The 144,179-nt window shown below is 34.9% G+C and overlaps 7 protein-coding genes across 33 annotated transcripts; 3 read left to right on the forward strand and 4 right to left on the reverse strand.

Annotated features, from left to right (window-relative positions):
- Positions 1–9,861: 9,861 nt before the first annotated feature.
- Positions 9,862–15,800, reverse strand: LOC18427980 (pentatricopeptide repeat-containing protein At2g13600). 6 transcript variants are annotated; one of them, XR_002279943.2, is made up of 4 exons: positions 15,323–15,800; positions 12,068–12,206; positions 11,322–11,412; positions 9,862–10,423 (listed from the first exon to the last, which is right to left on the reverse strand). XR_002279943.2 is itself a non-coding variant. In XM_020663460.2 (4 exons), the coding sequence occupies exon 1, from the start codon at positions 15,405–15,407 to the stop codon at positions 13,206–13,208; it is 2,202 nt and encodes a 733-aa protein (XP_020519119.1). In that variant the 5' UTR covers positions 15,408–15,790; the 3' UTR covers positions 9,862–10,423; positions 11,322–11,412; positions 12,068–12,206; positions 12,941–13,205. The 6 variants fall into 6 exon arrangements, 3 of the variants coding, with proteins under 3 accessions (XP_020519119.1, XP_088706476.1, XP_020519120.1); XR_016043306.1 differs by having other exon boundaries at positions 12,068–12,395; positions 15,323–15,689; XR_016043305.1 differs by having other exon boundaries at positions 12,068–12,229; positions 15,323–15,631.
- A 7,024-nt stretch (positions 15,801–22,824) lies between these two features.
- LOC18427979 (putative inactive purple acid phosphatase 2) lies at positions 22,825–30,068 on the forward strand. The gene is made up of 2 exons (XM_006837020.4): positions 22,825–23,595; positions 28,563–30,068. The coding sequence occupies exons 1-2, from the start codon at positions 22,840–22,842 to the stop codon at positions 29,760–29,762; spliced, it is 1,956 nt and encodes a 651-aa protein (XP_006837083.2). The 5' UTR covers positions 22,825–22,839; the 3' UTR covers positions 29,763–30,068.
- Positions 30,069–34,957: 4,889 nt separating this feature from the next.
- Positions 34,958–49,681, forward strand: LOC18427978 (UDP-glucuronate 4-epimerase 2). 6 transcript variants are annotated; one of them, XM_088850353.1, is made up of 3 exons: positions 34,958–35,008; positions 36,615–36,843; positions 44,617–49,681. In XM_088850353.1, exon 3 carries the CDS (start codon positions 47,955–47,957, stop codon positions 49,257–49,259), a length of 1,305 nt encoding a protein of 434 aa, XP_088706479.1. In that variant the 5' UTR covers positions 34,958–35,008; positions 36,615–36,843; positions 44,617–47,954; the 3' UTR covers positions 49,260–49,681. The 6 variants fall into 6 exon arrangements, with proteins under 6 accessions (XP_088706479.1, XP_088706478.1, XP_088706477.1 ...); XM_088850352.1 differs by lacking the exon at positions 44,617–49,681 and adding an exon at positions 41,598–43,978 and having other exon boundaries at positions 34,958–36,231; XM_088850351.1 differs by lacking the exon at positions 44,617–49,681 and adding an exon at positions 41,598–43,978 and having other exon boundaries at positions 34,958–35,627.
- Positions 49,682–56,692: 7,011 nt separating this feature from the next.
- LOC18427976 (uncharacterized) lies at positions 56,693–59,909 on the reverse strand. Its single transcript, XM_006837017.4, has 2 exons — positions 58,361–59,909; positions 56,693–57,650 (listed from the first exon to the last, which is right to left on the reverse strand). Exons 1-2 carry the CDS (start codon positions 58,910–58,912, stop codon positions 56,943–56,945), a joined length of 1,260 nt encoding a protein of 419 aa, XP_006837080.2. The 5' UTR covers positions 58,913–59,909; the 3' UTR covers positions 56,693–56,942.
- Positions 59,910–60,311: 402 nt separating this feature from the next.
- Positions 60,312–69,378, reverse strand: LOC18427975 (putative SNAP25 homologous protein SNAP30). The gene is made up of 5 exons (XM_011622791.3): positions 67,899–69,378; positions 61,862–61,955; positions 61,648–61,781; positions 61,269–61,366; positions 60,312–60,534 (listed from the first exon to the last, which is right to left on the reverse strand). The coding sequence occupies exons 1-5, from the start codon at positions 68,709–68,711 to the stop codon at positions 60,435–60,437; spliced, it is 1,239 nt and encodes a 412-aa protein (XP_011621093.1). The 5' UTR covers positions 68,712–69,378; the 3' UTR covers positions 60,312–60,434.
- A 21,712-nt stretch (positions 69,379–91,090) lies between these two features.
- Positions 91,091–102,217, forward strand: LOC18427974 (Glycosyl transferase, family 35). 2 transcript variants are annotated; one of them, XR_016043308.1, is made up of 15 exons: positions 91,091–91,430; positions 95,040–95,278; positions 95,391–95,492; positions 95,668–95,844; positions 96,144–96,419; positions 96,686–96,957; positions 97,387–97,504; positions 97,959–98,333; positions 98,517–98,669; positions 99,098–99,226; positions 99,383–99,619; positions 99,962–100,038; positions 100,382–100,584; positions 100,962–101,162; positions 101,868–102,217. XR_016043308.1 is itself a non-coding variant. In XM_011622790.3 (15 exons), exons 1-15 carry the CDS (start codon positions 91,214–91,216, stop codon positions 101,982–101,984), a joined length of 2,877 nt encoding a protein of 958 aa, XP_011621092.1. In that variant the 5' UTR covers positions 91,091–91,213; the 3' UTR covers positions 101,985–102,217. The 2 variants fall into 2 exon arrangements, 1 of the variants encoding a protein (XP_011621092.1); XM_011622790.3 differs by having other exon boundaries at positions 100,398–100,584.
- Positions 102,218–104,080: 1,863 nt separating this feature from the next.
- Positions 104,081–114,122, reverse strand: LOC18427973 (myosin heavy chain-like protein). Of its 16 annotated transcripts, none has more exons than XR_016043315.1 (11): positions 113,893–114,122; positions 113,395–113,762; positions 111,490–111,570; positions 110,748–110,819; positions 108,850–108,952; positions 108,370–108,599; positions 107,984–108,254; positions 107,629–107,764; positions 106,123–106,290; positions 105,470–105,580; positions 104,081–104,692 (listed from the first exon to the last, which is right to left on the reverse strand). XR_016043315.1 is itself a non-coding variant. In XM_088850360.1 (11 exons), exons 7-11 carry the CDS (start codon positions 108,235–108,237, stop codon positions 104,453–104,455), a joined length of 909 nt encoding a protein of 302 aa, XP_088706486.1. In that variant the 5' UTR covers positions 108,238–108,254; positions 108,370–108,599; positions 108,850–108,952; positions 110,748–110,819; positions 111,490–111,570; positions 113,701–113,762; positions 113,893–114,122; the 3' UTR covers positions 104,081–104,452. The 16 variants fall into 16 exon arrangements, 8 of the variants coding, with proteins under 8 accessions (XP_088706486.1, XP_088706483.1, XP_088706482.1 ...); XM_088850360.1 differs by having other exon boundaries at positions 113,701–113,762; XR_016043310.1 differs by having other exon boundaries at positions 106,123–106,308; positions 107,984–108,599; positions 113,701–113,762.
- Between the last annotated feature and the right edge of the window lie 30,057 nt (positions 114,123–144,179).

Raw genomic sequence — 144,179 nt, forward strand, 5'->3', positions numbered from 1 at the left:
TAGACATGAGGAAAAAATACATTTCAAGTCTTGAAATAGTACATCTTGTAATGAATTATCTCGACGGTAAATTTTCAAGATTTTCAAATGTTCATATATCTGTTCAATCCAGCGTTTTAAAAAACGTCGAGTCGAACCGGACTCGCCCGGTTCGACTCGAAAATCGTGAAAAGGGACCGGATCGGCCAAAAAATCGAAAATCGTCCGGTTCTAGAGAGAACCGGACGATTCTGTACAGTGAATCGCCGATTCACTGTACGGAATCGGCGAGTCCGAACAGTGATTCGGCGATTCCGTACGATTTTTTTTTTTTTTTTTTTTTTTTTTTTTTTTTTTTTTTTTTTTTTTTTTTTTTTTTTGTTGTAATCCATGATAGATTTTTTTGTAATACTTGATCGATTTTTTTGTAATCCATGATCGAATTGTTTTTGTTTTTTTGTAATCCATGATTGAATTTTTTGGTTTTTTGTAACCCATAATAGAATTTTTACTAATCCATGATCGAAATGTTTGTTTTCTTTTTTTGTAATCCATGATCGATTTTTTTGTTTTTTTTTGTTTTTTTTTGTTTTTTTTTGTAACCCATGATAGAATTTTTTGTAATCCATGATCGAATGTTTTGTAATACATGATCGAAATGTTTGTTTTTTGTTTGTAATCCATGATCGAAATGTTTGTTTTTTTTTTTGTAATCCATGATTGAATTTTTTGTTTTTTGCTTTTTTTGTAACCCATGATAGAGTTTTTTGTAATTCATGATTGAATTTTTTGTAATCCATGATCGAACTATTTTTTTCTTTTTTTGTAATCCACGATTGAATTTTTTGTTTTTTTTTGTTTGTTTTTTTTGTTTGTTTTTTTTTGTAATCCATGATCGAATTTTATGTAATCCATGATCGAATTTTATGTAATCCATGATCGAATTTTATGTAATCCATGATTGAATTTTTTGAAAATTTGTGATTTTTTTTGTTTAATCCATGATCGAATTTTTTTTTGTAATCCATGATAGAATTTTTTGAAAATTTGTGATTTTTTTTTTAATCCATGATCGATTTTTTTGAAAATATGTTTTTTTTTTTTTTTAATCCATATTATTCAAAGAGAAAACGAGAGAGATGATGATTCTGAGGCCACCCTATCCCAGCCATATTATTCACATATCGAGTCCCAACAGCAACAGTGTAGGGATGAGCATGAAATACTGTAAATTAAATGCTGAATGGCGGTTCATGCAGGGAAAGAACATATCAATATTCGCATATTCATTCAAAAACATGAAAATTCTTAATGGAGTACCCTCATTTTTTATTGAATTCCTAAAAAAACAATATTTATAATGAATTTTAATAATTTTTTCGAATTTTTTTTAAGCTTTATTCTGACCGATTCACCCGATTCCCGATCCTGATCGCCGATTCGACGATCCGGATCGGTTTTTTGGATGCCGATCCGGGTCACCAATCCGTTTTTTAAACCATTGGTTCAATCTATACGATTATTTAATCTTTACATTTTTTAATTAAATAAAAAATAAATCTTCAAGCCATAATTAAGCTTTGTTATTCCCGTTACACAGCCCTTTTTATTATGGGTGCGTTTTGTGTAGAGCCTAGGCTCTAAACAATCAAATTAGAGCCGACCTTCAAGTAGTGGCGAGAAATATAGTTTTAATACTGAAAATATTTTTGATAGCCTTAAACTATAATTTGGTCTTTATTTATAAAGTTTAAAACTTCAAAAACAGTGTAGATCGATAAATCTATAAAAACTTGAAAATCTTGAAAATTGACGGTCCAAAATCCATTTTTTTTTTCATATCCATGCATTTTGATGTTGAGATTATCAATTTAAGAATATTTAAGCATCAAAACAATATCTTTAAGTAAAATTTTTGAGATAGGCTCAAATTTGATTGTTTAAAGCCTCGGCTGTATATAAACTTTTCCCTTTTATTATTAGGAGGGCAATAAATATCTTGAGTTGATGAAAAGCTTAGGATTTGAATTTCCTTTAGACGAGAAAGGGGTGCACAAGACTACGTTCCGAAAAAAGAGGGGTGCACAATAACCACGGATACGAGAAAGAGGTGCATAGAAATCTTTAATCCAATGGTTTAAAAAGCGGATCGGTGACTTAGATCGGGCACCTCACAAATCGATCCGGATCGGCTAATCGACGATTCGGATCGAGAATCGGCTGAATCGGTCGGATTAAAGCTTCAAAAAAATCCAAAAAAGTTATTAAAATTTATTATAAATGTTGTTTTTTAGTAATCCAATAAGAATTGGGGGTACTACATTATTAACTTTCATTTTTTTTTTCAATTTGTAAATATTGAGATGCTCTTTCCTTGTATAAACTTAGGTATTAAATTTGCATCACATAAATGAAAAATCATAGAATTATCATGGATAAAATATATAATTATACATGGACTATAATAAAGGGTAGACTAAATCAATGAAAGAATGGCCATTAAAATCTCGTTTTGGCAAAAAACCCTAATCCGCTAAAAAAACTCAAATTATTACAGCCTAACTAACTATAATCCAAAATTATTACAACCTAACTAATTATAATATTATATACTGAAATTATAATTATTAGTTTATATTTTATAATTATTTTATTAGATAAATAATAACAAATTAAAAATATTTTATAATATTATCTAATTTAAAATGTATTATTGACAACTATAAGAAAAATAGTACATTACATGATTTATAATGTAAAAATTAATAAATAAAATAAAAGATTTGGTTATTAATGTAAAAATTAATAAAATACGTACAAATTTTGGAAATAACACTTTAATTTATTACATGCCCAAGGGGGAACAAAAATTGTTTAAAATTGCCTATTAATAGTATATATTTACATTTTGTTTTCATTTAATGATGTTTGGGAATTATCTCACATCGAATGATGAGTATTAAAATATGCTATATAAATAACTATGTAATTGGAAGATAGACATAAGTGTGAAAACACTAAGGCATTTGTGCACATGCACGCGTGGGAGTGGTGTGTGTCGCACGTGTGTGACGTGTACACACATGTGAAGGTGCTTTTGAAGCTAGAACCGGGTGTGAACGAGTGGGAGTGTGTGTACCGTTCGTGTCACACGTGTGGGAGTGAGACGTACACACGTGTGAATGTGCTTTTGAGGTTAGAACCGGTGCTTTTGAGGCTAGAACCAAGTAGGAGTGTGTGTACCATTTGTGTCACACGTGTGGGAGTGGAACGTACACACATATGAAGGTGCTTTTGAGGCTAGAATCGAGAGGGAATTGAGTGTACCGCTCGTGTCGCACGTGTGGGAGTGGTACGTACACACGTGTGAAGGTGCTTTTGAGGCTAGAACGGGGTGAGAGTGTATGTACCGTTCGTGTCACACATGTTGTACCGTTCGTGTCACACGTGTGGGAGTGGTACATACACACGTGTGAAGGTGCTTTTGAAGCTAGAACCAAGTGGGAATGTGTGTACTGGGTGGCAGTGTATGTACCGTTTGTGTCACACATGTGGGAGTGGTGCGAACGGTACATACGTGTGAAGGTGCTCTTGAGGCTCGAACCGGGAGGGAATTAAGTGTACCGTTCGTGTCACACTTGTGGGAGTAGTACGTACACACGTGTGTATCGGGTGGGAGTGTGTGTACCGTTCGTGTCACACATGTTGTACCGTTCATGTCACACGTGTGGGAGTGGTACGTACACACGTGTGAAGGTACTTTTGAGGCTAGAATCGGGAGGGAGTGTGTGTACCGTTCGTGTCACACATGTGAGAGTGGTGCGAACGGTACGCACTTGTGAAGGTGCTTTTGAGGCTAGAATCAGGAGGGAATTGAGTGTATCGTTCGTGTCATACATGTGGGAGTGGTACGTAGACACGTGTGAAGGTGCTTTTGAGGCTAGAGCCGGGAGGGAATTGAGGCAAGAACTAAGTGGGAGTGTTGGTACCGTTCGTGTCACACGTGTGGGAGTGATGCGTGACGCGTACACAAGTGTGAATGTGCTTTTGAGGCTAGAACCGGGAGGGAATTGAGGCTAGAACCGGGAGCGAATCGTGGTGCATGAGTTTTTTAGGCTAGAACCGAGAGAGAATTAAGGCTAGAACCAGGAGCGAACCGTGGTGCGTGACGCGTATACACGTGTAAAGGTGCTTTTGAATCTAGAACCGGGAGCAAACCGCTAGAACTGGACAGAACAGGATGGGAACCGACGGTTCTGCTCTAGAACCGGGCGGTTCCCGGTTTTGTACTAGAACTAGCACGGGCTGTGCCGATTGCCGGACTCGTCGAGTCCGATTCGACTCGTCGATTTTTAAATTATTACTTTAATCAATGATTTAAAAAACGTGGGTAGATACATAATAGAAAAACCGGTCTAGTCTAGAAGGGAACTGACGGTTCCATAGAGTAAAACGACAATTTTCTATAGTAAAATGACGATCTAGACCACCGATTCACCAATTTGAATCGATTTTTGGCCGGTTCACTGTTTTTTTGTGTTTTTTGCCAAATAAATATTTTTTTACACAATAAAACTATAATTTGGATTGCCGATTCATCGATCAAAACTAGTTTGGGGTACCCAATCTAGGCCACCGATCTAGTTTTAATCACTGCCTTGGACAATGAAGAGAGAGAAAGAGGTGCACAAAGATATCGAGGTCTAGAGAGAAGGAGGTGTTTACGGTTATTGAGGTGTACAAAAACAAAGAATATGAAGAGAGAGAGAGGACATTTTTGTCACAATTTCTAGAGGAGAGAGAGATAAAGAGGTCACAATTTCTAGAGAGAGAGGGGACATTTTCGTCAGATTTTGTGGAGAGGGAAAGAGGACATTTTTGTCGCAATTTCATTGGGAAAAATCCGTATCGTAGCAGCAATAATAAGGCTTCATGGGTTTCTCGCCTTCATGTTAAAACACCCACCACCTTTCCCTCTCTCACTTTTCGTCCTCTCTCTTTCTCTCTCTCTCTATATATATATATATATATCTTTCTCCTTCTCTCTCTCCTCTGCAACACCTCTATAGCCTGCACCGCCTCTCTCTCTCTCTCTAAAGGTATGAAGAGCTCTCACTCTCTCTCTAACTCCAAGTTCATCCTTCTATTCTTGGTGGCCACAACCATGGCTGAATTTTGCAGAGCCTCGAAAGAAGCCAACGTCAACACCTTCAATCCTCACCACCATCACCATCACCATCTCTTTCCAAGAAATCGCTTCCCCATCTCACACTCATCGCCATTTCTCTCTCTGACCCCCGCTTACTCTGAAGAAATCGATCCCAGATATGGAGTCGAGAAAAGACTGGTACCCACTGGTCCAAATCCTCTCCACAACTGAAGAGGAAACCCACCTTTCTCTCTCTAAACATGCCCATTTCTTGACTGGTTATCCCAATCTCTACATCTCTCCCTAGAATCTAGACCTCCATCTCTTTATCCATCTATCTATTTCTTTTTTTTACTGTAAATTTCTGGGGTATTTATCTGTCACTCTCTCTCTCTCTGTTTATCTATCTTGATGATGTTAATTTTGCTGGGTCTTTCTCTCTCTTCTTTCTCTTTTTTGGGGGGGGGGGCCACTTGTTTTGCCTGCACCCGTGGGAAACCATGGCTGCTTCCTGATAATCTTTCTTGGTTCTCTCTCTCTCTCCTGATAAATTTTCTTGGTTCTTTCTCTCTCTTCATTCTTGATTGATTTTCATGGCTCTCTCTCTTACTTTTGACCAACGGTCTCGATTTTCTCTCTCTTCTTTCTTTGTTTTTTTATTTTGGATGGTGCCATTTGTTTTGCGATCTCTTTAAGCTAAGCAGGTGAGAGAAAGACTGCTTACTACCTGGTGACGAAGGCCAAGTGTCACCATTGAAGGAGAAGACTTTGGGAGGAGAGAGAGAGATAGAGAGAGAGAGTTTTTATTCAGAAGAAGGGCATGAGTTCATTAATGGGGAAACTGTTACGCCACTCAATGCCAAGGCCCCTCTTGGTGATGCAATCAGGTCTCCTCATGACGCCATTATCAATGGTGTGATAAAGGCGTATGAAATCCCTCTCTCTCTCTCTCTCTCTCTCTCTCTCTCTCTCTCTTCTCTCATGACCACATTATTCAAATTTGTCAACAGGTGGTTAAGATTTTATGTCTGTGAATTCCCCCATGTTGTTTATCAATATCTCTTCTCTCTCCCTCTCTCTCTATGAGTTTTTGTATTTTGCTTTGTTAATGAATGAGCTTGCTGTTGATTATAATTGACTTCTCTTAATAAGTTATGCATCTCTCTCTCTCTCTAGTTTTTGTAATTTGATTTGTTAATGAATGAAGCTGATCTTGATTATAGGTAACTAAACCTCTCGCTCTCATTATTCAAAATGTGGCAACTATGTCTGGGAATTCGTTTCTGTTCTCTCTCTCTCTAAATTTTTGTAATTTGATTTGTTAATGAATGAAGCTGATCTTGATTACAATTGACTTCTCATAACAAATTATGTCTCTCTATCATGAAGTAACGTCTCTCTTTCTCTTGTTCGTTTTGTCCACGAATGAATGGGTTTAAGTTGATCTTGATTAGAATTGGGATTGTATATAATGAGATTATTTATTTTTAATATAAAGAGGTCACAATCACTTTTATTCATTCGATGTGAAATCAAATATCTTGGGTATGTCACAAAATTTGAAAAAATAAATTTAAACTTTGAGCTTGGGCAATAGAATAAATACAAAAGTAAATAGGAAAAAGATCTGAATATTTTTTTGGTCTTTGCCAATGACCGATCCCGATTTCGTCTATAGATTTTTAAAAAATCGACCGATCTTTTGATTGCTTAGGGCAGTCCAATGTCCTTAATATCGAACCGCCTCATATAAAGGACAGTCCAATAACAAGAAAATATAAAACCAACCTACATATGGGGATGGTTCGATATTTTGGACGGCATACCACCTCATGAAAGACAAAAATAAAAGAAATCGACAGTCAGATGGGGTAAAATAGGAAAAAAAAATTAAGGGCACGATCGCATGGTAAATTGCCAAACTTATGGACCAAAAGATCATTTCAGTAATTCTTAACCGATTCCTACATAAAAATCTTTTTATTTTATGATTTTTGTTTCACTCGGGTACCTCTTTAAAAACCAGGGAAAATATCTGCATACCCCCTGTCTTTAAGTTTCATTTCACAATAGACCCAAGGTTTTAAAAGATATTTGAGGTATACAAATTATAGATTTTATTTCTTCTAACCCCTTAAGCTAATTTAAACATGTTTTTTTAAGCCAAACAAATCTAAAAAGACATACTCTTTTTAAAAGTCATCCTCCCAATTTTCTTGAGAGAGAAGGGCTTCATGGAAGTGAGAGGTTACCAGGAAGAGAGAGAGAGGTGTTTGGAAAAACATAAGAAGAGAGAAAGTCAGATATGCAAGAAGAGAGAGAAAGAGAGAAGTTTTGGATATATATAAGTGGAGAGAGAGAAATGATTAGGTTTAAAAAGAGCAAATCTTTTTCACATTTGTTTAGGTTAAAAAATAAATTTAAAATGATTAAAAATTACAATATATCTTTTAAAATTTTAGGTTTATCATGAAACTTAAAACTAAGAAATATAGATATATTTTTTAAAAAAACTAATTTTTAAAAGCCTCAAGATTTCCCTTTGTTTAAAATTAGGAAACCTAATCAAATAAATGGGGATATTTCAATAACCGATTGTGAAGGGGCACTCATATCAATTGGTTGGGACTTTTAAGAGGAGTCAAATTATTAAAATACCCCTAAGTTTCCACACCCTGTACAAGAACAGATTTGAGCATTTTGGGGAAACTAAACCCTCCCTATATTGATTGAGATCTTTTGACCCTACACTGATTTTGTAGAAGTTTTGACTCCTTAGGTGATATTTCCCAAACACACAAAAATTGGATCAAACCACAATAACAAAACATGATCTTGAGCTCAATTCGAAACACAGGGAGATAAGATTCTGCGATCAATTCACTTCAACAAATGAAGGCAGGATCCACATCACAAAAATTAAACATCCCTCTCTCTAAACTTGGGTCTTTTTTGACCTTTTTTTTGTTTCATGGGCCTACTCCGGATCTTCATTAAGTTGGAAGATATTCCTTTCACAATGAAGGTGTAGGCTGATGGACCTCGTGACAAATAAAAAGCATGATTTAAGTTTTGAGAGAGACAGAGAGAGAGAGGTAGGTGCATAAAAACCATCGACGTTGAAGAGGGGGAGAGAAGGAGCTTAAAAACCATGGAAAATGAATATATGTACATAGGAAAACATTAGAAAACGTCTATATGTGAAGTTCTACAGTACTTCTCACCTACAATACATCACCGTCCAAAGTACGTTACATAGACACATATGTCTGATAATGTTTGAATTTTAATAATTTGTTTATAAATCATAATGATCTAAAATTTTGTAGGTGCGTGCGCTTTAACAAGGCGCACCTTAATAGAACATAACAAATAATAATTTGGATGACAAAATGATCTAAAATACCCCAAAAACTTATTCAAGGGTATTTTTATCATTTTATTATTTTGAATTATTTTTTTTAATATTTTATTTTGATGCAAGTTGATCATATATACACAGTTCAAATTTTAGATAAATCTGACTAGTAAAAAAATTATTAGAATTCAAACACTATCAGATATATGTGACTGTGTGATGAATTTTGAATGGTGATGAACTTAAGACAAAGTATTGTATAACTTCACTTATAAGCATTTTATAGTGTTTCCATATATATATATATATATATATATATATATATATATATATATGAGACAAAGATTCAAAAAGTGGACAAGGCAGATTTTTAGAGAGGGAGAGAGAGATGGAACTCCCACCCCACATCAAGAGATCAATCGAATATCTCAAACCAGTTTTGCAAGCTTTGCAGTTTTTGAGATCCATGCTATGAAACTTATAATCACACAGTAACTAAGCCAAGAAATGAACCGCTAAGGAGGATACAAAGTCCAAAACCCAAGCTTCAAAGTAGAACTGCACTTCAATCCAGAAAGGCACATTTACCCGAGCCATAACAGGTGAAATTGGATGGCTGTGGGGTGTATTATTTATTAACTGTTGTTAGATTCCGAGAAAATTTCTCACATTTTGTATGGAGAAACAACGCACCCCATCTGTCGACTTTCACATCTGACGACTTACTGTGTTTGTAGCCAACATCTCGCCTTACACAATCCCAAAAGATTATATAAGCCCATAAACTTTTATGTCGTCCATCTAATAGACAGCGGATCCAGGCCTTTTAAGAACTCAAAATCACTTTCTTTCAATAATTTATTTATTGATAAAAATTCAAATTTCTTCCCTCTAGCTATGTGTTTTAGCTGATGGGCTTGTACAGCAGCATAACGCCTATGGCTTATAAAACCTTTCCCCTTAAACCGTATGATACATGCTTGTGTGCTTATGGATGTACACATGTATGTGCATATATGAACAAATAAGAAATTGGGTCTTGGAGCCAACAGCTAACTGTACTATTTAGCACGTACAAGTTGATACATGGTTGCATGGGTGTCTATTGTTGTCATGGTGTGTGTGTATATTTAGAAACAGGTGCATGCATGCATACACACAAAAACGTGTATATATACATCTGGATCAACCAAATATTTAATGACATAATATAGGTGCCAGGGATGAAAACAATGGTCCTGCAGAAGGAATGTTGAGACAAATGAAGAATATGGTATTGGCACATGCAAATAAAATACATACATACACACATACATAAATCATACTCATATATACATACATAATACATAGATACATGCATGTATGGTTCAATGTATGCACATGAAATTTTTTTTATTATGCACGCACCATGCCTGAGCATTACAAATACATGCACAGGCAAAATATAGTTGTTAGAACTTTGAATCAGATGTAATCAATCTAGAGGCCAAAAACAGTTGTTAGAACCATGTAGCCCTAAAATAGCAGGCGCATCCTCTTGGTCCCGATAAAGAAGCCCATAATCCTTTTTTTTTTTTTTTGATTGTTCATCTGATGATAATGAGACAATCGACAAATTTGAGGTTAAATAAAACCACTAAGGACCTTGATCTAACACCCTTTTTTTTTTCTAAATGGATAGTGCACATTTGTTGCATGTGATCACTCGTAAAACACCATTTTGGAGATTTTTTAAAAAAAATTCTCACAATCTTCTTTGTTGGCAACAAGAGGATGAACGTGCCAAATTTGGGGCCAAACAAAATGCCAATTAAGCCCCCAGCATGGGGGAGGTAAGATGTTGTTCCGTTCTCCTTGCTTTTTCCTTTCACTGAATAAACCTGAATCATCCAGTCATGAAGAGCATGTTGAAAAGAGAGGCGAACACAGGACCCAACCTGAAAACGAAATAAAAAACAGATATAAACATAAATAAATCCTAAAAATCATCAAAATTAAACTACGGAGAGTCTAGCAACAAAATGAAGAGTTACTTGGGAATCCATTTATAAAAATGCATCTGTGAGGAGAGTCCAGCTCCATATATTAACGAGGTCCAAAATACACCACCAATTGTGGCAATGAAAACATAGTAAGGATAATATGAATTCCCGATCATATATTAAATATTAGATAGCTACAAGAAATGTGGGCATGGAGTGTAATGTGTATATTATGATGATGCTTAGGAGTTCTTTTGGAGTTCCACCATATAGGTAAGCAAAGAACACACAGAAACATTTGGGGAGATACAGGGCAAATTAAATACGAAGCAGAGATGCCGGGCCTGGCTTTGCAGGCAGCAGGGCTGGGCTGGGCCAGGCCGGGGCCCTTTAGATTTGCATGGCCTTGTGACCCACATATGCTGGCCAGGCCCCAGACTTAACCGAGTGCCCGGCCCATTGCCACCTTTAATGTTAAGAGTCTAAGCGAGGCTGAGATTATAGAACAAGGGATTTTTAAGAAGTATGAAGGACTCTCTCCCATCATTGTAATATATCGAATCAAAAAAATTGAACCAGCTTCTTGTACAGTTCCCCAAAAAAAACGAAAAGAGCATTATTATCCATTTCAAGGGAAAAAAAAAAGGACTCTACAATATTCTCTATTGAATGCTATGTTATAAAGCAAATTGCCCAAGAGAGAATTGAACTACTTTCCAACCCTCAGTTACCAACTGAAATAGGCTACTGTGATCTTTAATATAGGCACCAAATACTAAGAGCTTCCGACCACCCAAGGTCTTTTAATCTAGTAACCAAATACATTTGAGTTAGTATTTAAGTACACATTTACCTCATTTGTAGAATCTGAACCTCTTCGTCAATTAAGTTGATAGCAAATGGTCCCATGGGCCACTTGCAAATTGCAAATTATTAACAATGAGCTGGAACATGAAACGAGAAAGTAAGGTCAATTAGCAGAAATATGGTAAAATAAAATACAAATGAATGAAATCATTAGCAACAGAAACATTATACCATAATCAAATGAACTATAATTATATGATATTGCAAGTTACATGGACAATCCGTTCCCACTGGCGAATGGCTAGAGTTTTTTTTTTTTTTTTTTTTCTAATATTGAACGTAGAGATTAATTGCACCAGGACAAATGTCCCTACAGGCTCCACTCCAGGTAATCTTCAATGATCCATCAGGGGAAATGCACAGCAGATATGGCCTTTGCAGCAAAATATAACATGGTCTACTGGACTGGGGTAGATTGTCTCTTAACACGTGCAATTTAAAATAAGGGATTGTTACTATGAGACCATTTATCTTTGTTACAAGGTCACTATTACATCTAGTCATTAGATGTCAAATTGGATGGCTTAGGGCTAGTCACAAAGTTCGAGAAATTTCTTTTTGAACTTTGAGTCTAGTTACAATCTTACAACCACCCAATTTGAAATCTTATGGACAATAGTGTTTGTGACCTCCTTGTACTAAAAGTAAATAGTCTCTTTGTAAACATTTCCTTAAAATAATCCAACAACTATTACACTCTCAAAAAAAAAAAATCCAACAACTATCTTGTACCTGTTGTTTGCCAATGGCTTTGTTGCCATCTTTCATGAGTGCCAAGGATACAAAAATCTTGTTCAATTGTATTAGAACAGACTATAACTTGGCTTCTGCTAGCCTCCTCCTTTCTTAATGGAATCCTCACTTGCTTCCTCTGATAGATCAAAGGTGGAATCACTGCCTCAGTAACATCTAACTTGTTCAGATACTTAATATCAATTCATTTGTAATATATAGTAAGGTGTATTTCAATAGGTGGCAAAAAGCAGTCAAGGAACCCATGGGCTTCAAAAGTTTATACTGGAATGGAGTTTCTAAAATTGTCGTTGAACCATCGCTAGCTCTGAAAAAAAAATGATGGAAACAGTTTTTTAGTTTATGAAGGACAAAGCCCAACCTCCCAAAAACAGCTGAGCTCATATGGCTCAAATTTCAAACCTTCCCTTTCTGCACATGAAGGCATAGAAACATGGATGGCAACAAATTGCAGTCACACACAGCAAGATATTTGATTGGCACGAATTATTTCAGATGAAATAAAAACTATTCAGGAATTGATTGGTGTGAATCATTTCAAGCTAGCAAATTTTTAGGGGAAATACTAAAAGCCAAATGGAAAGTATGCTACAACCCAGTGGACAATGGAAAACCATAGTCCATGGCTTCATCACCGTCCATTGAAAAAATGGACAGCGACAGGGAGAAGAGTGAGACCCACGATTGGCATGATGTTTTGATGTGGTGAGCCCTCTCTACCTGCATCACCATCCATTGGGTCATTGTACATGGATGACGAAATATGATTTGCACTAGCAAATCATAGTATGTTTTCCCAACACAAATTTGTGTCAAGCATCAGAAAGAATGAAAGAAAGCAGACATATTTACCTTGCACTAGCAATGTTGCCTAGTGCTTCCATGTAATTTGTCAACTGAATGACCCCATCTAACTTGGTCATTAGCAAGAGAAGAGAACCCACTTGTTCTCCCTCTAATTTCCCAAAGAATCTTTCGTGGCCACTTGAAATCAATGCCCTACCCATTTGCTGAACCTTATATATCATCATCAACACTTCAAAAGATCAGTGTCCTAACCATGTCCAACATCAAACTTGATTCACCAAGTTAACCAAAATAGAAGCCTCCCTTAGCATCACACGTTCAACATATTGCAAGAGATGGCAGCCTGCTCAGACACTTCGAGTACCGACTTATTTGGGTTCCAAAGCTTGTGATACATATTGATGATCACACTTTTGACCGACAAATTCATGTAATACCCCGTCTTAATGGCATGACTATGAACCTGTTTACCTTGTTCTTCCAGTATATGATTGCTACAAACAGCCAACAAGCATATTAAACTTATCCCATCAGGCAACTCACCCGATTTTAACATTAATGAATAAAGTTTTATTGCTTCAAACCCAGACCCATTTTGGGCATGGCCAGAGAGCATTGTATTCCAAGAAACAATGTTCTTTTCTGGCATCTTTTCAAATAATTCATTTGCAGATTCCCACATTCCACATTTGACATAGCTCCCAAGCAATGCAGTCCATGAGAAAACACTATGTTGGGTTATCGTGGAGAATGCACATAATGCATGGTCCATGTCCCTACATTTACCATACATGTCAATAAGAGAAGTCCCAACCACAACATCATGCACATAACCAGCTTTATGTATGACCCCGTTGATTTGATTTCCCATGCTTAATGCCAATGAACTAGTACATGCATTGAGAGCAGAAGAAAGAGTGACACGGTCTATTTCCACTCTTAAAGCTCGCATTTGACAAAATAGCTCTAAGGCCTCCAGCCCCATCTCATTTTGTGCATACCCATTAATCATGGCATTCCAAGAAACAAGGTTCTTTTCATAGATAGCATCAAAGACCATCCTCCCTGCTTGACAATAAAAAAATTCAGTATACATGTCAATAAGGGAACTACCCACATATACACTAGAATCTATGCCAATTTTAATAGTTTGTGAATGAAGTTGCATGCCATATCGTAATCCATATAAATAACAACCCCGAATGAGGGAACCATAAGTGAATTCATCAGCCTTCACACCCTCCATCCTCATCGCTCTAAAAATCTCTATAGCCTCCCAATCTCTTTCTAGTTCAGAATAACCAGCGATCAAAGCATTCCATGAGGAAATATCCTTCACTTTTGAACTTTCAAAAAACTCACATGCATAATCTATTAATCCATACTTTGCATACTCAGAAATCAAAACCGAGCATGAATATTCATCCATATAGTGCATAATTTCAAATACTCTACTTGCACAGTCTAAGCTACCGCATTTTGCATACATGTCCACAAGGGCATTCCCAACGACCAAATTTGATTCAAATCCGGCTTTTATAATCAAACCATGGACCTTTTGGCCTTCCTCAAGGCAATATAAGGCTGAAAATGCATTCACAATACTCACAAAACCAACCAAATCAGGCTTCAAGTTAGCCAGACGCAGCCCACTGAAGAAATGAATAGCTTTATCCCTCCAACCACAGCGTACACACCCTGATATTATCGTAGTCCATGAAACCACATTTTTACATGGGATTTCTTCAAAAAACAGAATTCCGTCTTCAATTCTACCACTTTGAACATACCCCAATAACATAGTATTCCATGAAAACACTTCTCTATCAGGCATGCTTTCAAAAACCTTCCTAGCCTCATCTATATCACCACATTTACCATAGAATTCAACAAGAGCACTACCCACATAGACATTAAGACCAATCCCAATCTTAATAACATCAGAATGCACTTGTCTCCCTTGACATAGAAAACTTATATTCATACAAGCACTAATAACACTAGAAACTGTGAAATGATCCACTTTCGAACCTGAAAGTTTCATTGCTCTAAAAACTTCTAACGCATTTTCACAAGGCCCATACTTATCATAACATGCAATCATGGTGTTATAAGAGACTGAATCTCTATGAGGCATTTTATCAAATAGATTACGAGCATCACTGATGAAACCCAATTTGCTATAACAGGCAAGCATGGTGTTCCATGAGTGCAAATTCTTTCTACCCATTTCGCGAAAAACCGATTCAATGTGATCTAAGCACCCACATTTAGAATACATGTTCATCAAATGGTTCGAAAGATAGAGATCGGGCTGGAACCCCGAAACTATAACATGGGCATGAAGCTGTTTGCCTTCCATTAAAGATTTAGATGTTGCAGAGCTATGAAAGATGAGAGAGAAAGAGTCTGTGGGGACAAACATACCTTGATGACGCATATGGATTATAAAACTTATTGCTTGCTTCAATCTACCATGTTGGGTGAGAGTTTTGATGGACGCAAGATTCATAGAGAGATAAAAATGTGAGCTTTTTTTGGACTTGATGGTGTTTCTCAATCAGTGGCTTCATGTGCTTGCTTTTAAGTCATTCATGGGATGGGTTGCAGAAGCGGCGCCACGGAATGAGATTTTAGATTTCCAAACAGTCATAAGAGTGAGACGGAAGAGAGCAAACGGGTTTTGGTTGTGGATCTCAGAGGTTTCATCCGTGAACACCACCACATTTCCTGTGCAAAATAGGGTAGAGTGCTCAAATGGCAAGTCATTGGTCATTTTTAGGTAACACTGGCTACAAAATAAGTGTTTACATAAGGTATGAACATCATATATAATTAATGGAAGGTCGACCTCTAAAAACCCCTTGGAAAACCCGATCCTTTCAACCTCGATATACATGAATACGAAGGCAAAGAAAAATTATAAGACCTGGAAATAGAGTATCTTGTAATAATTTTGGTTGACTAAGGGTGACAATGGATCCAGACCCAACCCGGGACTCGAGGGTAAATCCGATCTAAGTTTGAGAATGGGTCCAAAAATTGGACCTGATTGGTCAAGTCCAAATCTTCGCCCTAAACGCTATTTAGGTTTGGGTTCTAGTCCCGGTTTGGGTCCAGTAGTTTTTTTTGAGTTCTAATATATTTAAATATAGATAAATACATCGGTATTTTAATTTTTGGGTTGGGTGTAGGTCCGGGTCCACCCGATCCGACCTCTTGCCACCTCTACCCTTCTTTTTTTTTTTTTTGACAATATTACTTTAATTCTATTAATCAATCACGGATTACAGACTTTCAACAAAAAATTGTATCATAAATAACATCACTTTGTAAAGTCACTCCTCATTTTCCCAAGCCATCTGCAACCTCTACTCTAGACCGTCTATTTTCGAAATTTTTAAGTTTTTATAGTCATACTTAATTGTACTATTTTGAACTTTTTTAATTTGATAACAAGGTATAAATAGATATTTTAAAGCCATTTTTGACACCAGAACTACATCTACATACAAAATTTAAATGTTCGCCTTACTTCTACAGTATAAATTTAATTGTTCGCCTTACTTGTGTAAAACTCATACATTATAGAACAATGCTAACTAGAAGCAAATGTGTTTTGTGAGTGAGGGATGCATGTATCTACTGACCATCTAATATATGTCTTAAAGATGGAAGGCATCCAAATAAATGATACAAATTTTAGAACTTCACCCGTAGGTATTTGTAAGATATGTAATAGAAATTATATAAAGTTGCAACTTTAAAATGTCACAAAGTGTTGTTTTGAAGTTGGAAAACCTTCTAATTGACTATCGCCAAAAAAAAACCTAAAAATAGTACATATTGCAACATATTAACTGGACCATCTATTTTTAAGATTTTCATGTGTTCATATATCTATTTGATTTGACTTATTTTGAAGTAAAAAATTACATTATTGGAGGTGAAAATGGATTCTCATGTCTTCCTATGAATGTTTTACACTAAAATACATATTATGATACAATTTGGTGGTGCACCTTACTTTGATTGTTTAAGGTTGCAGTCTTATGTAAACTGCATAAGCTAACACCCCATAAAATCGTATAGGTTATATTTATAAAAAGATGTGAACTGTTAAAATTATCGTATTTGCCCTTTTTAATTATTCAATATTCTTAAAATGAGTAAGGTCATTTTTGTTTAGAAAATGTATTGTTGATATTTTCATAAAAGATACAGGTAATTGTAGAGTGAAGTTCTAAGTACTTTATTAGTATAAATGCCCATTTTTTGGTGAACATTTCAAGTATGTTATTCTCAAGGTGCAAACATACTTTTTGTTTCGATAAAGGTTTCTATGCTTCCCCTACAAGCATAGAAGATACTTCCCCCATCCAGTTTAGAGGCCTTAAGAGTATTTTATTTTTGGATTTTTTTCTATAATTTGCATGAATATGAAATTTGGTACATGTCATCTTCTCATTAGGGCTCACCTAAAAAAGTATTAAAAAAAAATTTCAATAAAATATAGTGACCCAAATACCCCTTGAAACTTTCAAAGGTATTATAGTCATTATATTTTGTTAAGAATATTTCTTTGGGTGTGGTTTATATAAGGTTGCGACCTAAACAGTCCAATTAAGGTGCACCTCTAAATTTTATTATAGCATGTGATTTTGGTGTAAAAAACTATTGGGATTGTCTAAAAACTATTTTTATATCTAAATATAAAAAATTTAATTCTAAAAATAGTTAAAATCAAGTAGGTCTATACATATATGAAAATCTTAAAAATGAACGGTCTAGATAGGGTGTTGCAAGATGCACTATTTCTGGGACTTAAATCATTTTTTTTTTCACATGCATTCATCTTGATGTCGAGATAATCAATTAGAGGGGTTTTCAACATTAAAATAACCCTTTCCGATAGATTTTTGAGGTACATCCTTAGTTCTACATTTTAAGGTTGCAACCTTATATAAACTTTTTCTTATTTCTTTTATATATATTACTAGTGTGAGTTTAAGAGAGGAGTTTATGCCTAAAATTTGGTGTCAAAATATCGTATAAAAACAAATTAAAAATAAAAATAGTGTAGAGATGTGACATTATAATTGGGGTCATCTCAACCGTCTATTCAGAATGGACGGTGGTTAGATAGGGAGAAGTATATAAGTTTTATGGAGTAGGGAAAGCATAGAAAGCTTGCCCAAAAGAAATATCTCCAAAAAAAATAGGGGGAAGTATATAAGTTTTAAGGGAAAAAAGAATATTACTTTAAAATTAGAAAATTGGAGATATTTCTTTTAGATAAGCTCTCTATGCTTCCCCTATAGCATAAAACTTATATACTTCTCCTATCCAACCATCCATTATGAATAGACTGATGAGATGGTCCCAATCATAATGTCACGTCTCTACACTATCTTATTTTTAATTTTTTTACAAAATATTTTGATACCAAATTTTGTGCATCCACTCCTCTTAAACCCGCACCTGTAAACAAATATAAAAATATATATTCTTAATAAAATAAAATGACCAAAATACTTCTGAAATTTTAAAAGGGTATTTTGGTTATTATATTTTATTGAAAAATTATTAGGAATATTTTTTTTAGGTGTCCCTCATAGAGTTGATAGCACGTATTTCATATTCATATAATTTTGTATAAAAAACTAAAAAAAATACTCTGAAGCGTCGGATCTAGATCAAATGATCAGCGGCTCCCTTGATCTAAATTAAATGACTGGGGGAAGAATAGAACATTTCCCATTTCTTAAATATATATATATATATATATATATATATATATATATATATAAAGAGAAATGTTATGAAAAATTTATTAAAGGATGCAATTTCTATAGGCGTAACCCTCATGAAATAATTAAAGCCTTGTCACAAAACCTCATCGAGATAATACTTTCGGCACATGAAAGACCTACGATGGCTCTAAATTCTATTAATGCTGCAAGTTATGAAATTTATAGTTCAAAAAATGGTATGGATCTTGCATATTTATGACCTTGAAAATAGGCAGTTTAGATAGTATGTTATAATATATACTTTTTATGTTGGTATTTTGGTTTTCAAAAAATACTTTATTGTATTTCAAAATAAGATAGTGTTTTATGTAGTTTTTTTAAGTTTTAAATAACGTTCAAAGATAAAGGTGTGAGTTTTAGTCCATATTGAAAAAAAGAGCGTGGATTGAGTAGTATATAAGTGCGAGCACTCTTACATATTTTGTTGTGAGGTTGCGGTGCATGTCTAGAGCATGTGAAGTTGTGCACTTGATGGTGCACTTTGCATGCTTGTATCCAAGTTTTTTACTCACTTATCTCTCTCTCTAAATTGCAATTAGAACTTTTTCTTTATACAGGTTCAAAAACCACTTAAAGCTCTATAAAATGGGTTATTTTATCCCAGTTTTTTATACTCTTTAATCACTCATTTCTCTATCTCTCTATTTTTTTATTTTTTTTTACTCATTTCTCTATCCTTCTGCTTTTTTCTCTTTTTTTTTTCTCTCTCTCTCTCAATTAAAATTTTTCTTTCTACTATTGTTATACTCCGGTACTTTACAGTAGGCTTCTGGTTCATGTGCATAAAACCTTAAAGCAAATTAAAAACATTTTGTTTTCATGTATACTGAGGACAAGTTTACCCATAATATGTACACTATTTATTATATTGAAGGGGGCAAATATCATCTTAAAAAAGTGCTGCGTAAAAACAACAAGGACATTCATTATATTTTTGCCCTTATTTTACCCAATTTTTCTAACATTTCAAGTGTTTTTTTTTTTTCGGCATCCTAATTATCAAGATTGAGATGTTCAATTGGATGGTTTTCTAACTCCAAAACTGCAAATTTTAATGAGATTTAACATGCGGCTTTAATTCTTTTTCATGAGGCCTGGGCCTCAATCAACCTTTTCCATATTAAAAAGGTAACTTGTATATGTTCTAGGGTTCACGCATAAAGTAGCCTAGAGAGACCACTGCGGTTCACTAAAGTTTGTACATGGGTAAGGCCCTAAACAATCAAATCAAGACGCACATAAGGATTCACTAGAAGAGGTCTTTTCGATGCTCAAAATCCTCAAATCGATCATCTCGACCTCAATATGTATGGAAATGAGAAAAAATGGATTTCAAATATTAAAAATAGTACATATTGTAATGTATTTTTTAGGTTATCAATTTTCAAAAATTTTTAAATGTTAATGAATCTGCTCGATCTATACTATTTTTTAAGCTTTCAATTTTATAATTAGAGATGAATATTCAGGCCACCACAAAGGTTTTCAATACTAAAACATCTTTTGATACTATTTAAAATTGCCCCTTACTTTGATTGTTTAAGCCTCAATCTTATACAAACCGCACCCCACTAAAAGTGTGTCATGCTCAGAGCTTCGTTGTCCTTTTTTTTTGTTTTTCTTTTTTAATCGAGCTTGGCCATCACATATCACAAAGTTGAGAATTCGTTATCAAATAGTTCCTTTTTTTTTGTTATTTTATCGGGGAGCGCGAGGAGGAGGAGGGGTGAAGGGGGGCGGCGAAGGTGATGATATAGAAAAGAGAGAGGTGTGTGAGAGAGAGATTGATATAGAAAAGAGAGGGAAGATATGAGATAATTGAAGTGGAAAATTGTTTCATGCGGCGGGGATTGTATTTCTACATTTGCGTTCCTGGGGTTATAAAGTATACATCTTAAAGATGAATGCAAATAGGTGGTCCATCTAAAAATAATTGAAACTAACATTCCAATTTTTTTTAATAAACTTATTATTTATTTTTTCATATTCATGATTTCCATGTTAGAGATTATATGTCCTTTAAATTAGGTAAAAAAATCCATCTCAAAAATATATTTTTAAGACGTGACTCATTTCTATATGGACTCATAGAAACCGTATTCTTAAATATTTGAAAGAGAACATGATGGGGGGGTTGGACCGGATCCAAAAAAAAATGTTATGGGCCCCAAACTCGAACAAGACTAGACCTGAATTAATCAAACCCATACCCAAATTTGAAAATATAGTGTGGGATCCAAACCCGATCGGACCTATTCAGAACCAGATCTAAATAATATTTGAGTCCAAAATTTAGACCCGGGCCCAAATCAAATCCAATTGTGGATCTTATACCCAAAGACATATCAGATCTACCTTTCAGGTTCCAATTCGGGTCCAACTCCGGATACACTACCTGGGGTGGGAAGAGAAAGAATCTAAGATAGTTAACACAGGAGAGAGAGACCACAAGACACATCTAGGTTGATAGGTAGAGTATCATCCAAGGAAAAAAGTGAGAAGCATCAAAGGAGAATATCCTCCTTCCTTTGGTGTCCATACTTCACATAGGTTAATTTTTTTTTGGAAAAAGTTTATATAAGGATTCTACCTTATAATGTACAACTATTGATGCTCTTCAAAAAGCTATCGGAAAATGTAGTTTTATTGTTGAAAATTGATTGATCATCTCGACATCGAGATGTATTTTTATAAAAAATGAAAAGATTTTAAGTCTCATAAATAGTGCATTTTACAACATATTATCTACATCGTCCATTTTCAAGATTTTCATATGTTTATAGATCTACTTGATTTTAACCATTTTGAAATTTAAAATTTTATAATTAGATATAACAATAGATTTTGAGATAATCCTCAAAACATTTTACCTCAAAATTATTTACCTTGATAAAATTTGAAAGTGCACCTTACCTCTACACCTACTGATGCATCCATATGCAAACTGCACCCTAATATGAGAAATTTTACGCTCTAAATCTCCAATATCCAAAGTATGGGCAATTCGGTCAAAAAAAATGAGAAACCAGCAATGTAGTAACTCATGGAGAGTTTTGTATCAACAATGAATAGAAAAGATATTTACGAAAGTAAAAGTTTATTAATGAAAAATTGATAATAATTTTTTATTTATGTTGGGATTGTATACAACGAAGCTATTTACTTTTGAGACAAAAAGGTCATAATTACTTATCACCATCATATATAAAATTTAATAGCTTGGATGTGCTATAAAGTTCTAAAAAATTCCACTAACATATTAAATATCACATTTTTTACGTGCATTATTAACTATTTACAAATTGCTCCTTGTTTGCTCTACCGATCCTTGAGAACCATCTTAAAATTTTCTTTTTGATTGCAAAAGCCCTTAGAATTTCACAACAAATCGATTTTCATTACTTTTGAGAGAAAAAGCATTTAAAAGAGATTTTTGAGTGGTTAACATATGTTGTTATATATACATTTGTTGTACCACTCAATAAATTAAAAATAATTATACAATTCTTTTATGGTATCGGACCGCGGCCCTGAATATTGACGCTCTCTCTCTATGTTGGTAGCTTCTTTCTTTCAACTATTATTAAAGTAAAAGTGAACATAATTGAGTTTAGGATACGGTTTCTATGCAGCCAGTCCGCATATTATAGAAATGCGATCTTGGTAATAAATATATTTTTTAAACATAATTTGATATTAATTTTTAGATAATATATAATCTTTAACATGGAGATCATAAATATGAAATTTTTTATTTAAAATTAAAAATAATAATTATATTAAAAAAATATTTAGACTGTTAATTACAATTGTTTTTAAATGGACTACCTATTTACATCTATCTTTAAGATGGATGCTTTATACTTCTGGACCGCATATTTTCAAAGTGTGGGCCATCTCATGAAACAATTTTCTTGGAGTATCATAAATAACAATCACTAAGGCTTTTTAAATAGTTTTTTAATAATTTCGATATAAGGATAATTTTGACATTTAAGAAAAGAATATCATGTTTCATGCCCCTTGCAATTCTCTCTCTAAATGTCAATGCTCTAAATCTGTGGATGGCTTTGAACACACCCTTATCCAAGTCCACTATTTATTCATTTTTTCTTGTTGCGATTTGCAGCCATGGATTTTATCTCTCCAAACCCACCAATGGAGAATCCTCTCACTAGATGTTATTCTCTCTCTAGACTTGTTGGTGTGTTTCTCTCTCTAGTGATCATAGCAAGTGATGCAACTTTCAGCCATGGATCCAACACCCCAAGAATAGATGTGCACCCCAAAACTCTAAATGGATCTGGAGATACAGTCACCATAGAATGGAATGGCATAGAAAATCCATCAAATTTGGACTGGTTGGGTATCTACAATCCCCATGATTCTCTTGATGAGAACTTCATAGGCTATGTTTTCCTCTCCTCTTGCGAGAATTGGCGATCTGGGTCTTGCTCCATTAGCCTCCCTCTGATAAATTTGAGATCAGATTATGGGTTTCGGTTGTTTCGATGGAACGAGAGCGAGATCAATAAGCACCATGACCATGATCAAAATCAACTGCCTGTAACCAAGCATCTTCTTGCGAAGGGTGACAAAGTAGCGTTTAAGAATCCGAATGATCCAGCTCAAATTCATCTGGCCTTGACAGAGAATCATGGTGAAATGAGAGTGATTTTTGTGACAAAAGATGGGTTCAAGTGCTTTGTGAGATATGGGTTGGATGTGAGAGAGTTGGATATGGTGGTCGAGGCTTCTTCGAGGACTTATTCGAGGTCAGATATGTGTGATTCGCCAGCGAATTCAGATGTTGGGTGGAGAGATCCTGGTTTTATACATGATGGGGTCATGGTGAATTTGAAGCATGGGAAGCGTTACTATTATCAGGTAAATATTTCAGCTTGATTATTTTGTCCTGGAATTTCTGAAATTTTCTCTCTAAATATTCTGAATTTCTCTCTCTAAAATTTTATTCTCCCGGAATTTGTGTTTGTTATGATTTATATTACTGAAACAGGGTGCCTTTGAGTTTCGAGATTGGTGCTTTCTCTCTCTAGATTTCATTTATTTTTGTGTCTGTTTTGTTATTTTCTAGTTGTTTGTTGTAATTTCTAATGCTGAAACAGAGTGCCTATGAGTTTGGAGATAAGTAGTTTCTCTCTCTAGTTTTATGTTTTTGTTTCTATTTTTCTGTTTGTTCCAAATTCTATTGCTGAAAAAATGTGCCAATGAGCTAGGAGATTAGTACTTTCTCTCTCTAGATTTATTTCTTTTTTTAAAAAAATAAAGTTTATGTTAGTGATAATTTCTATTGCTGAAACAGAGGACATAGATTTTGGAGATTGGTACTCTCTGTCTCTAGGTTTTTTTTAATTGCCGAAACAGAGTGTCTATGAATTTTGTGATTGGTATTTTCTTGTAAAATCATTTCAGATATCACCTAATTAGGCACTTTATGTGGCTTTTGTTGTAACTTTGATTGGTGCTTTCTCTCTGTAGATTTTTGTTTTGAAGTTTTGTTTGTTGTTTTTCTATTGTTTAAAGAGGGGGTCTATGAGTTGGTAATTTCTTGTTGTGAAATCATTCCTTATTGTCACCTAATTATGTGGGATTTGTTGTAAATTGGTTGTTACTCTTTCTATAGTTCTTGCTTTCTTTTTATTTTTTTTATTTTTATTTTTTATTTCTATTTTTTAAAAAGAGTACCTTTGGTTCTATTTTTTAAAAAGAGTACCTTTGGTGTTTAGATTGGTACTTTTTTTGTTGTGAAATCATTCCTGCTTGGTACTTTCTACTCACTAGATTTTGTATGGCTATTCTTGCAATTTTGTTGAAATAATCCACTTTATATGGCTATTCTTGCAATTTTGTTTGGTACTTTCTCTCACTAGATTTCTTCTTCTTTTTTTTTTTTCTTTTTTGAAATTGTGTTGGTCATGGTTTCTGTTGTATAAACAGAGTGCCTATTAGTTTTAAGACTGGTGCTTAAGTCATTTCTGATTGTCACCTAATTATGTACTCTTTGTGGCTTTTGTTGCAAATTTTGTTGTAAGTTTCTTTCTTTAGGTTTTCTTTTTTTCTTTTTACTTTTTTTAAATTTCTATTGTTTAAACAGAATTCCTTGAGTTTTGAGTTGTTTTGAAATCATTTCTGATTGTCACCTAATTATGGCTTTATCTGGCCTTTCTTGCAGTTTTGGTTAATGCTTTTTCTCCATATTAGTTAAATTTGAGTTGGTCATTTCTTTGTTTAAACAGAGTGTCTATGAGTTTTGAGATTGGTACTTTCTTGATGTGAAATCATTTCTAATTGTCATCTAATCATGCACTTTATGTGGATTTTGTTCCAATTTTGGTTCTTACTCATTGTTTATGAATAGATTATTATTTTAATCCACTATGGTTATAAGGCATAACTTTTTATCTGTAAAGCTGCTTAATGTTGTTTAATTAGATGAAAAATTGCTGCTTGCTTATATATGCCCAGTTTTCTCCCAAACTTTATATTGTTTTTTACCTGATTACACAAATTTCGGATGGATAGCTTAGTTTGAACTTCAAAGGAATACTATAAAATTAAGATTTAAGAATATATGGATCATCCAAACACTTTCATTCCCTCTTCAGAATACATCATGTATGTGTGATGAAATACAAACACTCTTGACACTAGATGATCATCAATGGTTATGGATCATAAGATTGTCGCTAAAGCCGAAGGGACAAATCCCATGACACGTTCAGCTGTGGGGATTGGAACCTTGGAAAGAGTATTGCAATCACAACATTATAACCAACCGTGACGGTGCTTCGATCCCTTAGGCTTCAGCTTAGTGGTAGACATATCTGTTTGGTGAGGGAGATAAAGGATTCGAACCCTAGAAGTTTGTGCGCTGAAGCCCAAACAAGCTATCCATGCCCTCTTTTTGTTTTTTCCTTTTCTCAAACAAGGATGATCAGGGATTGGTAAGTTTTCCCCCCAATTTTTAGGATAAAGATTTCAAAGTTGTTTCCCCATGCACATAGTCTTGATATGCCATGAAACAATGCGTTACCTTGGTCTATACATGTCATCTTACATTATTTTGGGAAATATTGAAATCTTGGAATCAATAGGAAAACAGGGACTTGGCTTCGAACTGGGTTCCGAGCCTGGGTCATATCTCAGAGACTTGCCTGAGTCTGTCCAATAATAACAATGAACTAATGGAATCGTACCAAACTCAGTAGGGTGCCAAGCCCAAGTGATATATGTGAGTCAGAGTGGACGTGACTTGGGATGAGCTAAGTGATACTGTATTAATAATTTGGTCTTACTGATAAAAAACATTTAGTACAGGTTGCACCCAAGATTCATATGCCTTGTCAGTCATTAGATGGTATCTCGGAGTTTGGTATGAAATTTGAGGTTTAGTGGAATTTGGCAGCTACCTACTTGTCATGTTTTATCCTTTTATTCAATATTTAATGTTCTGCATTTGTTTGTAGTTTCAAGTATTTTCACAGTTTTTATGATTCACTTACATTAGATCTTGAGGTTTAAGAGGGCTATCTTTGTCTTGAGTTTATTTTTAACCATTGATTCAAAAAGCAGTCTGCCCAGCGCGTAGGCAGACGCCTAGGAGGGTTGGGGGGCCTAGGCAGTGCCTGGGTGGACCAACTAGGCAGGCTGTCCCTAGGCAGTCCAGAGGACTGTCTCCGACTAGGTGAAAAAATACCCATCGGGTGGTGTATTTTTAGTCCTTTTTTTTGTTTGGATTATATAAAATGCATGAATATGTGTACAAAATATATACCTAAAACAGGGTTACTGGACATCATTTACCCTTTTGAACCTAGGCGCCCAGGTTCTGGGCAGCCCAGACCCCCCGGCGGCCTACGCGCCACCTGGCATTTTTTGGAACACTGTTTTTAACATCTTTTAGCTTCAAACTTGCTCCAAGAATAAGAATTTTCTAAAGTGGAGTCTCCACTACCTCCTCATGTAGTTGGCATGAAAATTAGGACTCATGGTTGGCATTTGCTATCTTCTTCGGGGGGTAAGACTTGGTGGAAGTATCTGCTCTATGCTGCCTCTTGTTTATGGACCATGTGTTTTGCTTTTGGTATTTCTTTGGCAGCTAAGAAATAGGTGAAGTTGTCCGATCCAGATGGCCTTTCTGTTTCTTCTTTCTAGGCCAAAAACATTATCACTTATGAGGAGAAATTTTCTATTTAAAGCTTCACATGATACAAATACTTGAAAAGATAATATGTATGCTAAGGGCCCTTTTGGATTGCTCAGAAACTCCATCAAAGAATGGTGTTATATGGAAATAAGGGAAAAACAGGCTTGTTTTACCCATAGAGTTGTGAGTGTTTTAGCAGCATTTTCTGAAAGGGTGTGGTTTGCATAAGGTTGGAAACAATCAAAGTAAGGTGCACCACCAACTTTTATCATAATATGTAATTTTGGTGTAAAAAATTATTAGGATAGCCTGAGAATCCATTTTCATCTCTAATTAAAAAATTTTAGACTCCAAAAATAGTTCAAATCAAGTAGATCTATAAACAGATGAAAATCTTGAAAATAGACAGTCTAGATAATGTGTTGCGAGATGCATTATTTTTGGGACTCAAAATCTGTTTTTTCCATATTCATACATCTCGATGTTGAGATGATCAATTAGAGGGGTTTCCAACTTCAAAACAGCCTTTTATGATGGAGATTTTAGGTGCACCTTAATTCTGCATTTTAAGTTTGTAACCTTATATAAGCTTTTTCCTTTCTGAAAAAGTGGCAAATGGCTTGTTCATTTGAATAGTGGGGAGGACGAGACTGTTCTGTGCTCCCAAGCGGACTGCTGAATAAACAGACCTATCAGTTAATAAAAGGTCTGTTGAAACTGGGTGTACTAGACTATAATAAATCTCCAAGTATGTCATTTTTCTCTAGTCGTTTTATCAGCTTGTGCAAAAAGGGGTTGAATGCTTTACTTGTGACATATAAAGTTCTTTCAAAGCTTAGACTCGGTGTTATTTTTCACATTGTGGATGCTTTATATCTTGGAAAACTACTGCAGTAGCACCAGTTTTGAGAAATAAACTTTTGTTTGACTAGTAAGACTGAACTTTGCCATGGATATGAAAAGAAGACTAAAAATGCCTTCTTCTTTTTTTCCAACAAGGATACTGCCCTGCAAAACGATCTCAAAATCTCTGAGGATTTGCAGAGAATAATGGATCCTTTTGGAAAATCAGCAGGTTTGAACCCAAGTCTCAAAATGAATGGAAATGCAACTTTGATTTTGTGGCTTCGATACCCAGCTTAGCTATCAAAACAAAGAGTTCACATATTAATCATATCCAGCTCTAAATTCAGAAACCATTTCAAACCCTTGCTTTTCTGATGACACAATTCAAAACCAACGTTATTATTGTGGAAAAGTGTTCCATGAGTCAGCGGGCGTAAGAGCCCGCTAACTTACAAACGTCCATATTTAGGATGGACATTATGTAAGTGTATGGTCCATAAATAAAATATGGACGGTGCACAAAACAAAAATCAGAAAATTATATTTTTAATTTTAAAAGTTTACTTTTCTTTTCATATTCATGATCATCTTGGTCTAGATGATGAATCTACAAAAGAAATAGAAAAACAATCTATCTTTAAAATGGATTTTAGAAGGGGGCCACATATGTACATATGAGTGGGCAACTCATAGAAACCCCATCCTAGTATTATTAGTACCTCTCTCTCTTTTAGTCCCAGTTATGTAGCTTTTTATATTTGAAAACACATAATATTCTGAATGGCATCAAGAGTTGCTCTCTCATCACCTCATACAAATATGTTTTGATTTTATGATGCAGGTTGGGAGTGAGAAAGGTGGGTGGAGCTCAATCCACAGTTTCGTTACCTCAAGCAAACACTCAGATGAAACTATAGCATTCCTCTTCGGTGACATGGGAACCTCAGTCCCGTACAGGACCTTTATCCGAACCCAAGAAGAGAGCATATCCACGGTGAAATGGATTCTTAGAGACATTGAAGCCCTCGGGAACAAACCCACATTCATCTCTCACATTGGTGATATAAGTTATGCCAGGGGTTATGCATGGGTTTGGGACTATTTTTTCTCTCAGATTGAGCCTCTCGCCTCTAAGGCACCATACCATGTATGCATAGGCAACCATGAATATGACTGGCCTCAGCAGCCATGGAAACCAGCTTGGGCTTATGGTGTCTATGGAAAAGATGGAGGCGGTGAATGCGGGGTGCCATATAGCCTTCGATTTCACATGCCTTCTAACTTCTCTCTTCCCACCGGGACCACTTCTCCCCCTACTGAGAACCTCTTCTACTCTGTAGATTTTGGGGTGGTCCATTTCTTGTATTTCTCGACTGAAACCGATTTCCTACCGGGGAGCCCACAATACGAATTCATCAAGGCTGATTTGTCGAATGTGAACAGAGAGAAAACCCCATTTGTTGTAGTTCAAGGCCATCGGCCAATGTACACAACGAGCAATGAGCTAAGAGATGCCCCGCATAGAGAGAGAATGCTCAAGAGCCTGGAGCCTCTCTTTGTGGAGTACAAGGTAGATTTAGCACTGTGGGGCCATGTTCATAGATTTGAGAGGTTCTGCCCTTTGAAGAACTTCACATGTGGAACTCATTTGCCTGTTCATGTGGTTATAGGAATGGCTGGTCAAGATTGGCAAGCAATATGGGAGCCAAGGGCTGATCACCCTGATGTCCCCATATATCCACAGCCTGATAGGTCATTGTATAGAGGAGGTGAGTTTGGTTACACAAGGCTTCATGCTACTAGAGAGAGATTGACTCTAACTTACATTGGGAACCATGATGGTGAGGCCCATGATGTGCTAGAAATAAGGGGCAGAGAGGGGTTTCAGGCAGTGGGTTCTTCTCTCTCTGTGTATATCAGAGGTGGGGGCTTCTTGCTTGGGGGCGCATTCTTGGGTTTCTTGGGTGGGTTCTTTGCAAGGTCTAGGAGAGAGACTGTGCAGAAGAGTACCTGGATCCCAGTGAAGAGCGATGACCTTTAGTTGATTCATGGCAATGGCAAGCATGTTTCAGGAGTTCCCTTGGTCATAGCAACTGTCATATTGAAGAAAATTACATCCATGTGAGATTCCGGCCATCCATCTCTTCACTTGCGCTTGCGTAGCCATCTCTCTCTCTATCCCCCATATGTATAGATATGGCCTCCACTTGCCTGGTTCTCCTTAGGAGGCGTTAGAGGTTCCATTGCATACTTGTAATCATACCATGTTCTATTGTTTTATATTTACTGATGTGACCAATAGTAATGGACTTAGTGTTATTGAATTTAATCTCCCAAATTTTCAGAAGGCCAGGATGTTTCCTTACATTGACATAGAGCCAAATGGAGGGACTTATCTATCAAGAGAGAGAGTTCATGAAGGTTCATATGATATATTTGTGTGTGTTTATGGAATTCAGATGCTCTTGATTTCTGGAATGGACATGCTTTACTTTTGGAAATTAGGGCAGTTAAAAATACTTGATCTGAAAATAAAATAAAGCGTCACCTCAAATCCTCATCAAAAAAGGTACTCATGGACAATAAAATGCTAAACTAAAAAAATGGTATAAATCTTACATAATCCATGAACATTTATTTTCAGGGCGAAGTGGACAGCCTAGATAATTTGTTACAAGAAAAATTGCTTCATGCGGGGCTGGATCGCATTTCTACGTATATGATCTAGAAAATGTAAAACATCCATCTTAAAGATGGATGCAAGTAGGTGTTCCAAATGTTTTTTTACTAAAATTATTATTTCTAATTTTAAAATTTATTTATTTTTTCATATTCATGATCTCCATGTTAGAGATTACATGTTCTTAAAAATTAAGTCTTAATATCCATTTCAAAAATATATTTATTCAGAGGGCCGTATTTCTACATATATGGGTTTGGTCACATAGAAATTGTGTCCTTGTTTCGATAACCATATTTTAAGAAGCTTAAAATCTTTTTTTTTTGTCACAACCATAGTATTCAAGCCAAATGATTGATGTTAAGGTTTTCTAATATTTGAATTGTAATTTTCTAAGAGTTATAAAGTGAGATTTTACTTATTTTGATAGAGCTCAACCCTATCAAACCATTTTTTTAAGGGAAAATTATGTACGTATCCGTTATAGTTTCTTTTATTATGATTCTACCGAATAGTAGTTTCCGTTATTATGATATCCGTTTTTTTCATGTCAAAACGGAATTTTTTAAAAAAAGATGACTTTATTTTTTTTCTGTTGTTGAACAACCAAATTCAAAATACACCAATTTCGGTTGAAAATTTAAAAATTTTTTGTTGTTGAAGAGCCAAAAAATTTAAATTTTCGGTTCTTGAAGAATCGAAAATATTTTCTCTCTCTTGTGCGTATTTTCTGTTCTCTCTCTCGTGGTGTATTTTCTCTACCTCTCTGAAGTCATAATTATACGACAAAATCAAAGAGAAACTGTTGGTTTTGAGCCCCTAAATTTAGGAAAAATATTAAGGATAACCATGACTTCAAAGAGGTAGAGAGAGAATCCTTACCGGATTTCTATTAATCTTCTAATCTCATAATCTTTAAGTTTTCTCTTAAATTTAGGGGCTCAAACTTGTTCCGCTTTGATTTTATCAGATAACTATGACTTGAGAGAGGTAGATAAAATAGGTCGAGAAAATATTTTTCAGTTTCAACAACTGAACATTTTAAATTTTTGGTTTTTCAAGAACTCAAATTGGTGTGCTTTCGGTTGTTCAACAACCTAAAAAAGGTAAAGTAGTTTTTTTTTTTTTTTTTTATTTCGACATAAAAAAAGAGGATACGATGGTAATAATATAAACTATTCAATATAGCCGTAATAATAAAAACTATAACAGATATGTATCTAATTATCATTTTTTTCAAAAATCACCAAATTTGTACAGAAACAGTGATAATAAACCAAAGTATCTCTCTCGGACGATCTTCAATATGACTGTCCTCGGACGATCTTCAATCTCAAGACGTTCTTTGGGGATTGTATGCTATATATAGAACCATTTATCTTCGATATGAGGACTTCACAATCACCCCAATGTAAAATCTAGGAGCTCAGGGTGTGTCGTAAAGTTTGAAAATTTTTTTTACAGGAAAATTTTTTTTACAGGACTTGAACACAATCAACGGCACACCACCAAACCCTCTAATTTCACTTTACTTTTATTTCTTTTATTATTTTATAAGACAGGAAATAAGTTATTTTATTTTGGACAGTTTTTATGAGTTCATATAGAAATGAGGTGCCTCAGGACAATCTATTTTTGAGATGGATATTTTATTTAATTTTTAAGGACATGCGATTAGATCATGAATATAAAAAAATCAATAATTTTAAAAAATTTTAAATAATAATTCTATTAAGAAAATATTTGGACTGATAGTTTCAATTTGTTTTTAGATGAACCACCTATTTGCATGCATATTTAAGATGGATTTTTTATACCTTTGGACAACATATACAGCAATGCAATCCAGCCCGCATGAAACAATTTTTTTTTATTTTTTATATGAGGAAGTCGCAATCATCATCGACATTTAAATTTGTAATTAATTAGTTGAAGATGTGTCATTGTTTAAGCACAAAGTCCAAAATTAAATTTTTTGAACGTTGTGACGCACTTTCATCTGTAATATTTCATATCTAATGGCCAAAATAGGGGATTCAACATGGACAACCATGTTCCTCTAGGGCTACTCTCTCCTATCAAATAATGTAATAATGTTGCTTCTAGAGAGTAATGGGAATTGGGGATATTTTTTTTTTGAGAGAGAGAGAGTTTGTAAGAGTGAGTGGTCGCAAAACCAGCCGGGTCGATAGAGACATTGCTGGGTTACTTGGAATAGGCCACTGGCCGTGGTCGGTTTTGGCCGGTTAAGGTGGTCAACTAGCTCGACTATCCAACTTTAAAAAATTTAAAAATAAATTGTAAAAAATTTAAAAAATAATAAATTTGTTTATCATTTTTATTAATGTTTTAGAAAAGGTTGAGAAGTATTTTGGCTACAAATATTTATTTTTATATTTTTTTATATTATTTTTAAAATATTTCATAAGATAATAAATTTTGACAAAATTTTAGATGAACTGCCTACGTAACATAAGCATGCTCCTTAACCTAGTTATGAGATGGGTTCAGGGAAAGTTTGTCATCACTTCACAGATTTATTTTACAAAATTCATTTTTTTCACTACATTTTTCATGTTATTTGAATGTGTGGTTTAAAGGAAAATATTTCTATAAACCCTATTTTTAATTTTTATTTCTTTTTAAATCCAAAATTTCAAAACCTATCTTTTAACCCTCAAAATAACTTATACCTATTTTTATTTCAAATTTTAGTCCAAACAAATTAAAAAAATATCTTTTGCTATCTCTCATCTCACGTTTTCAATCTCTCCTCACATTTTCTCTCTCTAGACTCGTCACGCTCAGAACCCCTCTATTCTTCTTCTTACCCACCTTGTCTCAGCGGGGGCGGTAGTGGTGGCGGAGGGCACCTTCTCTCAGAGGGGGCGCTGGTGGTGGGGGAGGGTTGGCAGTGGCGCTGGAGGTGGAGGTGGTAGTTAGAGAGAGAGGGGTTTGGGAGGTTCGAATCAGCATATATCCTTTTTAGAGAGAGAGAGAGTTAGCAGTGGGTTTTTAGATAGAAGCTTTTTTAGAGAGGGAAAAGCAAAGGCGAGGCTCAGGCCTCGGCGGTGAAAGAATTCATTGAAAACCTGAAGATCTTGGAAGGTGCCTTGGGTGACAAGCCCTTGTTTGGAGGGGAGAAATTAAGGTTCGTGGACATTGCCGTGGTGCCTTTTGTTTGCTGGTTCCATGCCTAAGAGGTCCATTGTGGGTTCAGTTTTGCAGTTGAGTGCCGTGCCCCAAAATAGATGCCTGGGCCAAGCGTTGCATGGAGAAGGAGAACGTTTCAAAGCTTGCAGGACCCTGAGAAGGTCTTCGAGTCTGTGGAGGTTCTCAAGAAGAAATATGGGGTTGAGTAGAGAGACATGTGTTAGAGAGAGAGAGAGAGAGAGAGGAGGGTGTTCATTTATGTATGTTTTCTGATTAGGTCTTTTGTTGTGTTTTAATGGATAATAAAATGGAAATAATCGGGGGAGAGAAAAAATGATTCATGTCAAGAGAGAGAGTTTTAGAAAGACGATGTATTTTTTAAGTTTGTTTGGGATAAAAGAATTAGTAATAAATAAATAAAATATGTTTAAAAGGTTAGGAGTTATAATAAAGTGAAGTTTTATGTAGTAAGGTAAGTTTTGCAACATTGGGTCAATGAAAAACGAAAGTAAAAAATGAGCTCCATGGAGATATTTTTTTTTTATTTAATTATATTTTATACATTCTTTTTAAAAAAATCTTAAACCCTTTTTAACTTGACTTGGACCTACTCGACTCAACTGAGCCTCAAATCAAATTAGAGCCCACGATCAAATAGTGTTGAGAAATATAGTTTTAATATTGGAAATCTTTGTGATAGCCTTAAAATATATATTTATATCTAATTATAAATTTAAAGCTTAAAAAATAGTGTAGATCGAACACATATATGAAAACTTGAAATCTTGAAAATTGACTCTCTAAAAATGCATTATAATATGTTCTATTTTTAAAACTTGAAATCTATTTTTTTCTCATATCCATGTTTCTTGATATCGAGATGATCAATTTGAACATCAAAGCAACCTTTTTGGTGAAAATTTTGAGGTGGGTTCAACCTCTTGGTTAAAATTTTAAGGTGGGTTCAACCTCTTCGAGAGAAATTTTTGAGGTGGGCTCTAATTTGGTTGTTTAGAGCCTCGAAATTTTTGAGGTGGGCTCTAATTTGGTTGTTTAGAGCCTCGACTCTGCATAAAATTTTTTCAGAACTCGTTTAGGAAGTAAACGTCAATGACGAATCGGATATACTCCACTATCCTTGCCGTACAGGCCCTATAAATCGTGAGTCATACCATACTCCCTATGACTATGGAAAATACATGGTCAAGAGTTACATCACCGACCAAGACGGTGACTGAAAAAGGTTCGGTCCATTTCATGTGACACTATCCACGTCTCCATCGCTGTCCATCAATCAAACTGACGGTGATAAATGCTCATGATCGTAACTTTTCTATGATCACATCGACCACGATAAACTTTCCCTTGTATAAAATAAGCGCCGTAACGTGAAGCTCTGGATCACAGAGAAGCCGGTGACCACTTTCTCGTCATCTCCTTCACCCTAGCAATCAGTAAGCTTCGTTTTTTTTTTATTCGCTATATCTATTTCAGTTTTGTGTTTTCTCATTGACTGTTATTTTTTTGATTGATCGCTTTCTTCTTTTCTTGTAATCGATCTAGGGTTTTTGGGTCTCCTTGAGTTCGTTGTTTTAGACGTAGTGGAAGGTTTTTGTCAGCTAAAAAAAAAGTTATTCTTGGGATTTTTGTTTTTATTTATTTATTTGAGTGTGAATTGATGATTACATAGTTATTCTGTGTTTTATGGACTTATCTGGTAATGCTTGTGGGCTTTTATATGAATTTGGAGCTGATTTTCAGAGTTTATATGCTTTCAGTTTGTGATTCGTGGAAAGATGGGACTCTTTTATGAATTTGGAGCTGATTTCTATGTTTCTATTGGAATATGGTTCAGTTTGTGATTTGTGGACAGTTGGGTTTTATGAATTCCGAGCTGATTATTATAGATTTTAACGAGATATGACGGGTTTATTGGATGATTTGTGGAACTTTATGGTGTTATTTTTCTGAGTTCAGAGCTGATTTTTACGAAGTTTTATGAAGATGAGTTTATATTGACAAAATTGCCTTCTCCTTGAGTGAAGGATTAATTGATGCTTAAGAAAGCTTTTGGTATGGATTGCAGTTTTATTTTGGTAAAATTGTGGAGCTTTAATTTCCTTTCAGTTTTATTTTGTTTCATGTAGTGCTTTTTATTTTACGTGTTAAGACATGGGCTTCTTCTTGTGATTGATGAAATTTTATTTGTTTGTGCATAGAGCTAATTTTTGCAAGATTTTGGATTTATTTTGGACTTTGAGGAATTTTGTTTCTAATATATTTTGGAGTCAAGTAATGGTCTCAAGACTATATTGTATAGATTTTTTATTTAATTTTAAGTTAATCTGGGGTATGTCTTAGTTATGAAGTTGATCACTACTATGGTCTTATGTGGGTTATGGACTTCCTTTCTCTCAAAAATCTCGATCCTTAGTTCAAGATTTTCTTAGCTTCAGCAATTGGGAAACTACTTTTTCATGCTACATAGATACTGGATTCTCATAATGTGTCTTGTTCTTGCTAGTCCATTGTATTTGATGATTACTATTTTTTACATATATTTTTTTCTATATCTTGCTTAGGGGGGGTGAGTGGGTGTGTGGGGGAAGAAAGGAAAGGATAGTGTACCTTTAAAGTCGTAATAAGGCTAGAGGATCACTTGCTTTTCTTAAACAAGGTATGCCCTCTAGGGCTCAAAGTTGAAATTGCTTGAGGGAAAAGGCTTTTGGACTAAAATGTTACTCATGAAGAAGTTGATTATCTTCAGTACTTGCATATGTGAACTGTACCTGTAAACTTATGCACTCATGGATTATTTTCCATAGAGGCATTTGATAAAGTTTGTCATGACAATTTATTAATGATTTGTTTGATAAAAGTTCATACTTCTGGAAATGATATCAAAGAAAAATTGTCAAGCATGATATCTGCAGTTTATTTAGACCATTGTTTTCTTTCTTTTTAGGTGTAAAAACCTTTTTGCATTCTCACAGATAAGATGAAAGATTTGCAGCTTTTACTGAGTTATTTTCTTATGGATTTTTCTTTTTATTTTGTCAGTGGCGGGAATCTTGATGTATAGTTTTTAGTTAAATTCTCCATCAACCTGGGCCTGTACTATTCAGAAAGGGAACAAGCTCCTGAGTTTCCACCTCTAAGCCAAACTATCTGTTTGTCATCTATTATGGGAGGTACCATCAACCTTGGCCAGTACTATTCGACAAAGGAAACAAGCTCCTGAGTTTCCTCCTCTAAGCCAAACTATCTGTTTGTCATCTATTTATGGGAGGTATGTAACTGTGTTGCTTTTTGTTACTTTTTCTTGTTAAAAAGCAGCGAAATATTACACGAACTTAATCCATTAAAATAGAATCTTCATGGGGTGAATTATTCTTATCATCTTGTGTGAGAAATGCCGAAACTGAACTCCATAGATGCATGCAGTGATATGAAAAAGAAAACTTTCTATACACAATCGTGTCATTTTTGCTTCAATTAATACATTGGTTAGATTATTAAATTTTCTCATTGGCTTTGTTACTCTTTTTGCTTAGAGGGGTGCTTGTGTCTTTGCAAGTTTGTTGAATGTGTAAGATTGTGCATTGAGATTTTGATGTATTGCAATGGGAAATATGTATTGAAATTGAAGCTTTGCTAATCCATAGAGTCACATTATTATCTGAGGTCGCATAATAGTTGATACCCCTCCTCCAAGTGAATAACCGACGGGATCATATAATGACAAAGTTTGATGGTTTCTTGATTGAAACCCCATGGAGGATCTCTTTAAAAGTGTTTCGAAAGGCAATATGTGCTCATATGTTGATCGTGCTTGACACTGCCGTGACCAGACGAGTTTTGTATCAACTCAGCATTGGGTTGTTTTCGCTTTAAATAATGATAGGAATTTGGTGGTGGAGCTTCTAAGATGGGGATTGGGATGCCCTGCCTTTTGCTAGAAACTCCAATTGCTTAGAGAGGTTTAAGGAACTCTTAACGTATTTAAAAAAACTGGGTTTTAATATTTGGAGCTCGTCTGAGTCTACTCAACTCGGTCTCTTCAGTTTGTCGTCCCTCGTCATAACTTAGTCTTTACTTGATCTATAAACATGGCAAAATACATTATGGAACATTCAAATTTACATGAGCAAGAGTTGGCAATGATTGGGTTCTCATCAAGGCTGAGTCTGAGTTTTCAAACATTATTTGAAAAGTATTTTGGGTACATAAGGTATGAAAGATAAGCCTTTAGGGGAGCTTAGAGGCTTGGTCACTAAGAGAATGGTGGCACTAGTCCCTGAAAACAGAGGAGAAAATTTGAACAGTGAATTTACAGAATAAATGTGGTTTGGAAGGAAGGAATTTGTTGAAGGCAGAAATCCGAGGTGAATTCCTGAGGAAGGGGCATGGGCAATAAAACACATGGTTCTTCTGATCTGTGAACACGGTTAGAAACTTATCGAGCCCATTAGAACATATGGAGGACTGTGTATGTCTGTGCTTCTTTTTCTTAGTCTTGGCCTATTGGAAGAGGTTTCTTTTTCTTGTGTAATGGGTTATTCTATGTGGTATCTGGTTCCTCATCTTGGTATATATTGGGGGATTGGAGTTTTGACTTTTGTCAAATAGAGCTATCTGTTTGTTTTCTAGGAGGGCCATCTCTCTCCCTTTTCCGTGGTGGTTTTCTCTCTCTCTCTCTATATATCTTTATATCTGTCTAACTCTTGGTTTTTCAGAGATTTAGTGCATTGTTCTTGGGAAGTGTGGGGAAGGAGGGAGGGAGGTCCGAATATGTGATTACTTAAGAGATGCCTTTGAGAGGAATTGAAACTCTAGGACTTGTGTGCTTTTCTGGTGGTAGATAGAAGCATAAAACATGACCTAACAGTTTAAATTTTCACTTGTGTGAAACTTTATAGTTGCATGAGCTAGTGTTCTAAACCATGACTTGGGTCGAGTATTCAGCCCATGCCCGAGCCCTGTACTCTACCCGAGTCCGAGTAAGTACTATAGAAGCAAAAAATATTACAAAAATACAAAATACAAAAAAAGGAAAAATATATTTAAAATTTTAAACTAAAATTCAACAAAACACATCTAAATGTGGTTAAAAAAGTAACAAAAAATAGATTTTGAGAAATCAGTTGGTGACCCAAGGTTGCTTTGCGAAATTTTCCAAAAATGATGGGAAAATGGGAAATTAAGTATTCATGGCCAAAAGACTTTCCAATCTTTGCCAAAATGATAAAAAAACATGTTACGAATGGATTTCATTTTTTTTTGGAATTTTTTTTTAAGATCCCTGTGTAGGACCCCTAATCAGGACAACTCGGGCTCGGTCACTGCCTGAACCCGAGTAACTCGGCCTAGTCTAAGCTGACTCAGCTTAAGTTTCAAACACTGGCATGAACATCTATCACTTATTCTAGTAGATAGATATCATAGCATATAATTGTAGTTATGACCTTAGGAGGCTGCCTCATTTAAACTTTGTAAAGACGAAAAGATAAAATCACAAGGACTTGTACAAAACATTGGATATGAAGAGAGTACATCTTATCTCTTAATGCACCCCAATAAACTTGTCACCTCGGTACTCGAGCATGATAAAGAACTAGGCAATGACATTATGATGATTTATATTGCTAAAACTGAATGGCAAAAAAGAATCGGGCTTAGGTCAAAGGGGTAGAGGCTGGGTATTCATAGCACAACGTCTCAAGTTCCATTCCTATGTAACCTTGTCAAAAAACAAAACAGTGAATGGAAAAATAAGATCTTTATCATCACCCAAGGAAACCAAAAATAATTACGTTATATTTATTGAGATATTGAAAGGTAGAGAGTTTATTTTAAAAAATTGTTAAATGACAAACACAATAGGAAAATAGCAGTAAGAGGAACCTCTGGCATAAATGTGGGCGGAGGTCGTAGATATATTCGCAGGATTAGGATATCTGAAGTGAAATAAGCTTTGAGGGAGGACGAAGATAGGAAAGGCTTTAGGATTATATGGTATCCTGATAGAGGTTTGGAAGTGCATGGGGGAGATTGGCATATATTGGCTGACCAAGCTATTCAACAAGGTGTTGAGAACAAATAAAATACCATACGAACTGTGGAAAAATATTGTAGGTATGTAGTACTTATTAACAAAAACATAGAGGACATACAAATTGTACGAACTATCGAGGGATCAAACTTATAAGCTACAATATAAAGTTGTGGGAGAGAGTGATTGAACAATGACTAACTCATGAAATGAGTGTATCAGAAAATGAATTCGGTTTTATGCTAGGGAGATCAACTATTGAGGCCATTTTTCTACTTAGGCAATTGATTGAAAAGTCCAGGGAGAAGGGAAAAGACCTTCCCATGGTATTTATTGATTCAGAGAAAGCTTATGTTAGGGTATTTGGATATTTAATTTGGTGGCCGTTGAAAAAGGAAGGAGTCTCCAAATGTTATATTGACACGTGAGAGATATATTTTCAATGACATTAGGCCTACATCAGGGTGAGCGTTGAGCCCATATCTCTTTGTTTTAGTTATGGAGGAGTTAACTAGGTACCTAAGATGAGGTACCGTAGTGTATGTTGTTCGCAAATGACAAAGTTTTGATTATGAGACTAGACGCTGCATTCGCGCAAAGTTAGAACATTAGGGTGATGCTCAAGAATCTAAAGATTTTAAAATTGGGATTGTCTACAAAGAGACCATTTAACTTTTGTACAAGGAAGTCACAACTATTCCCACTCATAAGATGTCAAATTGGATGGCTTGGTTTGAGTCAAGAAGTCTGAGAAATTTTTTTTTGGAACTTTGTGTCTAATCGATGACACTCTTACAACCACCCATTTTGAAATCTAAGGGACAAGAATGATTGTGACCTCCTTGTACAAAAGGTAAATTGTGTCTTTGTAGACAATCCTTTTAAAATTAGTCGGATTAAGATAGTATGTAAGGAATGCAAATATATAATACAAGAAACAAGGGAGTTGTTAAGATTGATGGCCAAGAAATTCTTAAAAGAGAGTATTTCTGAATTTTGGGTGATAATCTAGAAAAATGGAGAGATTGACGAAGATGTCACACAAAATTAGAGCTGGGTGGGTGAAGTGGAGATGTACAACTGGAGTTTTATATGATTGCCGCATATGCCAATGAAGTTGAAGGGGAAGTTCTATTGGACAACTGTGAAACCAACTTTGCTTTATGAAATGAAATGTTGGGTGGTCAAGAAACAACATACCCATAGGATGAGTGTAGCTGAGATGAAGATGTTGAGATGGATGAGTGGAAAGACAAGAAAGGATGGACGTAAAATGGAGGGAACTTAGGTGTAGTTTCAATAAGCGATGAGGAAAATAGATTTAGGTGGGCTGGCCAAGTGCAGCGTAGAGTTAATACAATGCTGGTTAAGTGGGCCGATTTAATTCAAGTAGAAGGCTTTAAAAGGGCAAGGGCAAAGGCAAAGCCCAAAAGGGCATGGATGAAAGCAGTGAGAAAAGATATGGGGACTTATGGTCCTGCTGAGGGTATGACCCATGTTAAAGCAGATTGGTGGAACAAGATTTGTGTTGCCAACCCCAAATAGTAGGGATAAGGCTCTAATGATGATGATGATGATGATGATTTGTCAAGATACCGAACACAATTGCATCCATTTGAATGTAGTTTTAATTGACATTGTTATGTTGGTTTCATTTGTGATGGTATATCATGTGTTCCCCTCTCTCTTCTCTCTCTCACACACACATGCGCACATGCATTCACTTGATGTGACACTCTTACCTTGTTTCTAAAATGTTCCTTTTTTCAAAAGAAACTAGAACACGGCATAATTTATGCTCAAGTTGCCTGCAATTCATGTGATAAGCTTGTAGATTTTTTCATCATGCTAGTCCATGGGTCACATTTGAAAATTCTTCTAAGCTACGACTTTGCATTTCATGTTGAAACTGTCCCTATGTAGTTTCTCGCAAGTCGCTGTTGTTGTTTTTCACCTTTTATCTCTATTTATGCATATTCATCTCTTCTTAGTCTCTACCGCCGCTCAGGAAGCCGACAGCTTCAACGACAAAAGTGCATGGCTTCACCATCAAACTTTCCCTCAAAGGCCACAAACCCATCACCCGAAAACTCCAATGAGACAAGTCCAACTGATCCAAAGACAGGAATAACACCATCACCTCGAGCTTCTAACCAACAAAGCCGAGTCCTTTCTGGACCAGTAGCCATACTATGGGACATAGAAAATTGCCCAGTTCCCAGTGATGTTCGCCCTGAAGATGTTGCAGGCAATATAAGAATGGCTTTAAGGGTTCACCCGGTTATTAAAGGAGCTGTTACACTTTTTTCAGCCTATGGAGATTTCAATGTCTTTCCTCGAAGACTTAGAGAGGGTTGCCAAAGGACTGGGGTTAAGCTCGTTGATGTACCCAATGGCCGAAAGGATGCAGCTGATAAAGCCATCTTAGTTGACATGTTTTTGTTTGCCCTAGATAATCGGCCTCCCTCTTCAATTCTTCTCATTTCCGGAGATGTCGATTTTGCCCCTGCGCTGCACATACTTGGCCAGAGAGGATACACAGTCATTTTGGTAATTCCTTCTGGTGTCGGGGTCTCCTCTGCCCTTAGTAATGCAGGTCGGTTTGTTTGGGATTGGCCTAGTGTGGCTCGAGGAGAGGGCTTTGTGCCCCCAAAATCCTTTATTTCTCGAAACCCTGAGGCGTCCTCTTTGACGGCCTTTCTCTCTCTGTATGAGCCTTCGGAAGCCCAACACGAAGAAGAGTCAATCGTGTACAGGGGGTTGGCCCAAAACGAGTTCACGAGTTCTCACATCAATCAGACCTTTCGATTTAACTCTTCTCATGTTTCGTGGGATCACCAAAACAGGGCCTCTCAGTCCTTAACCGAATATAGTGCCAGTAATCTCATGGCCGTGTCTGCTTTGCCTTCTTCAAGGTCTCTAAGCCTTCCTTCGGGCTTGAATGAAGTGCCTTCTAGTGAGAGAAATGTGCCCCCTGAGTGGGTTCAGCCTGGTGATATTCAGGGCCTTAAAGGGCAGCTCGTTAAGCTTCTCGAGCTTTTTGGTGGGAGCTTACCCTTAGTTCGAGTCCCGCCGGAGTACCAAAAATTTTTTGGCCGGCCATTATATCTCTCAGAGTATGGCTCGTGCAAGCTTGTGCACTTGGTCAAGAAAATGGCTGATAAGCTTACAATCGAAGGAAAGGGGCACGCAAAGTTTCTCTCTCTAAAAGGCTCCAGCCAAAGGTTGGACAAAGCTTCGGTGGGGGGAACACCAGGGAAGAGAGAGAATAAGAAAGGGAAGGCCCAGATAGAGAGTTGCGGGATGAATGAGAATGAAGAGGCACACTATTGCCATCCAAATGTGGGGTGTTCATCTGATGATGGCTCATCAGAAGAGGATGGGAACCACGAAAACATTTTCCGAGAAGCTGGTTTGGTTGGTCAGATAAAGGATTTTTCACGTGAGTTAGAGGAGCTTTTAGTGAGCTACGCAGGGCGAATTTTGTTGGACAGTTTTGAGCTTCTCTATAAACAAAGGTATAAGAAGGTGCTGGATTATCGAAGCTTAGGGGTGGGGGGTTTGGAAGAGCTGATTGAGAAAGTAAGGGAGTTTGCGATTTTGCATGAGGAGATGGGGACGAACAGGAAGTTTGTTGTAGCAAGTTGTTTGGGCCGTACACAATGAGTCGTTTGGTCATACTGTGTTTCTCTCTCTACGTTCTCTCAACAAAATAAGAAGAAAAAAAGAAAAGTCTCTCCCTTTGTTGATATGGTGGGGAGAGATTTGTGGCTTTTAGTTGAGTTTTCATGTGAGTTTTGGTAGGTGGTGGTGTTGTAGTTGGGCCGGTGTTGTCCAGGTAGCTCTCTTTCTCTCTCGCAGTCAGAGGCTTTATTAAATGGCTCGTTATAATCTCCCTTCTCTCTCATCATCTCTCTCTCTCTATCAGGCTTTATTATAATGCCTGCTTCTCATTATAATCTCTCTCCAGGCTTTAACTAGGATTGTCTTACTCCTATCATCTACTCCCCCACTATTATCATCTCTCTCTCTCACATACGCTCACAACAAGGCCTTCATCAAGATTGTCTTGAGTGGCTTGGTCTGCTATTATTCATGAGTCTCTCTCTTCTCTCTCTCTCCACACATGCTTTCATTAAGATCGCTTTACTCTATTATCATCCATTAGTCTTTCTCTCTGCAGCCTTTCATTAAGATTGGCTACCACTGACTGTAATTTCTGTCGAGGCTTCATAAATACTGCTGTCTCTCTCTCTCCAAAGGCTTTTATTAAGATTGCTTTAGTCGTTATCGTCCATCTCTCCCCAACCAAGCTTCATCAGGATTGCATACCACTGACTGTAATTTTTAAGCTTAAAGAGTTCTTATAACCTCTCTCTCTCTCTCTCTCTCTCTCTATATATATATATATATATATATATATATATATATAACACATGGTTTGGGGCCATGGGATGGTTGCGGAGATGGAGATGGGAGATCGAATTTAGATTGGTGATACTTTGTAGTGAGTTATCATATGGTTGTACAGCTCTTTTACTCTTTGCTATGGGTTCACCAGTTTTGGGGGACGTCTTGTAGTCATGTGATGTGATGTGATGTGTACATTACAAATCTTTTTGTTTCATGCCTTGTTTGCTAACAAGATTTTGTCTTGATTGCATCAAATCTGCCTTTAGAAAAAAACACAGCACACACACTAGAATAGTTCGATTACTATGTACGCTATAACTTGGAAAATCGATGGATGCTAGCAAAGCACCGCTTACTCTACCTGATATTTGAGTGTATGTGACTTATCGCCCCCTTCTATTTCCAGTTTATAAGTTCGTCATATTAGCATCAAGGAAGCCTCTCTTTTAAAGCTTAGAGAATTCAACTCACTCTAGAAGCTTTTAAACAAACTCCTTTCTCTAATTGGTTAGACATGATTCGCTCTTTCTCGTTGTATTAAAAGCTTAGATAATTTAACTCTCTTTAAAGGTTAAGACAATTTGTTTCTTATTTTAGAATATCATTTTCCGGGCCATGTAATTTTGCTACTGCTAGTGAAGCTGAAGCCAGAGTCCTATTACAAGTGCAGAGTTATGTAGTCTCTTGAGGGACTTTAGCAAGCTAAAGCGGATTCGGAGAATGTGGGTAGATGTTCATGTTGCAAATATTGCGAATCCGAAGTATTGCTGAGATTCAGGTGATCGTCATGCCAAACGGTTCTGTTAGTCACATCAGTCATGTCTTCAAAGTCTCTGATTCTTAGCATTTAGAAAAAAATTGTGTGGGTAGGAATTGTGAGAAGCTATTGATTAATGTTTTATTTAGAAGCAACATGTGATGCTTTTCTTATGGTTTTCCAATTGGAAGGTTACTTGCATTGAGTAAGCAACAGCGCATGAGAGAGAGTGAGAGACATTTGGGGGAGCTTAGGCATGTCTTATTTTAGAAGCAACATATGAAGCCTTCAAGAATTCATGTACTATATATATATATATATATATATATATATAAAATGTATGGGATAATTTAAACTTTACAATCTTTCAAATTACAAAGGTTCAAGAGAGAGAGTTGTGAAGAATGGATTTATTAATTTTGTAGTATTGTTTACAAAGAGTTATTTTTTTGTGGAGCAGTTTTGTAAAATATTATTACAAGACAAAAAGGACTTTTACCCTTTTTATGAGGGATAAAGTTGAAATTTTAATTAAAAGATAAGGGCATTATATAAATATTGTTCGAGGACATTAATATTTAAAATGCTATTATATTTTAGTTAAAATTTCAAATTTGCTCTTGATGATAAAATTATTTATTTAAATATATTTTTAATAAAAAAATATTTAGTATTTTGATAAATACATCCATCACAATTCTTTTTAATTTAAACTTTTGTATTTTGAGAGGTTATATATATATATATATATATATATATATATATATAGAGGGAGAGAGGGAGAGAGGGCGATAGCCATGGGCATGTTTTATTTTAGAAGCAACATGTGGTGCTTTTGCTGTGTTTTCAAATAATCTGCACTTTTCATTCCATGCACAAGCTGTCATAGTGTTATTGTGTTTCAAGTTAGTCCTTTTTGGTGGTTCCAACAAACGGGCTCCAATGAGGGTTTTTTATTAATATCACATGGAAAAATCTCCCTAAAGAACCATAGCTTTCTAAATGCTACCATAATTCCTGTGGTTACTCCTATGAAGGGCTGCTAACCAAAGTTTTGGGGTGCTGGTGTATCTTGAGAGAGAAGATGTCTTGGGTCTTCCACTGATTTAGAGAGAGAGCGATTTTTCAAGTTTTAGGAGTTTCTAATGTAGCAGAGAGAGAGAGAGAGAGAGTTGATGAAAAGGAAAAGTCAAGATATAAGATAATCTTGATAACATCTATTCACTTTGTAAAAATACTTCTTTAATTCTTACCTCATGTTTGGAAAGAGAAAAGAATAATCAGTTACCTCATGAGACTATTCTCTTCTATAAAATGCACAAATTTGAGGTTGCTTTTTCTCTATTAGAAGTTATTGCTTTCTCTCTCTATAATGATTGGCCAATTCACTTATGTAGAATCATTCACTCTCTCTATAAACCTGTAGTAGGTGTTTTCACCCCTCTTCCTCCCCCTCTCTCTCTAGACTTCACCTAACTCTCTCTCTAACGCTGTACTAGGTGTTTTCACCCCTCTTCCTCCCTCTCTCTCTAGGTGAAGTGCTCACTCTCTCACTAGAGCCCCACCTAGCATGAAATCACTCTCATGCTTCTTCCCATCCAAACAAAGAGGTGAATTCACATACAAGCAAATGGCAGATTGGTGGTTGCATCCTTATTTAATAACATTCCTTTAATATACTTTTTGGACACAGGAAGAGAGAGAAAGAAATAGTATCTTACTCTAGAGGGTAAAATTCAGGTTATGTTTGAGAGAGAGAGAATGAGAGGGATTCAGTCTAAGTAGAGAGGGGTATCTTACCTTAGGGAGAGGGTAAAATTTAGGGGTAGTGAAGAGAGAGAGGATAGACTTTTAGGAGAGAGAGAGAGGATCTTACTTTTAGGGTGGGACTTTAGATAGAGAGTGTGTGAGTTTTTTTTTTTTTTCTAAATACATTTGGGTAGGGTTTTAGGAAATAAAATCTCAACGTTAGGGGCATTGTTTTTCTTTGCCCTAACCCTAAAATTCGTAATCTCTCTTTCTCTCTCTAAAATAATAACAAAAGGCAGTCTTTATCTTTAACCACGGATCACAACCAGAGTCTGAGACCAATCAAAACACAGAGCCTAAACTGACAAACCCTAAAAAAAATGCCCAAAAATCTAGAGAAATGGTTAAATGAAAAAAACCAGGGATTGTAGAATCAGAGATGAGGTAAAAAACGAAAAAAAAAAAAAAAAAAAAAAAAAGGAGGATTTTTTTCATGTTTTTTTGAAATTTGTGAACCACATAATTCCAAACCCCCACAAACAAACCACTAATCCCATTTTTAAACAAACACCAAAACTTCCCACCAATTCAAGGTCCGCCAACCAATAATTTATCCTCTAGGATAAGCCCCTCTCTCTCTCTCTCTCTCTCTCTCTCTCTAGGTTTTCTCACTCTCTCTAGACCACTTATTCTCTCTCCACCTTTCTGCCCTTTAAAATCCTTCGCCTCAATTTTCTCTATCTATCTCTGGTTCACCTTCATAGCCAGAGAACCCCCCAAGAAAAACCCGAAAGGTAAGCATCTGTTTGGTTGGGGAAAACCCATTTCTAGAGAGAGAAAGTAAAAACCATGACGCCCCTTTTTCCTATTGATCAGAACTTAGCCATCATCACAGAAACCCAAATCTGCATTCTAGGAAAAAGCCGTTTTTCTCCCATTGAAGCCCCAGATTCTTAAACCAGAAGGCAAGTTGCCCTAAATGCAGAGAGCCCAACATTTTAGAGAGAAAAATAAAGCAACAGAAAGAGACCCAAAAGCGTCTTGGTGGCCTTGCTGAAAGCCTGTTTCTGGGGAGGGAAGCAAAGAACAGAGGACAGCGAAATCCTTTATCCTTTGTTTGTCATAGATGCAAGCCTGGTTCTAGAGAGAGAAGCTAAGAACCGGAAAGGAACCCACCAGTTCTCAGAGGCCAACCTTAAAACCCATATGTTTGCCTTAATTGAAAGCCCATTTTTAGAGAGAGAAACAGTGTACAGAAAAACCCATCAGGCAAGCCCCTTGTTTGTCCACCCCGAACCCCCATTCCTAGAGAGAGAGAGAGAGAGAGAGAGAGAGAGCCCTGCAAGGAAACACATTAATCCCTCAATGTCGTAGCCAAGACCCACATTTGTAGAGAGAGACGCTGCCCCCACAAAACCCACCAGCCGCCATGGACAGCATTCCTTCCACACCAGGCAAATTCAAGATGGAGAAATCGCCTTACTCACCATTCAGGCATAGGTTCCACTCCTCAGTAGCCAAGCTCCTCTTCATTTCCCTTCTTTTTCTAGCCGTCTTCCTCCTTTTCCTTATAAAACCACCTCCCTCCCCTTCTCTCTCTAACCCCACCGAGGCTCGCAGAAACCTCCATTCCACCACTTGGGGAGGCCAAGCTTGGGAGAAACGTGTCCGGTCTTCTTCTCGGCCGAAACCCCATCGCTCGAAACCATTGATCGTGCTCGTTACTGGGGCTGCAGGGTTTGTCGGGAGCCATGTCTCTGCTGCCTTAAAACGTAGAGGTGACGGTGTTCTGGGCCTCGATAATTTCAATCACTACTATGATGTTTCGCTCAAGCGAGCACGCCAGTCTCTATTGAATTCACAGGGGGTCTTCATTGTAGAGGGCGACATCAACGACTCCTCGCTTCTTCGGAAGCTGTTCGATGTTGCCGCTTTCACCCATATCCTCCATTTAGCTGCCCAAGCTGGAGTTAGGTATGCCATGGAAAACCCATCTTCTTATATCGATAGCAATGTCGCTGGTTTTGTCAGTTTACTCGAAGTTTGTAAGTCTGCAAATCCTCAGCCTGCCATTGTATGGGCATCAAGCAGTTCAGTTTATGGATTGAACACAGAGGTCCCCTTCTCTGAGAGCGATCGGACTGATCGGCCAGCAAGCTTATATGCAGCGACTAAGAAAGCGGGTGAAGAAATCGCGCACACTTATAACCATATCTATGGCTTATCAATTACTGGTTTGAGGTTTTTCACGGTTTATGGACCTTGGGGTAGGCCCGACATGGCCTATTTCTTCTTTACGAAGGATATTTTGCAAGGAAAGACGATACCTATTTTCGAAGGGCCTAATCATGGAACGGTGGCAAGGGATTTTACGTATATTGATGACATTGTGAAGGGGTGCTTGGGTTCTTTGGACACAGCTGAGAAGAGCACTGGTACTGGGGGGAAGAAGAGGGGGCCTGCTCAATTGAGGATCTTTAATTTGGGGAACACATCACCGGTTCCTGTGAAGGATTTGGTGAGCATATTGGAGAGGTTGTTGAAGGTTAAGGCTAAGAAGACCATAATTAAGATGCCAAGAAATGGTGATGTTCCGTTTACTCATGCAAACATAAGCTTGGCTCAAAGGGAATTAGGGTACAAACCCACCACTGATTTGCAGACCGGGTTGAAGAAGTTCGTGAAATGGTACTTGGGTTATTACAAGGATGTGGAGGGGAAGTTGGCTTTCTGATAACTCCTCGTCGAGGAGAGAGAGATGGAGGAGTTTTGTTGCTGAGGCCCACGGTGATTGATCCCTTGTAGAACAGTTCAATTCATGTGATTTTGATTCTTACCCATCATTTTTTTCTTGATATTTTTTTTCTATTGCTTTATCTACGTATCGAGAAGAAGAAAATTAGGTGCTGCTAATTTGGGATTTGCCAGATCGTTTTGTCATTTTTAGGACATTCATTGATCCGTACTAAGGCTGGAGAAATTCTCTCTGTATATAAGCATAAACCCACGTCTTTCTTTTCCTGCTCTTTTGAACCTGTTTTTCTTACTATTGATTTTCATTTGTACGCCCCGTGAGGCATGAATGCTGATTATGGGTTTACATTTGGTGGAGAATTTGGTTTTGTTATGATCTAAATAAACCACTATTTTTCTTCATTGTTACTATTGTAATGATTACATCTTGGCATTTTTAGAATCATAGAAATATTTTGCTTCTTGCTTGGTGGTGATGCGTGTTTTGTAATGTAACCAGCCCTTTCAATTGTTTTGTATAGTTTTGATTTTCTCTCCCCTAGTATTCTGGTTTACTTAATTTGGCAAGGAACATGATTAGTTGGATGATATAAACACATTAAATTGGTAAGAATTGGAGTGCTGTTTTATATACGTAAAATAGAAATGCTGTGGGTTGTAATTGTGAATGTTGCATTCTTTTGTTCATATGAGCCACATTGCGTGAACTATGTGTTTATCCTATGTTTAGAAAGAACAAGAAAAGTATTTCTATAATTGGATATTATGAAACAAGAAAACACCTGTTGATCAAGTTTTACACCTATATTCGCTTGATTTGGTAACTTTCACTCAATATGAACATTTTTATATGGTATAGACGGTCATACTTACATGGAAATTTCAGACATTCTCAAACACAATGCATGTTGTGGTTCAATGCAACATTGGAACCCATGGTATGGGAATGATATGTTCAACTATTTTTGGCATTTCTGTAAAATCTAACTTCTGGGTTTAATTTCAAGTTTACATTAAATTCCTACTAAGACATGGCATGTCTTTAGTTCATGTCATATGACTATTCATCAATCTATTTTAATCTTGTTATTCGGTTGCTGTTACTCTACTAGGACCTGTTGTTACTTTAAGCTCCTTTTCAGCCAGGATTTGATTGAATTAGCCCTTGATCTAGTTGGTTGGTAGGGGACACATGCTTGTACTATGTTTTTAAAAATCAGATCCCATTTTTTTAAAAAAACCCAACTATTTACCATAAGTTCACATGATTTAATGGGCCACACCAGCATACATTGCATGTACAAGGGGATACAATTCAGGTAATTGGGGGACTTTCTCCTGTCTATGATATTTTGTTGGGTAGACTGGACCCCCTTTCTGGCAAGAGACCTGACGAGATTCCATTGACATAACCGAAATAGATGTTGCCAATAATTGGTATCCTTGGAATGTTCATCCAATTTATTTGCAAACCTACTGTTTTTAATTTGCATTGTCCCATGATATTGTTCCCCTGCTTCTTGCCCATTATTGTTCTTTGATCAGAAACACGCGGATGAAACCCACAATCCAGTTAGAAATACTCTGTATTTCACTTTATTGGAGCCCCGCACATATGCTTTCATTTTCTGACTCCTGCAAAGATAAGTTTTTCAAGTGAGCTCTTCTCAAAATTTAAATTGAGTGTCCCAATTGGTTGGTTGTACTACATAGCTCTTGTTCGGAAGTTATAGGTTATCCCCGACCAGCATTGAGCTTGAGCTTAACAACTTAACATGAAAAATCTCCAAGCTTTCGCATTGTATTATCCTGTCAGCCTTTGGATGTGAGAAGAAAGACATCTTCAGACCTTAATAGGAATATACATGACTTGTAACCTCTTCTTCAAAGTCCTAAGCATAGACCCTAGGCTACTAATTCATTTCCTCACAGCTCCAACAGTCATCATGTGTACTTATTGCAACCATGGTTGCTTTCAATAAACATTTTCAATAGTGCCGCAGGATCTTCCCTGGATCTCCCATGCCACGTCCTTTACCTAACCTGCCCATTTTCTTTTGATAAAACTAACCCTGCCATGTTCACCTCCCAATGTTAAAAATCCACCCTTTATTCTTCTTAACCTTGCAACCTCTTCCCAATCAAATTCATGTCCCTTGCCTCTATCCTTCCATCAAACTTTTGTTGGATTCTTTCCAACTTCTTGGGCAGGTAGAAGGATTTGTATGAGCCTATGGTGGGGCATGAAATATATTCCAATATTAGATATGGCCTTCAGATTGGTGATTCTCCCACTGAAAGAGAACTGTTGATTCTGCCCTTGGAATCAATTTGGAGCCATACTGCCTGATCATCTGATATATTAAGCTTTTCCTCTCGTTTCCAATACGGTTGGCTGCTCGCATAGCTATCCTAGGAGCGATCCCAGTTTGTGTCTCATTCGTCTTTCCATCGAGGCTTTTTTCTTATTTTGAGAATTAAGTTCATTTTGTGGCCTGGTACTCAATTGAGGCTACAATTTCTCGTACTTGTTTCTGTTTATCGATAAAGAGCAATCTCTTGATCAGGATGCTGCAATTATCAATGTCTGCATACACTCTGAAAATCTTGATCTTCGTTGATTTGTATAGATCATTTCTTCTTCTATTTTTGAAGTGTTCTATTATTGACCTGAGTTTTGAATGCCATTGGAGGTGCCCTTTGAATTCCTTGCTTGAAATACCAGCTGATCCTCGGGAAATTAAGTAATTTTTAGGAGGCAAAAGAAAGTTCTCTCTAACTTTGCATAGAAAAACCCTATTAAAAAATTACCTTGGGAAATGTGTTGACCTATCCAAACCGTGGCTGTAAATATCTTCAAGGATCAATATTCTGGTGCCAATTGCATGAGAAGAAGAATTGATTTGGAGTTAAACAAGGAATGTGTTTATGCTAGAACTGAGCGGATAACTTTGTGATCGAAGCGAATCGCCACAAAGATCATTGTCCCATGGCATGTATCTTATATTCGAGTTGATCTTCAAGTTGGGAGGTGAGCATGTCAACAAATCTTATGGGTTATGTTCATGGTTTATGTTGTTTCTCGATCTTTGGTATGGCATGACGTTAGCATGATTAACCCCAGTTGAGTAATAGAAAAGTTGTAATTGGGTTGTACCTTGGTGCTCCCTCTATTTCACATCAATCAAACATGTCTACATGCAGATTTGCAATATAATGTTCCTAGTCAAGTGAGAATTCTTCTAGATCTTTAATGGAGGAAAGCAACTCTTTAGCCATCAAGTAGGGGCTTATTGACAACTGCTACCAATTAGATCAAGTTAAGAAAAACATTTTATTGGGTTCGATCCATTTACTTAACTAGATGATGCATGTTGTTGCGACGGATGCAACCTACTCACATATACAAAAGAAAAGAGAAATAAGAACAAGAAAAGCGAAGAAAGTCATTGTGCTCTTGCTTGGAGTATTTCTTTTGTCCTCGAGTTGATGGGTTGTCATGCAACATCTGAATCAGGTGAAATAATCTCATAGGGGATATTGTTTCTGAATTCAGAAGCAATTCCGTCAATATGAGACAGTTTACCTGGACATATCTACATGAAAATGTAATCGTATTCTTCCTACCTTCTTGGGGTGATATGATGATCTAGATGTGGAGGAGTGATGGTTTCTTTTCAGCAACTCTTTCCTCATAATGTTTTGGGGTGAGGTTGATGGTGAGCCCCCAGCACGATTTATATAGGGTACTTGCTCGCCACCAATGAGTGCTGATGTTTGTCTCAAAGGCCGTAATTAACGAGGTTATTAGTGGGGATCATTTGTCACTGTGCTTTCCTGTTTGCAAATTTTTATATGCATGTGGAGTCGTCATTCAACTAAAGTATCTTATGCATTGATTTTTTTCCGGGATTGTTTTAGGCTTTCTATTTATAATCTTCTTGATTTATTTGGTTGCACTGGCTCTTGTTCCCGACCCGCCAAGGGGAACATCTTCCACCAATGTGAAATCATCCTTAGATATATATCTCTTGGTAATGTATTATTATTTATTTATTAGTTGATATAAGATTTAGTTTAGAAATAAACAAGAAGTGTTTATGACTTATTAAGTGGACCTTAGTTTGAGCACGATCGAATTGGTCAAATGTGAGACATTGGATCAGTTGCTGATAGGTGGTTACTTTGGGCTTTTTGGGTAGCTTTATGTTGTTTACTGGGACACTAGATGACTTTAGGGTTTATTCCATCAGAAATAAAAAAGACTTAGGTTTGCTGTTGCGCTCCTCTATGGTTGGTATGGATTGGATTGCTCATGATGCTAGGGTATTCGATTGGATTGTTCTGGTAGAACCATGGGGCTTTATAATTATTTGAAGTCTGGTGCCTTGGTTGCTGTGACTAGGGGTGGCAATGGACCCGACCAGACCTAGGACATGACAGGTAGGCTTGACCTCGGGTCTGGGTCTAGGTATGTGTCTAATTTTTGGACCCGACCTGTACCCGTAAATTGTTGGATATAAAATAGCCTTATTCGTATGAGTGCATTAAAGATCGTATACAATAAGAACTAGTACCATCTTTAGCTATTAAACATAGCTCATAGTCATAGGGTGGCAATGGATCTGACGAAACCCAGGATTTGATGGGTAGACCCGAGACCTGAAGGGTGCAGGTATGGGTCCAATTTTTGGACCCGACAGGTTAGGTTTGGGTCCAACCCGTTGCCATCCCTAGCAGTGACTAATGTTTTGAAGATTAGAACCCTAGGGAGTTTTGAAGTTTAAAATTGGGAATGGATTTCCCTCCCAAAACTCTCTTCTTGTGCACTGTATATACCTTGAATTCCTAATCTGAAGATCATATCAATCTAGTTTCAAAGATTTAAATTTGTAGGCTTATCGCCCATTGCTCTCCGAGAGGCTGGTATCAACTGATAGTAGGTAAATGCATATGGGCCTCACCCCCATTTATTTTAGAGAATTTTACACTAATATCCCCTAAATTAGTGTTATTAAAGAATGTTCTCTCTAATTTTTCCATTTAATGTGTGTATCTCTTTCTTTTCATTTTTTTTATTCCAAATTGTCATCATCACTTGGATATTCAAGATCTGAAGTGACAATGCTTTATGACTTTGGATTTTAAAAATTTGAATAAGACCTCCATAGACAAAATCAAAGGTAATTTAAAATCTTCAATATCCGAAGTCACACTAGACTTCAAATCTTTGTGGGTGAGGTTTGTATGAGGTTGTCTCCTTATATTGTACAAATAATGCGTGCCAATAAAATTTACTTAGAGATGTCGTTTGGGTGTTGAAAACCTTATGATGACTTGAAAATCTCTTCATGCTAAATTATAAAATTTTTCAATTTAAAAAATTGTACAAGATCGAGCAAATCAATAAACACTTGAAAATAGACCGTCAAGATAATTTGTTATGGAAAATTGTTTCATGCGGGCTGGATTGCATTTCTACATGTGGTCCAGAAAATATAAAGCATCCATATTAAAGATGGATGCAAGTAGGTCTTCCATCTAAAAACAATAGAAACTAACGGTTCTTACTAGAATTATTATTTCTACTGTTAAAATATATTTATTTATTTTTATATTCATGATCTCCATGTTAAATATTACATGTCCTTAAAAATTAAGTATTTAAGTCCATCTCAAAAACATATGCGAGTTTGGCAGCATAGAAACTGGGTCTATTTATTACAAGATGTACTATTTTTTGGACTTGGCATTCTTTTTTTTCTTCGTGCCCATTCATCTAGATATCCAAATCAAGATGATCACTTGGAGGGTTCTTTAATGCTGGAACACTCTCCTTTATAGGATTTTTGAGATCCATGTTATGTCAACAGTAAATACGGTTGTAACCAAAGTCGAGTCTTGACATACAAAATCAAATGTAACTTAGAATCAAGATTCAAAATCAAATGGAGATCCAAAGTAGTAGGATCTAAACGAGTCCGTCCTCACTATCGTGAATAAAAGAGAATGGTAGGATCTAAATGAGCCCTTCAAAAAATAGGATGGCATTTTATACCTCTTGGACCAGTTCATATCATTTGTTTATGTGAAATCTTATCCATTGCGTTGTTTCTCAGTTGAAACTCTTTGTTGGAAAAGACTTGGATGTATCGACTTGACACACCACATCTTTTGTGGGATAAAAAATATTCTGAATGGGAAATTAATGAGCCGAAAAGGCTCTTATACTAGGGATTTTATATAATAAGACATTTACCATTGATACAAGGAGGTCACAATTACTCATGACCGATAGCTTTGGTGTGTTACAAAGTACAAGAAAATTTCTTCTTAACTTTGAGCTTGGTGTATGAAATAAATGTAGCCACCTAATTTCCAATCTATTGGTCAAGACTAATTGCGACCACATTATACCAAAGGTAAATAGTCTCATTGTATACTTTTCTCTTATATATTCAAGTAATGTACCTAGTGCAACCATAATAGGAAAAAGTTCACATAAGGCATTACCCTTACACTATTGAGTGCTCCACAAAAACCATCAAAAAAAGTTGTTCTAACACTAGAAAACCGTTTCACAAGGACAAAAAACAAAATAAAATCAATGCTAGAAATAATGTATCTTGTAATGCATCATCTAAAACTGTTCATGGTAAAATGTTAAAAGATATGTTCAGTTTGCATCATTTTTTTAGCTTTAAATTTATTAATTAAGTGTATAAATAGATTTTAAGGCCATCAAGAAGTTTCTAGTTCAGGATTTGAAGGTGCTCCTTACTTTTTCATTGGACAACTTATACAAATCACATCCTTTATAATAATTTGTTACTTTTGGTTTCTATTGTGCTACTCCACTAGAATTTTTATACTCAAATGAAGTAAATTTTGTTTATCATATTTTAAGAAAAGCGATTTTTTTACCATCTTGAGCCAAAATACATAGTTTAATGCTATATGTTCTGACTTATTTCGAGTAAAAGTTATCAAGGTTTAGGTATCATTATGCTTACCAAAGTTTTATGTAGACGTAAATATTAAGCTTGCTATCATTCTTTCTTATTTACTAGATACTTTGAATGCCCCTTTTTTATAATTTAGACTAGTGATTTAAAAATCATAGGGCACTGAATCGCCCGATCCAACTTGGGAATTGGTCACGCCGTGCCAATTCTATCAATATTTAGGAGGTCATCCGGGTCTCGAAGAAAACCGGCAATTTGCTATAGTAAAGTGGCATTTTGCTCTATTAAAAATGCCGATTCATCCATCCGGACCGGTTTTTGGCCGGTTCACTGTTTTTACAAGTGTTTTTTTGTTATTGCTTTATTTTTTTCTACACATTAAAACGGTGATCCGGATCAGTGTTTGCGATGCCCAATCCAGGTTCCCATCTATTTTTTAAATCACTGATTTAGACACAGGAAATCGTTTTTCAAATCTCACTGATTTACAAACAGGAAATAGCCAGGTTAAATGGGTTGCTGTCCAATTTTCATACAACAAGAGGGTGAGGAGTGGTGCAAAACCCTAAAAAAAAAGCTCACAAATTTTGAAGGCCTCTCCACCACAGTTTGAATAAAACTCAAAACCCTAATGTTACAACATCAATCGCTAAAAGAACAACTAAAACACAAGGCAATCTGCAAAATTCCATGAGATCTCAAACAACCCTCTTCGTGACGTCTTTCATCAAATCACTTATTCTAGGCTCCATGTGCAAAGGCTTTGGGGCACAAAGCCCAATTTCTCCTTGTTTCCCATATGTCTTACCATAAACCCCAGAGTCCAAATGTGTGCCCTCATCACACTCCAAAACCCTAGAGATCATCTCATCTTGTGTCATTTCCATTGGGAAATGACCATTTCCACAAACCCTAGAAATAATCTCATTTTGTTGCATTTCTACTGGGTCATGAACATTTTCACGAACCCTAGAAATCATCTGTTGGTCATCCTCCCAAGCCCTAGAAATCATGCCTTCAAGGCCACTGGAGATTTCATCGAAATGGGTTCTCCTATCATTCATGGAAACCCTAAAGCCCAAATCAAGTTCTGCAACTTCTTTCTTGAGTTCTTCCAATGAGGTTTCACTGTGATTATTGGAAACCCCAAACGTCAAATCTTTGCTCTTGACATCATTGATGGAAACCCCAAAACCCAAATCAAGATGAGCAACTTCTTTCTTGAGTTCTTCTAATGAGGTTTGACTGTGATCATCAGAAACCCTAAACTTCAAATATTTGCTCTTGACATGGGGCCATTTTTTATTAGCCCCTTTGTGATTACTATATGAATCAATCAATTCAATTAGATGAATTAGTTCTCTGGTTATGGATTTCTTGCCTTCTCTGATCATTACATTCCCACTCTGCAAAACCCAAGCAGAAAAGTTCGTTCCATAAACAAAACAATAAGAAGCCCCAATATACCCAATCAGAAGAAAAAGAGGGACCTCATATATGTGTGTGTGTGAGAGAGAGAGAGGACCAATAAACAGAAAAAAAAAAAAACATACGCCCAAACGCACAGAAAAAAAGAAAGGGGCAAAAATCAAGAGAGACCAATAAACAGAAAGATCCATAAACCCAAATGTAGAGAAAAAGAAAGAGAGAGAGAGGCAAAAATCATGTGAGGAAGAGAGAGAGAGTAGGACCAAAAAACACAAACTTGTAAACCCAAATGGAAAGAAAACCTGACAAAGAGAGAGAGAGGGTGGCAAAAATCAAAAGAAATCGAAAAAACAAACGGAAATATATCATAAACACAAAAAGGAAAAAAATTATCAACTCAAAAAATGGGTAAAATGCAGGAATAAAATGGGGAGGAAATACAGAAATATAACCAGAAAACTAGAGAAGGCAGAAGGCCCATGAAAAACGATGAAGTAGAAACAAATGAAATCATGGCATATATCAGGTTAGATCAGATCAGAGAGAGAGAGAGATGTCCAGAAAAGAAGCACTTTTAGAGAGAAACCAATAGAAAGTAAAGAAGCAACTTTAGAGAGAGAACCCAATAATCAGAAAATAAGCAACTTTGGATTTTTCATTACGAATCAGTGGGGAAAAAAGTCAGTACCTGAATGGAATCAATCTTGATGAGGAGGCTCATGGCTTTCTCTGCAAAGTCCTGCCTCACGAGCACCCTGTTTCGTAGTAGAGAGAGAAAAGAAGGGTTGGAGAGAGAAAGCTGTAGGCTTTTGAGGTGGGTTTTTGCAGTAGAGAGATTTTCGAGGTGCCGAAGTGTTCGAGAGCGTCGAACCAAGAAGGCCCGGAAGTGGGTTTGGATGGTTCGAGCTGCTGCGTCTTTTAGAGAGAGAGCACGCTCTTTTAGAGAGAAAAAGTGCGTGGGAGGTGGTGGTGGAGATGGGCGGCTGGGATTGACCGATAAGTGGCGGAGGGCGGATTCGAGGGCTGAGATGCGTCGATGGAGTTGGTGGAGAGGTGGGTTTTGGGGTGGATGAGGAGAGAGGAGGTGAGAGAGATGAGAGGCTATCGATTGGAGGAGAGGGTCAGAGAGAGAGTGGGAAGGGGAAAGAGAGGGTGGCGGTGGTGGTGGGGAGGAGAGAGAGTGGTGGGGTTGCTGGCAGCAGCAGCAGGCGTGGTGGTGGTGACAGTGGTGCGATGCCATTGAAGAGAGAGAGAGAGAGAGAGAGAGAGAGAGAGAGATGGGCTTAGAGTGAGAATGGAGATCTGGGGGAGAGAGATGCGTTAAGACCTAGAGAGAGAAACAGGGAGGAGAGAGAGAGAGAGGATGGCTTCGCGATCACGAGAGGACATAGCAGAAAAATGCAGAACAAGTAAAAAGACTTGTTTGTGGACCCCATACACAGACAGAGGACACCCTTTATTAGGGTAGAGAGAGAGTGATAATCGGGTCGGGTCGGGTCAACTTAGGGAATATTTCATGCAGAAGATGCTCACGATGGCGGATTCGATGGCCAAGAACTCCATTCTCACTTGGTCCCAAGTTAATATTCAGGAAAAAAATATATACAAATAAAAAAATTAAAAAAGGTATCCATTGCCTCTGGGCCTGGAGAAAAGTATTTGAAGAAATTCGGCATATCATAACTACATTGACCTTAAATACTCTCATAAGGGGCCTATTAGGGAGGCAAGTTTCCTTGCTAAGGAGAAGTAAAATCTTCTACATTTCTCAATTTTGTGCTCACATTTTAGAGTCTTGTATAAGGCTCAATTTTGTAAATACACACAGCAAAATTCACGTAAATCAACTTTGTACCTAACCAAATAAAAAATATTTGTAAGGGAAATTCATCAAAATATACATAACTTTTTAATAGGTTACCTATGCTATTTACTTAATTTCAAAATACCTGTCAAAATACACTTGATCATGAGTAGAAATAGTTGAACAAGAGACTCTTCAATTGGTAAAAAGCTAGGTGTATTTTGATAAGTTTCCCGATTTTTAAAGATAAAAGAAAAGAAACTAAGTTTATAACAAGGTCAAAGTAAAGTCCAACGCGCACACATTAGCTTTTGTTAAGTTCCTAAAATTTTGTAGGGTTAGTGCTAAAATAGACTTGGTTTTATAGCAAGGATCGCATATCACAAACGTAATTAAAGGTACAAAGGCAACCCACAGTCTAGGATTCATTAACAAACTGGGGAGACGCCTAATCTCAACTGTTTTTAAGTGACAGAGATGGTGGATGACTGACTTCATTCGCTAGCTTACATGTATAATGTGGAAACCATAATATGCATGTCTCATCAACAGATACCCAAACAGGCCCTTAATTCGTGCGAAAACGTTGCATACAAGCAATGTTACGGCTGTATCATGTAAATCACAATATAAATGTATAGAGACATCTAGCTATCTAATCTTGATTGCACAGCTCCACCGAGTGAACTAATAATTTCTTTGTGCATTAATTGTGACTGGGACAATTAACACCAGTACGTGATATTGCTTTCAACTCACTCCCAACTGCTCTTTGAGTATACGGTTGTAGGTCCTATGTATGCAGAGAGACATGGAGAAAGGTTTCCCAGCACTATGAAAAGCAAACAGAAAAATTATATTGCACTAACATCTTGAACCAAAATATGTCCATTAACATGCACCAATTGCACTCTGAAAATCGAGCAATTTAACAGTTAAAAGTTTGACAGGAAACAGTTCACTTCCGAAGCAAGTGTCGACCTCGAAGGTTTGCATTTTTAACTCTGAAACCCAACTCATCAACATCATCGTTGAGATTATCCAATGCTTTATTTTGCCTGCAATTTTATCCAAGGAAACACTTTAGCTCTCAATGTCAGAGAAATGGAAGAAAAAATAGAAAATATATAAACACATAAAAGAGTGACACGTTCATTTTTGGTAGCCCATCATTCTGAAAAGTTGTTCCCAAAAGTGTGGAAATTTCCAGCAAGATGAGTGTGTGGATATACAGAGAGAGAGAGAGAGATCATGCATCATGTTTAAAAGTAGAAAACCCAACATGAAACTCTAAGCAAAATGCCTGGAAGTTTCATACTAACAGAGTAATAAAATTATCAAAACCACATTAACAGACAACCACAGGGCTTTACAAAAATTTGGGACGAAAAAAATAAAGAAGATCAGGACAATTAAGTACATATTCCAACATGAAATTAGGATATTGTTGTTAGACATTCAACTACAGTGATCATTTCTGAAGTACCAAGAATAGAGAATGACGTTAATATCAGAGAAATATTTAATTGGACAAGTATAAAATAAAACTAAACACATTACCTTTAGTTCTGTTAGATGTGAAATTGGGATGTGCAGGAGGTGTTCCATTGACCATGTTCAAAGTCCAAGAAAATGAAAATCTTTTTTAGAATTTGTACAGAGAAATGGCACACTCCTAGTCACCTAATCTCACATCAGACAGGGCCAACTGTGACCTTTTTGTATTGAAGGTAATAATGATCTCATAGTATACATCCTTAATTTTTGCAATTCCTGGAAGTAATTGACTAACCCTTCTATTTCTGATCCCATATCGAGAGCCATGTCCTTTAGCTCTCCCAGCATGTTGCTCAAATCTGAAAGAGCATCATCCTGCTTTCCCTTCTGTAACTGTTTACAGCAAACCCATAAAAATTGTCACAGAGAGAGAGAACTACAAATCGAAACAGATCAATAAGTCTTGTTCATACACACAGCGTGAGAGTGAGAGAGCACTTGATGAATTTCTTACACAAATCAATAATTCTTAAGAGAGGGAGAGAGAGTGAGTGTGCGTCTGTGTGCATGAGAGAACACTCGAATTTTTTATGCATATATATATATATATATATATATATATATATATATATATATAGAGAGAGAGAGAGAGAGAGAGAGAGAGAGAGAGAGACCTCAATTTGTTCAAAAGCACTCCCTGGAGGCGCAGAAGAACGCTGGTGACTGCTTGAACGTCCTTTGGGGCTATGACTGAGACCCAGCCTCTCCCTTTGCTCTAAGTGGTTTCCTCGTCTTTTGAATGAGTCATCTGTGAATACAGATACCAAATTAAACAAAAAAACAAAACAAATAAACCAATCCAAAGTCACATGATTCTGGCAAACTTGCCTCGCACAATTGTAGGACCCATGATTGCTCGGGTCTTTTTTGGTTTCCAAGTTTTAGAGAATATCCCACCAAGACTTCCAAGAAGCTTCTCCCCCTGAATTCAAGAAACAACCCATGAAAACAAATAATTAACAGCAAAATGAAATTGTAACAATGTTCCCATAACCAGAAATATAGGCAAATTCAGCTGATAAGTGATGGGTACATGGTTGGCCAATAGCAAGCATCCTTCCAAGTACTAAATGTTTCATGTGCTATGGAGTATAGAACCTTTACAAAGATCACTACAAGTCTCAAGGTTTAGCGTAAAGAAATATTGTGCATGTGTAGCAATGTCCCATACCACAGAAGGACAATACATGGCACATGCATAAGGCCACACACACGATCTCTTGCCTTCTCACTCAAATGCTCTACTCATATAATGGATGGTCTAAATGATTTGTTGCAATAAACACTATTTTTAGAATTAGAAATCCTAATTTTTTTGCACAACCATAATGTTTAAGCAGAGATGATCGATTTATAGGTATTTTAACACTTAGAATTGCAATTTTTTATGAGAGTTTAGGTGAGGCTTTACTTGTTTTGATAAGGCTGCAGCCCTATCAAACTATTCTCTCTCTCTCTCTCTCGTTATATATATATATATTAAAATGCATTAACGGTAAGAAGAGGTGATACAAAAGTGTAAACTATAAAAACGGGGGTAGATTGGCCCACACTAGAACTTCCACTACCCAGGGCGATCCTATTATAGGGATAGCCTCAGGCACGCCGGTCACCATTTTGACTGCCTAATAACCAATTTGGTCCCGAGGTAAGGAATAATCAGTTACACCAAAAGATGTAGTCAATACAGCCAGAACCACACCTATATATATATATATATATATATATATATATATATATATATATACTACAAAACGCCTATAAGAGAAAATGAACAGTGATTTCACCTACTCTCATCACCGTCTAAAGTTCATCGCACGGTCACAATTGTCCTGTAGTGTTTCATTTTTTTTTTTTTTCTACAAATTGGAATGACCTGAAAATTGGAGCGTGTGTTCATCAAAAATAGGCGAATCTACGAAAAACATCAAAAAAATATTTTACATAAAAAAAATTGACCAAAATACCACCGAAAAATTTTGGGGGTATTTTGGTCAATTTATTTTTTACCAATTATTATTTTTATATATTTTTATTAGATGCGCCTCACTAAGATGTACACATGCTCTAAATTTCAGGTCATTTCGATTTGTAAAAAAAAAAAAATGAAACACTACAAGACAATCGTGACTGTGCGATGAACTTTGGACGGTGATGAGGGTAGGTGAAATCACTATTCATTTTTGCCTATAGGCGTTGGGAAGACTTTTATATATATATATATATATATATATATATATATACACACGTTCCAAATTTCAGGTCATTCCGGTTTGTAAAAACAAAATGAAAAATGAAATACTATAGGACAATCGTGACTGTACGATGAATTTTGGACGGTGATGCGGGTAGGCGAAATCACTGTTCATTTTTACCTATAGGCGTTGGAAAGACTTTTTCATATATATATATATATATATGAATAGTGATTTCGTCTACTCTCATCACCGTCCAAAGTTCATCGTACAGTCACGATTGTCCGGTAGTGTTTCATTTTTCATTTTTCATTTTCTTTCTACAAATTGGAATGACCTTGAATTCGGAGCATGTGTACATCTTAGTGAGGTAACCAAAATACCTTTGAAAAGTTTCAGGGGTATTTTCATGTAAAATACTTTTTTGATATTTTTTGTAGATTCGCTATGTTTTACGAACACACGCTTCAAATTTCAGGTCATTCCGACTAATAGAAAAAAAAATGAAACACTACTGGACAATAGTGACCGTGCGATGAACTTTTGACGATGATGAGGGTAGGTGAAATCACTATTTATTTTTGCCTATATGCGTTTTGTAGTATTTTTCTATATATATATATATATATATATATAGGAAAAGTCTTTCCAAAGCCTATAGGTGAAAATGAATAGTGATTTCGGCTACCCTTATCACCATCCAAATTTCATCACGCGGTCAGGATTGTCCAATAGTGTTTTATTTTTCATTTTTTTCTACAAATTGGAATGACTTAAAATTTGGAGGGTATGTACATCTTACTGCGGCGCATCTAATAAAAATATAAAAAAAAGTATCCGAAAAAAATAAATTGACCAAAATACCCCCAAAACTTTTCGAGGGTATTTTGGTCAATTGTTTTTATGTAAAATATTTTTTTTATAATTTTTGAAGATTCCCCTATTTTTGATGAATACACGCTCCAAATTTCAGGTCATTCTAATTTGTAGAAAAAAAAAAAAAAATGTAACACTATCGGACAATCGTGACCATACGATGAGCTTTGGACAGTGATGGGGTAGGCGAAATCACTGTTCATTTTCACCTATAGGTGTTGCGTAGTGTTATATATATATATATATATATGTTTATTCAAAAGGTGTGGTTTCTATGAGGTTGCAACCTTAAACAATCCAATTAAGGCGCACCTTAAAATTTTATCATAACATGTAATTTTGTTGTAAAATTTTTTTAGTATTATCTTAAAATCTATTTTCATACCTAATTAGAAAATTTTAAAATCCAAAAATTGTTAAAATCAAGTAGATCTATAAATATATGAAAATCTTGAAAATGGACGTTCTAAATAATGTGTTGCAAGATGCACTATTTTCGGGACTCAAATTTTTTTTTTTTTCATATTCATACATATCGATGTCGAGATGATCGATTAGAGGGTTTTTTCAACATTAAAAAAATATTTCCGATTAGATTTTTGAGCTGCATCTGTGATTCTACATTTTAAGGTTGCAACCTTATTAAAACTTTTCCCATATATATATATATATATATATATATATATATATATATATGGGTTATGTTAGGATACTCACACTATGGAGTAATTTATCATTGTACTCAACAAATTTGGACACTTATATACTTTTGTTTTGTACATAGAGTTTTTTTTAGTAAGGGCATTTTTTGTTATTAGGAGAGACGTGACATCATCTACATGGTTTGTGACATCACCCACATGGAGCATTAAATGCCACTAGTGTGCTCCATGTGGGTGATGTCACACCCCATGTGGATAATGTCACAACCTCCTAATGACCAAAAATACACTTATGATAAAAATGTTCCATGTACAAAATAAGAGTATAGAAATGTCCAAAATTTGTTGAGTATATATAATAGGGATGGCATACATATGCCTTGAATGTCTAAAAGCAGCACACCCCTAATTTTGTTCAGTCACCCTTCTAATATCTTTGACTAGGTTCCTATTCTATGTTGCTACATATTTCATATACATCATATGGCCCCTGAAGAAGAAGAAGCCCCATAATGGTTTGCACAATGCCCAAAGCTTGCATGACAAGTATGGAGGATGCACAACCAAACCAGCTCTCTAGGAAACTATGGTCAAACCTGATGCATGTCATTGCACCCATGCATGTTCTACATCAAGAACATGGGCCATCTGCAACTAATATGTAAAAAATTATGATCATTGCAAATTCTTATACCATATGCATACAAATATAAATAATCAATACACTCATACATGCATGCACGTGAAAATACATACACATATAGGCAGGGAGAACCGAAAAATGTAATGATTACTTATCGCATCCTTTGCTTGAAAAATCAAGCGCCGGGCTGCCCAAGAGGTCAGGAGGCCTCACCAAAGCATATAGGCCTACGTGGGCAGCTTAGCCATTGAGGTGTCTGGGTGTCCGCCTAGGCATTCGAGGGCTCGCCTAGGCGCATTCAAAATATCAAGATTTTTTTGAAGATTAAATTTCTTTTATGAACTTTTTAATTTCGTGCATAATAGAAAAGCCTTCAACGCTATACCTTTTGTGGCTTGAAGTGCTTGTGAAAGAAGACTCTTGGCAACCCATGATTACCAATTCAACACAAGATCTATTGCATTTTGAAAGGTTAGTTTATTTTAATTTTTTTTTGTTTAGGGGTTTCGTTGTTTCATATAAATGTTGGGTGGTTAGTTATTATCATTTCTTTTTTTGCTTGTTTGGTTTTTATTCTTGTATTTCTTTTTCAAGTTTATGTTTGGAACCTTGGATTTGGGGCCCATATTCAAGAGTGGGTTTTGGTTTGTGTTTAATGGCATTTTACTAAGATTGGGTAACCAAATTTTAAAACAATGTCAATAAACTTAATCCAAATAGATTTATCTACTTTAGTGGCCTTAAATTTGTCTCTCAATTGAAATAGTAATCTTTCAAATTTGTGTTTTACTAATTTTGTTTGAAAGTGTTAACTTTTTTGTGTTCTACTAATTATTTCTCAAAGTTTGCTAACTTCAGTGTTTGAAATTTCAGGGACTTAGACAATGTTTTCTATTTCTATTTCTGAAAAGAATGGTTTCTGACATAGTAGGATCAATTTGGGCCCCTCAAACACATTTATCAGGCCTATAACCCCTCCTTCCTGGATGGGCCGCCTAGGGAACTAGGCGCCTGCCTAGGCAGCCTGGACCCTTGGCCGCCTAGGCAGTCTGGACCTTTGGCTGCCTAGGCAGTCAAATCCGAGTTTTACAACATTGATAACATAATCTACTTATGAAATATAATATACTCTTTCTTTGTGATTTGGAACTTCTTGGGAAATACAATTAGGACATACAACGCGAAACAGTGGAAAACAAAATGGAAATTCCAGAAACACGTCTCAAAACTACACTGGAAACAAAAGGGAGTCGTATTAGAAATAGAATGAAGCATCTAGAAACATAATCCATGAAAACAAAAACATATAGCATACAGCAAATCTACATCTTCTATTTTTATTGTATTTTTTTGATGAGCTTAAATAAATCTAGAATATTAAACACCATAGTCTTTGTGAACTAGCTGATATGAACAAATGTAAAGGGTTTTAGAGAATAAGTCCTTCAGATGAGATATCTTTTTTTGGGGTATATCAAATGAGATATATTTTAATGCAAGGGAACAAGCTTTCAAGGAAGACTGTATCCTCTCAGCCACAAACTTCAATGAGAACATTTTAATCACTAGTTTCTTATCACAAGTTAGGTTATTTGCCCTAAGTGGTTTGTATAATGCTTTGCCAGCACCCAGCAACCATCATCTTAGGCATTTCTTTTGATGGTATGTACTCATTAAAGCGAGCAACATAAAATGAAATGCACTGTAATTACCATTTCCAGTTTCTCAACAAATATTAGAGTGCATTGCCTAAGTTCCAATCACTTATTATAAAAAGTACAAATAACTAATCCTTAAATGCAAAAAGCCTAAAAGAGCACAAAGGGCATCCAAAGACATTCATATACAGGAAAAGATAGCAGACGATATAAGAAAAATATAGAAAAAATCAGAGTAAAACAATAATTGATTGCAAGACAGTGTCAAAAAAGGAGAAATTACATGAATATATAAACTTGACCAGTAATATTTCTCAAAGCGTCTAATCCCTTGTAAGCAGAAAGATAACTAGCCATATAACCATTGAATTGATGAAACACACCACGGGCAATGGGAAAACAGTAGAATAGAAGAACAAAAAATTAATAAAACAAAGGTCAAAAGAAATTACTGTAACAACACAAGAGAACAACACACCGTGGCAAGTCATCAAAGCAGTAAAAGTGAAATTACATGGATGTATCAACTTGACCAATAACATTTCTCAAAGACTCAAACAACCGCAAGGATCATATACCTTCTAGCAAGCAAGAAAAATAACTGAATAACTCATAAAAGCGCTTGTAACCGTGGTGCAGATAAAAGATACCTCTAGCTACTAAAACAATCAAACTAAATGACCAAACAAGAAATGCAAAAAATTATACAGCAAATCCAAGGTTTAAAATCATCCATATGCAACTTGACATGACCATCTTTCTTCTCTGTTAATTATCAGAAAACCAAAAAGGAAAAGGACTATAGTGAGAGAATCAAAACAAGAGACTTACTTTACTAAGATCATGATCAATATCAGCAGCCACGAGATGGGTTCGGTGAATTTGCTCACCCTGTTGGTGCAAAGTGATCAAAGTCCTCGTCGCATCCTCTTTCATCTCCCCTGCAATCTTCAAACAATTATTGACAGTTGTCGTCGTTTCCTCTGATTTGTACACTGCATATTTCTCCAATTCCTCAACAGTTTGATTCTCCAAGCCACCACTGTCCCTAAAGTCATTCTTATAATGGTTTCTAGCAATTGAAAAACCAGTGGTGCTAGATGAATTCCTTTCTCCCTCATCAAACAATTGCTCTCTGTTCTGGATATCAAAATCTGGGTTCAAATTGATCTCTCCTTTTGTTTTCTTAGCAGTGATTTTTTGAGCCTGTAAAACACTACTCTCCTTCAATTTTTCCGCGGTTTTCATGGCTGATTCCCCAACTGATAAGGCCTTATCCTTCACATGAGAAACAAATTTCCCACCCCTAATTCTATAAGAACTCTCATCAGACTTTGGGGTTCTATGGTTTGCTTTTTTGGGTATGGAAGGGGTTTCATGGTCTTCTTCTCCATCACTGAAAGGGTTTCGGGAGAGAGAAGAGGTCTTAGAATTAGTGGATGAAGATCCACGACCTTTGAGATGAGCATCATCATCATCAAATGGGTTTTTTGAGAATTTGTCAAGAACAGGTGCAGAGGAGGTTCTTGGTGGTTTGGAATCAGACTCAGAGTCTGAATCGAATGGGTTTGAGGACCCGAAATCACCAGATGAATGCTTGAAAACCCTAGGTTTGGGGGGTGTTCTTGAGGTGGGTCTTGACATGTTGGGTTATATGATATTTAGATAGGGAATCAAAAGACCCACGAAAAGTTCTTTAGAGAGAGAAAACCAACAGACGCAAAAAGAAAGAGAAATAGAAACCAAGCAGAGATGGGGTTTCCCTAGAGAGAGAAGATGAAAGGACCAGGAAGAACAGAACAAAGAGAAACTAACAATAAAAGTCAGAGATGGGTTTTCGTTAGAGAAAGACGATGAACAAACCCCAATAACGGGAAAGACTGAAACTACAAGGAGAACAGAGAGAGGATGTTTATATATGCAAAAATAAGAGAAGTCTCAAACCTCAAGGGAAATAAAGAACTTGGGTAATATGTAGAGAGAGAAAGAGAAGATTGACAGGTTCAAGAAATGGAAACGAGTGAGAGGAACCAGATATGGGTTTCCTATAGAGAAAGAAAATTGACAAATTACAGAAAAACCACAATGGGTTTTCTATAGAGAGAGAAATAATAATAAAAATTTATAACAATGCTTACGAAGAAATTGGGGCTTTGGATTTTCTTTTGCCAGTCTTCTTAGATGAAAGTTGGTAGGAAAGTGGAAGGTCCCCTACGCTGATAGAATTTGAACAAATCCAAGAGAGAGAAAATACTACATTGACAGAGAAAAGGTCTTCATACTGGTTATTTCGAGGTTGTATCTCAAAAAACCATGAAAAGAACAGAGAAATTAATACGGTCAATAAATAAGTATATGTACAAGAGGAGGAATTACTATAATGAATAAATTACAGAATGTGGAGCGGATGAAAACTGGAAAAGGGGGAAAGGAAATAGAGAGAGGAAATCGACCGTTGTGGAGTTTTCTACACGGGTTATTTAATTGCCAGCACGCTCCTTGTTAGAGAGAGAAAGGGAGAGAGTAGTAGTCTTTTGCTGGCCGGTGTACTTTGTTGGGTTAGAGAGAGAGAGAAGGTTGTATTATGTGCTTTGTTAAGTTTAATGGAGAGAGAAGAGCTCAAAAAGAGATGAGATGCGGGTGGCAATGGTCGGGTCGGGTCGGGTCAGGTCCAACTGGAATCAGACCCGGAAAAATGATATGGGACCCATGCCTGGAGCCGACATGACCCAAATTCACCGGATCTTGACCTGACTAGATGCAAATTCGTCGGATCCAAACTTGGATTTGAAAATATAGTGTGGGACCCAGATTCGTCTCAAAAATTAAAATATTTATATATTTAATTATATTTTATAGATTAGGATTTGAAAATTATTGTCGAACTTGGACCCAAATAGTATTCGGGTCTAAGATTTGGATCCGGACAAAACCTACCAGGTCCAATTTTTGGACCCATACTCGGACCCGGATTGAGTCTACTCCTTGGTTCCCGAGTCCATTGCTAAATTTAATGTTCAGATAAACTGAGAAATCAATACATAAATAAATTTTTGGAAAAATGCTAGATATTTCATCTATTTTTTATTGGGGAATTTTTTTGAGTTCGTGGATTAGTTAGTTTTATAAAATTAGTTGGGATAAGATATAATGACATGTACATGTGATTCAAGAGGTTTTCAAAATATTTAATACAAAAATCCTAACTTCAAATAAAAATAGGAAATAAACTTTTCCCATAAGATAATCGACTTCTACTCTAGCCCATTAATTTAAAACCTGGATGGGCCGGTAAACTGGGCATCCAGAAATCTGGTGCGAATCGGGGAGTCACCACTTTAGATCAATGAAATGGATTGATTAAGAATTTGTCAAAAAAAAACAGAAAATTAAAAAGGTTAAATAAAAACATAATCTATGGAAACAAAATGATGCAGACCGTCCAGATGACTTGGTTTCTTGATAAACTCGCCCAATTCACTAACAAGAACATGCAATTCCAAGGGAATCAAATGAATTCTCAGTACTGACCGGATCCAAGTAGGTATCGAGTCGATATTTTTAAAAATATTGGTCTAGCGTTAGCCACTTTAGAAAATAGGGTTTGTGGACACCAAATTTATTTGCACATATCAAAATTCAAAAAGAGAATTTCAATTTTTAGGAGATATTTTCAGTAAACGCCAGTGGGTGTTAGTCCAGGGCTTCCCCAATAAACGTTTTGTGATTAAAAGAAGAAGACATTGAAATAATAATAATACTAACAGGGCCTCCCAATACTTGAATTCTTTTTTCTTTTTTTAAAAAAAATTCTTTATTTCCTAATGTTAGTGATTTCGAGCTCGACTTATTTTTACTTTTATTATTGAAAATTATAGAATCTTTTGCCCTTTATGCTTATAGGTATGAGCTTATAGAATCTTTTTTATAAAAAATAACCAAGCAAGTTAAAGACTTTCCTTTTTCTTTCTTTTGAAATGGAATATACATAGGTCCATGATGCATGTAATTCCTACCCATCCGCTTTATGAGTGGTGGTGAGCCCCCACGACCAAATTTGATGGACCATGGATGGTCGAGATTTAATTAGTGGCGATCCCCATTTGGAGTCATTGAAAACTCAGAGTCTCGGCTCTAAATGTAAGTCAGGTTAGGTTTGGTGTTCAATTTTCTTCCACTAAAGGTTTCATATCAGTGTTGGAGAACATGGACTTTGTTCGCAACTTGTTGGGGTCTTGAGCCTAAGGGTCTGTTTGGCTACCTGCAAAAGCCTGCCCCTGAGGCGAGGCTTCTCCTAAGTAGAGTAGAAATTTTCGGCCGAGTCTTCCGTAGAATTAGCCGAATTCCCAAAAAAAAAAAAAAAAAAAAAAAAAAAAAAAAAAAAAAAAAAAAAAAAAGCAAGTATTGGAGACCTGTAGAGTTTAGTTGGTTTCCATCGATTCGGCTAGAGAATCGACATGCGCCAAGCTCGGGTAACTCGCTTCCCACACATGTTGGTACCTTAGATGCATAGATGAAATAATGAGAGAATGTCAACAACGTAAATCAATTCAAAGTCAATTATCATCTTCTATTTTCCTTCCTACTTTTCATTTTATTTTCATTCTTTTTCAAGTTGATTAGGATGGGTAATATAAATCTATCTCTATATCATATGATAAGTTCATATCGTTTTTCAATTTTGTTTTCGTTTCTAGACAGTGGCATTGTAAATCTCGCCCGAAAAATTAGTCTTGTTAGACAGTGGCATTGTAAATCTTGCCGGAAAATTTAGTCCTGGCATCATAAACTTGCAAACTAATCTTTTTTATTGGTAGGTTTAGCGATAAACAAATTCACAATTTCTATGTTTTTCTCAAAAGATTAAGAATATTATGGTAAAAACAAAAAATTCTTGAAGAATAAGCAAGGGACCCTAGTGACCTCCATATAAGTTAAGGGATTGTATACAATGCGACCATGTACCTTTGATGCATGTAGGTCACAATTACTTACAACCATCCGATGTAAAAACTGATAGCTTGGGTGTGCCAAGTTTGAGAAAAATTCATTTGAAGTTTGAGCTTGTTTGATAGAATAAATGCAACCATCAAAATTTACATCCAATGCTCAAGATTAATTGTGACCACCTTTGATCAAAGATAATGGTCTCATTGTATACTTTTCCGTAAGTTAAGGATGTCATATTACTAACTTTTAGTGTTGTGTACGGAAACTCTAAACCCGACAAGTTGATTTTTTGGCAAATAAATTACGAGAAATAAAGCATAAAACACATGCCACAAGAACACAAAGATTTACATAGTTCATCTCATAAGGGCTACATCCACTATACTAATGAAAGTTACATCAAATATTTTGGAACAAATCTCGACAAAAAACGAGTCGAGCAAACCCTTTTAAACCACTATCCCTTTTTTCTCTTTACTTCGGTCAACTATTACCGACAACATCAGATAAAGATGTGAGATCAACAAGAAACTAACTTTCACTCTAATTAAAAAGGAAATCATCCAAAATCTCAATAGGAACCACTTCTCTACAAGAAACAAGTCTCTCAATCTTCAGGAGTCTAAAAGAGTCACTATCACAATGTTTCTATCCAAAAAAATCCCTCTTCTCTCTAAAAGGAAATATTGCATCTTATGCACAAGAAGCCGTACCCCCTTTCTCTATAGAGGAACCATCATTCCCATATGGTGACCCAAATAGGAAACACAAGTTCTCTACACTTTCATCCAATAGGAGTTCATACTAAATAAGAAATTTCATATTGATGTTACTTATATCTCAAAAGAACGAGAGATATATCCAAGATTCTTAATCATTTTGTATTTCTATTACCTTTAGGAAACTTATCAATATCAATATCAATCCCATAAAAAATAGAAGTATGCACGTACATTTTCCTAATGGACATCATTGATCGCCTTGCTACATGCTACAAAGTGAGATCTAGATCATCCACACAATTGAAAAAACCAAGGTTTGTATAAAGCGTGTGGTTTGTATCAGCCTATTAAAAAATCCAAGCAAGTCCTACCTTCAAAGTTTGTGGAAAGGCATAATTTTCATGTCTAAATTTTCAATGATGATCTGAAAATATTTTTCACATCATATTTAAAACTAAAAAAAAATCCGGATCAAGCAGATCTACAAACTGATGAAAATATTGAGAATAGATAATCTAGATAATGTATTACAAGATGTATATTTTTGCTAATTTCAAATCTTGTTTTTTCGACATCCCTACATCTCGAGGTTGAGATGATCAGTTAGAGGCTTTTCAACATTGGAATAACATTTTTGGATTTTTTTTAGGCAGACCTTTTTTCAACATTGTAAGGTTGCAGGCCCTTAAACTTTTTTCTTGTTTAAATCAATCACACTAGTGTCATTAAAAAAAAAAAAAAATCACTCTCATGCGTGTGATGTGCGTTTTAACAAGTCTTACAATAGTACTTGGGATCCATCAGCTATAGAAAATTTATTCACCAAAAAAAAAACAATAGAAAAGTTTTCAAAACCAAGTTTGGCCCACCATTTGAAATTATGAAATCATCTTATCCGTCCATGTTGTATGAAGTAACGCAAGCCGTTCATTTGGTTCTACTATCGAGGACCCACATTAATGAAATCACCTCATTAGCAAAACATAGAAAGATCTAAAAAGCATAGGATGTCACAAAACAAAGGCAACTTTTGGACCAAGAATGCATCTTTCTTTACTTGCTCTTCTTTCTACAAAGGAAAGAGGAAAACTTTAAGGGAAATCTTTCTATGGTCCCCATACACGCATAAGTTGTGCATGTTTGGGGATTGAAAGTAATATGTTCTCGATAAGATATGGTTTGTTAGTAGTGAATTTTTAGCAATGCTGCATTCTTTTCAAATTATAATTAATGTATAACGTTATTATCAGTTTATTGTCACTATATAATTATAAAGGCTGTCAACTTCCACGTAGTATAAACTCAAATAACTGTAATACCTGACCCCATATCTCTTTATCTCCACTTTGATTTGGGTTAAGTAGGATTTATCTGGAGAGCATGCTGGTTGTGGCTAAACTCCATTATGCAGCACAATTATTTAACAATATGTTAACCATTTAGTGACTCTTATTAATTATGAATAATCAGGACCAAATCAATTATTGTAATTTAGGCAAGACAATTGTCCAATCTTGATCGGAGGTTGGCTGGCAGTAAGTTGGCAACAATATGCCACGTTAATTGTGACCAAACAAGAATAAATACCATTATGGTATTGTTGGCTCACTACTAGCCGTCTGATGAAGACTAGATAGTTGTGGGTTCTTAGATCCATGGTAAGGTACTATGATACTAGTGCATACAACTAATGAAGTTAAGCCATACGAAAGATCTATGGCTACCATTTGAAATATCAAGGCAATTAATGGTTAAAGGCGATTTACATAGCATTTTCCAAATATCAAGGCAATTGACGGTTGAAATATCAAGGCAATTAATGGTTAAAGGAGATTTACATAGCATTTTTCAAATGGTGTGGTTTCTATAAGGTTGCAACCTTAAACAATCCAATTAAGGCGCACCTGTAAATTTTATCATAACATGAAATTTTGGTGTAAAGTATTCTTAGGCTTATATCAAAATCTATTTTCACATCTAATTGTAAAATTTGAAACTCCATAAATGGTTAAAATCAGGACGGTCTAGAAACATATGAAAATCTTGAAAATGGGCGGTCTAGATAATGTGTTGTAAAATACACTATTTTTGGGACTCAAATTTTATTTTATTTTTTCATATTTATACATCTCGATGGCGAGATAATTAATTAGAAGGTTTTCAACATTAAAATAACCTTTTCCGATGGATTTTTGAGGTGTATCTTTAATTCTACATTTTAAAATTGCAACCTTATATAAACCTTTTTCATTTCCAAATATCAATGCAATGAATGCTTGAATGAGATTTACATAGCATTTTCCAATAGGTCAGAGGGGACCAAAGATGAAATCAAAGACATTCTCGAGGTTTAGTAGTCTCTTTCAACAATGTTTATGAAAAAAGAAATTAGTAGCAAATTGCTTAAGAAGGGGATCTCAAATGCCTCCCTCAGGCTCTAAAGTTTTGTTCTCTTCTTTTTTTTGGTATTGTATACTATGAGACTATTTATCTTTGGTACAATGAAGTCACATTTATTTATAACCAGCCACATGTGAAATTTGATGGCTTGGATGTGTCACAAAGCTGAAAAAAACTTCTTCTAAATTTGAGCCAGATTAAATGCAGACGCCCAATTTTACATCCAATAATCAAGATTAATTATGACCTCCATGTATCAAACAACAATATCATTATATGCTGTTCCTTTTTGTCTTGCTGCCCAAGTGGGGGTTTGTGGAGAAACTCTACCCGTTGTATTAATTTGTCGAGTTTTACAAGAGTTTAGGAGCCAGTCCTCGTTTTTCACATTATTTACAATATATCCTCACTACAATAGCTCTATCTTTCATGCACATAGGAACCTCTCCACATATGCTCAAGTGTCCACCACGAATTTTTATTCTTCTCTTTTTTTCTTCTTACTGTGGTGATCTTTTTGGTGCACAATTTTGAATCATCCAAGTAATCTCCTTTAATATCCCTTGAATAGTAGTAGACTCGACCAAACCTGAGATTTGATGGGTAGACCCGACCTCAGATCTAGATATGGGTCCAAATTTTAGACCCAAAAGGTCGGCCCGAATAGTCTGATCCTGGTTCAAAACCTAGAACCAAATACTATTCGGGTTCGGGTCTAGCCTGACCCAACCCGTTAACACCCCTATTGAATGGTATGAAATTGGTCATCCCTTGAATAACTTGCTTTAGAAAGCTATCCATGTAAAACCATGATGCTCTAGGGGGTTTTGGTTTTCCCCATATGGCTTCTAATGTTTAAAGATAGTGAAGTTTAAGATAAATGTACATTGGTTAAGTCTAGTGACATTATTTGATACTGATTTTCGCCTATTAGCAATGGTTTTGCTAATAATATCGTATATCGTGCTACAGAAGCTTATAGCCTAAAATCTGTTACAGAAAAAATACCTTTTTCCTTTGTGATTAGGGTGATAAAAGTTTGGACAAATATATAAATAGATCATTTATTTTTAGTACAAGGAGGTCACAACCATTTTTGTCCATCAAATTTCAAATCAAATGGTTGTAAGTGTACTTGTGAATATGCTCAAAACCCAACAAAAAATTTCTTGAGCTTCGTGATACCCCCCAAGATATCCAATCGGATATCTAATGCCTAAGATTAGTTGTGACCTCCTTGTACTAAAGATAAATAGTCTCATAATATACAATCCCTAAAAGTTTATGGATTACATAATTGTCTCTTTGTAAAAGGTGTCTTTTATTGCTTGCATGATTTACTCATTATATGCTAATATTTATTAAAGAATTGAGCAAAGAATTCATTAGGGTTGGGGGATTTTTTCTTGGATTGACATTCGATGTGTTGGTAATTTCTTCAAAGGTTACATCTCTTTGGAGTTTGTTCGTTCACTCAGTGATTCGGTTTTGTTTTGGAATATCCTATTTAAGAGACATGGGTTGCAGTCTTCCTAGAAGGTTGCTGTTGGAGCAAGTGGCCTCCTGTATACCAACACTGATATTTACAATCAGCATCATCAATATCATAGTTTTTTTCTAATTAATTGGGAGTGATTACACAAATCCCGATCCCCATTTTTGGGTTCATGGAAAGTTCTGACAAAATTTTATGTTGGCTGCTTACCTAACACAATCCACCTCTTTTACTTGGACTTGAGAAGGGTTAAGAAAAAGTTCACGGTCCTCACTCTTGTTAGACCAACACTGACATTTAAGATGATAGTTATTAATATTATTACAATGAGGTCTCGAGTTCAAACATGGAGATTTACCATACAAATTTTTTTGTAAAGTCGTATATAGCCGGATACACCTCTGTGAGCTAATGAAGCTACAATTTTTTCTAATGAAGTAATGAAAATTACAAGTTAAGATTAAAAAGAAAACTCTCCTGTAATTTATTAACGACTATAAATATATTTTTGAATAATAGAAATATTGCAAGAAATTCACATGAATATAGGTTTGAAGGAATAGGAGTGAAATTCCATGCAAATGCATTGAGTTTGGCATTTGAGAGCTCCATGGCAATGTATTTTTGTGAAGAAATGTTTGGCATCACATGAAAAGATTTATTTCAATAATATAAATAAATTTCAAAGAAATTAGTATATATATATATATATATATATATATATCAACACATAATATGAGCAAAATATCAAAACAAGAATACATTACACTTATAAATGCTTCAAAAAGTTGGGCATGCGTGAGCCTTGATCAGACATTTCTTTCAGGAGACAACCTCCAAGTGGTACTTGGAATATAGGTATTTGATTAAAGGCTTGTCAATTGCTTTAATTAAACACATTAAAACTTTACATTGTGTAAATTCATAAAGGTCAAATGTATATATATTTTAAACATTTTGATAAGGGAAAGTATACAATAAGATCATTTGTCTTCACTACAAAATGGTCACAATACTTACAATCAGAATCAGACAAATGGGAAATCACTCAACTAGGGGTATATCATTAATTATGCTCAAAGTTCAAGAAAATTTTTGTAAAATTTTGTACATAGAATTGACATAACTCGAGCTGGCTGATTTCATATTTGGTAGCTAAGGGTGATTATGACTTTATTTTACGAGAGATAGACGATCTTGTAGTATATTATCCCATTGGACTAAACTATCATATGCTTTTCGTATGTCAAGTGTAGATTTGAGGATAAACAAATGTAAATGTAAGGATAAAATAAGTTTGAGGAAAAAAAAAGAGGAATTGTTTACAAATAAATCATTTATCTTTATTCCCACTCATTAGATGCCAAATTAAGTGGATTGGGGTGATTTATTTATCTTTATTCCCACTCATTAGATGCCAAATTAAGTGGATTGGGGTGAGTCATGAAGTCTGAGAATTTTTATTTGGAACTTTGTGCCTAATGACACTCTTACAACTATCTTCTTGAAATTTAAAAAATAAGAATAATTGTGACCTCTTTATACAAAAAGTAAATGATATCTTTGTAAACAATCTTAAAAAAAAGAACATTGCAAGCACCTCCTTGATGCTCCAAATTTCTTGAGCAACTGTGATATCATCAAGATCTTTCACATAGTCCTTTTTAGGGGAATGTACACTATTTAGTAGATGTAGCACAATGTTATATAATGCGCGATGCTTCGTACAATTATTTAGTTCACAATTGGACATCTCTAGGAGCACGTATAATAGTACTAATCTACAATATATCATAGAAACTATAAGTTTTTTTCCATAGTAGTACTAATCTACAATATATTGTAGAAACTATAAGTTTTTTTCTTCTCTTGTTATTTTTGTTTTGGACTCGTATGAACCTGTATAGAGTTGTTTTGGACTCGTATGACCCTGGATAGAGCAGAAAGATAGATAAAAGACAATAATGATGATGATGATATAATATTCTAGTGGCAAAAAATTTTGTGCTCATATAGGAGCATGCTTTCCATTTACTCCATCGGGTAACGTCCAATCCACGAATATTTTGGGGACCTCGAAATTTAAGAGTATAACCTCTTCAAACCATAAATTAACCTCAATATCAAAATTTACAGTTCACATTCTCTACTCATTTGAAATAATACAATGTCTCAAACTGAACATATATCATCCAATTTTTGGAGGATGAGATCTAAGTGTCAAAAAAACTCGAAGTTTAAAATTTTTTTTTTTAAAATAATCATCTAGTGATTCTTAAGTTGTTATCTAAATTTTTAGAATAAAATAAAATCACTGAAGTTCTACCCAAAGGAGTAAATACACAACATATATAGACGCTCTATACTGTTTGTATAGACATACTAAATGTAGCATTATTGGGAATGATTGGCCCATGGAGCTTTCCATGCACTTGGCCCATCTAGACCGTAGGCTCCATTGACAAACGAAGCCAATGGTGATAAAATTTGGGACCCACATGAAGTTTCATGTGCTCATAGTATATAGAATCTAACGGAATAATTTCCCTTTTGGTTATTTTTCCTATTTGTGGATTCATTGTTTTGGGTATCTTTTCTATTCATTAATATTTGATGAATGTTAAAGTATTTTGTTCATACGCACACTTGACCTGTGAAGAGACTCTCTCTCACCAATTGGCAAGAAATGGTTACTATAAATACCAATTTATTATGCCAAAATTTGCTACTCCCCCGAGAGTACACTATCCATTTACTCCCTTGGGCAAAAGACATGCTTGGTATACCATTTAGAACTCAAATTAAGGGATGTAATCTTTACAACCCATAGACTAAACTTAGTAAAAAGATCTTTTTGAAACAAACTCTCTTAGTGCAAAAAAAAACTAATGCTTCAAGATTGAATTGAGACCGTTCAATTTTTGAAGGGCTAGCAAAACTCAAAATTTAGATTTTTTCTTTTGAAAATAATCATCTCCTAATTCTCATGGGATAAAATTTTAGACCAAAAAAGTCTTCCTAAATAGGTATTTTGAGCTAGGAAATAGACATAATATGCTCTCATAAGAGCATAGCATATGCGCCCATTTATTATGAGGGTTTTTGTAGTTAATACCAATTATCATATGTAAAAGAAAGTCATAATTGGGAGTGGGTTGAGGTCGTAGTGGTAGCATCGTTTGAGCCTTAGTTACCGGTTTAGGTTTCCACTTCCACTAACACATTCGAAAACCGCTAATTATTTCTAAAAACGGGCAGACGTCTTTATTTTTCACTGATCTGCCCAAAAAAAAAAGAAAAAAAAAAGAAAGTCGTAATCACTCATAGTTGGTGAAATTGAATGGTTGAGAGCACTTTTTTTTTTTTTTCAGATGATTTTCTCATAGTTTGAGTATGGTCAATGACATACCCAAGCTCCCAATTTCACATATGATGGTTACAGGTGATTGAGATACTTTTTTTTTTTATCAAAAATATATGGCCATGTTATATATTCTTTGTTATTTATTTAAAATAATTAATATCAAGTGAAAAGAACCAAAGAAATGGAAAATGACAGGAAAAACAACAAAAATAACTTGCACAAGAAAAATGAGAAAAGCTAAAAAAGAATAGAAATTCCTTAGAACGGGAAATACTCAAGAAAAGCGTGATATATGCACAGATAATTAAATCTTACTCACTCCGGTTCCAATATCATTGAGCTTTGTTCACACCTTATCATAGTAAGATAAATTTTAGACGTTTTAAACATGGGGCAGTATTTTATGAAGTTGTAGTTTTATACAACCGCAGCTCAAATCCCAATCGAAACACAGACTGGTGCTAAAAGACTGACTAATGTTTCTCTACCTCGATAATCATGGATCTGAAAAAATTTCAAACCCTAAAATTAATTCATCTTGCAATATTTTTGAAAAATTCGTCTGACTTATATTATATATAGAGCTAACCCTCATAATATTTTTTTGGTTGCACCAACGGCAGGAATGGATTTTCATGATAAGTTTTAGTAAATTTTATGTTGGTTGCCTACTTAACACAACCCAATCCCTTTAATCGAGCATGAGATGAGTTAAGGGAAAGTTTAATATCATCACCTTTCTTTGACCTGCAAAAATGGATTTGTATACAATCACAATATTTTCCAACACTAAATATGTTTTTTTTATGAGTTCTAATGTACGACCATACCAAATTTTGTAAAGCAGCGGTTTCACCATACCCTCACTCTTTAATTATTAGTCGTTCAAATATGGAAAAAGTCGATGTAAGACTTCAACCCAATGGTTTAAAAAGTGGATCGGTGACTCGGATCGGGCATCTCAAAAACCGATTCGGATTGGCGAATCAGCGATTTGAATCGGGAATCGGCTGACTCGGTCAGATTAAAGCTTCAAAAAAATCCGAAAAAATTATGAAAATTCATTATAAATATTGTTTTTTAAGAATCCAATAAGAAATGAAGGTACTACATTATTAACTTCCATTTTTTTCATCAATTTGTGAATATTGAGATGCTCTTTTCCTGTATAAACTTATGTTAACTATTAAATTTGCATCACATAAAAGAAAAATCATAGAATTATCATAGATAAAATATATAATTATACATGGACTATTATAAAGAGTAGACTAATCAATGAAAGAATGGCCATTAAAATCTCGTTTTGACGAAAAACCCTAATCCGCTAAAAAAATCCAAATTATTACAGTCTAACTAACTATAATCCAAAATTATTAAAACCTAACTAATTATAATATTATATACTGAAATTATAATTATTAGTTTACATTTTATAATTATTTTATTAGATAAATAATAATAAATTAAAAATATTTTATAATATTATCTAATTTAAAATGTATTATTGACAACTGTAAGAAAAATAGTACATTACATAATTTATAATGTAAAAATTAATAAATAAAATAAAAGATTTGGTTATCAATGTAAAAATTAATAAAATGCGTACAAATTTTGGAAATAACACTTCAATTTTTCAAAAATTTATTTTTTTAGGTTTCAATAATAAATTTAGTGAAAGAGATTGTTAGTAGAAAGATGGAGATTTCAAATAGAATAAACTTTTTATGTTTTAATTTTTTATGCTTTTCATATTATTTTAAAAAATAATTATACAACTATATACAACAAAAATTAACTGCTATACAAAAAATTAACTTTTTTATTTTCATTTTTTTATACTGTTTATATTATTTACAAAAATATTTATATAATATACACAACAAAACCTATACAACACAAAAAAATAACGCCCACGGGAGGACTCAATCTTGAGAGGTCACATGAAAAAGCAAAAGTCTTAACCACCACACCACGTCACCATATGTGATTATAACTTGATGATTAATAGAATATATTTAAATTCCATTTTCATTTAATGATGTTTGGAAATTATCCCACATTGAAAGATGTGTATTCCACTTTGGTATATAAATACCTATGTAATATAAATTAAAATGTTTGTGTAGAAATATTGGGGTAACCTCCCGTGTACGTGCGTGTCGCACGCGTGCAGGGAGGGAACCGGGCTGAACCAGGTAGAACCGGATTGGAACCGACGGTTTTTCTCAATAACCCGGTGGTTCCTGATTTTGTATTGGAACCGGCACGGGCTGTGCCGGTTCTCGAGTCGAACCGGGCGAGTCCGGTTCGACTCGCCGATTTTTAAAACATTGCTTCAACCTTACACTAAAAGAAGTAACACCTCAAAAGCCCATTAGAAAATGTTGTTGGAATATTAGAAATTTATCAAATTGATATCTCAACCTGAAATGCATAGAGAATTTGAAGTCTTAAAAATAATGCATCTTGAAACACATTATCTAGACCGTCCATTTCAAAATCTTTAAATATTTATAGAATTGCTCGATTTGCGTTACTTTTTATCTTTCAATTTCATAACTAGGAGAACAAATATATTTTTAGTTGATAGGGTTTGTGGAACTGAAACTGTATGTTTTGGAAGGTCTTAAAGATGGGCATTACCTTGATTCTTTAAAGTTGTTACTTATCGGAGAAATTAACGAATAATGTTGGATCTAAAAATCCTACCAAAAAAATGCAGTTTTAGGGTTTGAAACCTTTAGGGTATTTACTTTGGTTTTTAGTTTTGAAATTTGATGCTTTAAAACTTTTGTAGATTTGGCAAGCGTATGAACATTTAAAAAACAGGTGATCTCCTAATGTGTTAAACATACTAATTTTAGGTCTTAAATCCATTGCTTTTTTATTCATAATTGTCAAGGTAGATATTGATTTGATGTTGCACGGGAGAAGTTTATATAATGTGCCCACCTTATACCATACAAGTAACGCACACCTCTAAGTTTTACTAGAGGATGTATTTCTGGAGTCGGAATTTTTACAATAACTTAAAAATCTATGTTCAACCATAATTATGAAATTTAATATTTTAAAAACTTTACAAATCAAGTAAATCTATAAACTTTTTTATTTTTTTTAAATGTGATATTCATTAAGGTAATGAAATGTTACAAGAGGAAAGGAAAAGTAAAAAAAAACAAACAAGAAAAATACTCAGGAAAAAAGAAGAAGAGAATTCAACCTAGCCAATGCTAGGAAACTGAATGAAGATGAACAATGGAAAGCTTAGCTAAGGAATCTACATCAGAGTTAGAGCCACGATGAACATAAAAAAGGAAAGATCATAGTCCCTAAGAGTCAAAAGAATTTCATCCATGACCACACTAACCCTCCAAGGAACGAGATACACCACGAGATAAGATTGGCAAAGTCACCTTCAATAATTTCCTTTTGGTACATCTGGTTGAGACGGGACATACCCAGCTTAAGGGCCCAAAGTTCAGCTTCATTGATCTCGCAGGGATGAAGGCTGCCGGACTAAGACCATATCGTACATCCATTGTGGTCCCAGAGTAGGCCACTAAAACCATATCGTGTCCCCTCACACTTGGAAATTTTGAAATTAGATGGTTCAGATAACTTTGTATTGTTTAGGACTCAGAAATTCTAGATACAAATAATTCAATGTCAAGATGATTACTTATAAGGTTTTCCAATTTAAAAACGCTCTTTTGTACTAGATTTTTAGGCACAACTTACTTCTTTAGTACAACATTGCAAACCTTTTTTTTTTTTCTTTTCTTTTTTGAAATATATAAGGAATGTTGCTTGCGCGGGAGCACTCAGGTCGTCAAATCTAAAACCAAATAGTGGAAGTGTGTCACTTTTCCAAACTGAGTCCTTTAAAGCTTTATTTTCATAAGGCATAGGCCTTATAGAAACTGCATATGCATCTTTTAAAAATTTATTTTCATAATACCTAGGCTTCCCCACCCCCACCCCCACTCACATAAAGCACTTTGAGCATCAAAAGTCTCCATGAAGACTCTATAATCAATTTCCAACACTGATAATGAAATTTGAAGTTTAAAAAATAATACAAATCTTACGGATCTGTGAACACTTAATTTTAGAGCAAAATGAATAGTCTAGATAATGTGTTGTAATATACATTATTTTTAGGGTTTGAAATCCCAATTTTTTTTATAATCACAATTGTCAAGGCTGAGATGATTGATTTGAAGGTTTTCAAATGCGAGAACTACAATTTTTAGTGAAATCTAAGGTGAAGCTTTACTTGTTTTGATAGGGCTGAAACCCTATCAAAAGATATTCCTTAAAAAATTCTGCATTAATTTTTGAAACATACATTCATGCCCCTTTTCTAATTTTCTTTAGCCCACAATACGCGATCTTAAAGAACAAAAATTTCTATGAAAATTTCAGATTTTGAAAATCCAAAAGTTCTTCTAGCTTCTAGGGCACAGCAAACCGACTGCCGATGTGCCACAGCCCGTGGGAACAAAAAGATTGTCAAATCTTCAAATTTTGAAATCCAGACATTTTGGATTTTGAAATTTTGAATGCAAACATTTTTAGATTTTGAAAATCCAAAGCTTCAAATTTCAATATTCAAAATCCATAGAGATTTTAGATATTTGAAAATCCAAAACTTCTCCTAGGCACACTAATTTTTTGGAAATCTCGGACTCTTTAAATTTTGAATTTGCAAGATCCAAAATTTTACAAATTTCTACCTAACTAAATTCTTGATATTCAAGATCCAAAATATGGGTAATTTGGTAATTTTAAAAAAATACAAAAATAATTTATAATTGTAATAACTAAGAAATTTGGATCTCTGAGAATGTGTAGTAATTTATTAGGAAAACAAAGGGGCATAGGCTTTTGGGCATACAGAAAGGTTAAGAGTGCTTTTTGTCATTTGACAAAGAAGACAAGACCTACAAAAACCAGACCAAAAAGACTTACTTTCTCATAAAACTTGTTCCCTTTACCTCCCTAAAAATCTACTTGTAGTGATGGTACGGGTAGCAGCATTGCAAACTTTTCTTGGTGTTAAATGAATATATTATTATAAGTCAAAGTGAGTTTACGAGAGAGAAAAACAAATTTAATAAAAGTTTTTTAGCACATGAGAGAGAGAGAGAGAGAGAGAGAGAGAGAGATTTCAGCTCTTCTTCTATCTAAAAAAAAGTGAGAAAGTAAGAGAGAGAGAGAAAAGTATCCTACACAACCAAGAAGGGAGAGAGAGAGAGCGGTATCTTACATTACATGAGGCATGACTAAGAGAGATGATTACATGACTAAGAGGGAAAATATAGAGAGATCTTTTACAAATTTTTATTTTTTAATTTTTTGCTTGCACTTTAAGAATCAAAGGGAGAGAAAACCCATGTAAAGCATGAGAAATGTGCAAACATGCACGCGTATACACACATGTGTGTGTAAGGGCAAAAAGGGCATTTGATGACATTTTGCATTCTCCATGCTCGCATCAGACCCTTATGTGATCGGTTTCGTGGTTGGATTCTTTTTTAGGAAAGCCACCGATAAATCATAAGGGCATTATGATAATTTGGCTCTAGTGAGTTGGTGTGCTCTAGTGAACCAGTTCCGGAGTAGTGAACTTAGGTGAATTGTGCTCTACTATGTGTACATGAAGTGTGATGGTTGGCTTCACATGATCTATAGAGGTACAGTGTGGCTGTTGGCCATCTTGTTGAGATATATTGTTTTGAAAGTTGAGATTTAAAGAATTATAACTCTTGACCTGATGGGTATTTGAAAGGAGCAGTTGAAAGGGTATTTTCTCTCTCTATGAATAAGGATTGGTCTCTTTTGAACACCAAGTTTTCTCCTTGTTCAAAGTATTTCAAGGTTTTTAACTCTTTAATGCTCCTATATATCTGACGTGATAGTTTTCGTAGTCCTCAGCTCCGCTCTCATATATCCCCACCTATTCTTATCACTAAAGGGAAAATATTCTCTAGAGAATGCTTATTTGCACCTAAAATGAGAGAGAATAAAACCTCTTTTATTTTATTTATAATTTATTTTTGTCCCTCTCACCCTCTACTTTTACAAGGGACAATTATCAGCGAGTTTGTAGAGAGAAAAAGCCTTGCAAGGGAGCCGATAGAGAGAGATTTGAAGTTAGAAGGGGTGGCAATGGACCTAGACCCAACTCAAAACTCAAGAGGTAGATTCGATCCGGGTTTGAGTATGAGTCTAAAGACTGGATCACGATGGATCGAATCTGAGTCTATATCTTGGATCCAAATACCATTTGGCCCGGGTTTGGATCTAAGCCTGGGTCCCACATTATTTTTTTGAGTTTAGGTCGAGTGTATTCGAAATCGATCAGTTCTAAGCCCTATATCATTTTACAAGTTCAGGTACAGTTGCACCCAGACCCAGACCCGGACCCGGACCCGACCCATTGCGGCCCCTAGGGCCAGGTGAGATATTTTAGAGAGAGAGGGGGCAAAATTGTTGCCCAAAAGAGTGAGGGTCCACACCTCGTAAAAGGTCCAATCTTGTGTGGACTCCCACGTGATAACAAAACCCCACCCTTTCCGTGATGTCTCTCTGTCTCACATCGTCCATTCATATCCACCCGAAAATCATGAGTCCCAAAAAGGTCGCAGTAAAGGGCAAATCTACACCGTCAAAAAGTCAGAGAAAAGGTCAGATCTACACCGTCCTCGTAAATATTTCTAATTCCTCCTATGGTCCTTCCTATTTTGGGGTGGTTAAATCAATTATGGGTGTGGTTTCTATAATTTGCAACCTTAAACAATCGAATTAAGGAGGACTTCTATTTGGTTAAAAACCCCCCAACTTTCATAATTTTCGTCAGATATTTTTTTTCTAAAACGAAAGTAAAATAAACCTCGACCACACCTTTGTTCTAAAAGGTGCAGTTGTTGTACGGATGCATAATTATGAAGTAATATGTTTTTAGGATTATCTTAAAATCTATTTTTTATATATATAATTATAAAATTTTAAATTTAAAAAATGGTTAAAATCAAGTAGATCTATAAACATATGAAAATCTTGAAAATAGAAGGTGTAACTAATATGTTGTAAAATACACTATGACTGATATTTAAAATCTCTTTATTTTTCATGATCATATGTCTCGAGGTCGAGATGATCAATCAAAGGGTTTTTCAACATTAAAACTATTTTTTCCTATGGATTTTTTAGATGCATCCGTAGTTCTACATTATAAAGTTGAATGCGTATATAAACTTTTTCCTTTTTTTAAAACTAACCCATGTTAAGCGGCTTTAAGTACCGATAAGCATAAAGTTTGCGTATATAAACTTTTTCCTTTTTAAAAACTAACCCGGCTTTTAAGTACCGATAAGCATTTAGTGTCGTAAAAACTAAAGTGCTAGTTTGGACGTAACCAAAATTGTAATAATTTTGTATTGTAATCCAAAACTTTTCGGAAATAGATTTGAATCAAAGATTTTGCTAGATTTTTAGATAAATTTTGCTAAATTTTTAGATTGAAATAAAGTGTTCTGCTAGATATTGAAATAAAATATTATGCTCTTAAAGCATTTAAGTACTGTACAAACTAAAATTTTGCTAGATTTTTAGATAGATTTTGCTAGCTTTTTAGGTAGATTTTGCTAGATTTTTAGATTGAAATAAAATATTATGCTCTCAAAGCATTTAAGCACCATAAAAATTAAAGTGCTAGTTTGGTTGTAACCAAAATTACAATATTTTTGGATTGCAATCCAAAAATCTTGTGAAATAGATTTGAACCATTTGGACAACCACATGATTTTGTTAGATGTTTAGATTGAAATAAAATATTTCTCAATCTCCAATCAAAATTTACCGTAAAAAAAAATTCAAGTTAGACTTGGTTTTTTTTTTAAAGTCTAGCTCTCGCACCTGTGCAAACCCCACCTTGACCCAACAACCCACACCGTGAAACCTCAAAAGCCCCCAATCTACTCTCTCTACCTCATAAACCCCAAATCTACTACTCTCTCTCTTTACCTCAGGAACCCCAAATCTACTCTCTCTCTCTAAACTACCTCGACCCAAAGATAAGAGAAGAAGAACAACAATAACAGAAGTTTGGGTCTCTTGTTAAACGGAAAAAGAGAAAATGGAAGCAATGAGATCTTTAATTCATCATTAGGGTTTGTTAGCTTGGGTCTCTTGTTAAAGGGGAGAAGAGAAGAGGGAAGCAAAGAGATATTTAATTCACCATTACAATTTGCTCCATTTTTTTGGTCATAGATTTGTGGTTGCATCAAGGTTAGAGGGAGAAACATGCACCAAGGAGAAAGAGAGAGAGCGTTAATTGTGTAGTTATCCCATTCTTGTTGAGGGAGAGAATCACAAAGAGAAAAATAAACTTTAACACCCAAACAGTTTTATAACAAAAAAAAAAAAAAACGGCTTGGTATTTTTGCAATTGGTATTTGAAAAACTATATTTTTATTGGATAACAATTTATTTTTATTTTATACAACCCCACTCGAAATGCCGTAAATCCTTTTCTTTTTATATTTATATCTTTCATATCTCTCATTCTTTTTATGTTCATCTCTTATTTCTCTTCATCATTCTTTTTAATATTTATCTATTTGTTCTCTCTAATTTTTCTATCTCTATTTCTCTCTCTAATTCTCTTTCTGTCTCTACTTACTTCATCAACTCAACAAACACGATTCCAATGTGATACAAATCTAACTTTGTTTGATTTTCACAGGGGATAGGGTTGAAGGGAGTTTTTATAGGGGAGGGTAAGATATGCATAGGTTGTTATACAAATCTCATTGAAGAGAGAACCAGAGTTAAATAGAGAAAGAAGAGATAAAAAAAAATTGGAGAGAGAAAGAAGATATAAATATAAAACGAATGAGAGATGAAGAGATAAATATGCATAAAAGGAGAAAAAGGTTTACGGCATTTTGAGTGTCGTATTCAAAATTGAAAAAAAAAAATACTGTGGCGAGGTTTATGAAAGTTGAGAGTTGTGTTCGTTTTTTTTCTAAATAGATGAATATTAAAATATATTTGTCATAATTTCCCTAAAAATTAAACTAAAAATATAGTTAAAATGAAGTAGATCTATAAACATATGAAAATCTTGAAAATGGACGGTCTAGATAATATATTACTAGATGCACTATTTTTTTGACTCAAAATTTTTTATTTTTTTAAATTTTTTTTTATTTTCATACTAATACATCCCGATGTCAAGATGATCAGGTTTTTAAAAATTAAAACAATATTTTTGATAGATTTTGAGGTATATATTTAATTCTACATTTTAAAGTTGCAACCTTATATAAATGTTTTCCATTTATTATTTATTAGGTGCAATTGGCTTAGAGACGCCTCCGTAGGTGTAGAGGTTAGGTGCCCTTCAAATTTTATCATGGTATATAAGTTTGATGTAAAATGTTATTAGGATTATCTCAAAATCTATTTTTATATCTAATTATAAAATTTTAAATTTAAAAAATGGTTAAAATGAAGTAGATCTATAAACATATGAAAATATTGAAAATGGACGGTGTAGATAATATATTGTAAAATGCACTATTTTTTAGACTTAAAATCTTTTTATTTTTCATAGTCATACATCTCTATGTCGATATGCTCAATGAAAAGGTTTTTCAACATTAAAACTACCTTTTCCGATGGTTTTTTAGGGGCATCTGTAGTTCTACGTATAAGGTTGCAACCTTATATAAACTTTCTTCATATATATATATATAATTATTATTATTAGGGTGCGGTTTGTATAGAGCATCAAATTGAAGATATTTGAACATCAAAACAACCTCTTCTAATGAAATTTTTGACGTAGGTTCAAATTTGATTGTTTAGAGCCTTGGCTCTATATAAACTTTTTCATATTTTATATATATATATATATATATATATATATATATATATATATATATATATATATATATATATATATATATATATATATATACTTATTTATTTATTTTAATTTTTGTCAATTAGGGTTTGCCTGAATAATTTTCGCATATCTAAATTTTTTAGAGTGCAAATCAAAATTTTTTCTTTCAATTATATTTATATTTATTTTGGTATTTTGTCTTGGTTTTGGGTTTTCCTAAAAAAAAAAAATTTGATGCCAGTGGAAATTTGATCTGGAGGGGTCATGATAGTTTTAAAACCAGTTATTTGATTTTTTTAGTAATATTAATATTTATTTTTAATTTTTTGAACTCAATATACGTTTCCTAAAAGATATTCTCAATCCGAAGCATAAATCAAAGATAAAAAAAGCCGAATATTTTTTTTTTATCTAAACTTGGGGATATAATAAAAAAGAATGGCATTTCTTAATTTCCTTGCAACCATCAAATTCTTGGAGGGAATGATCAAGATGTTCAAGACTTCAAAATCTATTTTTTTTTTTGTAAAAATAATTATTTAGTTATAATTAGACGCATCCTAAAAATTTCAAATAAAAACAAAAATCTCCCCCTGGGGTCAGGGAGTAGATATATAATAAGGAGTAAGGTTGAGGCCCTAAACAATCAAATTAAGGCACCCCTCAAAAAGTTCACTAGAAGAGGTTGTTTCGATGTTGAAAACCCTCAATTAAATCATCTCGATCTTAAGATATATATAGATATGAGAAAAAAAATAAATTTTAAGTATTGAAAATAGTGCATCTTGTAAGTATTATATAGACTGTCAATTTACAAGATTTTTAAGTGTTCAAAGATCTGCTAATATACACTATTTTTGAATCTTTAAATTATATAATTAGAGACGAAAATAAATTTCCAAGTCATCATAAATATTATTGATACTAAAACAAAATATTTGGAGACAATTTGAAAGCCTAATTTAGTTTGATTGTTTAGAGACTCGGCCTTACACAAACCACACGGGAATAATAATAAAAGTAAGATTGAAACGTTAAAAAATAAAATAAAAATAAAAAGTAAGATAGAAACTGGTGGGTCATGTTAAATTTTTACAGGGGTATATCAGGTCCGCTATTTTTTCTCCATTGTTCCTTATTTAAAGTAACATGCCATAACGATCATGCAGCACAATACTCCATGAACATGGAGTGTTAGAGATAGAGAGAGAAAGAGCTTATATGTATAGAGAGAGATTTCCTTTAAGCCTACCTTGAGATTTGAGAGAGAGAACTTGACTTTGTAATTCAATGGCTTCTCTCTCTACTTCATCTCTCTCTGGTTCATCTGGAACCAGAAAGCCCTGCTTTCCTCACAATGCCATTACCAGGTTCATTAATCCAAGCTCCGTTAAACTCAAGCTACCCTTGAGCCAGAGATCGAGGAATCTCAGCCATTCGATCGATCGCTTGGTCATCAAGAGCATAGCCAGTGATCAGAGGTTGCAGAAGTCTGTCACTGAAGAGGGTGAGGAACTTGCCTTCTTGGATATTTTGTAGAAATTGAAGTTCTTTGCTGCTTTTAATGGACTCTTTGGGCTTTTTTGTTGATGGGTTTTGGCCAAGATTGTAAATTGAAGTGAAAATTGGAGTTAGTGTTCGTTTTATCATCTCCTGTGAACTTCTTTTTAGTAGATTATTTAAGCTTTTTTGAACTATTGATGGGTTGCTCATTCTTAATGATTTCCAATGAATTTTTCATGCACTAAACAGGTTTCTTCATGAATAATTTGACTCACTTTGTAGCTTTGCTTTGAGATAATCAGACGCAATATGGTTTTGTACTTGAATTTATGCTCATAAGGAGTTCAAAGATTTTATTTTTTGATGCGCAATTTGATTTTAGAGCTATTTGATACATAATATTTTATCTCTTGATGGATATTTGGATTCGTAGAGATATTGTTTCAAGATTATGTTGCCTTAGTTTTGTCTTAAACGCCGCTGAATTTGACAAACAACGGAAAGGCCAATTTTTTTAAAACTTGGCTTGGCCTCGGACCCGTCCCTTGCTCGCGCCAAGTAATCTCAGTTGGCCGAGTTAGACTCAGCCAGGTATTTTCCTGGGCCCCAAAACCCTAAGAACTAAAAGAGAATGGTAAAAATTGTTAACAAATAAAAAAAAAAAAAGTGAACAAAACCAAAACAACAGAAGAAGTCCAAATAAGCTGAAAAAATATATAAAACATGGTTCGGTTTATGTTTGCAGACATTTCAAAAAAATCCAAAAAAGGAAAAAATATAAGAATAGCGCACATGACAAGAAAAACTCACAAATCATTGTAGAAGGTATCCAAATTACATTTATAATTTTTATATAATGATTTCATATTGTATATAATTTTTGAATTTATTTATTTTTAATATGCCCGACTTTTACTAGCGTGCTCAGCTTGGCCCCAAGTGGACTTGGCTGAGTCCTTGAACACTGGCAAAGATTATAGCAAGTTTGGATAATTCTTTTTTATTTTATTTTTTATGGGTTGTTTGAAGCTAACTTTTCATTGTCTAATGGATCTTTTAAGCCATTTGTTTGAGATTCTATTTACTGAATTAGGGTGGAATGAAGTCGTTGCATATTTGGAATTAATGACCTCCTCTTTTGGTGTCATTTGTGCTCTTGCACCCCTTTTTAATGAAGTTTTCAAGCTTCTTGAAATAATTTTTCCAAAAGTAAACTGAATTGTAGTGAGACTAGCTACTACACTCTCTTACAATGCATTATTTGAGTAATTACTACTATTGAGTCATGATTTCTACTGCTTCTATGTATAATGAGCTCCCCTATGAACTTTTTTAATGTTGCTAATATTGGTTTCAGTATTAGACATGATACACCTGGCTTTTCTTTGAGCCTAATTTGGAAAGGCCTACAAACTTTTATGCTGGACCTGATTTGGAAAGGATTACAAGTTCTCCTTAATCTATAGGAAAACTTTACATGTGGTGCCATCCACATGTAACAAATATGTCACCCTCCTTAGCCGCCCAATCTGAATGGATGGTTGAGATTGCTTTCGTCACAACATCACGTGAAAGTGCTCTTTGATTTTTAATTTGGGTGAGGTTCATATGTGGCACCTTCCTTATATGATAGAAGTAAGGCACACATCTAAGTTTTGTTTGGAGATGTAGTTCCAGTGTCGGAAAACTTATAATGACTTGAAAATCGACTTTCATCTCTAGTTTTGAAATTTGAAATGCCAAAACTGGCATAGATCCAGTTGATCTATGAATTATTGGAAACCTTGAATATAGGACAGTCTAGAGAGCTTGTTGTAAGATGCACTATATTTAGGGCTTGAAATTCCTTTTTTCTTCATATCCATACAATTGGAAGGTTTTCGAACGTCAAAACACTCTCTTCTAGAGGATTTTTGAGGTGCACCGTACTTCAATACTATAAGGTTGACACCTCATATAAACTTTGTCCTTTTAATTTTTTTCTGCAACACATGTTTCAGTGAGATTTAGGATGTCCTAACACCATATTGTGTCGTACCTTAGCAAAAATAGAAAATATGTCAGATACAAATAAATGACCAAAAAGCCTCCAACAAGTTTCAGGGGTATTCTGGTCATTTTACTCTTCAAAGTTATTTCTTTACTATTTTGATCATGTGCCCCTTTGTTTGATGTATGCATGCTCCAAATTCACAGCAAAATGCTTTATAAAGTGAAAAATAAAAACCAAATACTCTGAGCTATTAGATCAAGATCTGACGCTCAAAAGCTAACTTGTGACATTGTGACTGAATCCATCTCAATCATCTATTCAAATTGGAAGGCTGAAAGCAGGAGTCATATATACTTTACATGTGGATGGTGCCACATGTAAAGTTCTCCCTTTATCTTTACCTTTTTCCTATTCTTAACGTCTTATTTAGACACTATTCGGAAAACATCAAGCAGCCTGCTCCAGTGTAATTTGGATGCTGATGTTGTCAACTTTATAGTTAGCTTTGTTTGGAGTCTGGTTAACCATAGACTCTTATGGATTGGTTTATAGCATTGTTGTGAAATGTTTATAGCATTGTTGTGAACTCTTGACTTTTACTGATTGCAAAGTATTAAAGGCACAGATGTGTTTTGTTTACATTAACATTGGTTCGCAAGATATATGACCATATTTTTCAATCAGTGTGGACCCCATTGAATGGTGACAGCTTGAGAACTCAATGGGTTTGTCATGCTCAATGATTTAAAAATTGCCGAATCCCACTCAGACTTGGCCAAATTTCTGCAGTCGGCCGAGTTGGGAGGAAGAACATTGGGAACCTGCCAGGTCTTGCCAGATCCAAGGATTTTTTTTTTCTAACTTTTTAAGACTCCTGAATCTCACTAGGACTCGGCGAAGTCGAGTTGCTTGACTCAGGCTCGGAATCCTTGCGATTCCCAACCCATGTCCATGGTTTATAACACAGATTGTGTCTAATCATGAAGATAATGTGGTATGAGCTCTAGCTGTGTCCTATCTCATGCAAATGAGTTGGTTATAGATTGAAATTATCTATGAACGGCCCCCTAATTTTGACATGTAGCGGGTGCCTTGTCTGATCAACTTCTCAGCCATTATTTTCTGTATATTCAGTTTAAGGGTGGCAGTTGACCATTTAATTGGATTTGTTTTTTTTTCTTGGGAATATAGTAGGTGCCATTAACCTAGTTATTATTTGGCAATATTATTAATTTGAATTCTAAATGTTTATGCGAGTTTCTTGTTTTTTATTTATTTTTTAATCAGTATTCGGTAATTTTGTTTCTTTAATCTCTAAAGATTGTTTGGTGATGAAACCACTCATTGTTTGGTAGGACCTCTGAAAATGGCAAGCCTTAGGCATAGACATAGCGAAATGTACAGCAGGTAGTTTATATATTACATTACAAACTCACAAGAACACAGCTTATTCTTTCTATTTGTGATAGATTGCGACCTGAGGATTTTTGCACATGTTTTGTCTATCAAACATGACCAAGATGTTTGATTACATTTGTCCTTTATGGGCAATTACTTTCGACACGAAGTTTCTTTTCTCATTCTAGTAAACAGTGCTTATGATCACTCCTTGAAATGCAGAGATTCCAACAGTTCCAAAGCCCGGGGCACTGGATTCCACGTCGATTGCATCAAACATCAAATACCATACTGAATATACGCCATCATTCACCCCGGATAATTTTGGACTACCTAAGGCTTATTTGGCAACTGCAGAGAGTGTCCGTGATGCTCTTATAAAAAACTGGAATGAGACGTATGAGTATTATGACCGGGTTAATGTTAAACAGGCATACTATTTGTCCATGGAATTTTTGCAGGTCTTGTGTTTCTTACTTGAATTTGTTTTCATGGTTGATAACTCTAGCTTAGGAATAAATCAATTTGAGACCATGATCGATTTGGTGTCTGCATTTTGTCTTGAAACTACAGGGTAGAGCATTGTTAAATGCAATTGGAAATTTGGAGCTTACAGGTGCTTATGCAGAAGCACTAAGCAAGTTGGGCCATGATTTAGAGAGTATAGCATCCCAGGTTGGATATGTTTTTTTTTTCCGCCCTCTTTCATCCTCTAATTTTACGAATGCACATTAGTTTCTGAACCTTCTTGAGTTCAAATATGGGATTTACAGCCCCATGTCACCCACTATCCATGACATCAAGAAGGATTATGTTAATTTCTTGACTTTTCCTGATTGTTTGATGACAGGAGTCAGATGCTGCACTTGGCAATGGGGGTTTAGGTCGGTTAGCTTCGTGCTTTTTGGATTCTATTGCAACATTAGATTACCCAGCCTGGGGTTATGGGCTTAGATACAAGTATGGTTTGTTCCATCAGAATATAACAAAAGATGGTCAAGAAGAGGTTGCAGAGAGTTGGCTTGAGGTGTGAATTTTTGTTAACAATATCTGACATAATGATTCCCAACGGTTTTTATGAGATACCCTTTATTTCTATCAATATTGCTTTGTTGCTTCGATTGAGTCTTTAAAATTGATCTTAATATTATTATAACTTTCTTTGTTGATGTTAAACAAATTTTATTTGAAACATTAATATGGTAGGCCTTCATAGTGATCTCTTTAAAGTGCATGTGATGGTGTACATTTGATTGGGGATGATTTATCTATATGCTAAGATAGGTTATTTCTATATACTAATTGGAGTGGTGTTGTTTTTTTCAGTTGGGAAATCCTTGGGAAATTGTAAGGAATGATGTTTCTTATCCGGTGAAGTTCTACGGAAAAGTCCTCACTGGACTGCGTGGTAGGAAATTCTGGGTGGGTGGTGAAGATGTCAATGCAGTGGCCTATGATGTCCCTATACCTGGGTATAAAACTAAAACCACAATTAACCTCCGGCTTTGGTCGACAAAGGTTTCATCTCAGGATTTTGATCTCCAAGCTTTCAATGCTGGAGACCATGGAATGGCAAATCAGGCCCATGCAAATGCTGAAAAGGTTTGAATATCCCTTATACAATGATGTTGTTCACTGCTTCATGCTATCTTGTTTTTTTTGTAAGATACAGTTTGCTCCTATACTGGGAAGTTGTTCACTGCATCATGTTATCTTGCTTTTCATACATACACACACACACACGCATATAGTTGTACTATCAACCTATCAATTTGGTGAAATTCATCCTAGGCTACTACTTAGCATGCTAAATTTTGTGCATTTTCTAAAGAAAATCTCAGCCGTACTGGTTTTGTTTTCCCTATCAGATCTGTTATATATTATATCCTGGTGATGACTCTATGGAGGGGAAAATTCTGCGCTTGAAGCAGCAATACACACTCTGTTCTGCTTCCCTTCAAGATATAGTTGCTCGTTTTGAGAGGAGATCGGGAAATGATGTGAATTGGGAAGAGTTTCCTGAAAAGGTTGCTGTTCAGATGAACGATACTCACCCAACATTATGTATTCCAGAGCTGATCCGAATATTGATTGATGTGAAGGGTTTGGCATGGGAGGAAGCTTGGAGGATTACACAACGGTATATTATCTCATTATACACAGATCATATGGTATATTTACCCAGAGAAGAAAAAAAGGACAGCAGCCTTATATTATTCTTGAATAATTCACAATTGTAACCTTATCCAAAAAGAAAAGGCAAATTCTATAGCAAGTTTGATTGATATTGTGTTATTGAGACATAATTGTATTAGTTTCATGCACGTAATCATGTCTGTTTCTTTCGTGTATTTCATGGTCCTTTTCATGCTCCACAATTGAGAAAATTGCAGAAAGGATTTCAAAATGGATTTTCATTTCATGTAAGAATTTGCACATTTCATTTCTCATATATAGATAACTTATATACAAGCAAGACTGCCAATTAATTTTCCTTAAGAATATAGATCTAGAGATTCGTTTGCACCAAAATCGTTACTCATGTCATTGTTCCGTCATTATCTGCCAGTGCTGTTGCATACACAAATCACACAGTTCTTCCTGAAGCTTTAGAGAAGTGGAATTTGGAGCTTATGCAGAAGCTACTTCCTCGACATGTTGAGATCATAGAAAGGATTGATGAAGAGGTATTGGTTTCCACTTTCTTTGCAATACATTGAGTACTCTGCAGTATTTTAAAACCCGGATCAGTGCCCAGCTGGACCGATCTAGAATGCTGATCCAGGGAGAATTAGACCGATTCTCTGGTGTTAAACATGAAAAATAATAGAAAATAACATGGGTGGGAACCAGGTGAGAATTGGGCGGTTCCTAGAGTGACTTGCCCAGTTCTTTGACAGAACAGAACAGGGCAAGTCGCTCAGAACTGAGCTGATTCCTGGTTCCAAGCAAGAATCGACCAGGGTTACCCGTCAATTTCAACCTAGATCGGTGATTCCCGATTCAGATCGGCAATATTTAAATCACTAGTAATTGACATAAACATTATAGTATCATTCCTTTTTCCAACAACCACAACATGTTCCCCATCTCTAGGTTTATTTTGGTTGTTTAGTTCCTAATATTTATTTTTGCATGCAGCTTATTGGGGAACTAGTTTCACAGTATGGTACAGCAGATCTTGAACTGCTGAAGAAAAAAATAAAGAGCTTGAGAATTTTAGAGAACTATCCACTTCCTGAAGCTGTGGCATCTCTATTTGTCACACCTAAACAGTTAACGGAATCCAAAGATGGTGACAAATCCCAAAATGTAGAGACAAATGCTAAGGTTGAGAAATTAAAAGCTGATTCTAAGAGTAATAATTCTAAACCACCAGTTGAAGATCCAGATCTTAAGCTTCAAAAAATGGTACGCATGGCCAATTTATGTGTTGTTGGTGGCCATGCTGTAAATGGAGTTGCTGCTATTCATAGTGAGATCATAAAGGAGGATGTTTTCAATGATTTTTATAAGGTGAGACATCATTACTTTCTCAAATCCATTTAGGGATCGGTATTTTCTCAGATTTATCATTAGATTGCATTTATACTTCAGTAATATTGTTGTCAATTTGGAAAATTATGTTTTTCTTATATTTTCATTTCGATGTTAATGTGGCATATTGCCTATCATTTTCCATGTTCTTTTTGTTTCCAGTTGTGGCCGGAGAAGTTTCAAAACAAGACAAATGGGGTTACTCCAAGAAGATGGATCAGATTTTGCAATCCAGATCTTAGCAAAGTTTTGACTAAATGGTTGGGTACAGAAGACTGGGTTCTGAATACGGAGAAATTGGCTGAACTTAAACAGGTAAATAATGTGTTATCTCGATTCTTCAAATCACATTAGTTTTATGCATTCTTTCCTATGAAGACCCATTTTATATATACAGACATGCCTCAGTTCTTTGCATAACTGGTGATCCAACACATTTTCAAAGAGAGGCCATACTGCCTTCTATGTATTCATACATCCTAGTAAATTTCCATGGTTATTCGCTTGTGCTTCGAGGTTATTCCATTATGGATCTGTGCAGAATTATATGCACATATAAATGGGTATCCAATCATGTCAGTCTAGTATAGGTCCTTTGGTGAAAACTATAGTTTCTAATTCTTGGTTGTTGGAATCTGGATTAATGGGAGAGCATACCCCAATTATGTACTTGTCATCTGCTGTCATCTTCTTTTCATGGTTGATTCATTGCTACCATAACACTGGCATGCATGGCATAGCAGTTTGCCGACAATGAAGAGCTCCAAAAGGACTGGTCTGCTGCAAAAAGGAGCAACAAGATGAAAGCTGTTTCATTCATCAAAGAGAAGACAGGATACGTAATCAGTCCTGATGCAATGTTTGATATACAGGTAACTATATTCATCCTACAAGTTTTAACCTCGAAGAGCATCTTCCTAGAATTGGCTAAGAAATTTATAGTGTAAGCTAACTAGAAACTTTTAGTCACACACACACACGCACACAAGGCAATCCAAGTTTCTTAAACTAGAAAGTTACATCATCAGGTCAAGCGCATTCACGAGTACAAGCGACAACTATTGAATATCTTGGGCATCATTTACCGCTATAAAAAGATGAAAGAGATGAGTGCCGAGGAAAGGAAACTGAAATATGTACCTCGTGTATGCATATTTGGAGGGAAGGCATTTGCCACTTATGTGCAGGCAAAGAGGATAGTTAAGCTCATAACAGATGTAGGGGCAACAATTAATCATGATCCTGACATAGGAGATCTCTTGAAGGTAAGTGAAATATGAGGGAAAATATACCATAATGCAATGGACTATGAAAACCACAATTCATTGCGTCATCACCGTCCATGAGATGACAACAGTGAAGGCTAAATAAGGCCCAGCACTGGGGTCACATCCCGTACCCTGTCTTTCTCCATCACCATCCATAATTATATGGAATGGTGATAACAAATGAGCCAATGGATTACAAGTTAACAAAGTAGCATGGTCCATTAGATTACAGTATGCTTTTCCTTTGAATTTGGGATGCCATGGGCATGCAAATCTTTTGAAACTTCATTGGATATAAATACATTATGCAATATGGTGTTCACCATTCTCTTCATTCAGGTTGTCTTTGTTCCGGATTACAATGTCAGTGTCGCGGAAACTTTAATTCCTGCCAGTGAACTATCCCAGCACATCAGGTACTGACGCTTTTAATTTCTGTGATCTTTCTCTCTCTCTCTCTCTCTCTCTCACACTAACACACACACGCACAAAGAGAGAGAGAGTTTTGGATCATTGTTCAAGTCGACCTCTCAGAAAAGCAGGTAGAACACTGCTTATTTATTTTACTTCCTTTGACTACTTAAGACACTTCATATTGGTTTGCATGAAGGTCAAGCAAATGGAAATCAAGCTGAGCTTCCAAAGTTGATGTAATAGAATTTGAAAAATATAAAACATGAAGAAAATGATAAAAAGGTTAATGATAAAATGTACTAAATCCTGATACTCTTGCTCAAAATATTAACAATATAACTTTAGTTTTTGGCTTTTGAAGTACTGCTGGGATGGAGGCGAGCGGGACAAGTAATATGAAATTTGTGATGAATGGCTGCATTTTGATCGGTACATTAGATGGGGCCAATGTGGAAATCAGGGAGGAGGTCGGAGAGGACAACTTCTTTCTATTTGGGGCACGTGCCCATGAGATTGCAGGGCTTAGAAAAGAAAGACGAGAGGGCGAGGTACACTCACAGATGCATTAATATCGTATTAGTTGCTTCTTTTTTTGTCAGATAATTTGTTTTTTTTCCTTTCTTTCTTCAGTGAGATATTATTATCTACTCTCTCATTTGTCATTTGGTGTTTTTGTTTTTTGGTTGGGGGGGGGGAGAGAGAGAGAGAGAGGTGGGGGCTCGTATATTTTGGAAAAGAATACTTCTTCTATTTGAAAGTGCTTCTCAATACTCGTGGATTCCTTGCGAAATTTGCACTCTTTAACTATTTTTTAGTTTTTCCACATGTTTTTTGTGTTTTTCCATGTAATTTATTTTCGAATAAATGTCTTTGTGACAACTCTTCCACCCCATTAATTCAATGTTTGTTGTTCGTCCTGCAACAGTTCAAGCCGGATCCTCGTTTTGAAGAGGCCAAAAAATTTATCAGAAGTGGAGCATTTGGAAAGTTTGATTACAATGAGTTAGTGGGTTCTTTAGAGGGCAATGAGGGCTTTGGAAGAGCTGACTATTTCCTTGTTGGGAAGGACTTTCCAAGCTATATCGAGTGCCAAGACGAAGTTGATGCAGCATATAGAGACCAAAAGGTATGTTTGAATCTCAAACCTTTGGTTCCTTCTAGTTTATAGGCATAGTTAACATAGAGTTCATACTTGAGCTTTCTTTGTTCCATTTCTTTGTTGAATGTGCACCTTGGTCTTCCTTGCTTTTTAGTCACTGTTCTATAGATAGAGGGAGAACCACTGCAACTTTTACCCTTGTTCCAGGACAATGCCCAGAGGTCTCTCTCTCTCTCTCTCATCCTCGAGTTTTCTTGTCAGTGTGCACATTGAATTGGAAGATAGAACGCAACCAAAATTTGATAGGATTTGTTGCTGGAACACAGGAAAACATACAAGATGGCCAGGACACACACATGCACTCTCTCTCTCTCTCTCTCTCTCTCTCTACATGGAGGGCCAGCATACATACTTTCTCTCTTTATTATTATACTTTAGTTGAAATTTGCTCAATGTTTAGGCTATGTTTGGATGGCGTATAATTCATGGATAACTTGATTTTATACCCGGGGACTACATAATTTGGTGTTTGGTTTGGGGCTTATATAGAGCATGTCAGCCCCTTTTATCATAATTTAGGGGTAACACCAAAGCTGTTTTGCCTTTATCCCATGTAAGGCAGTTTGGTGCGGCGAGTTATTCGCTGCACCCAAACATGCCCGTAATTTATTAAAGAAATACATGCTACTTGTTTTCTCCTAGTTCCTTTTAACCTCTGCATAAATTATGCAGAGATGGACGAGAATGTCAATATTGAACACGGCCGGTTCCTACGAGTTCAGCAGTGATCGTACAATCCATCAATATGCCAAAGAAATATGGGGGATCAACCCTGTCAGGTTAACTTAAGCTTGTTCTTTAGGACCTTTCATTTATTTGTTTATATCTGTTGATTAAGAGAAAGAAGTATTATTATTTAAGAGAAAAATGGTACATAACTTTAGCCTTTTATTTGGGATAAGGAGAAACAAATAAGAGTTGTTTGCCATGCTCGGACGCATGTTATTCCTTTCATGGATATGAAAGATTTTGCAGAGACTTTGTGTATGTTGTTAACGTCTAAACAGCATCTATTGTATGCATGTTCTTGTGTGTGGGGGAGGAGGAGACGGATTGATTAGAGTAGTACTCTTGGATCATCTCAATTTGTGTGTATGTGTGTGTGAGGAGAGAGAGAGAGCAATTGGAGAACTGGTTACTTCTAAACTTACTGGACTAGTTGTTTGCAGGTCAGGACTAGTTGTTTGCAGGTCAGTATTATAGAGAGAGAGAGAGAGAGAGAGAGAGAGAGAGAGAAAGAGAGAGTTTGGAGAAGTAGTTGCTTCTAATGCTACAAACATGCATATGGCCGCTAGAGAATCCATTCTAAGAGCCTTGTCCAAACAGAGCCTTGGCCTGACCTGATTACAGTGTATTTTCGAGGGGCCATAGATGTGACAAAATGATTTACTTATATCAACTTTTGATATAAGGAGGTTATAAGGATGATGCTTCTATAATGCCTAGGCTTTATGATAACAAAATAAAGCCTCACATCAAATCTTTATCCCGAAAGTACTTTCAGCGATGCAAATTCTATGATGGCTCTAAAATCAATTTCCAACACCAACAATAAAATTTAAAATTAAAAAACTGGTACAGATCATGTTGATCTTTGAACACTTATTTTTAAAGTAAAATGGATGTTCTAGATAATTTGTTACAATATACACTATTTTAAGAATTCGAAATCCTAATTTTTATTCACAACCGTAATTTTGATCGATGTAAAGGTTTTCTAATGCTTGACTTGCGATTTTGAATGAGCTATGAGGTGAAGATTTATTTATTTAGATAAGGCTGCAGCCCTATGAAACCATTTACCTATAATAATTGGATTTGATATTGAGCAGTTTGGGATGTCATTAATTGAACTTGTCAAAATAAAATTTTTCAAACATCGTGATATACTGAAATCGATTAGATTTCACATTCAATAGCTAAATGATTGTGCCTGCCTTGTACAAAAAATGACTAGTATTACATCATATCATAACATACAAACTTTATCATAGATTACGAGAAGTATATATGTGCTTACAAGCACCAATGAAAAACTGCGTAAAAAAAGAAAAAGAAAATAAGTTACCCTTTTATGAGTGTGAGAATCCAAGATTAATAAATTCTAGAAATTGAATAATGTGGATAGCATGTGGAATCAGCTACTATACAGCCAAAAAAAGTCCCTTGTATGGTGGTTATCAAAAAGTCAAAATGTTTAAAAATACCAATTAATTAGAAAAACATCTAAAGTATTCAAAGTCACTTGTTAGGAAAACTATTTAAAAAGGAGGGAAAGGTTTCTGCTTTCCCCTTATCTAGCCGTCATTTATGATTTTTGATCTAGATCCAATGTCAGTATTTGTTTTTAATTTTTTTATCTACAAATTATATGAATATGAAATTTTGTACGTACCATCATTTCAATAAGGTGCACTTAAAAAAATAATATATATATATACATATATATATATATATATATATATATATATAATAAAATACAATGACAAAAAATATCCCGAAAACTTTTAAAAGCCTTTTGGTCCTTTTATTTTATTGAGAATATTTTTTTATATTTTTTACAATTGTGAGTTTAAGAGAAGAATGAATGTCCAAAATTTGGTGTCAAAAAATTTTGTTAAAAAAACAAAAAATAAAATAGGATAGAAATGTGATATTGTGAGCATCTCAGCTATCCAATTAGAATGGATGGATAAATCTCAGCTAACCAATTAGAATGGACGGATAGATAGAGAGAAATATATAAGTTTTATACAGTAAAAGAAATAGAAAGCTTGCCCCAAAAAGAATAGCCAAGATAGAGTTTGTTTTCCAGTAATAAATATATAAAATGCAAATGCAAACAAAAACCGTAGTAATATACAGCCAAAAAATGGACAAAAAACTTCAACAATTTGAGCACCAAACCATATCACTAAGAGCACTCAAATGCTCTTTTCTAGTTTTTACATTACATGCAACAACTTTTAGAGTTTTCATATTACATCAGGCACTCAAATGCTCTTTTCGAGAACGATATTTTTAACGAAAAATCGATCCCTCTTCCATATAATGCAAAACACCAATTGATTACATTTCACAGGAAAGCCATTAAATATGAGTTTGGAAAATTCTGAACGCAGCATAAGCCAATGAAAGAACAAGAACAGCAATACACAGATGGCTTGCATCAAGCAAAGCTGGCCCTTTCAAGTGCTCTTTAACCTTGATCATTTGAGTCTCTAAACATTTTCTCTCTCATCATTACCACCTTGTGATCAATGGCCTTGCTCCCTGAAAACTGGATCTCTAAATATGGTTTCTCTCTCATCATATAATGGTTCCGGGTCCTCTTTGCACCAAGCAACAATGGCCTGGTCTTCATTATCCTTGTTACTTGTGATTTTGGATTCGTCCCCAGCAAGCTCTTCACTTGGACTGGATGGTTTCTCGACTCTCAAACAGTCCTCAGAGCTGCATGCTTCTGCTTTTTGAGTACCGCCATCTCGTTGTAATCCCTGAAATTTGCACCACAAGGAGGAAACTGAAAAACAAATTTCTTTGAAATGGCAAGAATGTTTCCATTTTCCTTCTTCACTATAAAGCTTTTTTTCTCGTTTTCCAAAACCAATCTCTCTCTCTCTCTCTCTCTCTCTCTCGCATGCACGCTCGCGCCCCCCAACCACCCACCCACAGATTACATATTAAATTTCTGAAAGATTTCTACAATCGGAACCGCTGTCCACCTTCTATTAATGTCTATAGACTAAGGAAAATTGATTCATGAGTTGGGGAATGCATTTTTACATTTGCATCCCTGAGGTATAAAGCATCCATTTTACAGATGGATGCAAATGGGCGGCCCATCTAAAAAATTTGAAACTAACGGTCTAAATGTTTCTTTATAAAACAATTATTTTTAATTTTTTAAAATTATTTATCTTTCATATTCATGATCTCCATGTGAGAGATTATACGTCCTTAAAAATTGCGTCCAAAAATCCATCTCAAAATAGATTGATTTTTAAGAGGGGACTCATTTCTACATAAACTCATAGAAACTGTGTCCACAAACTAATGCACAAAACAAGATTGAGAGAGGTCAATCCTAGAAAAATAGGAATATCAAGCCTAGCTGGTGTGTATTCTCTTATTTATCTTATCAACTTTTGTACATTTTTGGTTTGATGTGGACTTAGGTCTTGATAACTTCTTGACAAATCGATGGGTAGATACTGCAAAATGAACAGGAAAGTATATAAGCCAGTGACTCGAAAATGAGTAGGGAAAAGTACCGCTAAGACATTCTTCAGATTCTCAACTTCCTTGGATCTATCTTCGGCTAATTTCTCAGCTTCGCGACAACAAATCTCTGCAGCCTGAGATCTCATCTCTTCTTTGCGTACCTGGTGGAGAGAGAAAGAGAGAGAGAGAGAGAGAGAGAGAGAGAGATTTAGTGATAGAAGGAAGCCAGCCTTCCAAGATTGCCTATTTGTTCTTAACATGTCAATCTTATAAAGAGAGATAAACTTCACGCTACTGTAGTGTCTAAGTAGACAAGAAAATGGAAAGTACACTATAATCCATTGAACAGAATAACAATAGTCAGATGCGGTCATCACTGTTCAATGAATTGACATAGATAGTGGGACCCACCGGAACAGGACAAGACCCAATGCCATTCTCAATCCATCATCGTCCATTTCATAGGAGGATGATGCCACCCAGTGGACCATGTTCTTTTCATAGGCCAGCTGATTTTAGTACACTTCCTCTAAAAGCAATGAGATTGTATATTTGGAAAAAGGAGTACAACCACCCCCACCAACACCATATTTCACATCTGATGGCTAAAGGTGATTGTGACATTGTACAAAAGGTAACTTGTCTAATTGTATACTTCCTCAAAAGAAATAGAGTGCTAGAATAAAAGCAGATAATTCCATACTTGAGCTTCTAACTCCTCAATCCGATGCAAAGAAGCTTGCTCAATGCAAGCACGTCGGCTGCACTCCTCTTCGAGCATGCCCATGACTTGATATCTCATCTCAGCCATTTCTTGGGTTAGATCTTCAGCATCTTCCTTTGCTCTTGCCTTCTCTTTTCTCAGTTCCTCCTAAACACGGTTACAATACTGTTGATTTAAGGGCACAACTTAGTTGTATTCCCAAAGTGCTATGAAGTATAATTCATTCCAAAATTTTCAAATTTTCAGAATGGTTGGGTCTGAGATTTGAACTTTTGACAAAATCCATTCTTAAGAATACTAAATTATTTAACATGGAAAAGCTGAATCAGCCAAAATTCAGAATTCGGTCAAAATACGCTCCAAATTCAGAAGCAATTTTTGCCAAAATTTCAGCTTATAAATAAAAATAATATGATCTTAGAAAACCATTTTAAGATAGTAAAAGTATACCATGCAACAATGGTATATGGTACATAGTACATCAAAGGGGCATCCACCATCTGTTGCAAATGATGGTTGGTGCAGATGAACAATAATCAGGATCAACGATGGCATTCACCTTGGTATAGCGAATCTCCAACATTTGCTATCCAAAAGGGATGGTACGACATACCATATACCATTAATTTAAAAAGCAGATCGTTAGGGCAAATCATCCACCCACCGATCCCAATTCTTATCACCTAGATCGGCAGAATCGCTGATCCCGCAAATTTGAAGGGGGGAACAAAAAAAGAAAAAGAAAAAAGCAAACAGAGAAGTTAACATTAAATCTATTACATAAGGTATTGCATACTATAACACCCATCTATCTTTCGAATAAGGAGGTCCAACTAATTCTAACCATCAAATGTCAAATCAAGACAGCTTAAAGTATGTCAGAATTTGAACAAATTTTCTTTGAACTTTGGGGTAGATCAAGCACACATTCTCAACCTTCTGATTTCAAATCTAGCAGCCAGAGGTGGCTGTGACCCTCCTTATACAAAAGATAAATGGTCTTTTGTATATATTTCCATTACATAATGTATGAAATTTGTATCATGTAGTGCGAATGGCATAGTTGGGAGCACCGTATGACCTTTTACATAAGATCCAAGGTTTGAACATTGGGTGTGTAAAGAATATCTGATATTGCAAACATGAAGGAGTAAAATACTTTTGAAACGTTTAAAATACTTTTTGAATGTTGTAAAAACAAAAAAGAGGGTCAGAGGAGGTTCGAACCTCTGAACTCGAGTTCATTGACTGCCAGGTCTAACCAACATGCACGTTGAAGTTTTTTATCATAAAGAGTAAATATTAATTATTATATTTTTGATGAATCACCAGTTCTGACCAAGGACAGGGATAGTCATGGACGGTTCCTGATCTGGATTGGCGATTACTGATCCGGATCAGCCATTTTTTAATCACTACCATACACTATCAGTATACAGTATCCTTTCCCCTTATGGTAAAAGATGAGAAAGGCAAACTACAAACCCTGAGCTGCTCGATAAGAAGTTGGGATTCACGGATTTGATGTGACATCTTCTCTAATTCATCATCTAGGCACTCGTCCGAGGCATCTATAATTGAAAGTTTCGAAAGGATGGGCAGAAGAGTTTCTTCACCAGTGCTTCAGAAATAGCATAACTAATTACTACAAATGTACCAAAGTCACTAAGTTTAGACTGGTAAAATATAAGAAATTTAGCTCCAATAGTTCCTACGGACAACTCTCTCTCTCTCTCTCTCTCTCACACACACACACACACACACACTAACACAGACTCTGTTGACCAAGAGATAACATAGGGATCTGAAAATTTAAATATAATCTTGAAACTAATCATACCTTATTTCTTTTTCTACAGTAAGCTCATTCTCTAGCAAATTCGCCATGGATTGATTAAAACCTAACATTGGTAGTCGTATTTGTCCTTTCAGCAATTGGTCAAGATGGGTTTCCACTTTATGACAAAATAGCACAGTAGTCTTCTCACAGTTAGCTAGCTTCTCTTGCAATGTGATATTCTCCTTCTCCAAGGAGGTGATCATTTGCTTAGCCTCTTTGAACTGCTCCTTGTATAGTTTTATCAAATCAGCCATCCCTGCTGTTTCTTTAGCTGCGTTTTCATTGGACACCTTAACCTCTGTGTATTTTGCTTCACAAGCCACCAGTTCATGCCTAATGCTCTCTATCTCACACTGACTTTCCAAGGTAAGAGATGAAATTATTACCTCTAGATTCTCTATATGAAAGGCTGAATTTTCAAGCTCTTTTTTCTTGAGTTCAAGTTCTTCCATCAAGGCTAAACGTTCGGAATCCGACTTCTCAAGTTCCTCCCTCAAATAGGTAACCTTTTCATGTAATTTTGCAGCTTCCACAAGCTTCAGTTCGAGACTATGAATGTGCTCCGCCACATAACTTGCCTCCACATTCTTCAGATTTAGCTGATCCTGCAAGTAACCTGAAAACCCATGATTAATATAAGCTTATCTACCAAAGAAGAATATCACGTTCAAATATTTATACACTAGAAAAGAGTAAAATATCATTTCTTATTCTTTTTTTGGGAAGTGGGCATATTTTATTTCGCTAGATGAGTATAAAAGTCAGAGCTTATGCAATTGTGAACCCTCACTTTACAATTGCCAGAACCAAAAATTTTGAGGTACAAGCAAGGAAAATCTGCATATATGAGGGGCCATAATTAACACCTATTTTTCGGGAGCAAGTCCTCAGTTCACTTTCCAAGCTCCCAATGTGCATCATATCTTCTGAATGGGCATCATGTAGCTCCTTTAATTCAGACTCCAACCTCTGTATAGTAAAAGCTGGGACATTAGATCAAGCACTGGGTAATTGTATCCGTATACAAGATACAAGTATTGAAGCTTAATTAGATGTAGAAGGCAGTATTGTAAAACCTGAAAATAAGAGAAATATGAAAATATTATCCCTAAGATATTTGGGTTCTTGATAGCAAGGAGAAATTGGTGAGAAGAATTTTTTGTATTAGAATGGGGAATTTGATCAATGATAACAATTGTTAGTCACATGAATCATCTACTTGATAAAGTATATGAACCAGAGATTTTTTATGGAAACAAAAGAAGGTCATCGATTTAAGCTGCAGTATCCCTCAACCTTTGATTCCAATCCTCAAGCCGGAAAGGTTGAGCCCCATTAATTCAAATTTGAACTACACAAGACCTCAACCATCAGTCTTTGCGCCCTACATCAGTGGCCAATTGTACAAATTGGTCAGTTGAGGGCCTCTGTGAAGAACATCCAAGTCCTAGCTGACCAAAAATCAATTGTTGTTACCACATTTGGGTGTTCTTAATGTTGGTCTAGGTGAAACTCAAGTAACCGAAAGGAAGAGCTACCTGTTTGTTCCTCTTGATAAAGGACAAAAATTTTCCTCATTTTTTTTTAGGAGACGAAAATTTCCTCATGTTACTGGCAATCCTACTCCCACATCTCTTTTAGTAGCTACATTGAGAATAATAAGGGTTGGAATCCCTGCCAACGGACCAAACTTCAGTCCATTGACCACAGAATTCATCTAGCTACCTTCAAAAGTCATCCCCAAGTTCAAATTAGGCAATAAGCTTTGGAGCCAAGTTAGGTTTCTCTAGTAATGGCCATTTTCACCAAGAGATAGATGTGCACTATTTTGAACCTTCTTTGAGGATTCCAACGTGCCAAACTTCAGTCCATTGACCACAGAATCCATCTAGCTACTTCCAAAATTGTCATCCCCTAGTTCTAGTTCAGGTTAGGGAATAAGCCTTGGAGCCAAGTTAGGTTTCTCTAGTAATGTCCATTTTCACCAAGAGATAGAAGTGCTGCACTATTTTGAACCTTTTTTGATAAGACAGATATTTCAATTAATCCAAACCCCATTGACTTTGCCGACAACATTGAAAAATTTCATAGTCTTATCAGGCTCACTAGATTAGATTATGATGGTGTTTATCAAAGTGATGGGCCTTATCAAAATTGTATTTCTTGGACCATCGTGATTTTCACTTGTTTGTCATTTGTTATGAGTGCATTCCTTTGGTACAGTAACTCCTATCATAGGCATTCAGATCCCTAATGTTCTAACCTTTATCTGCATGAGAAGGGCAGGATGCACCATCAGGGGGAAAAGGAAAAAGGGAAAGGAGGAGGGGAGAATGCAACACAATAAGGTTCACAAGATAAGTGTGAAGCTAACATGCCTCTAACTGTTCTTAACATTATCCTCCTCTGGTCCACTGCTTATGGGGAACTCTTAAATCTGATTAGATCATAGAAACTTTCCCATCCTCCTTAATGCGCATGGATGTACTTTGCTTTTCTTTTGACAAGTGGAGATGTTTTCATTTTAACTGAAATTCAAGGTTTATTCCATTATGAGGTGAAGGTCAATTATTAGACATGTTCTGTCAACTGTCCTACCAATTCAGGTAACTGTAAGTTTCTTTCCCCTGCAAAATCAATCTTCATATTACCGTCACATATCATTAAAGAAATGAAGAAGCTCATGCATTTTTTCTTGCAAAAGAGCAAATCAGCTACCAAAAACTATCAGAAAAGACACCACATGAGAAACTAAAAGACTTACCTTGATCACTTCACCATTTTTGGACTGCTCAAGCAACAATGATTCTCTTAGTATGTCATTTTCCTTCCTCAGCTGGGTTGATGTGTCAGTTGCAAAGGAACAATAGTTTCATTAATTGTATCAGTATTTAAGAAGGTTCATCATCCATTAAAAAAACAAGTCCAGTTACTCCAATCGAAAGATCAACACATTGAAATGAGCCAAACGAAATTTTAATCCAGAATTAGCATAGTTTGATGAACTTTCTTAATATTTGGACAATCAATTTTACTATTGAAATATCTGATGAAGGATTGGAACAATTTATTCAGAATTTCAGATGTACCTCTCAACAAAGGATACTTAGCTCCAAGAGTAACAAAGAATTTCTATCCAACATTAGTATATCACCATCCGTTAAAAAGCCAAGTCCAGTTACTCCAATCGAAAGATCAGCACATTGAAATGAGCCAAACCAAATTTCAATCCAGAATTAGTATAGTTTGATGAACTTTCTTAATATTTGGACAATCAATTTTACTATTGAAATATCTGATGGAGGATTGAAACAATTTATTGAGATGTACCTCTCAAGAGAGGATACTTAGCTCCAAGAGTAACAGAGAATTTCTATCCAACATTATTATATGCACAGAGAATTTCCATCGAAAATTAGCATAGTTTGATGAACTTTTAAATGTTTTGATAATCAGTTGTATATTTGCGAAATCTGGTGAAGGCTTGAGATAAATATTGTTATTACCTCTTGACACAAAATCCCTAGCTCCAAAAGTTCATCTACATCAACAGAATATGCATTTTCACTCTTGAAACTACTAGACATCTGCACAGAAATGACGATACAACATACAATCAGGCAGTCAGCAAAACAATGTGGGAGATAAACCTTTAAAGCTATATGAGGGACAGTTATAATCATAATCATTGAGCACATGAATGGAAAAAATACTACTAGGATGCACAAAATGAAACAGAGTACTCAACTGAATTTATTAAACAATATCATCAGTGCATACATAAATCAAGAAGTATTAGATAATACATGAGCAGGACAGCATGATAGAGTGACTCAGAAATTTGAGATTTGAGTAATTTAGACATTATGGAGTGCATAGCTGCATATATAATGCATCATACTTCTTTTCTTTCTTTTTTTTGAATGATCATGCATCATACTTATTAGCATTTAGATGCTTACAGATACACTATTAGTCAATCTTATACGCATAGATATACATACACGATTGTGTACACACACACCATACACATATACACACAAGAGGATAGGTGGTCCAATTCTCAGTTAGTTGCTCCTGTCTCTACACGGAAAACTCCTGATAAGACTCATACTCATAATCAGTATGATCTTTCTTTGCTGGTTTACTCCATTCTCCTGCCCCCAGACAAGGGCTTCCTTAATGTAGCAATCTTTGGCTTCCTTTCCACTCCGCCAAAGGACCCATCTTTGCCACTTCTTACTCTAGGCTGAATGGTATAAAATGCCTGCTGTCCTTGTCCCTTTTACCTTAATGATAAGAAAGATATAGGGGTAATCCTTTTAAATAGTTGCATTATACATCCAGCAACTCATATATGTCAAAAAAAAGAAGAGAAATTATAGAAAAGATGAATATCTCAAGATAAGGTTGTCAAAAAAAAATAAAATGATAGAAGAGGGGCCACATGGATGGAGATATGGAGCCCAAATAATCATATAAGTGCACAAACAATATGACCCAGTGCCTGATGGTTTTGATAACCTCATAACCTTGAAGGAAGGACAAAGAAAGTGCTACGAGTTACATATAAACCAATCAATGAACCCAAGCCCACCCATGGTCCAAATGCGGAAAGGCCATGGTGATGAATGCAACTTCAAGAATGAAAATGGTATAACTTCGAATCCCACCTGTGTCATGGCTTCCAAAATCAAGATAAAGATGAACTGTGAAGTTAAAGGAAGGAGTTCTAGAATGTAACCTTGTTCTCATTCAAGATTATGATTATACATGCAAGTTCCTTGGTTAAAGATCCAAACTCCTTTAACTACTAGGAATCTAGGAGTTCCTAGCATATTACCCTGAATTTTGACAAATGCAGAGTAAAGCTTTCAAAATAAAGAAAACCAACATTAAGGACGTCGGAATGAAGGAATATGGGACTCAATCCAAATAAAATAGCAACAAATTGGTAAAGAACCTGTGATGAAAACTCCTAAAGGAAATATTCTATTTACAAATTAAACATGGCCACCAATGAACTCCTTGCAAAATTCATTGGACTCCAAATAAAATACATAAAAATTACCATTGCCTTTTGCTGATGACTACAAACTGCAAAAGTTTCAACCCTTCAATCAGAGATTTTTTTTTTTTTGAATATGTCAACATTCCTTTAATCAGAGATTTTTGAATTTGATTTCTACTCAATGTTCTATACATCAAAACAGAAATGAAATCTACTTAATTTTTCCAATGCAATCCCAATATGAAAAAATAAACATATCTCACACATCTGATCAAAACATAAAGTTTTTTTTCACTGGTTTAATTAAAATTAAGAGTTAAAGACCACTAATAGCGACAGAAAGAGCCCAACAAATCATTCTAATAACCTAGAAAAAAAAAGTGATGAGTAATATAATTACCAAGAGCAGTATAATTTTTGTCCATATCATCAACCTAGTCACCTCGTGAAATGTTAAGTATGACAAATTTCAATCATGAGCCATATAGCACAACCTCCATAACAATTTAACGAGAGAGAGAGGGAGAGAGAGAAAGCAAATACCTCAAAGGGCAAAAAGATTTCTTCAGAGTTCAAAATATGATGAACTCCATTACAGATTATAAAGAGATACAAACTCTGTGTGTGTATGTGTATGTAGAGGGAGAGAGAGAGAGAGAGAGAGAGAGAGAGGGGGGGAGGGGGGGGGGGGGGAAAGCTTAAATACCTCAAGAGGCTGATGTTTCCTTCAAAACATGCTAAGAACCATTGGTTTTATCGAAAGCCTTCCTGCAAAATCAAGATTCAAACACAGAGAACAATAAAAGAAATCAATAAAATAACCAATAAATTATGAGGGAGAAACCAAAAGGATTGGAGAAAACCATGAAATGCATTAAAAATCGTGAAAAAAACTTACTAGCAGAGGACAGAAAATGAAATTCTGAAGAAGACCCAGGAGCTAGATTGCGGATACTTTAGCTCGAGAATTGCGTTTTTTGAAATTTTTAGGCAATGGGGGTAGAGAGTTTGTAGGAGAGAGATGCTTAGTAGAGACAGAGTGTCCTTCGGAAAGAGAAATTCTCTGAGAGAGATTCTAGTCCCCGACCTTCGTTGAGAGAGAGAAAAACACCGAAATTTCCAGACCCCCGTCGGAGGGAGAAAATTGTTAATTTAGGCGTGGCAATGGACATCGACCGGGACCCGACATGCAATTTGAACGGCAGACCCGACTTATCGGTTGAATCTGGACCTGCAATGTGAACGGCAGACCCGACTTATCGGTTGAATCTGGACCGATCTTATGGTTAAGAATGTATTAGGTAATATAATTTTAATATTTTTATATACATCTAAATAACATGAAATTTGGAACATAAACTTTTCTCATCAAGACACACTTAATAAAAATATTAAAAAAATCATTTACATAAAATAAATTGACCAAAATACTCTTGAAAAGTTTTAAGGGTATTTTGATCAATTTATTTTATGTAAATTATTTTTTTGATATTTTTATTAGATTCCACTAATTTTAAAGAATAGACGTTCCAAATTTCAGGTGATTTGTAAAAAAAATATTAAAATTTAATTACAAAATACAATTGTGATCATTGGATCAGCCCATATTTAATCTAGACCGTTGGGCTTACATTATTCCATCAGCCCATAAGCTGACATGAATTATATATATATATATATATATATATGGCAAAGTATTGAATGAGACTATTTACCTTTAATACAAGTTTGTCACATTAATCTTGACCATTAAATGTGAATTTGGTTGGTTCCAATTATTCTATTGCCCAAGCTCAAACTTCAAAAGAAATTTTTTCAAACTTTGTGACACATCCATGCTATCAAATTTGACATCAAATGGTTGGAAGGAATTGTGACCACCTTGTATAAAATGTAAGGGATTGTCTACCAAAAGACAATTTACCTTTTGTATAAGGAAGTCACAATCATTCTTAGACCTTAGATTTCAAAATTGGTGGTTGTAAGAGTGTCATTGATTAGACAAAAAGTTCCAAACCATCCAATTTGACATCTAATGAGAATAGTTGTGACCTCCTTATACAAAAGGTAGATGATATCTTTGTAGGCATTCCCAAAAAGTAAAAGGTGCAGTTGGCATACAGATGCATTCGTAGCTGTAGAGGTAAGGTGCACTTCAAATTTTATCATGGTTTATAATTTTGATGTAAAATGCTCTTAGGATTATCTCAAAATTTATTTTTATATCTAATTATAAAATTTTAAATTTCAAAAATGGTTAAAATCAAATAGATCTGTAAACATATGAAAATCTTGAAAATGGACAGTGTAGATAATATGTTGTAAAATACATTATCTCTGAGACTTAAAATATTTTTATTTTTTATGGTCATACATCTCAATGTCGAGATGATCAATCAAAGGGGTTCTCAACATTAAAATTGCTTTTTTTGTAACAATCCTAAAATTTCAAAAAAAAAAAAAAAAAAAAAAAAAAAAAAAAAAAAAAGAAGAGAAAAGATACTTTTAAATAGGTGATGGTCTATTTGAGTATGATGGTCCTTGGGGACCATCACTATTTTCAAAAGTTTTTACTTGGTTTAAACTTTTGCTTGCGGCTTGCCACGTCTTTTAGTGGACGTGGTTTTCATATGTTAAAAACAGACTCTTAACGCGACACCTCAGGTATGAGGTAGAGCCTAATAAAATAATATAATAATACGTTATAAGAATTTAAATAGGGGAGGTGAGCACTCCCAGCCTAGAAAATTTTGAGATCTCTCTCTCTCTCTAGTTGAAACACAATGAACTCCTCTCTCGAACCGAATTTTTTATCGGAGCTCCCTCTCAAATATTTGTGGGTAAGTGACATCGTCTTCCTGAAAAATAGTCTGTTTTTAATAAATAGTGATATTTCCGTCTAGGATCTTTATTTTATAAGTTTGTGTGTAAGTGACCTCATTGTCTCAAAAAATAATCCATTCTTTTTAAAAATAAAATGAAATAATTATTTCTGCTTATTATCATGAATTTTAGGCACGATAAATTTTATGCGCACGTGACCTCATTATCTTGAAAAATAATCTTTTTAATAAAAATTGTGATATTTTATCTATGTTAGAAATTTTGAATGCTTTAAATTAGAAAAATAAATTTATTTATTTTTCTTGTCTATTGTTAGAAATAAATGTGATATTTCTGCTTTTAGTAAAATTGTGATATTTCTTTCCACTGTTTTGAATATTTAGACATTGTAAAATTCATGTGCAAATGACTGCCTTATTATTTAAAAATTGACATTTTTGCAATTGATTATAGTATTGTTGTGAAATGTTTATTTGTGGATTGATATCCCATAAATTGTGATAATTCTGTATTCCTGAATTTCTATAAGAGTTTTTCTATACATATTAAATTGGCAATTATGCTAGAATGCCTTTAAAATTTGAACCCAAAATATTTGATCGGTTATTTTTGAAATGTTATAGAGAGTGACTGTTATTAATGGTTTAAGTGAAATTCATATTAATGATTTCAGTGATATGTTGAGTACATGATATTGCTGCTTTCGAATGTTTAAAGAGATTTAGAAATAATTTAAGTATGTAAGTGGACTCCTCCGGTTCGCCGGTGAGGTATAAGTGGACCTATCTGGGACGCCGGTAGGGATTAAGTGGACTCATCCGGTACGCCGGTGAGGTATAAGTGAACTTGTACGGATTAAGTGGACCTATCTGGGACGCCGATAGGGATTAAGTGGACCCATCAGGACGCTGATGGGGTATATAGGTGACCTACTTGGGACGCCAGTAGGGTATTTTGTGAAATCCTTTGAATTACGCACTGCCGTTAAAAGTGTTATAAGCATTTCAATTACTCAGATTATACTTAATTATGCATTTATTGAAAGTGAAACTGTTGATGCATTTCTGTTAATAGATCTCATTTTGGAAAATATTGATATCTTTCAATCATGATTATTTTTAGGATTATGATGATCACTTACTGAGTAGCCAAACTCATCAAACTATGGTCAACATTTTTTCAAGATAACTGCGGATTCATTTTGAGTGCTAGTCAAGATCAACTTTGGAAGATATTGTTGTTGTGCTAGCTTTCTTTTGTTACTTTGTAAGACCTCGCCATTGTAAATTTGTCCTATCAATAGATGTATATATGTTTTGTCTGTCACATCTCAGGAATAACAGTATTGTAAATTATTGGGGTGTAACAATTAGGGTATCAGAGCAATATGTTTAAGATTCTTAAGAATAGAAATTTAAAAAGAATGTACTTAAAATCACATTTATTGTGTGTATAGACCGGGACAAAGTCAAGATCCAGAATAGCTGAGGCTAATATGGAAGGAATTCACAAAGCCTTGTAAAATATGGTTACTCTAATGCAACATCAGATGGAAAACAACAATCCACCCAGGCAGTCAGTTACAGGAAATGGTGGGAGTAATATCGAACAATTTAAGAAATTGAACCCACCTTCTTTTAAGGGTGCTGTAAACCCACTGGAAGCCGAGGGATGGATTATGCAATTGGAAAAAATATTCGAGGTTATGGAATGTCCTGATGATAGAAAGGTGGCCGTGGCAGTTTTTATGTTAGAAGGTGAGGCACAACACTGGTGGCGAATGGCAAAAGGAGTATTAGTCAAAGAAAATAAAACCTTGACTTGGGAAGTATTTCTAGAGGCATTTAATGAAAAGTATTTCCCAGATTTTATTCGAGACAAAAAAGAAATGGAATTTTTAGAATTAATCCAAGGAAATAGGACAGTAGCACAGTACGAGGCCAAGTTTACTGAATTGGCCAGGTTTGCACCACATATGATTAACAATGAGGCAAGAAAGGTGAAGAAATTTGAAAGGGGTCTCAAGCCAGCTATTAGAAGTAGAATATTAGTCTTGAAATTGAGAACTTATGCTGAAATAGTGGATCGAGCCCAAATTGTCGAAAAAGGTTTTGAAGATTACCAAAAGACGAAAAATCAGAACAGTCATGTTAGACCTACATCATCTAATCGACAACAATTTGAAAGGTCAAACAAGAAGCCAAGGCCCTCGCCATTTCAAAACCCAATAGAACCATGTAGAAAATGTAGGAAAAATCATGGATCAAGCCCTTGTTATTGGAATACCGGAGCCTGTTTTAAGTGTGGAAAATTGGAACACCAGATTAGACAATGTCCTAGCTTACAGACACAACAGCTTCCAAAGCAGGGAGAGATAGCTCCAAAGCCTCAGATGAAGGGAAGAGTATTTGCGATTACCGAGCAAGACGCTCAGGCCTCAAAATCAGTGATCCAATGTACTCTTACTATCTTCCAAAAAGTAGCTCATGTTTTGATTAAACCTGGATCTACTCATTCATTTGTGTCACAACACTTTGCATGCCACTTAAAGGTAGAACCAGAACAATTTAAATACATTCTAGAGGTAGCCATACCGATGGGAGATTCAATTAACACCAATATAGTGTACAAATCATGTGTAATAAAGATAGAAGAAAATGAACTGTTGGTTGATTTAATACTCCTGGAAATTCAAGATTTTGATGTAATCTTAGACATGGATTGGCTTTCTGCATACCATGCAAGTATTGATTGTTATAAGAAAAGTGTTACCTTTAGTATTCCGAATCAACCAGTATTTTACTTCAATGGTATCAAAGAAGACTCCCCATCATATTTAATCTCTTGTATTCGAGCTAATCGCCTCCTTCGAAAAGGGTGTCAAGGCTTTCTTGCCTATATCAAAGAAGATAGGACGGAAGAAATAAATTTAGATACCACTCCGGTTATCCGAGAATTTCCCGACGTTTTTCCAGAAGAATTGCCAGGATTACCGCTTGACAGGGAAATTGAATTCTCCATTGAATTATTGCCAGGGGTAGCACCAATTTTTGAGGCACCTTACAGAATGGCTTCTGCAGAACTTAAAGAACTGAAACAACAATTAGAAGAATTATTAGATAAAGGTTTTATCAGGCCCAGTGTGTCACCTTGGGGTGCTCCAGTATTGTTTGTCAAAAAGAAAGATGGGACTATGAGATTGTGTATTGATTATAGACAGTTGAACCAAGTGACATTGAAAAATAAGTATCCATTACCTAGAATTGATGATTTATTTGATCAATTACAAGGATCACAAGTGTTTTCAAAAATTGATCTTAGATCTGGATACTATCAGCTTAAGATTAAAAGTGAAGATGTTCCCAAGATAGCTTTCAGAACAAGGTATGGCCATTATGAATTTTTAGCCATGCCTTTTGGATTAACCAATGCACCGGCTGCATTTATGGATTTGATGAATCGAATCTTTAGGCCCTTTTTGGATAAATTTATTGTGGTATTCATCGATGATATTTTAATTTATTCCAAGAATCAGAAGGAACATGAGCAGCATGTAAGAAATGGTATTGCAAATATTAAGAGAAAAGAAATTGTATGCCAAATTTAGTAAATGTGAATTTTGGCTTGAACAAGTGACATTTTTAGGACATGTTATATCAAAGGAAGGTCTATCAGTTGATCCTTCAAAGGTTGAAGCCGTTGTTAATTGGAAACAACCAAGTAATGTGACTGAAGTTCGAAGCTTTTTGGGATTGGCAGGATATTACAGAAAATTGGTGGAAGGATTTTCTCGAATCGCAACCCCATTGACTCGATTGACACAGAAAAATGTCAAATTTGAATGGACAAGTGAATGTGAGGAGAGTTTTCAAGAACTAAAAGTTCGATTAACTTCAGCACCTATTTTAACTATTCCTGAGGGGAGTGGGGGATTTGTGACGTATAGTGATGCTTCACATAAAGGTTTGGGCTGTGTATTAATGCAATATGGGAAAGTAGTGGCATATGCATCCAGACAGTTGAAAGAATATGAGAAAAAATATCCAATTCATGATTTGGAGCTAGCTGCAATAGTATTCGCTTTGAAAATATGGAGGCATTATCTATATGGTGAGCAATTAGTAATATACACGGATCATAAGAGTTTGAAATACCTTTTCTCTCAGAAGGATTTAAATATGCGGCAGATAAGATGGATGAATTTCTTAAAAGATTATGATTGTACAATCCATTATCATTCAGGAAAAGCACACGTTGTGGCCGACGCTCTAAGTAGAAAATCTACGGGAGTCTTAGCTCATCTAATGATCCAAGAAATGCGCTTGTTAGAGGAAATAATGGATTGGCATCCAACTCCGTCCATTAATGGTGTGGTAAGTATGATTGCCAACATTAAGGCGGAACCCCAATTAATCCAACAGATTCGAATGACACAAAAGAAAGACCCTTAGCTTATAACAATTATAGAAGAGGTGAAGCAAGGAAAGAGAGATGAATTCTCTATATGTAGTGAGGATTTGCTAAGGTTCAAAGGTCGGGTTTGTGCCCCGAATGATGAGAGTGTAAAGAAAGCTATTTTAGAAGAAGCACATCATTCTCGTTATACGATACATCCCGAAAGTATTAAAATGTATCAGGACCTGAAGAAAACCTTTTGGTGGAATAATATGAAAAAAGAGGTAGCACTATTTGTGTCTAAATGCCTAACATGCCAGCAAGTAAAAGTTGAACATCAAAGGCCCGCTGGGTTGTTGCAGCCTTTACCCGTGCCAGAATGGAAGTGGGAGCACATCTCTATAGATTTTGTCTCTGGCTTGCCTAAAACAAATTCAGGACATGATAGCATTTGGGTCATTGTGGACCGGTTGACCAAAGCTGCCCGCTTTCTACCGATTCGCACGACGTACACTTTGGATCGACTGGCTCAGTTGTACATTAAGGAAATAGTGCAGTTGCATGGAGTTCCTATCAGTATTGTATCGGACAGGGATACTCGGTTTACTTCTAAATTTTGGCTTAGACTACAGTCAGCCATGGGGACGAGACTCACCTTTAGTACTGCCTTTCACCCCCAAACTGATGGACAATCAGAAAGGACCATCCAAACCTTGGAAGATAAGCTGAGGGCCTGTGTTATTGACCTTACAGGAAGCTGGGATGACCATTTACCCCTGAGTGAGTTTGTTTATAATAATAGCTTTCAAGCCAGTATTCAGATGGCACCATATGAAGCCCTGTATGGAAGGAAATGCAGGTCACACATATGTTGGGACGAGGTTGGTGAAAGAAAGCTTTTGGGGCCAGAAATTGTCCAGATAACCATAGATAAAATAACATTAATTCGTGAAAGGCTCAGGACAGCTCAGTGTCGGCAAAAGAGTTATGCCGATAACCGAAGGAGAGATCTTGAATTTGAGGAAGGTGATCGAGTTTTCCTAAAAATCTCACCAATAAAGGGCATTATGAGATTGAGATTCGACAAGAAAGGAAAGTTGAGCCCACGTTACATCGGACCATTTGAAATCTTGGAAAGAATCGGAGGTGTCGCTTATAGACTTACCTTACCACCCGAATTGGTAAACGTCCATAATGTCTTTCATGTATCTTCACTACGAAAATATCAGCCCGACCCATCCCATATCTTAAAATATGAACCTTTACCGATCAGGAAGGACCTATCCTTCATTGAGCAGCCAATTTTGATACTGGATAGAAGGGTGCAAGTGTTGCGTAACAAGGAGATTCCTTTGATCCGTGTATTATGGCAGTACCATTCAAGAGAAGAGTCGACTTGAGAACGAGAAGACGAAATCAGAGAAAAATACCCCTATCTTTTTCAGTAATCAGGTACACAAATTTAGAGGACTAAATTTCTTTAAGGGGGGAAGAATGTAACAATCCTAAAATTTCAAAAAAAAAAAAAAAAAAAAGAAAAAGAAAAAAAAAGAGAAAAGATACTTTTAAATAGGTGATGGTCTGTTTGAGTATGATGGTCCTTGGGGACCATCACTATTTTCAAAAGTTTTTACTTGGTTTAAACTTTTACTTGCTGCTTGCCACGTCCTTTAATGGACGTGGTTTTCATATGTTAAAAACAGACTCTTAACGCGACACCTCAGGTATGAGGTAGAGCCTAATAAAATAATATAATAATACGTTATAAGAATTTAAATAGGGGAGGTGAGCACTCCCAGCCTAGAAAATTTTGAGATCTCTCTCTCTCTCTGGTCGAAACACAGTGAACTCCTCTCTCGAATCGAATTTTTTATCGAAAACTCCCTCTCAAATATTTGTGGGTAAGTGACATCGTCTTCCTGAAAAATAGTCTGTTTTTAATAAATAGTGATAAATCCGTCTAGGATCTTTATTTTATAAGTTTTGTGTGTAAGTGACCTCATTGTCTCAAAAAATAATCTATTCTTTTTAAAAATAAAATGAAATAATTATTTCTGCTTATTATCATGAATTTTAGGCACGATAAATTTTATGTGCACGTGACCTCATTATCTTGAAAAATAATCTTTTTAATAAAAATTGTGATATTTTATCTATGTTAGAAATTTTGAATGCTGTAAATTAGAAAAATAAATTTATTTATTTTTCTTGTCTATTGTTAGAAATAAATGTGATATTTCTGCTTTTAGTAAAATTGTGATACTTCGTTCTACTGTTTTGAATATTTAGACATTGTAAAATTCATGTGCAAATGACTGCCTTATTATTTAAAAATTGACATTTTTGCAATTGATTATAGTATTGTTGTGAAATGTTTATTTGTGGATTGATATCCCATAAATTGTGATAATTCCGTATTCTTGAATTTCTATAAGAGTTTTTCTATACATATTAAATTGGCAATTATGCTAGAATGCCTTTACAAACTGCTACCTTTCTAAATTTGAGCCCAAATATTTGATTGGTTATTTTTTAAATGTTATAGAGAGTGACTGTTATTAATGGTTTAAGTGAAATTCATATTAATGATTTCAGTGATATGTTGAGTACATGATATTGCTGCTTTCGAATGTTTAAAGAGATTTAGAAATAATTTAAGTATGCAAGTGGACTCATCCGGTTCGCCGGTGAGGTATAAGTGGACCTATCTGGGACGCCGGTAGGGATTAAGTGGACTCATCCGGTATGCCGGTGAGGTATAAGTGAAGCTCCAGGGATTAAGTAGACATATCTGGGACGCCGATAGGGATTAAGTGGACCCATCAGGACGCTGATGAGGTATATAGGTGACCTACTTGGGACGCCGGTAGGGTATTTTGTGAAATCCTTTGAATTACGCACTGCCGTTAAAAGTGTTATAAGCATTTCAATTACTCGGATTATACTTAATTATGCATTTATTGAAAGTGAAACTGTTGATGCATTTCTGTTAATAGATCTCATTTTGGAAAATATTGATATCTTTCAATCATGATTATTTTTAGGATTATGATGATCACTTACTGAGTAGCCAAACTCATCAAACTATGGTAAACATTTTTTCAGGATAACTGCGGATTCATTTTGAGTGCTAGTCAAGATCAACCTTGGAAGATATTGTTGTTGTGCTAGCTTTCTTTTGTTACTTTGTAAGACCTCGCCATTATAAATTTGTCCTATCAATAGATGTATATATGTTTTGTCTGTCACATCTCAGGAATAACAGTATTGTAAATTCTTGGGGTGTGACAGTTTTCCAATGGATTTTTGAGGTGCATATGTAGTTCTACATTATAAGGTTACATCCTTATATAGCCTTTTTCCAAAAGTAAATGATCTCATTGTATACAATTCATATAGGGAAAGGTTTATATGCTTCCCCTACAACATGGAAGTTTTATCCTCCCCTTACTATCTAGCCATCCAATTTTGATCAAAAGAGCCACTGTTTGATCTTAGATCCTACGTCTCAAAATATTTTATTTTTAATTTTTTTATACAAATTTTATGAATATGAAAATTGGTATGTGCCATCCTCTCATTGGGGTAGACCTATAAAAAATATTAAAAATAAATTTTAGATAAAATATAATGATCAAAATACCCCTTGAAATTTTTAGGGGTATTTTGATCATTTTATTTTATTGAAAATATTTTTTTATATTTTTAGCTCGTGCGAGTTTAATAGCGGAATGAACTTCCAAAATTTGGTGTCAAAATAGTTTATAGCAAAAAATTAAAAATAAAATAGTGTAGATACATGACATTGTGATTGGGGCAATTTTAGCCCTCTATTCAGAATGGACTGTTAGATAAGAGAGATGATAGTACTTCTATGTTGTAGGGGAAGCATAGAAAGCTTGCTCCTTCCTCTATATATATATATATATATATATATATATATATATATATATATATATATATATATATATATATATATATATATATATATATATATATATATGCCCTTTAAATAGTTTAAGAAAATTTACAAATAAATCCTATAATTTTTATATTTGAAAATAGTATTATATAAATTTCATATTTTTCAATCAAGTCCCTTATAACATAAAGCATATTTTAATTTTATCTCTTTATATATACACCAAATTAAGTTCAAATTTGGTATGTTCATATTTTTCACTATCCTACACTTGTAAAAATATTTAAAAATAATTTTAAATAAATAAAATAACTAAACTACCCCTATACTATTCAGTAATAGTTTAGTAATTTCTGTTATCTAAAAGGGGAATGATTTCATGCAATTGTTGTATAATAATATAATTAAACAACTTTAAAAAACTATGTTAGGGCCATTTGTTTGATTCTAATTTTTAAATATATAAACTTTTTATTGCATTGAACCATCAGAAAAAGAAATAAATTTATATTACATATCCAACAAAATGTTTCTTTTAGCCCAATTAACATAAGCCGTCCATTTTGGTAAGATGTTTAGATCTAGGCCTTAGAAAAAAAATTTCCCCTTCTAATTTTTTTAGATGGCTTCATTATCATTAGATAAACAACGTTGAAAAGGGAAAAAAATTATTTTGAATTGGTAAAGGCTTAGATCATGAAATTCACGAAATAGATGATCTAGATTATTTTTTGGAAGGGGGCTTATTTTGAAGATATCTAAGGTGAAAATTGATTTTTATTTTTTGAGGATAGGTTGTTAGGATGTAGAGATGATTTGTGTAATTTTTGGGGTCATATAAATACCACAAATATGACTTTTTAACGGTTATATAGTAATATAATGAAACAACCTTCAAAAAATAAAATTTGATAACACACATTACAAAGTGTTTTTTTTAGCCCAATTAACATAGGTCGTCCATTCTGATAGGATGCTTAAATTTAGGCCTTAAAAGGACTTCTTCCCTTTCTAAAATTTTTAGATAGCTTTATTATCATTAGGTGAACAACATTGATTTTTATTTTTTGAGGATTGGTTGTTAGGATAGAGAGAGTGTTTGTACAATTTTTGGGGTGATGCAAATGCCACAAACATGATTTTCTAGAAGTGTGGTTCATTATATTGTACAATGACATAATGACATAAAATCATTCTCTTATGTCAATTATCTTTTAATATTTTTATAAATTTTTAATGATGATAATTATGGAAATACCAAATTTGAATTTAATCCGCTATAGAAAAGAGATAAAATTAAAATACGCTTCATGCACTAAAAAAATGAGACCTAATTATAAAATATGAAATATATATATTTATTAATAAAAAAAAAAGCTACGAGGTCTCGTTAATATCTACTTTTCTCCTCTCCCTTGATCTTCCAAAGAGAGATATTCGCCCTAGATCTCTAAGAGAGAGAGAGAGTCCTCTTCACACGTGGAAGAGAGTTCAAAAGATTTAAAAAGGCTAAGCCAATTCTATATGAAAATCACATTTCTCTCTTAACATAAAAGGAAAATTATCGTTAATATACCTAAATTTTAATAAAATTGAAAAAAAAAAACCCAACTTCTCAAAACCTCGCTCACACCTTTTTTTTCTCTTTTGAGTTTTTTTGGACGAAATTACCTTTTACGGTAGTCTATTTACGGGTAATTTAAATACCGTAGTGTTTACAAAAGTCTATACGGTAATATATATACCGTTATAAAAAAGAGAGTTAATACGGTAATGTAATTACGGTATTACTTTCGCATGATATTACGGTAGTCGTAGTACCGTAATACTTCCTTCAAATTATACGGTAATATGGTTACGGTAATGTGGTGAAGCATCTACGGCGCCGCGTCTGAGCAGTGTATGACTGATTTAGTATGCGAAGATAAAGGAATGGCCACAGTTAGATAATGGTTACTTTGCGCATAAAATTTATCATTATTACACTGCGATGCTATTTGAAGATTCAACTAAAAAAAACTTACAACCTACACCAAATCTTCAAATGCCTTGTTGTACGCATATTGAAATTTATTTCAAGAAGTTTTGCATCAATGTGTCCGCATCACATCAAATTGAAGAAGGCAATAATAACAATGATGGAAGTAGAGCATTACGGTATTAAGAATATCGTAAACGTTTTATTAGATATTACGGTATTCTATATACCGTAATATAAATTCAAAATATTACGGTATTCTTTATACCGTAATACTAACTCAATGTACAACGGTGTTTATATTACCGTAAAGATGATAAGTATTACGGTAGAAAGACTACTGTAAGGGTATTTTCGTTCAAAAAATTACGAAAATTGGAAAAAAAGGTGTGGCCGAGGTTTTGAGAAGTTGATAGTTTTTTTTTCTAATTTTATTAAAATTTAGGTATATGAGGCATAATTTCCCAACATATAAACATTCCCTCTCATTTCATATAGGTAATGAGATATATTCCAACTATCTTCAAATTTTACGTAAGTTTTTAGTCATTTTAACCCAGTCGTAGGCTTAGGTGGGTTGCTCATGTTCAACGTAGACCCAGTACAGCACCAATTAGGACATGCAAGTTGGTTCAAATAGAAGGCTCAAAAAAAGGAAGTGTAGACTCAAAAGAACATAATTGGAAGTTGTGAGAAAAGATACGACGACTTGTGGCTTCACTGAGGATATGACCTTTGATAGAGCAGAGTGGTCAATTAAGATTTGTGTAGCCGACTCCAAATAGTTGGGAACAGACTCCAATGATGATGATAATTTTGCCTTAACATAAAAAATTAAATAATAATTCAAAATTGTTGGAGGGGTAGTTTTCCTTTTTGCCCATCCATTGAAATTAACTTTTTAGAAAAGACTGTGAGTTATTGACATTTTTAAATTATTGTGCATCACTCTAAATGCCTTATGAGATATTATATTTTTGAACTTTAGTATATCACTAGAAAAATCATCATGATATTGTTGTTTCGATAACAAATATCTCACATAGTAAATGACCATGGTATTAGTATTTTGAACACCCTTATTTCACTAAATCATCCCATGAGATATTGGTATTTTTAATACCAATATTTTACAAATATTTAATTTTCACAATATATCGGTGCTTACCAACATCTTACCAAAAAAAAAAAAAAATTATATAAGGTATCGACTTTATAATGTAGAAGTAAGATGCACTTCAAAAACCATCAAAAAATATTGTTTCAACACTGCAAAACCCTTTAATTATCATCTCAAATTCGAGATGTATGGATATAAAAAGAAATTAATTTTAGGTCCTAAAAATAGTGCATCTTGTAAACACATTATCGGGACCATTCACTTTCAAAATTTTCAAGTGTTTATAGATCTACCCAATCTGCACTATTTTCAAAGCTTTAGGTTATATGATTAGGGACGAAAGCAAATTTTTAGGCCATCACAGGAGTTATTGGCACTAGAACTACATCTTTTGGCACAATTTGGAGGTGCGCCTTACTTGGAGTGTTTAAGGTTGACTCCTTAGATAAACCACTTCACATATTGAAACATCCTATGAGATATCAATATTTCCAAATATAGATATCTTACCAAATGGTGGACCAACAATCATATAGTTGACATCTACTAGTTGGGAAAATGCTTTGACGATGATGAGATATCTCACCAAATAAATATCATCATTAGTGATCGTTATTTGTTAATACCGATATCCATGTCACTCGTGATAGATTTAGAAGTTATAAATAAAATGCCGTAATAGGGTGTTTAAAGTAAGATATTGGTATTCGAAACATGCTAATATCTCACATATGTATGTGGGATTATAGATACGATCGTTATAGAAAGTCCCTTCAACTTCAGCTTAGGCAAGAAATTTCATATCAGATGAGCGAGGCCAAGGATTCAAACCCTTGTAATTTGTCCCAAAGGCATAAATAAGCTAACCTAGGTTATTTTCTTTTCTTTTTTTTCCTATTTTTAATATCCATGAGTAGATTTACTCAAAAGTATTTTGATTTTGATAGAATCACAAAACTAGGGGTTCGTATATTATAAGCCATTTTATTTGGCACAATTATATCACAATCACTCATAGTCATCAGATGCCAAATTTGACAACTTCAGATTTCACAAAGTTCAAGAGACATTTCTTTGAACTTTAAGCCTTGTCAATGGCATAGTCCTATAGTTAGGGAGATTATAACTACTTTATACCAAAAAAAAGAAAAAAAAAAAGGGTCCCTGATTATAACGTTCCATTAAAAATCATCGACTATTAATGTGTGCTCTATTGAGGAAATGGAATGAATTATTAAAAGAAAAATATCAGAAACCCCTTACTAAATCACTAAAAAGAGCAAAAGATCACAAATTATATTTGAGGGTTTGTTTTAAAATTTCTATTTCAATTATGTATATCCTTAAAAAAAACCTTTGAAAGTTCCCAAGTGTCCCTTGTTCAATGTTGGGAGGCCTAAGGGCTGGAAACAGGTTGGGTGCCCAACTAGCCCTGGCCCTAGACACGTCATAGTCCGCATAGGGCCAGCCTAGACTTCACCGAGCCAAAAAGGCCCTGGCCCTATTAGGGCCAGGTCAAGCCAAATAAAATAAAAAGTAAAAGGCAAAAAAAAAGAAAAAGAAAAAAGAGGTTGCGATGTGCCGAACCAGACCGGTCCAAGCCCCGGCTCTTCCCTTGGGCCGTGGTTGCCCAACCTTAGCCTAGCCCTGGGGCCGCATTTAGTGGTCTAGGCCGTATCGGGGCCTGGTTGAGCGAAATAAAAGACAAAATAAAAAGAAAAGAAAGTGGTTGCGTCGTGCCGAACCAGACCGGCCTTGGCCCTAGCGCGACCCTTGGGCCGTGGCTACCCAACCTTAGCCTAGCCCTAGGGCCACATTTTATGGTCTAGGCCCTAGATTTTTAGAGCCCAGCAGATCAGGCTGGGCCATACCATCCGACCTATTACCACCCTTAGGAAGCAACTAGAGGTACGATGATAATTTTATCCTTGAAGAGATCTTAAATCCTCTTATTTTTTCAGGGTTTAAAATACTGAACAACTTGTTTGGTATTTGAGATGATGAGTGCATTTATGTTATTTGAGACAGACAAGGTAGATACCCCTTGTCCTTCATTTCAACTTCTTAATTCATATTTTCCGAATATTAAACAGTGATCTTATAGGTCGGTTTCATAAATTTTTCATGCATCAAGCAAGTACTCAAGGAAGGGCCATGAAAAAAAAAAGAAAAAAGAAAAAAAAGAAGGTATACTCCCCCTTCTCTATAATGATACTCCGAAGTAACCGCCTCGGTCCATGAAAAGCCCATGGACCTATTCTAAACTGTAAATACTCCACAACTTTTTCATTGCCTGAAAGAAATATTCATTATTTTTATTTTTTGTAATAACACCTGCATCGAAACCCAAAAAAGCTTCCCCTTTCTTTTCCTCCCTTCCCCCCTCTCTCTCTCAACTTTTTTTAAACTCCCATATTTCTCTCATCTCATGAACCTCACAAGTAGGTTAAAAAAAATCTCTCAAATTTTATTTATATGATTGATTATTAGGAAAAAAGAGAGTATAAATGTTGTAATTTGGACAACAAAATAATATCCCAACCTCCACTCTCATGGACCTCTATTCCCATGGTTAACTTATTAAAAATAATAATTTGGACAAAAAAAATAGAAAGAGGGAGTTGAATGCCCCTATTGGCTTTTATAAAAGAAGTGTGGTTTCCATAGGTCGCAATTTTAAACAATCCAATTAAGATGCACCTCCAAATGTTATCGTAATATATAATTTTGGTGTAAAACATTATTGGAATTATCTGAAAATCTAATTTTAAACTCCAAAAACGGTTAAAATCAAGTAGATCTATAAACATATGAAAATCTTGAAAATGGACTGTCTAGATAATGCATTGCAAGATGCAATTTTCATAGGACTCAAAATCTTCTTTTTTTTTTTTTTTCTTACTCATACATCTCGATGCTGAGATGATCAATTAGACGGTATTTCAACATTAAAACAACTTTTTGCTATGGATTTTTGAGGTGCATCTTTAATTCTATATTTTAAGGTTGCAACTTTATATAAACTTTTTCTTGTAGCAAATATTTGCCCAAATTTTGGTGGCAATGCAAAAAATTACTATTAGTGACCACTTTCAATGACCTCTATTTTCTCCCAAATCTATATAAAACTTTGTTTTCGTATTTTATTTCTTTGACTGAGGGGATCGGTTTTAGACTTGGGAAAGGTGGAAGGGTACATAAGCACTTTGGCTTAAATAATTAACAACACTATGTCCCACCACCACAAGCTAAACTTTTTTTAAAAGAAATACATTTATTTTAATTTTAGGGGTGTAGCCATATTTTTCAATGTTGCATCAAATAAAAATAATAACTAATATTTTGAATAAAAACATTGATTAGAATAATTCAAGGTATTTTGGTCAATATTTTTGTTTTAATTTTTTTTATTTTTTAGTATCCAGAATAAAAATACATCTGCAACTCAAATTTCAAAAAATACATTTTTAAATTAAAAAATAAAATAAAACCGAAATCAGCTTGTAGCCCTGGATTTTCTTTCTTGTATCAAAGAGATGAGTTGGTGCCTTAACTGATGCACTTGTTCAAATGCAATCTCCTTCAAAAAGTTTCTTAGAGATAGATTTAGATCTAAAATTTTACAGATCAATAATATTGAAAAAAGCTGAACTTTAAAATTAGACTATTTAAACTTTCTTGTTTTACTGCTCATTTGAGTTCTTTGCAGATTATCATGACTCCATTACTTCTTGATCTGAAAAAGCATGTACCTAAGGGTTAGTTTGGATGTGTATCTAAAAATCTGGCGATATTCTAGTCGAAATACATCTCAAGTAATTTAGAATGTATTTTTAAATCCTAAATATTTCTCTAAAATAAAATTTTTAAAGTAAACCGCATTTGAATAATAAGTGCGTCTAGAAATGCAACATAAAACATTTTTTTCTTTCCGAGACAATGATGTGAAAGGACACGGTTCACACGGTTTTTATGAGTCCATAAAGAAATGAGTTACATCTTAAAAATCTATTTTTGATATGGATTTTTTGACTGAATTTTAAGTGGCATGTAATCTCTAGCATGGAGATCATAAATATGAAAAAATAAATAAATTTTGAAAATTTAAAATAACAATGCTACTTAGAAAACATTTTGCTCGGTAGTTTCAATTGTTTTTAGATGGACCACCTATTTGCATCAATCGCTTTATACCTCGGGGACTGCAAATGTAGAAATGTGGTCCCCACTGCATGAAACAATTTTCTGATGTGAAATGCACCATAGACTTTTCCATAATAAAACTCTAAACTCAGTTTAGTTGTAGTATATAACGGATTTAATCTCCACTTTTTTAAGGCACGTTTGTTTCGCATGAAAATATTTTTCAAAAAATAATTTCATGTGAAAGAATTTCCTCATATAGTTAGGTGTGAAAATATTTTCATACCAGGTCCCAGTACATCTGTTGGCACCAATTGAGAATTAACTAATCACATGAGAGAATTTTTCACGCGAACCAAACATGCCCTTGGTACAAACTAATGGGAAAGCTTTCTATGTTCCCCCTACAACATAAAAGTTCTATCCTCCCCCTACCACCCAGCCGTCCATTTTTTATCAAGAGAGCTACTCACCGTTTAATCTTAGATTCGATGTCTCAAAGTATTTTATTTTTAATTTTTTTAATACAAATCTTCTAAATATGAAATTTAGCATGTGCTATATTCTCATTGGAGCGCACTTATAAAAAATATTAACAATAATTTTTTGATAAAAAATAATGATCAAAATACCTTAAAACTTTCAAAGGTATTTTGGTCATTTTCTTTTGTTGAAAATATTTTTTTTTATATTTTTTGTTAGTACGAGTTTAATAGAGGAATTAACGTCCAAAATTTGGTGTCAAAATAGTTTATAGAAAAAAAACTTAAAATAAAATAGTGTAGAGATGTGACATTATGATTGGGGCAATCTTAACCATCCATTAAAAAATGAAAGGTTGGATAAAAAGGAGGATAGAACTACTAGGGGGAGGCTTTCCCTGAACTAACAATGAATCCAACTTTGCAAAAGTTGGTGCTAGTAAAGATCTTTTTGAGATTTAGCTTTATGCCAATTTATAAGCGTATTATTTATTAAGTGTGTGTAGCATAATCCTGCAACAGCATATTGTACACTTACTATATTGAGTAAAAGTGCTACTTAAGGGAGTATTTTTCATCCAATATTTTGGAATCTGCATTAGAATCATGAAATGAGAATTTCGTTATAAAAGAAAGTATTTTAAATTTTGAAACACTTAAATCTAACCGTCCAAAATTAGATGGTCTTTGAAGATATTTGTTTCAAGCACATTTGATGTACATTTGATTCTTTTTTGTTGAATATAATATACATCCCCAAAAGTTGGAGAGAATTTTACCCAAGGCAGTCCATGGGGAGATGCTCCTTTGGTAGCATATAATCTTTTGGTATATATTTGATATTTTGATATAGAGTGCGAATAGCATGCTCTTGCTGGAACATATAATACAAGAACTCCCTCGGGTAAACTAGCTACTTGGGATGATTTTTGTTATTTGAAATTTTGGGGTCCTTCTGAGTCTGACTGTATGATTATTTTAAAGAAACAAAATTGGATTTTGAGTTATTGACCGTCTAGATCTTTTCTACCAAAAATTGGACAGTTCCTATACAATCTTAGGATGTCGTTTTTTTTAGGCATGTAGAGGGTGAGAGTTAATTCTTTTTCTTTAAGGTCGGTCACTAGCTTCCAGATATTAAATTTCCAAAATTTGGGATCTAAAAAGAGATATTCTTAAATTAAGTTTCGCCCGAAGGAGTAGATGGACAATATAATCCTTTAGGAGCATGAAGTGTTTTGGTTGTGATATGAGAGAGAGAGGGTTTAGTGATTACATATTGTCTCTTTAATCTTTCCTCTTTGGGAAGGTCTTCAACCATGTGAAAGTCATCATAATAATCCACCAACAATAAGGCGTGCACATACTGAAGCCACAACATCCATCGTCAAGGGGAGCCCCACGTTTACAACGATCATCGGCTCATAACGCGCCACATGGATCCTAATCTTTCTATTTTTGGTATTTTCCTGATAAGCTTGAATATTGATGAAGAGGATTGTATCAAATTAGAATCACTTTTTAGGTATTGGCTGACCAAGCCAATTTAAATTAGTTATTTTTTTAAAAGAGAAACTATCTAAGTTGTATTCTTAAAGAGATTTGATATCTTTAGTATTAATATTTAATCACAGTATTCCCCGAGTGGCAATAGACTGCATTACCCCTTATCTAAATTGAGGGAGGACACATTTGACACGCAAATATTTTTGTGAAAGTATTTTCAGTTGAAAAAACTTCCTTATGTGATTAGGTGTGAGAGTTTTTTTTATACCAATTAGGCCCATCCAATACAATATTTTGGTATAAAAAATCTTCGACACCTAATCATATGACGGAGTTATTTCATGTGAAAATATTTTTTTTTAAAAATATTTTCACACATACCAAATGTTCCCTTACTGGTCTCAAAGCAAGATGCTTTGTGGGTTTTGCTTACCTTGCCATTGAATTTCTTACTTACATAGCCTCCAATATTTGAAAGAAAACAAGTGTTGAATTCCTAGCCATGACTTGAATTTATGGGCTCATGTGAAGAAATTTGAAATGCCAAGAGTCTTGAATGAAAGTTCATTTGGGAAAACCATGAGTCCTGGAGCGCCTGGCCCGGCCTAAATTTTTTGGGGCCTAGGCTGAGCTTGGACCTGTTATCACCAATTCACGCCAAGCTAGGGCTGGGTCTTGAAACTATATTTTTCAGGCCTAGGATTACTATAACGGGCTCGGATCAAGGTTGGTGTGGCTAGAACCCAGCCCATTAACAACCTTAACCAAATGTTATGAAAGTATTATTACGATGCATAGTTATGCTTATCACAAGTTGTTGTTGTTTTACATGTTAATGGTGAGATTGGAGGTTGGGACATTATGCTAAGGCATCCGCCCTTATCATCTTTATCATAATCATGAACTCATGCAGCCAATTATTGGTGTAGATAAATTTATACTGCAATTCATAATGGACCCGGTTTCTATTCGGCCAAGCCCACATATGTAAAAATGCGGGCCTCTTAATAAATCTATTTTTGAGATGGATTTTAAGACTTAAATTTTAAAGACATGTAATCTCTAACATGAAGATCATGAATATGAAAAATAAATCTATTTTAAAAACTAAAAATAATAATTCTAGTAAGAAAGCATTTGGACAGTTAGTTTTCATTGTTTTTAAATGGAACTCCTACTAAAGATGAACGCTTTACACTTTCTCGACCGCATATGTAGAAATGCAGTCCAGCTGAAACAATTTTCAATTCATGTAGTAAATATTGAATAACATAAAAAATTTGGTTCCATTTGAAAGAACTATTTGAAAAAACTATTAGTCTAGATTCCATAACAAATTATAGTTCGTAAATCAAAGCTAAATAAATGAAGCTAAGATGAAAACAAGGGACGCATGTGATTCTGGTTTAATTAGAGGCAAAAATGTTGTCAACAGGTAATAAATATTGTTTTAGGCACCAAATTTTGTGAATGAAGCTAAGATGAAAACAAGGGACGCATGTGATTCTGGTTTAATTAGAGGCAAAAATGTTGTCAACAGGTAATAAATGTTGTTTTAGGCACCAAATTTTGTGAAAGACTTCATAGTTTGAAACAAGGTTGATCTAGTGGAAGAAAACATCATAAAGTAACTAAGCTTGATTGCACTAGGGCCGAGAATGGGTTGGTTCGGGGCCGGATCCACCGGGATCTGGAACGGATCTAAAAAGCATATATGAGATTCGTATCCGTACCCAATCGGATAAAAAAATTATTTTATATATAATTTTATAACTAAAAATAATATTAAAAAATAAAAAGCACTATATAACATTTAGGTAAATGTATAAAATAATATATAATACTTTAATAATTGGGTCGGATCTAGTTCGAATCCACCTGCATCCAGGTCCAATCTAAATTACTATTCGGATCTAATATTTGGAACCAAATCGGATGAAAATCTTGGATCCCTATCCAGATCTAGATAGGGTCCGAAATTCGAGTTTTGGATCCAAATTGGGTAACTTCTCAGCCCTAGGTTGCACATGTCCATGTATATAGTTCCCAATATAAGTTATTTATCAAGGCCTGATACCATAGATTTTTCAGAGGATCTAGCAACTACCATGCCACATATGCATGTACGGAAAAATAGAATCAAACGAGATGAGAGCACCACAAACAACTAAGCTCAATAGCAACTATCTCGGACAAGTGCAAGATATAAGCTCATTTTAAATGTCTCTTCATTGATAAACATGCTAGATCAAAATGCACCTAGTTTTGCCTTTATCAGTACCCAGTCTCATAATGTGATTTTATATTTGACATGGTGGCTTATGGTCAAATTGACGGCATGGCTCTTGATAGAGCGGAATGACAATACGAGATTCATGTAACTAACCTTAAATAGTTGGGCTAAAGGTTGGATGATGATAATGATCATATTTGATATGCAACATTTACGAGTCTTATTTTAGTGCATTTAGTGGGTTGAATTCGTAAAGCCTAATGAATACACACAAACATATATACCCGGTATGCTGTTTAAATCACGACACCATCTTACTCTTAAGATACCTACCTCATGTGACATAGACACATTATATAGATATACCAAGGATGTTTCTCACCCACGAACCCTTCTATCATGGTCCACCACAGCGAGCACACTTTTGGGCACATCGTGACGCCGGTCTATTATGGGTTTGGGTTCATGTCAGTTCGTTACAGATGCTCAGAGTCCTAAGATTTTGGATGCTAATACCTTTATTATAAAATAAAGACTTGTCCTTCTACTTCACTAGCAGAGTGTCATACACTAACACCATAATAAGGCAGACTCATTAACCTGTGTCGAGCCTCAACCTACAACATTTTCACAGGGTTTCATGTCCTGGTTTGGGACACAGTATCATAACCATCAAGGGTCGTTGGCAGGATGAGAGTCTCATGTCGGGTTTTTCCGTACTCCTCTGGAATCTTCTAAATTGTAATGTGAATGTATGCTTATTTTTATTAATAAAAATTGTAATTAGATCCTTTTATTTCATGGGATAAGGCCTCGAAGATGTACAATTTCTAACAGTAATATGCTTTATTATTCCTTGATACAACATGGGAGAGGCATCCCTAGTTTCAGGAACATAAATATCCAAAATAACTCTTGTCAAGGTTGAAAACGGGTTGGATTGGGTCCAGATCTACTGGGATCCAGATTTGGATCCGAAAAGTATACATGGGATGGGGATTTGGTTTGGATCCGATCAAATCCAGAATATTCAGATCCAGATTCAGATCCAAAAAATATACATGGGATCCATACCTTTATTGGATTAAAAAAAAAGTATTTTATATAATATTTTATATCAATAAAAGAATATATAACAAATGGTATATAAAAAATATATATTATAAAATAATATATAATATTTTAATAATTGGATCAGATCCTAATAGGATCCACCAGCACCCAGATCTTATCCAAATTATTATTGGAATTCAAAATTTGAATCCGAATCCAACCGGTTGGATCTATACTCGGATCCGAATAGGGTCCGAAATTTGAGTTTTGGATCTAAACAGGAAAAATTCTCTGGCCCGACCTTCTCTCAAAAAGCTCCATAGATTAGATAAAATATTAAAGCATCCATGTGCATCCACGTATGATGGGGGATGAGTTATTGTCCACTTTTGTAATCACCGAATGTTTCGCTAGAATCAGTTGCTCAAATCCACATCAAATTGGAAGCTTGGATGGTTGATATTAGGCAAGAGTATCGGTATATTGGACACGTACGATCAATAGTGCTCGGTCCCCAAATATTATGCCATAAACGATTAGGGCTGGCAACAAGCCGGGCCTGGGCTCGGCCAATCCTGGCCTTGAACCCCATAGGATAGCCTAGGCTCAAATGGAAAAATGAAAAAAATATGAAGAACAAAAGGTTTGGGCCGCTTGGGCTGGCCATGTCTTGGGCCCAGGCCCACCTTGGCCCAACCCTCGGGTCACATTTTATAGCCTAGGCCCTAATTTTTAACAGCCGAGCCAACCAGGTTGGGCTGGGTTACCCAGCCCATTGCAATCAATCATCTATGTTGATCAAACGTGAGAATAAACAACGATTTTCGCTTTGAAACACAAACACTAGAAACTCTTCTTAAGTTGGTCCAAAACACCAATTAATCATATTTCAAAGCTTTTTAAAACAATCACTTCATACTGCCATTTACTATACACAATTGGGTTCTATAGAAAAGTATACAAATTATAATGAGACCATTTATCTTTGGTACGAGGTAGTTACAATTAGTCTTGACCATTGAATACGAAATTAGATGGCTGCAATTATTTCAAATTCCAAAATAAATTTTCTCAAACTTTGTGATACATCCACTCTATCAGATTTCATATGAGATAGTTGTAAAAAATTGCGACTTCTTTGTATCAAAAGTAAATGATCTCATTTTATATAATCCCGAGTTCTATACTGTATAGGATTGAACCAACATTCTCTATAAGTTAAAAACACCATTAGAGCACGTTAAAAAAACCAGATTCTCTCTCTAAAAATATTTACAATCACACACAATGGAAAGCTTTCTATGTTCTCTCTACAACATAGAATTTCTATGTTTCCCCTACTATCCAGCCGTCCATTTTTTATCAAGAGAGCCACTCAACGTTTGATCTTAGATCCGACGTCTCATAGTATTTTATTTTTAATTTTTTAACATAATGTTTTTTTATATGAAATTTGGTACATGTCATCTTCTCATTGTGGTGCACCCATAAAAAATATTAACAATAAATTTTTATAAAATAGAATGACCAAAATACCCTTTGAAATTTTCAGGGGTATTTTGATCATTTTATTTTTTTGAAAATATTTTTTAAATATTTTTCATTAGTATGAGTTTAATATAGGAATGGACGTCCAAAATTTGGTGTCAAAAAAGTTTATAGAAAAAAAAATTAAAAATAAAACAATGTAGAGACATGACATTGTGATTGGGCCAATCTTAACCCTCCATTAAAAAATGGATGGTTGGATAAAAGGGAACGTAGAACTTCTATGTTGTAGGGAGAATATAGAAAGTTTTTCCGCGCACACAATGCCGACAAGTTGAATATACTTGATTCCATTAGACCACCAATTTAACACTTTATCACCCACTAATGCAAGTTGCACATATCCAAAAAAATTTCTCTCTAGGAATCTCTCTCTCTCTAAGAATCCGGTAAAAAAACAGTAACAAGTAATCTACAGATCTGCAAATTCAGGTGAACATAGGAATCTATGGTCTCTCTCATTCCCACTTTCTCTCTCTAAGAATCTAAGAAATGCAGTAAGGACAATATGCAAATTCAGGCAAATGTAGAGAGAGAGAGAGAGCGAGACGCGGAATTCCATGTTGCTTGAAATTGATTTGTGAATAATTAATATTATCTTGAGTAAAATCATGGGGTATAAGAGATCTGCAACATAGGTATGAATGCTAAAATGAGAGTGGGCCATTGAAGATATTTTGGAATATTTTCATATTTCTTACGTAAGATAAACGTGAAGAGTAAGAAACATCTCTAGTCTTGAAAGGGAATTATGAGAGAGAAATAAGAAAAGTTTAGAGAGAGAGTTATGAGAGAGAAATAAAGAAAATTTAGAAAGAGAGTTTAGAAAATAAGAAAAGTTTAGAGAAAGAGAGTTAGAGAGAGAGATAGAGTTGTGAGAGAGAAATAAGGAAAATTTAGAGAGAGAGTGTTATGCGAGAAATAAGGAAAATTTAGAGAGAGAGAGAGTTGGGATGGTAGACCAAGTCAGCCCCACTTTTGAATGGAACCAAGTCTTTTGGGAACTGGTCATTGTCAGTGGTAAAATTGTTAAACAAATTTTTTTTTTATTAGAGTTACTTTTTTATACTATTAAAGGAAAAAGTTTATATAAGTTTGGCAATCTTAAAATGGGAATTAAGGTGTACCTAAAAATCCATTGTAAAAAGATGTTTTGAAATCGAAAAACATTCCAATCGATCATCTTGACATCCATATGTAAATATGAAAAGAAAGATTGCATCTTGCAACACATCATCTGAACGGTCCATATTTTACGTTTTCATACGTTTATAGATTTATTTGATTTGAACCATATTTAGAATCTAATTTTTTTTTAATTAGAGATGAAAATGGATTCTCATGTCATCTTAAGAATTTTTTATGTCAAAATTACATCTTATGATAAATTTTGGTGGTAATACCATTGTTTAAAGTTGCAACCTGATACAAATCACACCCATTACTAAATAGTACAATTTCATTGTTTTCATTTTCAAAAAACACAAGTTTATTAATTTCACCATAAAAAAACAGATATTTATTACTTTCATTTTCAATTATAAACAATTTTTAATAGTTGTAAGGATTTTTTCTATGATACTTTGTTTTTGAGGACATACACTCACTTGAATTATCCTATTATGCCTAAAGCAGATCTCTCTCTCTCTCTCTCTCACTCAAATATCTTTACATGCCTCAAAAGTTTGAAGCCTTCAAAATATTAATAACAAATCACATTTTTGGCGCTATATAAAAGCTCAATTCTTGATGTAAATGACAAAAAAAAGAGTGGATCTAAGTCTCTCTCTCTCAAATCTAAAATACTTTCATATGCTTCAAAATTTTGAAGCATTTAAAATGATAACAACACATCCACAATTTTGGAAGTAGTGAAAAGCTCAATTCTTGATGAAGATGAAACAAAGAGAGTGGATGCAAGTTTCTAGAATTATTACTTGAGAAATGCAACAAAACTATCTTGAAAATTAGCTTTGCACAGCCCAAATGGTGCAACACTTCAATTACATTCCTTAAATGGTTCAAACTTCAAACCCATACCCATCAATAACTGGTAGATAGGGGTCTATGTAAGTGCAGAGAGAAAACTTTAGAGAGAGAGAGAGAGAGATCTTTGACTTTTGAGAGATACAGATCTTGGATGTAGAGAGAGAGAGAGACATATTCTTTTGATCAGGTGGGTGCTAGAATTTCCCTTGAACTCCTTGAATGGAAACTGTGTCCATATCTCAGATTTAATTTTATACATTGAATCACCAGTCAAAAAAAAAACTATAAAGTGTAAGGAAAAATGTTATATAAGGGTGATACTTTAAACAATTAAATGAAGGCGCATCTCAAATATTTGACTAAAAGAGGTTGTTTTGATGCTCAAAAATTCTTTAAAAAACAAGGATTTTAAATCTTGAAAGTAGTGCATGTAATGTATTTTAAGATCGTAAATTTTCAAGATTTTCAAGTGTTCATGAATCTGCTCGATCTACACTATTTTTTAAGCTTTAAATTTTGTAATTAGAGATGAAAATAAATTCTCAGACTATTACAAAGATTTCCAGTATTGAAACATCTTTTGACAGTATTTGAATGTGCGCTTTACTTTGGTTCTCTAAGGCCTCGGCCTCATGCAAACCACACCCAAAAAAAATGCATTAAATAACTATAAACTAGAAAGCGTAAATTACTATAATTTATCAACTGTTTTTTTTTTGTTATTTGTTAACTTGTCGGCAACAATTGGTGGAAAAAAGTTAAATTTCAATATTATTTTTACATAAGATAAAAAGTTACCTTATGCGTGTCATTTCATTTTAAAAGATTCGAATGCATAGATAAGCAAACATGGCGAACTTTCTCTATTGAGCGCATATACTATGCTCCCGTAGGAGTATATTATACACTTACTCCCTCATGCAGAAAACTTATTGGACAAAACAATTTTTTATCAGAAATTTTGGAAATCACCTAAAAATCACTAGATGACTGTGTTAGAAAGAAAATTTTGAATTGATATCACCCTTTCAAGATTGGACGGTTTACATTCAATCTTAAAGTACTATTTTCTTTAGGCCCATAGAAGTCTTTTTTTTTTTTTAATTGAGTGTAGCACGTGGTTTGAGGAGGTTACATACCACTAGATTAGGTTTTACTAGAGAGAGTAAATGGGTAGTATGCTCCTCAAGGAGCATGAAATCTTATGTGTCCATAAAGATATAGTATACACTGTAGATCTGTCATGAAATCGGTAAAGGATCTGATCAAGTCAAAGTAGTTGGACCACGAGTTAAATTAGGTTTTTAAAAACTAAGAAAAAAATAGGAATAATAGTTTTAACATATAAAATATGTTACAAAGAAGAAAAAATCAACTTTTTTTAATTAGTCTAACCAGCTAAAAACACTAAGTTTTCGACAAAATCTAATTTTTGCTTTAAACTGGACCAACCAAGACACCAATTGACATACCGATGGTCGAACTAGCAATTTGGTCCAGTCTTGCCAACTATGATTTATATGTGCGTAGAGGTATTTTATATTATATCTTGATTAGATGTCTATTAGTTAACAGAGTAACATATTAATTAGGACCCAACAAATATTGCTGGCGCCAAATTCTTTCATTAGTTTTTACTCATTCCTTGTCATTTAATCGAGATCGGTAAATAGGGGCCTTCAGACAAATTATGAGTGGGTAGAGAAATAAAAATATTTCACAACATAAACACTGGAAAAGTATACAATAAATTTATTTACTTTTATTACAAAATAATTACAATTGCACCTAACCATTAGACGATAAATTGAGCAGATGAGAGTGCTTACTGCTTAAATTCCCAAAAAACAATATCCCGAAACTTTGTGTAGAGAAAAATAAGATGGCTTGAGATGTTTATAACCTTTGTGGATGAAAGGCAAGATTCCCAATATCTACATTCCCTTTTATTAGCCTTTCTTGAAATCAATGGAATTGGTAGACAAAAATTTGATGAAAAAGTTTGTTAATGTTTTAATCAAGGATGTGATTTGTATAAGGCTAAGGCCCTAACCAATCAAAGTAAGGCGCACTTTGAAATAGTATTGAAAGATGTCATTCAGTACTGTAAATCTTTGTGATGGCTTGAATTTATTTTTATCTCTAATTATAAAATTTAATGTTTAAAAAATAAAATAGACTGAGTAGATCTATGAATACTTGATAATTTTGAAAATTGACGGTCTAGAAAATGCATTACAAGATGCACTATTTTCAATACTTGAAATCCATTTTTCTCATGTTCATACATCTTGAGGTCGAGATGATCTATTTGAGGATTTTAGCGCATCGGAACAATCTTTTCTGGTGAATTTTTTTTTGGTGTGCCTTAATTTGATTGTCTAGGGCCTCACCCTTATATAAGTTTTTTCCTTTAATTAAGATGCCATTTGATATTCAAAAGATATTGGTGGGTAATTAGGATAATGGTTCCATAAAACATGTTCTTTTTCAGATATTCAAATGTCATGGATGTTTTTTTAAAAAAACTTTTTGTGTAATATTGATTTCATTAGATGTGTTTAAGATCTAACTAATCTCTTGCTTAGAAACGTAACCATAGTAAATCTTTTTTATGGGTAGGTTTATACTTCCCCTAACCACTCATTCAATAGCATTGATGCATGTGATTTGCAAAACCAGTTAGGTAGCATTGAATTGATTGAGTTAAGAAAAATGTTTATTCTCATTTGTTTCTTTTTTCAACTTTCTCCTAAGGAAAAAATATTCTCTCCAACTTACGTCGGAAATTTGGGAAAGTATACAATGAGAGCACTTACATTTGTTACAAGGATGTCACAATTAATTAGAAATTTGGTTGCACTAAAAGAAAATTTGTGCCTCAATTTTGGAAACCAAATTAAAAAAAAAAAGGAAAAAGAAAGGACATTTACATTAACATTGCGACATTTTATATTGGGAAATTTATTAAAATGCCCATAAGATATGAACTGTTTAATATTTTATCTATATATTTGATTTTACGGAAATTATCACAAATATTCCTTAATTTTTGTCTATTTAGAAAAAAAACCTCAACTTTCATAAACATCTCCCACACATTTTTCTTTCAATTTTGGGCAGTTTTTTTACCAAAATAACCTTCACGGCCTTTACAGTAGTCGTATTACCGTCAAACACAATTACGGTACTTTAAGTATCGTAAAAACTAACCCATGTTATACATCATTTTAAGTACCATGAAAATTAACCCGTAAAAACTAATCCATGTTATACAACATTTTAAGTACCGTAAAAATTAGCCTGTAAGTTATGCACATGTTGTTATAAAAATGTCATTGGAGAGAGAGAGTTAGAGAGAGAAAGAAGAGATAAAAAAGAATTAGAGAGAAATAAAAGATAAACATAAAACTAATGAGAGAGGAAATAGATAAATATAAACAGAAGGAGAAAAGGGTTTATGGAATTTTGATTGCCATATAACATGAATTAGTTTTTACGGCACTTAAAATGCCGTATAACATGGGTTAGTTTTTACGGTACTTAAAATGCCGTATAACATAGGTTAGTTTTTACGGTACTTAAAAGTATTGTAATTATGCTTCACAGTAAAACAACCATCGTGAAGGTTATTTTGATAAAAAAAAAAAGGGCCAAAAATTGAAGAAAAAGAGTGTGGGCGAGGTTTATAAAAGTTGAAAGTTTTTTTTTTTTTAATAGATGAAAATTAAGGTATATTTGTGATAAGTTCTCTTGATTTTATTTCAAAATATCCATGAAAAGGCACATTATCATGAGTTGGACGACTTGCAAATGTGCAAAATGTTAAATAGTGCATCCTTCGTGGGTTCTAGATAAATTTTCATTTTTTATATTATTGCGATTTCCAAAGGTGTGTTTTCTACAACGACAATGTTTTAAAATTGCAAGGCCCAATCGAAAGTATTTTTTAATGGGATTATATACTATAAG

Source organism: Amborella trichopoda, chromosome 10, assembly GCF_054954075.1.
Source record: "Amborella trichopoda isolate Santa Cruz 75 chromosome 10, AtrichopodaSantaCruz75HAP2 v2.0, whole genome shotgun sequence".
Classification (NCBI taxonomy): Eukaryota; Viridiplantae; Streptophyta; class Magnoliopsida; order Amborellales; family Amborellaceae; genus Amborella; species Amborella trichopoda.

Bases quoted from the DNA above. Each gene is read 5' to 3' on its own strand.
- LOC18427980 (XM_020663460.2), bottom strand. From the start codon at position 15,407: ATGAATCTTGCGTCCATCAAAACTCTCACCCAACATGGTAGATTGAAG.
- LOC18427979 (XM_006837020.4), top strand. From the start codon at position 22,840: ATGGATTTTATCTCTCCAAACCCACCAATGGAGAATCCTCTCACTAGA. The intron at 23,596-28,562 runs GTAAATATTTCA...TTTATGATGCAG, and splicing joins GGAAGCGTTACTATTATCAG to GTTGGGAGTGAGAAAGGTGG.
- LOC18427976 (XM_006837017.4), bottom strand. From the start codon at position 58,912: ATGGCATCGCACCACTGTCACCACCACCACGCCTGCTGCTGCTGCCAG. The intron at 57,651-58,360 runs GTACTGACTTTT...TGGGTTTTGCAG, and splicing joins TCAAGATTGATTCCATTCAG to AGTGGGAATGTAATGATCAG.
- LOC18427975 (XM_011622791.3), bottom strand. From the start codon at position 68,711: ATGTCAAGACCCACCTCAAGAACACCCCCCAAACCTAGGGTTTTCAAG. The intron at 61,782-61,861 runs GCAAGTTTGCCA...CTGTATTCACAG, and splicing joins GGGTCCTACAATTGTGCGAG to ATGACTCATTCAAAAGACGA. The intron at 60,535-61,268 runs GTTAGTCAATTA...ATAAAATTGCAG, and splicing joins ATGGGATCAGAAATAGAAGG to GCAAAATAAAGCATTGGATA.
- LOC18427974 (XM_011622790.3), top strand. From the start codon at position 91,214: ATGGCTTCTCTCTCTACTTCATCTCTCTCTGGTTCATCTGGAACCAGA. The intron at 95,279-95,390 runs GTCTTGTGTTTC...TTGAAACTACAG, and splicing joins TGTCCATGGAATTTTTGCAG to GGTAGAGCATTGTTAAATGC. The intron at 95,845-96,143 runs GTGTGAATTTTT...TGTTTTTTTCAG, and splicing joins TTGCAGAGAGTTGGCTTGAG to TTGGGAAATCCTTGGGAAAT.
- LOC18427973 (XM_088850354.1), bottom strand. From the start codon at position 113,424: ATGATATGGACAAAAATTATACTGCTCTTG. The intron at 110,820-111,489 runs GTAATAACAATA...ACATCAACCCAG, and splicing joins TAGGGATTTTGTGTCAAGAG to CTGAGGAAGGAAAATGACAT. The intron at 105,581-106,122 runs GTATGGAATTAT...TCTCTCCACCAG, and splicing joins TTGAGGAGTTAGAAGCTCAA to GTACGCAAAGAAGAGATGAG.